Source organism: Ruditapes philippinarum, unplaced genomic scaffold, assembly GCF_026571515.1.
Source record: "Ruditapes philippinarum isolate M1 unplaced genomic scaffold, ASM2657151v2 ctg211_1_1_1_1, whole genome shotgun sequence".
Taxonomy (NCBI): domain Eukaryota; kingdom Metazoa; phylum Mollusca; class Bivalvia; order Venerida; family Veneridae; genus Ruditapes; species Ruditapes philippinarum.
Window position 1 is genome coordinate 387,423 of NW_026852000.1, and position 121,889 is coordinate 509,311.

At 33.1% G+C, this 121,889-nt stretch overlaps 3 protein-coding genes and 1 long non-coding RNA gene across 14 annotated transcripts; 2 read left to right on the top strand and 2 right to left on the bottom strand.

Annotated features, from left to right (window-relative positions):
- Positions 1 to 955: 955 nt before the first annotated feature.
- On the bottom strand, positions 956 to 42,161 carry LOC132745823 (myb-like protein X). 7 transcript variants are annotated; one of them, XM_060734821.1, is made up of 5 exons: positions 42,062 to 42,161; positions 38,489 to 38,573; positions 37,910 to 37,993; positions 29,143 to 30,893; positions 956 to 2,905 (listed from the first exon to the last, which is right to left on the bottom strand). In XM_060734821.1, exons 4-5 carry the CDS (start codon positions 30,703 to 30,705, stop codon positions 1,541 to 1,543), a joined length of 2,928 nt encoding a protein of 975 aa, XP_060590804.1. In that variant the 5' UTR covers positions 30,706 to 30,893; positions 37,910 to 37,993; positions 38,489 to 38,573; positions 42,062 to 42,161; the 3' UTR covers positions 956 to 1,540. The 7 variants fall into 7 exon arrangements, with proteins under 7 accessions (XP_060590804.1, XP_060590843.1, XP_060590796.1 ...); XM_060734860.1 differs by lacking the exon at positions 37,910 to 37,993; XM_060734813.1 differs by lacking the exon at positions 42,062 to 42,161 and having other exon boundaries at positions 38,489 to 38,698.
- A 6,091-nt stretch (positions 42,162 to 48,252) lies between these two features.
- On the bottom strand, positions 48,253 to 111,091 carry LOC132745764 (14 kDa phosphohistidine phosphatase-like). 5 transcript variants are annotated; one of them, XM_060734771.1, is made up of 4 exons: positions 111,069 to 111,091; positions 96,261 to 96,476; positions 58,626 to 58,750; positions 48,253 to 53,415 (listed from the first exon to the last, which is right to left on the bottom strand). In XM_060734771.1, exons 2-4 carry the CDS (start codon positions 96,445 to 96,447, stop codon positions 53,320 to 53,322), a joined length of 408 nt encoding a protein of 135 aa, XP_060590754.1. In that variant the 5' UTR covers positions 96,448 to 96,476; positions 111,069 to 111,091; the 3' UTR covers positions 48,253 to 53,319. The 5 variants fall into 5 exon arrangements, with proteins under 5 accessions (XP_060590754.1, XP_060590724.1, XP_060590738.1 ...); XM_060734741.1 differs by lacking the exon at positions 111,069 to 111,091 and adding an exon at positions 107,652 to 107,801; XM_060734755.1 differs by lacking the exon at positions 111,069 to 111,091 and adding an exon at positions 96,878 to 96,994.
- LOC132745797 (uncharacterized) lies at positions 59,712 to 60,059 on the top strand. Its single transcript, XR_009627904.1, has 2 exons — positions 59,712 to 59,848; positions 59,990 to 60,059. It is a non-coding gene; the product is annotated as an uncharacterized LOC132745797 (long non-coding RNA).
- Positions 111,092 to 114,209: 3,118 nt separating the features above from the next.
- Positions 114,210 to 119,527, top strand: LOC132745804 (uncharacterized). The gene is made up of 3 exons (XM_060734790.1): positions 114,210 to 114,364; positions 117,797 to 117,918; positions 118,693 to 119,527. Exons 1-3 carry the CDS (start codon positions 114,350 to 114,352, stop codon positions 118,793 to 118,795), a joined length of 240 nt encoding a protein of 79 aa, XP_060590773.1. The 5' UTR covers positions 114,210 to 114,349; the 3' UTR covers positions 118,796 to 119,527.
- The last annotated feature ends 2,362 nt before the right edge of the window (positions 119,528 to 121,889 follow it).

Genomic DNA, 121,889 nt, shown 5'->3' on the forward strand with positions numbered 1-121,889 from the left:
GGTACAAAAAATTAGAAAACACATTCATGTTAAATACGAGAGTAATTTGTTCGTTCTGTTACTTCAATTACTGTTTAAAAATTTGTAATTTAATCGCACTTTAGATTTACCGATAGTCAGCCTGACATATAAACAGTGTCGGTTTTACTTTATACTATTTTGTAAGTCATGCGTGACTGATTTGCTCTTATCTCATATTTAAATAGCTTTCAACAACAACGCATTTAACTCCTTAAATTTGTCCTCCAAAATTACACAAAACAATTTTGTAATGAATTCTGTATGAAGTTATGTTTTTCTGACTATTTCGACCAGTTAAAAATTATCAAACATAGTTTGACGCACTTTGATAATTTGTAGGTTAAAGTCTGTACAGATAATTTTTTGAAGAAATTATAAGAAACGTGCGTACTGTACATTATTCCCTTTTAATAGGTATGTGATCAATGACATCAAAGTAGACCTTGTAAATGTTTATGTCACAAAATCAAAAGGTATTTTACATACCATTTGCCTTCACTGTTAAAAAAAACTTGCACCATGTTATACCTAACCTTGAAATTATGCAAAATAAAATAATTTAAAGAAAAATCAAGTTTGTTCTAGAATAGATTAGTTTAGTTTTTGTTTTGTTGGGTTTTAGACTGTCTAGCTTTTACCGATGAAGGGGGACTTAAGGACTGCTCCTCCGTGGGGACTTGAGGACTGCTCCTCCATGAGGCCTTGAGGATGGATCCCCCATGAACTATTTTAGGCAGCTGAGGGCTCCTAGGTAGAACCAACTAGCACCCATAACCTAGCTGGTTTTGAAGTTTGTGGTTGAATTACACTAAGGTCATTAAAATAATCGTAAAGAAAGAGATAACAGTAAATGTCAAAAAGAACCAAACCAAGATATTAGATATGAGTGTGATTTAGCTTGTATATTCTACAAAACTTTAGTTATTTTGCTACAACAGTATTACTGTCTTACAAATCTTTGCTCTCAAAAAGAAAAACCCAAAAAATCTTGAGTCACGATGGAAAAAAACATGAAATGTTCAACAAGTATTATTTCCATTTTTGAAAATGTTTTCAAGCCCATGTGGGCTAGCTTTACAAAAGAACACAACCATTTGAAGAAATGCATTAGAGTTCCATTCAAGGTATAATAGCCAAGATAAGGTTTATGCCCAGACTGAGATGTTACAGATAAAAACTTTGAAATTATTGAGAACTACGCAACTAATGAAATCATTACACTTTTTTAACAGATGGAAAAACAGTCAATAAAAGCCACTAAATTTAAAATTAATTAAATGAAAAGAAAGTCTCCAAACTAGCATAAAAATATATAAAATATAAAAACAAGCTTACAATAACTTAAAGCAAACTAAATTTTACTCTATCATAACTCACAAATCAGTTTTTTTTTCCAAATAAACAATTATAATTCACAACTTTTACCCATTTTAAAGAAAATCTGGTTTTAACAGTCAAATAATGTAACCATTCTACAGAACTGATAATTACCAGTTCTACACAATGATAAGGCATTAAACTAGGACATGTCATATTTCTGAAAATGCTTTTTCAAAGCCTCGCTGTATTCCATATTTGTAGTTTGCGACAATGACACAGAGCGTTTTTTACTAGCCTTACTCTTACTACTTCCTTTCCTACGAAACATCGTCTTAAATGTTTGAAATGGTGTCAATTCATTCTTGGAATGTGTGTATGAGGGACTAGAGGGTGGGGTACTAACTTCCAACACAGGCGATCCCTTTGGACTACCCCTGTGTTCTAATCTGGACAAATTCAGTGCCTGTTGTTGGATGGACATTAAATCTACACTAGACAATGAATGAGGTCGATTCTTGCCCGAACCAAGCTCCTCATTACGATGTGCCAACATTGGCATAGATCCCATTGACATCATTTGTCCTGAATGCGACACGATCGGTCCCATTGCCTCCTCTTCATCTATCACTGTGTTAATATGAGTCGAACTGAATGAGAAAATTCTGTCATCGTCGTCATCTTCATCAACATAGTCATGGTTTCCGTTCGTTAAAGAATCGTTTTGTGCAGAGAGGTCATGGTCACTGAGGGAATGAAAACCACTGGATTCGCTCAAGTGCGAAGAATCACTTATGGATTTGTTCATTTCGTATTTTGGAGAACCGTATTCGGAAAAGAAATTCTGATTTGCATACCTGACATGTTTTGCACGATTTCCATTTTTATATTCACTATTATCACTAACGGGTCGAGGGCTTGAATCATTTTGCTGACCTCTCGCTATTCTCTCATCTCCACTTGGAATGCTCCGCCTCCGTTCATCTCCGAGTCTACGCAAATCTTCCTGACTAGAATACAACCTTTCGTTTTTTATCAGATATTTTTCCAGATTTAAACTACTTAATTCCAAACTGCTTCTGTTCTTTGCAGAGAACTTATCTTTCATGGAACTCAATTTCCCAGCAGCCCCTTTCTTATCACGAGATCCTTTAGCACTATTTTCGGAATTATCACCACTTTTGCGTCTCATATATCCATTCATACCACCGTTTGCACAGATTTCCTTAATAGCATTCATTAACTGCTCATTTTGGTCTCTTAATTTCATGATTTCTTTCTTCTGATTATCAATCACAGTATTTTTATCTCTTGTCTCCCTTTGCAGTTTCAACTGTTCGCGTCTCAATCGACTCTCCAACATAACAAGATGGGACATAATTTCCGTAAACTGTTTCTCGGATTTGGATTTTTGGTGTTTAAGTTCAGTTTGACTTTTGTATAGTTGTAGTTTCAATGAGATAACATCTCGGTTATGGCTGGAACGCTCGTCTTGGAGACATCGTTGTGATTTCTGCAGTGCCGTCTGCGCCATCTTTAATTCCTCTTCTAACATCTTTATATCATTCTGAAATTATACAAGCACTTTCTTTACTTATTCCATCACTAACGTTTATCATAACCATCATTGTTTCATGTATTCATTCAAAAATATGTAAATTTCACACAGTCATCTTGTCTGCAGAGTCGAATATTTCGAACAGTTATTAAAATACCAATCATTTTTCATATAACACTACAGGATGTGACTATCAAACACAATTATAAATTGCATACATTGATATATTTATAGAGATACAGTATAAAAGTATTGCATACAGCGGCAACATGCGTAAATTTTATGCATGGGTTGTCACGAACTTGTGTCAATGACATTTTACGACAATTTTGAACATTTTATTTCATGGTAAGTGTAACTGTTATCTTTCAGATTTTTTTTTTTTAATTTTCATTTGAACAATAGTTAAATTTGCATAATTAAGGTTAGTATCAACATTGTCTTCACTCTAATATCATAATTAAGGTCACCTACATGAATGCTACAGGCCAAGTGTTGTGGATTTACAAAAAGAAATCTTAAGTCAGTCTTTTTTTTCCCCATTTTAAGCTCTATTGGCAAAAGGGACAAGGCAAATTGAGGTGATCAGCAGACATAATAGAAAGTAATAGGAAGGGAAGCTACAGATCAAATTTTGTGATGATTCTTTCTGTATGAGAATAAGTTGATCGTTTACGAGTATTCTATTCATAGCTCTTGCGGGGGCCCAACTAACTTTAAATGAGCAAACTTGATGGACCAATCATAATAAACAAGGACTTGGTGGGATAATACAATTGTAACTTCTTCTTTATGTCATATACGTTGCAAACATTTAGCGCTAATCACCCTTGTGGCGTACCATACAAACTGAGGAAGGTACGCTCATACAAATTTCTGCTATGATTCATAACTTGGTTTGCAAAAAGTAAGTGTCACCTGAGATTTTATATACTGCTCAAGCAGCTGCAACAAAACTTGTGTTTTAAACTTACAGCCTTTAAAGAATACTACTATTCTTAAGCTCTGGTTGCCCCCTAAAGAGACCAAAATCCTAAAAGAGGTCAACTCCTTAATGAGGAAAAGTGGAAAAATTTATGAGTAGATTAATTTTCTTCTTAGCATACTAGATGCAACACAATTTGAAATGATTATGACCAGTAGATTATAAGGACTACAACATTGTCGACGTCCCCCTATGATTGACGCATTATATTAAAAGTCTATATATACTAATAGTTCATCTTGAACCTTTGATTTTCACAGCTAAAAATAGATTTTTATAGCTAATGAACCTGAAATGAATGTATATACCGCATAAACTGTAGTATGTACTGTTTATAATGAATACGTGCAGTAATGAAACATTCCTTGTATTTTGTTGCATGTGGATATTTTACATCTAATGATAACACCACTTGAATAATTATTTAATTAATGTTAATTGTTTTTGTCTGACTCACACCACCATGTATATTATGTTATTTATCAAACAACATTTGAGACGTGCCATGACAAAACCAACATAATGGGTTTGCGACCAGCATGGATCCAGACCAGCCTGCACATCTGCGCAGTCTGATCAGGATCCATGCTGTTCGCTTACAAACCCTATAACAAGTAGAGAAACTGATAGCGAACAGCATGGATCCTGATCAGACTGCGCGGATGCTGGTCGCAAACCCATTATGTTGGTTTTGTCATGGCACGGCTCATTTACTTTCATCTTATATTCTGATGACTCATTTTCTGTAATTTTCTTATATTTTACAATGTCATTCAAACATTGTGCACATTATACTAACAGACAAATCCTATAAACAAAAGGTCATGCATTTTTAAAAAAAACAACAAAAAAACATTTATAATCATTTTACATTAAGTATTGGCACATTTAAGCTTTATGAGGAATATGATAATTTTCAAGGAAATGAATAGATTTAAGTGGGTGAGATAACAGGAAAATATTTTACAGATTCAAAGAATGCAATACATGTTGTTTTTACAAAAAATATGACAGAGTCTTGACATAAAATTTGCACTTAGGGTAACTCTGCAATGTTTAGTACACGTAACAAGTTACACATAGAAAATTGCACTCAGTACTTGGAAATGTATTCAGACCTGACAAAATTGTACATCATTGTCTGTCAGTTTTGTATGCCAATATCGACACATTTTTGTTGGTCGGTCCACCTAGAATGGGATGTCCTGGATAACTAACCAGTATAATTGACCAATTTCTCTGCAAGTGACTGACTAGCAGACTGTAACCTATCCCATCAGCAGTGAAATTATGAGTCTTGATGTTCGAGATCAACTGTCAATGAACAATTTCACCTTGCCAGAGGATCTAACTAGGGACACCTTGATAACAAATCAAATGCTCTGCTAATTTAAGCTTAGAGTCTGAGGCAGACTGTACTCCATTGCAACTACATTGTGAGGAATATAAGTACATGTACTACATTAACAAGGCTCACCCCAGTCATAACTTTGTTATGTTAAGCAACCTTATGTTTAGTTTTAGTAAAAATGTGCTCAATATCGTAACTGACTTTAACAGCATTTATAATAAATAAGTAACAACTGTATTTAATGAGGCTAGCACATTCTGTTGTCTGGTAAGTTCCATGTGGGCCTCAGCATATACATACAATGTAACATACATTATAAATAGATTTTGTGCTCAACATATATTTTGATTGTTTAGTAACCTAGACATAATTAAAATAAGTTTTTATAAAGGAACAAAACTATATATTCTAGATAATTCAATTTTACCTTGAACAAATTAAAATAATCTTCCAGTTTATAATAATCTCAATCATGTAGCATATAAGATTTACCCAGGCTTGGATTTTTGCTATCTCATTCACTTATATACCATTTATCTTACCAAAAAAGAAATCGCTTTGCCATTTCAATCCATTTTATCATGAACATTACATTTTTTTTTATCTTGATCGAATTAAACTTTGATATAAATGTTTGACAAAATGAGTAATTGTTCGAGAATCCACGATCATGCAATCATAGTTTGTCCTAGCAATGAAAAGAGGTATTCAGTCAAATAATTGGCATAATAATAAACAAATTTCAAGTTTTCAATTAGACAACTCAAGTTGTATTGACTATGTATTGAACTATGTGATCATGCTGCAGACACAGTCCTACAATTATACCAGGCAATAATAATGTAACATTCAATTTTCTATGTCAACTATTATAAGAATACAGCCATTCTCTCCAAACTTTGAAAAGTAATAAATGCTTCTCCACCAGAGCAAAATTTAATGTTTACATATTAAACTATGTAAGTTTGAATATAGAAATCAACTCCAGTTTCAATTTAAAAATGTATTTATTTTATTTGAAAAATATACAACGTTTCGACTCAAAAGTCTTCATCAGGTATACTTTGTTTACAGGAAAATAACGACTATTTACAAACAGGATAGAACTTTCTTAATAACTCAGAATCTTACCAACATTTACATCAACTTAAATTCTTACCATTTAAAAACAAGATAGGTCTATACCTCAATATTTACTTAAAATCTTCAGATTTTACAAACAGAACAGAATAGGTCTACCTCAATAATTAAACTATTAAACTAGAATACATAAGACTCAATAACTTGAAAAGAATTGATCTACCTCAATTACTTAAAATCTCACCATTTCCAAACATTAATATCAACTTAAATTCTTACCATTTAAAAACAAGATAGGTCTATACCTCAATAGTTTAAAATACAACCATTTACAAACAGGATAAATCTACTTCAATAACTTAAAATCTTGAGATTTTACAAACAGAACAGAATAGGTCTACCTCAATAATTAAACTATTTCAACAGACTTACTGCAGAATTATGAATATTTGGAGTTTTCCAAACAAACTTTTACAGTGACAGGTTCGAAAATAAGTGCAACAGGTTGTCTAATCTAGTCGGACTGGTAGTGCACCATGTAACTATAACGGTCGGTAAAAGTTTGTTTGTACCTACAGATTAGCTGGGAAAAACCAACATTTGCCGAGTTCCGTATAACGACTTTTTACAAACAGGATAGAACTTTCTTAATAACTCAGAATCTTACCAACATTTACAAACAGGATGAATTTACTTCAATAACTTAAAATCTTGCCATTTACAAACATGATAATTCTACCATAGTACCCAAAACCATATCTAAATTTACAAACAAGTTAATGAATTTATCTCAATATATTAAAACCTTACCATTTACAAACAGGACAAACTCCATTTCAGATATACAAATAGATCAAGATTCAATACCCATAAAATACAGCAATATGTTACTGCATATCAAAAACCACACAAAAAAGAAAGTTTTTTAATCTGTTAAACAGGAAAATCTTGATGATTCATATTTTGTTTTATTGGTCAAAGATTATTATACTTCCTACACCAGGATACAAGATATAAACACAACAAACAGTATATTTTACTTCACAATTAAAGAACATGACAAATGGAAAACAGCCATGTACAATAATATCAACTACCTCTGTTCATTTTGAATCAATACAAAAACAATTCTTCAACTTACAGTGAATTTTTTTTATCTAATTAATCCATTGTAGATTGTTTGAATATAATAAATAATCAACACAAAATTTTTATTCACTGATATTCAATAAAAAATCCATCTGATATTTTAATTAAAATTTCTATTTATGTGACTTGTTTCAATTCTATAAAATAATCAAACAATTTTTACCTTTAAATTAAATGCCTGTAGAAAATAACGACATTCCTTCTCAAACTTATAAATATCTTAATATTCTGGAGTTATTGCTCTTGTGTATTAAATGTGCTTACACTGAACTTCTATTTTGTCAAGTTTCAAAACTTAGGAATAATTCAAAATCTTAAAATAGATCTTTTGAATCATTTTTTTTTTTTTTTGGGGGGGGGGGGGGGGCAGTTTTATTCTTCCCCTGTCATTAAGTCCTAAATTTCCGTACCCAATACATGAACAAATATTTTCTTAAGGTCATAATTATTAACCGTTTGTCGCAAAAAGCAGACGACATTCATATAATACTTAAATTGTCATCGTCATAGTGATAAAAAATTGTCAAGATTAAATGCAATTAAATTCTGTATTAAAATCCAGTAACCATAAAATCAAATATTGACTAAGTGTCATCTTTCAGCTAGGGATGACAGTGCAAATCTTTGATTTATCTCTAAAATCTAATGATAACTTTAATCCTGGCTCAAATTTTAAGTCAAAACTTAACAAAGAGACCTTTATACCATTTTATAAACTTAACAGAAAAATCAGCCATAAATATTGTTTATGGTTTATATTGGGCTACATATGGGATCACGTTAAATCTTTATATAGGAGATAAAAGATAATTCCGAGTCTTGCGGGCTACATGGAGCCCAGACCTTATGTAACTTCTAAGCCTCATTGCCTCCACTTGTTATACACGAGACCTAACTTATTAAACTTGGTCTAATGCAGATCACTTAAGATAGACCATGGTTTCATCCAATTTTGTCTCATTATATAGAAGATTGTCAACAAACTAATACAATACAATGATTTATTCCACAATTAAGGTAATTTTCTATCAGTTCAGGGGCAACAACTCCTGTTAATATACACATGAACATTACAATTGCGCAGAGACTTTTCATAAAAACTTTTAAAATATATCTTTGGCTAAGCTCTGGAAAAAAAAATTCTGTATTTTCTATAGGTTCAGGGGCAATAACTTTTGGAATACAAGCAGATCAAAAGAGCTGTCCATTTAATTTTTTAGACAGCTTACATAAATATTCTCAAAATTTGACAGTAGCAAAGAAACAGGTTCATAAAAACCTTGTCATTAGTGGGATATAATTATGACAAAAATCAGCACTAAAGGGAGATGATTTTGTCAAAAGCAATGAGAGAGTAATGTTCTCTTGCCTGAACCAGTTTTTGAAATTTTCAAGGGTTTGGTGAAAAAAGCGGGTAGGTTCAAATAACTAAACAAACATGTAATACACTGACGCGGACACCCTGGTGAGTAGGATAGCTCCTCATTCTTAGCTAAAAAAGTTGTAGAATTGCATATTTTCTGTATGCAAATTTCTCATGTGCAGATTGTAAGTACACGCCGCAGCTGCTGTATGGTAATTCAGTAACAAATCATGAAACACGGGCTGTAAAGTTGTAAACATGTACAACATGTATATACAAAAAGGTAAATCGAAAAAGTACACCTGGCTGTCATAAAAACCGCAAAATTATATGAGAGGTTTAAATTTTCAAGTTATACGAGTCGCACAAGAACTTTACTAAGATCACACCCTGTAACATTACATAATAATTGCCGATTCTGAATGAAAACATATCAGATCAGAAAGTCAATTTGCATAATGGCATGAGAAGGCGGCAAGGTAAGTCGTTAATAATATGAGCGAAATAAAAAAAAAATTATTTTACATTTAAATTTAACAGGAAGTTTAGCTGACTTAATACTGGTTATAAAGCTAAATTTTGCATCTTTTATACATCAGATCCTTTGATCTTGCCAGAAGTCAATGAAGCAAGAAAAATATTTTCAACATATTTCTTTAAGGAGAATTTCATGAAATTATCATTAATTTTCCATGGCAATACAACTTTTAAATATGAAAATCTATAATTCAATGATTTATGATTATAGCTCTTATATGAAAAAAAATATTTCCTATAATTTTCGTTTACATTAATTACTATTAAGGGCATGAAAATCGATATAAAGTTAGCTATTTATTAATAGAAATGTTGTACAACATGTTGTATAGGCAATATTACACAGTGGCAGAAGTTTATCTGAGCCTGGCATCAATAACATCAGAGAAAATGTAACTCAAGCTGGCACCATTCTCTAACCATCTGTCAACAGATGTTACCACTACTTCATGACAAAATCTCTGTATTCCTTTTATTTCAAAATACTTCTTTCATCTCTATAGCCCATATTTAAACAAAACAATCATGGGCTCTCCTGGTGGGTGGGGTACTGTTTCAGAAAACAAAAGCAGTTTTTACACATCTTTTTCCTGGTTTTGTTTAGAGTTCCTGAACAACATCCATGGCATCGGAGAGAGGTTTGTGTGTGGTACTTTATCATAATTGCCTACAGGCGTTCATATAAAAAAACAGGCAAGCTCATACATTTTGTTTCCATGATATCAGTTATATTGACAGCTGTCCCTTTGTCCTCTCTCTCAAATTGTTTTACCATAATGCACAGTACAATATAAAAGACATTCATGCTCATGCACTGTAGGGGTCCCTATTATATTAGAAAATACTCAAACTCTAATAATTCTTTTACCCTACATCCTTCAACATGTGCAACAAGAAAACACTCAAGAAATATTTAAAGCAATGGTAGATGATTTCAGACACAATGGAGAATGAAAAACAAGGTTGCGGTGACTGAATTTTGAAAATTTGAGCTTGTTTAAGGTCAAAGTAACTTAGAGGTCAAGGTCATTTTAAAAAATGTCAAGCGTGAATGTGTGTCCCAAATAAAAGTTGCAACTTAAAGATATCATAACAAACAGGACAAATATGCCATAAAGGGCAAATAAAAACCTCATGGAAAACCTGGCCTCTATTTATTAATATTGGAGCATAAGAACCTTCTTGCAAAACTTCTTCCAATAAACAATCATACAGTCAAACAGACAGGACAAAGACAATGTGCATATTCTCCAGTTCCCTATCCAGTTCCCTATCACTGAATGTGTAGGAATAGGCCATAGAAACCAAATTGCTAACCTAGGGTAGAGTCTGTCAATGAATGTGGGGCATAAAAACTACAGTGCTAACCCTTTATGACTATCAATGGATGTGGGGCATAAAAACTACAGTGCTAACCCTTTATGACTATCAATGAATGTGGGGCATAAAAACTACAGTGCTAACCCTTTATGACTATCAATGAATGTGGGGCATAAAAACTACAGTGCTAACCCTTTATGACTATCAATGAATGTGGGGCATAAAAACTACAGTGCTAACCCTTTATGACTATCAATGAATGTGGGGCATAAAAACTACAGTGCTAACCCTTTATGACTATCAATGGATGTGGGGCATAAAAACTACAGTGCTAACCCTTTATGACTATCAATGAATGTGGGGCATAAAAACTACAGTGCTAACCCTTTATGACTATCAATGAATGTGGGGCATAAAAACTACAGTGCTAACCCTTTATGACTATCAATGAATGTGGGGCATAAAAACTACAGTGCTAACCCTTTATGACTATCAATGAATGTGGGGCATAAAAACTACAGTGCTAACCCTTTATGACTATCAATGGATGTGGGGCATAAAAACTACAGTGCTAACCCTTTATGACTATCAATGAATGTGGGGCATAAAAACTACAGTGCTAACCCTTTATGACTATCAATGAATGTGGGGCATAAAAACTACAGTGCTAACCCTTTATGACTATCAATGAATGTGGGGCATAAAAACTACAGTGCTAACCCTTTATGACTATCAATGAATGTGGGGCATAAAAACTACAGTGCTAACCCTTTATGACTATCAATGGATGTGGGGCATAAAAACTACAGTGCTAACCCTTTATGACTATCAATGAATGTGGGGCATAAAAACTACAGTGCTAACCCTTTATGACTATCAATGAATGTGGGGCATAAAAACTACAGTGCTAACCCTTTATGACTATCAATGAATGTGGGGCATAAAAACTACAGTGCTAACCCTTTATGACTATCAATGAATGTGGGGCATAAAAACTACAGTGCTAACCCTTTATGACTATCAATGGATGTGGGGCATAAAAACTACAGTGCTAACCCTTTATGACTATCAATGGATGTGGGGCATAAAAACTACAGTGCTAACCCTTTATGACTATCAATGAATGTGGGCGCATAAGATCATCATTTCTAACCCTTTTTGATTATCAATGAATATGGGCTCATAAGATCATCATTTCTAACCCTTTTTGATTATCAATGAATATGGGCGCATAAAATCATCATTTCTAACCCTTTTGATTATCAATGAATATGGGCGCATAAAATCATCATTTCTAACCCTTTTTGATTATCAATGAATATGGGCGCATAAAATCATCATTTCTAACCCTTTTTGATTATCAATGAATATGGGCGCATAAAATCATCATTTCTAACCCTTTTTGATTATCAATGAATATGGGCGCATAAAATCATCATTTCTAACCCTTTTTGATTATCAATGAATATGGGCGCATAAAATCATCATTTCTAACCCTTTTTGATTATCAATGAATATGGGCGCATAAAATCATCATTTCTAACCCTTTTTGATTATCAATGAATATGGGCGCATAAAATCATCATTGCTGATTCACAGTACCAATAGATGAGGCGCATAAAATAATGAGCTGCATTAGAAATTTAAATAACTTTTCCTCTATTAATCAATTAATGACAGTGATGTGACATCATGTGGGTACATGTATTGTCTTTGTCTAATGTTATATTATTCCCAATAAAAGTCAGCAATTTGCCACCTACACTGTAGTAGGTTGTAGAAATTATAACTGTAGGTTAGATTTTAGATGTTTTAATGTTTGACAATAGGCAAGGTCCCTGTCATGTTTAATAACAAATTTATTAAGTATATATAACGTTACATTTATTTGCCATACGCTTACCTTCAAGTTCAAAGTAGTTCAAACACTTTATTTTCCTATTACACTCAAAGTGTCAACCTACAGTTTTCCAAAATGATGGCAAAAAATCTTCAACATAATAACTCAATGAAAACATAAAATCTCCAACATAAAATCTTTATAAATCCTAAGAAAACTCCAACACTCTCCATGAAAATACAAATATTATTGAAAATCTCCAATATGTAACAAATTTATAAAACCTATATTCTCCAATATTTGCAATGAAAAAACAAATATTATTGAAATCTCTAATATGTAACAAATTTATAAAACCTAAAATCTCCAACATTCTCCATGAAAAAAGAATATTATTGAAATCTCCAATATAACCTAAAATCTCCAACATTCTTCATGGAAGAAATCTCCCAATATATAACACATTTATAAAATCTAAATATCTCCAACATAATTATCTCTTCATAGCAACTGAAATCTCCAACATAAAATTTTTCCATAAAAACTGAAAACTACAAATATTAAATCTCCACAAAATCTGATATGGACAGCACTATACCATTATATATCTCAATTCAACAATACACATATATCCCTTTCAAAATGTCTTTAATAAATCCAGAAATAAATCTAAAACATCACTTTCCCTTAATCAATATTTGAAACAAAATTTTGATAAAAAAATTAAAAATTTCTGTTAAAATAACATGAAAATCTGTAATCTTTTAAAACATCAGTCTGCAATAAAACCAAAAACCTGCAATCTCTTATCACTCATCTGTAAGATACTAATCTTTAAATACTAATCTTTGAAGTACTTTAATCTTTTAAGTACTCATACACACTGCAGGAAATGAAATTTGAAGAGGTTACTATAGGAACTAACACAGGAAGTTAAATCTTGAAAAAAATGTTTCTGAAACTTTTAAATTTCACTGTTTATTTCCTGTGCTTTACAAAATAACTGACTCTTTTATTCTTTATCAAATATAAACTTGTTTGTTTGTATGCAGTAACCTGATTCTTTGACTGACACAAACTATCAAATATTCATAAATTATATTACACCTGAAAACTATAAAACCTTCCTTTGTAGAAAATCATGAATACATTAATTTATATACATACATCTAAAATAAACCTTCTGTTAAATGAAGTACAATATATGCTTACATACCTTTTCTTCCTAAATTCCATTTTAATTCCTGTTAGAACTGTGGCTTTAAGTGTTTTATCTATTTAAAAGAGCATTTTTACTGTTAGAGCTCAGTTAAAAATGTTTACAATAGATAACGTAGATACATAAACTTATACAGGTACATATCACCCACAGATATCAGTCTATGATAGAATATTATACCAGTCTGGTCTGGTCCCCTAAGGCACCTTCGGCCCTGCAGGCCGTACATTTCACTCTAATATATTGTACATTTCACTCCAAATATATCGTAAATGTTTAACAGAACAGTAAATATAACAGACTGTTACATGATAATAAATATTTATGATAATTGTTTTAATTAATATATACTTGTATACAAATATATGAGCCGTGTCATGACAAAACCAACATATTGGGTTTGCGACCAGCATGGATCCAGACCAGCCTGCGCATCCGCGCAGTCTGATCAGGATCCATGCTGTTCGCTTACAAATCGTATTACATGTAGAGAAACTGATAGCGAACAGCATGGATCCTGATCAGACTGCGCGGATGCGCAGGCTGGTCTGGATCCATGCTGGTCGCAAACCCATTATGTTGGTTTTGTCATGACACGGCTCTTATATAAACATAGTCTGTACAAGGTGTATAACATTACTCACTGACATTGTCAATTAATTAACTGAACAAAGCGCCATCATTAGTCATGTTATATTTAGAAATTAAGTAGAAATACATGTTTCCTATCCTGGCTGTTCCGAATATCTTAAGTACACACAGATTTTGATAAATGTTTTTCACATTTTTCTTATCTGTCATCCTGACCTGATTTGTTCAATAAACGCAAATGTAAATAAGACAAGAGCACCTCATGCCACGTTAACGCAAGTCAAGGACTATCAATATCCAGTTTCAACAAAAATTCTTCATTAAAAAGGGGCATAACTCCAAAAATATAGCTTTCAGAATTATGTCCCTTGTTATATAACTGTATCTTATTATCATAATCAAGAATTCCAAGTTTCATGTTAGTATCTTTTAAAAATGTTTGAATCATGGGCTACATTCAAGTTTCTGCACATTAACAACAATGCAGTGATCATAACAGTCATAATTATTCTGTCAAAATTGCAGCATTCTGTCAAAACACTACAGCATTTGTCAACACTGCATGCAGCGTTCTGTCAACACTGCAGCAATCAGTCAACACTGCAGCATTCTGTCAACACTGCAGCAATCTGTCAACACTGCAGCAATCAGTCAACACTGCAGCATACTGTCACACTGCAGCATTCTGTCAACACTGCAACATTCTTTCAACACTACAGCAATCTGTTTACATTCAGCTGTCAACACTGCAGTGTTCTGTCATCAGCAGCGTTCTGTAAACACTGCAACATTCTGTCAACTGCAGCATTCTGTCAAACTGCAGCACTGTAACATGCATGCATACTGCGCTCTGTCACACTGCACTGTCAACACTACAGCATCTGTCAACACGCAGCAATATGTCAACAAGCATTCAACCTGTCAACACTGCATTCAGTAACACTGCATCTGTCATCAGCAACTGCAGCATCAATCTGTCATCACTGCAACTGTCAACACTGCAGCATTCTGTCACACACATTCTCAACAAAGCATTCTGTCAACACTGCAGCAATCTGTCAAACTGCAGCATCTGTCAACACTGCACATTCTGTCATCACTGCAGCATTCTGTCAACACTGCAGCATTCTGTCAACACTGCAGCAATCTGTCAACACTGCAGCATATATGTCAACACTGCAGCAATATGTCAACACTGCAGCAATATGTCAACACTGCAGCATTCTGTCAACACTACAGCATTCAGTCAACACTGCAGTGTTCTGTCATCACTGCAATGTTCTGTCATCACTGCATCAATCTGTCATCACTGCAATGTTCTGTCAACACTGAATCATTCTGTCAACACTGCAACATTCTGTCAACACTGCAACATTCTGTCAACACTGCAACATTCTGTCAACACTGCAGCATTCTGTCAACACTGCAACATTCTGTCATCACTGCAGCATTCTGTCAACACTGCAATGTTCAGTCAACACTACAGCAATCTGTCATCACTGCAACGTTCTGTCAACACTGCAGCATTCTGTCAACACTGCAGCATTCTGTCAACACTACAGCAGTCAGTCAACACTGCAGCAGTCAGTCAACACTGTGTCATTTTTTATGACAAGCAAGCAAGGAAACAATGTAGTAATAAATCTCAAAGAATTAGTTCCTTGTACAAATTATATCTGACTTAAGTTCAGGTCTTCTTTATGTTTTGCGTGATAATGTAGCATTATTTAAAAGCTCAGATTTTAATCAAATTGGTTCTTTGTAAATTATGCAGATGTTAAAGTTTTGCTTGATTTAATTAACTTTAATTCATAAATGACACAAAAAAATGACATAATCCTTCTGTTAGCATTTATGCATTGATTTTGGTTTACCAATAACACAATAAAAGCAGATGTTTCATAAGGTTAAACTTGAATAATAAAGATTTATTTGCCAACAACTTATAAATAATTCAGGTCTGAACAAACAGTTACTATTGATCTGTGTTAACTGTCTCACATTCTAATTTTTCTTCCCTCTTAGTATTATATACACCAGCTTGTTATTATAAGAAAGTCTGTTATGTGGGATTGTGTATATACCTAAAAGTCTGTTCTGTGGGATTGTGTATATACCACTTTTATGCTACATGTAATATAACAAAGTCTGTTATGTGGGAATGTGAACAAACCACTTTGCATGTTATCATGACAAAGTCTTCTGTTACCATTTATGCATTGATTTTGGTTTACCAATAACACAATAAAAGCAGATGTTTCATATTAAAGGTTAAACTTGAATAATAAAGATTTATTTGCCAACAACTTATAAATAATTCAGGTCTGAACAAACAGTTACTATTGATCTGTGTTAACTGTCTCACATTCTAATTTTTCTTCCCTCTTAGTATTAAGTTGGTTTAAGTGAAACAGTATATACACCAGCTTGTTATTATGAGAAAGTCTGTTATGTGGGATTGTGTATATACCTAAAAGTCTGTTCTGTGGGATTGTGTATATACCACTTTTATGCTACATGTAATATAACAAAGTCTGTTATGTGGGATTGTGTATAAACTACTTTGTATGTTATTATAACAAAGCCTGTTATGTGGGAGTGTGAATATACTACTTTGTATGTTATTATAACAAAGTCTGTTATGTGGGATTATGTATATACTACTTTGTATGTTATTATAACAAAGTCTGTTATGTGGGATTGTGTATATACTACTTTGTATGTTATTATAACAAAGTCTGTTATGTGGGATTATGTATATACTACTTTGTATGTTATTTTAACAAAGTCAGATTGTTATGTGGGATTATGTATATACTACTTTGTATGTTATTATAACAAAGCCTGTTATGTGGGATACTGACAAAGTCTGTCTTCTCAATTCTTACCATATTAACCTCCCTTGCCAAAAATGGCAGCCACTTTGTGTGTCAAAATTCTATATACAGGTAATATAATTGACAAAATATTTTTAAAAAATCAATTTTTAACAACTAAGTAGGTGAATTATCAAATTCTTTAAATACACATGAAGGAAAATTTATTACAGCATCAATATGTCAAATTTTTATCAGTTTTCATGCAGATTGTACAATTACGAATTTTTTTTATCTTAAGCAATTAAAATAATATATGTTTTGTTGAACCTCAAAATGGCAGCTATAAGAAAAACATTAATATATTTTCAGGAGAACATCTTTAAAATTTAAAGATCGTTAAACATGTTAAAGAAAAACAAATTGCATTGTACAGATTTTGTTCTACCCATATCAATTAAAAAGTAATTGACAAGATGACAAGTTTTAAGTGACAACCAGTTACCAAATAAATCGTGAATATTACACAACCCATACAAGGAAGTGTATGGTACAGACTTATTGGCCCCAATACGGTGAAACAAAACACCCGTACCACATTCAACGACATTCAGCCAACATGTCAATGGAAGTCAGGCAGAAAATACCGAACCGGCAGAAAAACAAACATATCACAAAGCCAAGTTCAAACATTGTCACCTGAAACAAAAATTTATACAGTTTTATGTTTACAAGAAAATCATACCAATTCCAGTCCAGTGGGTCTGTTGTACAGTAAAACAAAAGGTAACGACAAGACAGATATAATCAAAGGTCTGAGGTTCATTCATAAACTACGCTGTCTTTCTATTAAATAAAGTTAAACAGTGCACATAAAATGTTTGTATCAAAGGATAGGTCTACATTTATCTATCTCCCTGCAGTGATTTTTTGCATTACACACCATTGAAAGAGTTTTTAGAGCCAAATGGAAATAAATGCTTTGTCATTCACAAAGATCAAACCTGATTACATTTTATAAACCAAGTTGGCTTACTTTAGCTGCCTTATATCAAAAGTTGGCTTAACATATAGAGTCAGTTAAAACAGGCAAACCAATAATTCACTTAACAGTCAGTTAAAACAGGCAAACCAATAATTCACTTAACAGTCAGTTAAAACAGGCAAATCAATAATTCACTTAACAGTCAGTTAAAACAGGCAAACCGATAATTTACTTAAGAGTCAGTTCAAACAGGCAAACCAATAAAAATACTTAACAGTCAGTTCAAAAAAGCAAACTAACAATTCACTTAACAGTCAGTTAAAACAAGCAAACCAATAATTCACTTAACAGTCAGTTAAAACAGGCAAACCAATAATTCACTTAACAGTCAGTTAAAACAGGCAAACCAATAATTCACTTAACAGTCAGTTAAAACAGGCAAATCAATAATTCACTTAACAGTCAGTTAAAACAGGCAAACCAATAATTCACTTAACAGTCAGTTAAAACAGGCAAACCAATAATTCACTTTACAGTCAGTTAAAACAAGCAAACCAATAATTCACTTAACAGTCAGTTAAAACAAGCAAACCAATAATTCACTTAACAGTCAGTTAAAACATTTTAGCAAACCAATAATTCACTGAACAGTCAGTTAAAACATTTTAGCAAACCAATAATTCACTGAACAGTCAGTTAAAACAGGCAAACCAATAATTGACTTTACAGTCAGTTAAAACAGGCAAACCAATAATTCACTTAACAGTCAGTTAAAACAGGCAAACCAATAATTCACTTAACAGTCAGTTAAAACAGGCAAACCAATAATTCACTTAACAGTCAGTTAAAACAGGCAAACCAATAATTCACTTAACAGTCAGTTAAAACAGGCAAACCAATAATTCACTTTACAGTCAGTTAAAACAGGCAAAACCAATAATTCACTTAACAGTCATTTAAAACAGGCAAACCAATAATTCACTTTACAGTCAGTTAAAACAGGCAAATCAATAATTCACTTAACAGTCAGTTAAAACAGGCAAACCAATAATTCACTTAACAGTCAGTTAAAACAGGCAAACCAATAATTCACTTAACAGTCAGTTAAAACAGGCAAACCAATAATTCACTTAACAGTCAGTTAAAACAGGCAAATCAATAATTCACTTTACAGTCAGTTAAAACAGGCAAAACCAATAATTTACTTTACAGTCAGTTAAAACAAGCAAACCAACAATTCACAGGCAAACCAATAATTCACTTAACAGTCAGTTAAAAGAAGCAAACCAATAACTCACTTAACAGTCATTTAAAACAAGCAAACCAATAATTCACTTAATAGTCAGTTAAAACGAGTGTTGCCTTAACAGCCAGTTACAACTGCAAATCAATCTTATTATGTCCATGAAATTTTCCCTTAAATTTACGAATAGTTTTGTCCAATTTTAAAGAAGGACAAGTGCATTTAAGATATCTAGTGGGGTGAGAAATAATACGTCATATGTATTTTGGAAAGTCATTAATTGTAGTGACTTTACAAAAACAAGTTGTCTTGACGAAAACAACAAAATATCAAGTGCATTTACCTTTACTTGAACACTTGAAATAATTTCAATCGTAACAATCCAGATTAATTATCATAATTAATATCTTTATATTGAAATTTACATGCATTTTCAATGCATTTTTGGCGCCATTTTAACTGGAGTGAAATGTTTTAAAACCAAAAGTTCAGACAGTAAAATTATTAAAAGTAATAAAAATTTCTTAATTCAAAAAATGAAATATATTAACGTCTACCATTTTCACAAGTTGAGTAAATTCAAATGAGCCGCGTCACGATAAAACCAACATAATGGGTTTGCGACCAGCATGGATCCAGACCAGCCTGCGCATCCACGCAGTCTGATCAGGATCCATTCTGTTCGCTTTCAGTTTCTCTACTTGTTATAGGGTTTGTAAGCGAACAGCATGGATGCTGATCAGACTGCGCAGACACGCAGGCTGGTCTGGATCCATGCTGGCCGCAAACCCATTATGTTGGTTTTGTCGTGACACGGCTCAAATAAACGTTCCAGTTAAAGTTAATGACACATGTAGAAATTTAGTCTCAATAAATTGTTATGTGTGCATTTTTTACGATGATAAAAATATTTTACGATGTTAAAGAATGTGAGATCAGCAAATAAACACTTCATTCAGTAAAATTATGTCTTGCTGACAAAATCTTATAAAGTTCTTTAACTGCACTATATTTGAATATAAAATTTATTGCACTCACATGAAAGATATATATAACATTTAACTTTGTCTTCATAAATAAAAGAACGTTGTTAACGCTTGTATGTATGGCACAGGTGATCATTTTTATTTTTAAACAAGAACCGTCGGAGGACAGTAACGCTCAACTATTCGAAAAAGTTGTCACACTGTTGTTTCATTGAGTATAGTAATGCTTACCTATATGAATACATAAAATTGTTCGAAAAGGTACAAAGGCTTGTTATTTAAATGTTTTATTGAGTAAATCATGAATGCATAGAATTGTCCCAAAAATGGCACAAACCCTTCAGTAGTAATGGAGAAGATACCAGCTTAAGTAAAAACTTTACCAAGAACTTCTAAGCTGAAAAAGGGGCATAATTATGCAAAAAAGAAAATCAGAGTTACATAACTTGTGCCAATTAGGTTAGATAATCACAGAGAACAAGTGTGTAAAGTTTCAATCCAATCCCTTCAGTAGTTATGGAGATACCAGCTTACACGCAAAAATTTAACCAAGGGAATTTCTAAGTCGAAAAAGAGTTACGAAACTTGTGCCAATCATGTTAGATAATCATAAAGAACAAGTGTGTAAAGTTTCAATGCATTCCTTCAGTAGTTATGGAGATACTTGCTTACACGCAAAAACTTTACCACAGGGATGCCGACGCCGATTATTCTGCGAATAGTGGAGCTAAAAATGAAGATGATACTTTACGAAAACAACCCTTTCAGTCCATTTACATATAATATATTCATACATACTTTAAATTGTTTAAAAGAATTATAAAATTCAATTTATATTATTAAAACATCTTTTTTTACATTTTTACTTATAAACATTCTTTTAACATATGCATGACATTATAAATACATTTATGATCAGTGATTTTCTTTACTCCTTTGTTTGACTGATCAAAAAACAGACATTTTTTCCCAATTTGAAACCTAAAAATTCCCATATATACAAGTTTAGGAAGTACACAATTGCCAGTCAAATAATTTTACATTGATCTATGATGTAAAAATAAATAAAACAACAAATATGATAGTGTGTTAACATTTTGAAAAATACCAAATTAGGCATCACACCACTCATTTTTTCCCAATAAGACTGCTCCAACTTTGACCCTTTCCCAAAGTTCCCCCAAAAAATCAATGATAATGGTAATAATACTTTAATGCAATCACTTGACTTGAACAAAATTAGGATATGATAGTCATACTGACAAACGTTCAATAAAATATAAGAATATATGAGCCGCGTCATGACAAAACCAACAAAATGGGTTTGCGACCAGCATGGATTCAGACCAGCCTGCGCATCCACACAGTCTGATCAGGATCCATGCTGTTCACTATCAGTTTCTCTACTTGTAATAGAGTTGGTGCGCGAATGCGCAGGCTGGTCTGGATCCATGCTGGTCGCAAACCCATTATGTTGGTTTTGTCGTGACGCGGCTCATATATATATATATATATATATCACCATTTGCACGAAATAAATCCAAATGACTCATGTGACACGTTCCGTTCCAGTGCAATAGTGCACCAATCTAAAAGTATCCTTCATAGAATAACAAACAATCATTATAATATTCTCAAAGTTGTCTCATATCAGTATTAAACTGTTCAATTTTCTAACAAATTCTCAATACTATTTATACTATATGAACTATCATATATATTGTACTGTATTATAATTCTCGCAAGAATTGTAACAGAACAGTTGCCATAGCAACCAGACTGTATTTCACATTGTTACCACCTTAAACTAGTTTCTATCATGTCAGCAAGAAATATTCCTCAGGAAAATATAAAAAGGCTGACCATTAAATCAGCGTTCTTCTCTTTATATATAATATACAGTATAACCTTTGCAGAACGACCCCCTGTGCAGCAATTAAGCAATAACCTGTTTAATTTCTTAAATGTTTGTGTCCAGCATCCATTTTTGGAACTTTCGATTATCAATTCTAAGGATATAGACAAGATTAAAATTTGAAGTTCATCAGTCAACGTTAAATACCCGGGGTCCTGTCTTGTCAACGCTTGTATGTCTGTGTTTCTTGTATGATGGTCGTACATCAATTGTACGATTCTGGACGTGTCTCACCAAACATCTCAGATTTCCTTTATCGTAGGATTGCGTTTTTAAGACGGTCTTACGATTGAGCTACAACCAGTGTAGATCAAAATTGTACAAACAGATTTCCATAATCGTACAGTCATTTTCATAGGACAGGCATGCTTGGCTTGTGGCACAGGCTTAAATCACTTTCGGTTCCAGCTTTTAAAGGGCTGATGTATCTTTCTTATAACAACAACTATTTTCACTATAAATTTAACCTATCTACAGCAACACTTTGATTTCACAAACAACCAAAATCATGGTCTCCCACAGGGTGTTACTCTGTAGCGGTTGTACTGTACGTATTAAATGACAGCTCAGAGAGAAGGCATGCTGTTATGATAAGTGTTCAACAAATGGATTACAATTAGATGTGGATTTTCAAATGACCTGAATTAAAGGCTAGACTTCCCCCAAGTTAATCACTGTAAGACAAAGAGCAACGTTAAATTAAACATTTCATTATAGCAATCTGTCACTATATCCCTTACCACACTTTATTTGTTTAATGGACTTGCCCATCTTTCAATCTGGACCTTACCATTCACCACCTTTAAAGGAAATTTCAAAATAAGTACAGGCTGAATAACTACAGCCAAACAGTGCAGACCATGATCACAACACAGACGTGCCAACTATAATCTAAGTCTGCACAGGTCATGTTGGTAGATCCAGTGGCCACCAGAAAGCCAACAGTTACAGAATTACCATGACTATAGTGTATCATATTTGTATGGATGTACATACAAACATAAGCAAATCTATGTGTAAGTTTCCTCTACAACAAAGTGGACTGGGGAAAACCCCACATACATTGCACAAAGCAATAAAACCACTACCATAACAAAACAATATGAATCAGAAACCACTAAAACAATTTGTAATAAATCATAAAAACCACTAGAATGGTGTACTATTGTAGAAACATTAGAATAGTGTGTCATGATGAAAGCAAACATGAAGAGTTTGTACCATGATCTTGTACATGTACATTGTTGCCATGCACCATACTCATACAGCTGCCGATGGGAATTAAAAGAAAAGCCAACAAAACGGCCAAAAATGCTTTCGAGTTTCCATTTTAGGTAACTGTATAGGTTTGCACTATCTTACACTTTCTTGCCATCATGTACCAAACTCAGCTACCAAAGACAATACAAAAGCCAACAGAAAAGGTACATAATTTGTGCCAATATGCTTTTGCGTTTCCTTTTTAGATAGCTCTAAAGGTTTGTACCATCTTACACTTTGTTGCCATCATGTACATATCAAATTCGGTAGTCAAGGAGGATAAAAAAAGACAACAAAAAGGCTTTATTATTTGTGTGAAAACGTTTTTGAAAACAACTTCCTGATAAAATTTGTAAAAGTTAAAAAGCTGAGGAGAAAATTTGCTTCATCATCATTCGAGTTGACTGACATAGCCTACACCAAACCCTAGTGACAAAAAACACTTAATAATCTTTTCAGTTGGAAAGGTACAGTTTAAATAGATTAGATGGGTAGATTTAAGCTGTGTTCCTGACTCGTATTACCTTTGAAAGCAATAATTACCACACCTTAGTCATTGTGTACGAGCTAGCCGCGTGACTAACTCGGGTAAGTGGTAGTTCTCTAGCACATGTTAAATCAGAATCGTCCTGCATAAATTACAGGCTTTTGGCATATAGGTGACTAAATAGATGGTTTCTTTCTATAGCAAAGACATTGTGCAATCTTTATTTCATTATGAAGTGGTTTGAAAAGTTGTGAAGAAATATCGGACATTGTCCCAGTCCTTCAGTCCTTTAAGTGGAATCTGAGTACATAATTACATGATGCAGTGGTTTAATTCAATCAGCACCTTATATTATCTATCAATAAACCAGCATGTATCCAGATAAAAACCTCTTCTTTACGGCACCTCTATAACTTACTAAAATACTAAAATACCAGTAATACTTCAACCTGTTACCTAGTTGCGATAAATTTCTTCATTTACATTATTAATAACATTACATTAAAGGCACAATTTGCTTTACTACACATGTTTATTCTCATATGATAGTTATAAAATTTCTCATTCTCACCAAAGAGTTAAATAAAAGATGTAAAAAAAAAAAAAAAAATTAAAAAATTAAGAAAAAAAAAAAAATAAATAAGAAAAAATATATTGTTTTTTTTTTTAGTAGATTTCTAGCCCGGCCATTTATCATTTTCATACAGTACAGTCTATTTCTATCAATCGGGCATCTATGTTACTTCATCACATCAGAGAGACATTTGTTTTCTAGGCAACATATAAATTAAAATAGTACAGTAATAATATACTTATTGTATAATATAATTATACCTTCTGTAAAATAGTAATGGTTGATATATTTTGAAGGTTTGTCTGTTGTTTAGTTACCTTAGAGAACTTGCTATAATTTATTTGTAAATAAATTCAATCTGGGGCCCCGGAAACCGCTCAAAAACCAGTATACAAATGTATCTAGTTTAAGAAATGCATGAAGTTTGTAATTCAGGTGAAACATTGAATGTTTAATTATGCAAAGAATGACAACATTGATTGTTTTTATCACCCAATATCTGCATTTTCTGACAAGTTAAACTTTATTTCAAGTGCAGTGCAAAGTACAATGTTACTGCCTTAGGCCAGGTTATATCAAATAATTTGACAGCATTTTAATGTATTAGAACTATTTACAAGTTTTCGTAACAATAAATATGTATCTGTAGGCGTGTATGCTGCTTTAATTAAAAGTTTTATGAATAGATAATAATTTGACATCACACTGATGACATCATAAATTTACTGTATTCGTTGAACCAATAAAAACTTCTATAGAGAATCGTTAGTAAATAAATAGATAGATAGAAACGTTATAAATTTTTTAAATTGCTCTTTGTGATCCAGATAATATACATATTCATATGGTAATGACCCTAGTATGTATAAATAATGGACGATATTGACTAGTCCATTTTTTCCTTCGGACAAATCCACTCATCGTTTTTTTTGAGAAATTTTCATATGTACTGACTAAGAAATGAATAGCGCAGACCACAATCTGACCATCACAGATGTTCCATCAGCACTTGGTTTGCATTTGGTCTGCACTAGTCGCAGAGATAGAAGTTAGTTGCTTCCACCAAGCTAAGCAATTTATATTATTAATTCCTTATTTCAAATACAAGACACATGTAAAAAATTTGAAAGCAGTCAAAAAATGACAGACATAAACGATTTTTCAAATCAAATTTTAAATTTCTTGCAAAAATCCTACTTGCAGCATAAAATAAATGCACTTAGGCCATTATTTTTTGATATTTCGGTTTACAGACCCGCCGACTCTGTATTTTGGGAAAATGAAAAAAAAAAAAAAAATCTGCCCCCAAAAAAATTCTGTGTTGTCTTGAAATACGCTGCTAATAATACGACTTGTCAAAGAAATGTCGCGGTAAGTATTTTAATTAACTGTTAAACCTACCACATGCCAGACTATTTTACCTACGATTTATATAGTGAGATACGCAACCGGTTATCTTTACTCGAGAATAGCCTGTCGTCTGCTAGTTGGGCAAAGTGTTTATTGGTGTATTATGAAAGAATGTCTGTTAAATGGGGTCAAGCCATTCTCACAGAATTATAATTAGGCTTTGATCATATTTCATCAATGCATTGAAGGTCGAAATGCGTAAAAATGTAAAACAACCAAACAAACAAAAAACACGCCAAATTACGTAAGCAATTACATTCAAGGACAGAGCGAGAGAAATCTGCTGCAATTGACAAGATCAGTATTTTCAGATTTAACAAAAAAAAAAATAGTCTTTAAAAGCAGATTGAATACAGGTTTCAAACAAACAAAATAAAAAAAATGCCCGCACTTACTTTTAATAGATTTTTATGTCAAAAATTGACCCGCTAATTATCCGATAAAAATATTTTCAAAATGGGCAAAATTGAACATGACTTTGTGTAATCTTTTCTTGACAGTTTTTTTTTAACATCTGATCTATAAAGAAATGAGTGCAAGTCAGCTGATTTTCGGCACCTTTGATGATTCAGATTACACAGCAGTGTGTAAACATCAAAGAATGACAGATTCTTTTGAAGGGCTGGCTTGCCACTTGTCATAAGTCATCGTGTGTAGATTTCATGTGTGTTTTTAAACAATGGCAATATGAGCAAAAGTTTTTTTTTGTGTATTTAGACAATCTTTGGAATAGACAATCGGCGATTTATTTAATTTCATTGCTCTAGTAAGTACTATGTATATGTATGCACCACATTTATAGTTATGAAAACTTTTTTTTTTTTTTTTTCCCCGCCGCCGACCCTACCTTTTTTTGGAAAAAATCAGTAAACCAAAATATAAAAAAAAATTGGCCTTACCATCATGGCAAACCAATTTCAAGAAAAATCACAAAAATCACCATCATTCAATAAAAACACACAGATTTATCCCATTATTTCATATATTTCATTCAAATATTTTAAAATTTTCACACAGTACTGTTTGAAGTTATCCAAATTATTAAAACCCTGACTTCATATAAATTAAGAAGTCTTGCAATCAATAGAAATAACATATATGTATATATATAGAAGAAAGATTACCCTGTACCTTTAGTTTGACCTTGACTTAATCAGTTTATACTGCAGAAATTAAAGCTATAATTTGAGTGAACACTTTATTTGGAAATCTCTTCAATGTGCACCTGGATTCATTTCCTCTGATTACCATAACATATAAAATCATTCAAAACAGTTCTGAATACATGCCAAGTTTCACATTTTATTATTGATAAATACATATCTCTTCAAATATCTTTTTTTTTGTAATTCAAACCCTTTTAAGCTATAATTTCGAAATATTATTATGACATTGTGACAAAATCATATCTTTTCCTGTCAGTTTATGAAACGTGAAGTTGCCTGTTTTACAAAAAAAACTTTAATAAAATAGTGTGACTGTGTCAACATATTTATCTTAAGCAACCAACATAGACCAGGAATGTTTTTTAGTTAACCAAAAGCCTGCTAGTAGCAACTGATTCTACCCATGTGGCCAGTGCAGACCATTAAATAAGCCTGCAGATCTGTCCCATTATGGCTTGTACTGTTAGTTAAATATTTGACAAATATCCCATATCAGAAGTCACAGCCTAAAGATAATTTCATGGTTTCATTTTTTACAAAGAAAGAAGAAACCAGGCTGAATTCTTTTTTTCCCCATTTTCATACAAATTGAACACCCCCATTTTCAAACAAATTGAACAGCCCCATTTTCAAAGAAATTGAACAGCCTCATTTTCAAACAAATTGAACAGCCCCATTTTCAAACAAATTGAACAGCCCCATTTTCAAACAAATTGAACAGCCCCTTTTTCAAACAAATTGAACAGCCTCATTTTCAAACAAATTGAACAGCCTCATTTTCAAACAAAGTGAACAGTCCCATTTTCGAACAAATTGAACAGAACTGTTGCAGTAATTCACTAATAGACAGAACAACAAAGAGTTTTACACCATAAAGAGCAATAATATTATTGATTTTACAGGATAATGGCAGCCACAGACTCGCACCACTGGGACTGCATCTTTTTTCATTACCTTCAGTAAAACACTCTACTCATGTTAATTACAGACGGAGAATCTAAATATAGCAATGACAAGAGAGACACCCTATCTTCAATACAAATCAATAGTGCCTCTGTGCCAATAAAAACTTTAAACAAAACCATATAGAGACACATCCAGGTAACACATTAATGCAGGTCAATATATTTCACTATACACTACAAGGTACATGTGGAAAATTACAATGTTGTCTAGTTGCAATAACATCATAGTTAAGATTACATACTTATTGTAACTTGGACTCTTAAACCCTTAACCTCCTGAATTTCTATAATGGATTGTCCAGCTTTGAATTTGGAACAGTCCATTCCAAGTTTAAAGGGAAATTTATAATCAAAATACAAAAGAAGTGCTACCAACAGTATAGAGCCAGGCCAGCCTGCAATTCTGTGCAGTCTGACCAGGTTCTATACTGTTGGAAAAGACTAATCACCTTCTACGTTCCTGCAGATTAAAGGGTGAAAAGGCATTTAAGTCATTTAATCTGTCTCTGAACAAATATGTTAAGAGTTTTATGAATGTACATGTATAATCAGTAATTAAACAATATGTTAATTCATCTTTCATAGCGGTAAAAAGCCCTGTACAATTTCATAAAAACATATCACTTCATGTATTTTACCTTTACTCTAAATAACCTTGTATATAATTAATTAGTAAGTTACATTTTCTTATGTCAACATAGACATAAACCTGAGTGTAGACTGAACTTTTGTTAATTATTTTAACCTGTGCGACATCAAAATTAATTGTTTCAACTTAATATATTGTTTAAGTTTTCAATTTTTCATGAGCCCATTTTGGTATATTGCAATATAGCTAATAGGTCACTCAAGAGTTGTGTTAAGCTCTCAACTTGCTATATTACTTTTCAATTTATGTCAGAAATTATTTTGTTAAACTATTTAGTTAATACATTTTATGTCCACTGAATATTCAGAATACAATAATCAATGTTGTTATATTTTAAATACCTTTAATTACTAACCTTTTCTTTACGATTAACAACCTGGTCTGTTTGTGTCTCTGTGTCTACTCCCTGTGCACCTGGCATGTCAAGTCTCTTCTTGCCCTGTGCATCAGAAACATCAGCTACCTCCTCAGTTACAGGTTTTAGATCTTGTGTCTCTGTTGTCTCACCAGAACTGGTCGTATCCACATCAGATGTTTTATTTTCTTTGGTCGTTGTTTCATTCATCTTTGGTAATTCCTCATTTTGACAGACAGGAGATTGAGAATTTTCAACAAAATCCGTCTCTTCTTTAATAACAAGTTCACATGGCAATTCATGTCCATTCAACTCCAATTTGCTTTTATCTATCGTAGGATTATCTTCAATAGTTTCAGACAGATTCAAATTTGCTTCTCCTTTGTTTGAACTTAATTCCACTGATTTGCTATCCACTCCACTAACTTCAGGAATGTCACTTCCTACCACCTCACTGATTTCATTCTTTACTTGATCATAAGCTAATTCACTATTTTCACCTTTCTTACACATATCATTTACAACAGAATCACACTCATCTGCTTCAATAACAATTCCTTGTATATCATTTATAACTTCATCAATGAAATTCTTAACTTTCTCCCGGTCTATGAATTCTTCATCACCTCCAGTATCTTCCTTTTCAGTTACTGTTGTAGTACTTTCTATACCAACTGAAATATTCAATTCAGTATCATCAGCATTTTCATTTTTTGCTGTATCTTCCTTTACTTCCAAACTCTTGGTTCTTTCATCTTCCTTTTGTATCTGATTTTTATCTTCACTGGCGGCATCCTCAATTATATCACCTTCTTTCTCCTGGTTAGTTTCTACCACAACATCTGTGCCTTCAATCTTTGTAACCAAATCATTTTCAAGATTCTCTACATTTACAACACTAGAATCTTTTGCACCATCTTCATTCACTTTAACATCTGCAACAGGAGGCTGGCTTTCATTATCTAAAGCTGATTTCAAGTTATTATTTTCTAGAGCACCTTCATCAAGTTTAGCACATGCATCATCAATGGTTTGTTGAGGGTTATCAACACTTGTTTCCAGTTTATCTTTGCCTTCCAAATTATTACCCATATCCTCTTGACTTTTAACAGAATTAACTTGTGTATCAAGTAACACCTTTTCTTTACCGACTTCACCTTCACTATTATCTGTGTTATCTACAGAATCGCTCCTATCTTTGCTAGAATCCTTCTTCTTCTTCTTCTTTTTCTTCTTCTTTTTCTTCTGAGATGGACTTTTATTCTCTGGATTAACTTTGGCACTTGCTTTTTCGGAATCAACTTTGTCACCATTAACTACCTTAACATCACATGTTTTGTTCCCACTTTTATTCGCTGCATCATCTTTGTCAGTTTGTTCATCTTTCTTGTCAATACTGTCATCAAGATCTACCTCAGCATTTAAACCATTGGTATAATCTTGACCTTGCAAGGACACATCAATTATATCAATAAAATCCGCTTTAGATTTAATGTCCTGACAGCTCAGTAAGTTTCCATGTTTATTTTCATACTCCTTATCTTTTGACTTTCCTGTCTCCATTTTGGACAAAGCACTCCACTACTAACTTCATGTGTCATTTATGCAAGGTTTAAATATCATAAAAAAATGTTACGAGAGTCAGCTGGTGTGCTCACACGTCTGTTACGCTCGATCGTCAATAAACTAATTGATTTTCTTAGTGAAAATTCAATACTGTTCTCTCTGTTTATACCTGTGTCTGCTGATCACTGAAATAATAATGAGACAAAATGTCATACAAATATTACACACTGCCATAAATATCATTTATATCATATCAGAATTGAAAACTGATTTATAAACCCAATAAGCCAAGTAAATGGCATAATATGAGACTGGAAATAAATTTAGTTTAAACAATGACTTATATTTAGCTGAAAAAATCAATATTACATTTTTTGCCTAAATCTTTTGTTCTTCCACTTCTTTATAAATGTATATGAAAAAGTAGGAAGAACAAATCTAAGATCCATTATATTACAGTACTTAAATACATAATTATAAAAAATACATATATTATATCATTGATTAAATTGTATTAATTATTACAATTGTAATGAGCAGGTTTCTTTTATCAAGAATTTCTTTATAAGAATTTCTTTCGTTTCTCCAGGAAACATTTGAACAAACTGCATTTTAAAATCCTTGTGAAAATTTCTGAAATAAAGTGTACCCCTCTTAGTTTTTACATTTACCAATTAGTATATAATCTTACAATAACATTGGTGATGACAACAATTCTGCTTCTGCTGATGATGATAATGATGATGATAATGATATTAATGATGATGTTGATAAAAACAATAATGATGATGATGATGATGATGACAATATAATAATGTTGTTAATGTCTTAATGATGATGGTGACATTAATCTTAATTATTATTATGATAATGTTATTAATGCTGTAACGCAATGATGATGATGATGATGATGATGACAATTATGTTAATTATTATTATGATAATGTTATTAATGCTGTAACGCAATGATGATGATGATGATGATGACAATTATGTTAATTATTATTATGATAATGTTATTAATGCTGTAAAGCAATGATGATGATGATGATGATGACAATTATGTTAATTATTATTATGATAATGTTATTAATGCTGTAAAGCAATGATGATGATGACAATAATGTTAATTATTATTATGATAATGTTATTAATGCTGTAAAGCAATGATGATGATGATGGTGACATTAATCTTAATTATTATTATGATAATGTTATTAATGCTGTAACGCAATGATGATGATGATGATGATGATGACAATTATGTTAATTACCATAATATTGTTGTTATTGCTGTAACTCAATATTTATACATTAACAAGAGCTGCTGTACCTAATCCTAACAACAAAATATGAACTCCTTTTCAACATACATGTATCATAATTATATCAGTTGAGACAGTATGTAAACCAGCTATCTTTTCAAAACAATAGAAAAACTTCCTTATACTGTACCTATCATATCAATCATCTGAAACACAGCATTCATTTCTTAATTCAACAATTAACGTTTCATGCATAGCCACATTTCTAATGCAATACTTACCATAATGTCAATCTATTACCAGTAAGACACAATGTCCTAACTGGTTATGGCGGACTTTATTTCACGGTGTTATTTGTTTCAAGTGAAGTAGACACTGCAAAGGCCATAATGACCACTTTCCAGCTTTTTTTTTCACTGGTGAAGAAAGACCGGCCCTTTATGGGCCTTTATACACCAGCACCTAGTTAAACCACCAACCTTTCCTTACGATATCTGGATTGCTTTTTTCAATTCTATGCAGATATTTCATCAGAGAGCAACAAAGTTAACTCTTAGCCACTGAATTCGCCTTTAGTATATAGATATGTGTAAAATAAATGTATTTTGTTAGTTTTTAAAGTTTCACCAACACTGTACAGGCCACATAGCTATTTTCCAGCTTCAACAATGGAGGCAAACCTCCAAGGCGCCAATCAAGTGTATTATTAAAGTAACAAGGAGTCACCTGAGTAGAATCACCGGCCCTGCCTAGGCTAGCTAGATAGCTTCCTTGCCTACAATAATCCAAAGTCCCCTATGGGATTCAAACCCACAGTAACTGGGTCAAGAGTTTCCAAATAAAGTACATTAATTTATCAAAAACCACACAAGAAGTTAAGAAAAACACTACTATACACAAGTCGCTATCAAAAGCTGATATCTGTCTAGGTACAATTTTTTAACTTTGTTTATCAAGCAATTCCATCAAGAAACCTTACATAACAAAATAAAAACAGTTGATCTAATCAGCCAACTTGACAAACACCTTTGAAGCACTATTTCCTTCTCATAAAAAGTCGTAAACCTTTTTATATACATGTAGATCTATATCATACCGGCTCGTGTATCATGTAAATATAACTTTGTTACAGTAGTGCTAAAAATATTTAATTATCCTAACTATGTACATGTTTTTACATCAGAAATGTTATGCAACATTGCCTCGGGCAATTTGATATGGTGAAAAACATGCTTGTCAAGCTTCAACATGCCGTGTAAAAAAAGTTTAACACCCTTACATACATTTGGTCACAATGAGGACAGTTTATCCTGGTGAAGAAATTTCTCATTAAAATTATTATACCATTTGACAACCTGGAGAAATCTTTATCATTATTTTGTATCCACTTCCCCACCTTGAGGATTGTAGACAACCGAGGAATGTTCAAACGTTATGATGATGTTAAATCATCAAAATCTCATACTTCTGGCTGGAAACAGCAAACATCGCTGAAATTATTTTGGCCTATGTATGCTTCTCACATTAACAGTGCATGTTATGGCACAGAAATCATAAAACCACAAATAAACTCAATGACTAACAGTTTTCTTTTCAACTGTAGAAATGATAAAATCTCTACGCAAATAAAACTCTTTCTGCACGAGACATTTTGCACCTAATACGATTTGGGTTACCGCTTTTCTAGAACACATTTCCCCTTATTTCCGATGATTATAAATCTTTTTTTTGTAGAAGCTTTTTATGTAATTACTAGTTATAAGTGAGTCATTCACATGTAAATTTAAGAACAGTTTTTGCATACAAATTTTGCTCATGTCTTAATTCGAACTTCAATGTTTCTGTCCTAGCACACACTTTTTGTCATATATTCATTTAAAATTCTACGTTTAAGAACTCCTTACACGGAATTATGTATCAATAGCCCAGTCGGTCTGTGCTGTAATTTGAAGCGACTGACCTTGGCAATCAGTGTAGGCCTAGGTCAGCCTGCACGTCCAAAAGTAGAGTGAGTGAGAATGACTAGCAGAAATTCGTAACTTCATCAATATTCATGACTTATTAATTACTGTTACTATATTTGGTGATAATTGAAAGCCATTTATAGAGATAATTATTCTATAATATATTCATTTATGATCATGGACAACTAATTACTGGACATATTGTAACCTTATTTATGTACGTTATAATTATATATAATATATAACGCTAGCACCTGTCGATAATCATGACTATCTAATTAACTGCACAGTAACATGCATAATGAGACAGAATATAATATGATAATTACATATTGGGGGTTGACCACAAAACTGCAGTAACTCATGTGAAATCAGAACTTACAACAGTTTCGCGATCAACCCTCGATATTTGAGCTGTACTTCTCTAAACCCATTCCCATATACAAGCGACTTACAGCGCAATTATAGATCGCCCTATGCAAGCACTAAATGTGCCCCTCCGTAACCATAGTTGTGTAAAAAGTGTTATAATAATTAATTTTGTAAACAGCATTGAATTTGATAATTTTTCATACTCTCCTCATGATGTTACTAAATTAATGGATTGTAAGTTACACCTAAACAGTAAAGAAAATATATATATAGTGACTTTCCAGTTTTACTAGTGGAGGAAGACCTCAGGTTCATACATTATTTCAGACAAAAGGTCATGTAGTTATCTGAGCAGATCTACCGACGTTCAGTAACCTAGCTGAATAGCTTCCATATATGAAAAAATCCACGTAGTTCCCTCAACTAGATTCAAACTCTAACAAGTAAGGGGGCACATGATATGAATTCCGCAACCTAACAACTTAGTCAAGAAGACCTTATAATAGCTAATCACGACTAAACTCAAATGTTCACCAGCAGTGTGAATTATCAAAGAAAAAAAATCCCCCTCCCCCAAAAAAAACAACAAATATGCAAAGGACAAATTTTCCATGTTTTTTTTCTAAAACATGACTATTAAAAATTTTATTAATAAATTTTAAGAATGACAATTGATAGAAACCTAATACGGGACATTACAAGTATGTCAATAATTACTGTACAATCTCAGACAAAGAATTGAACCCCAAACTGCTTGCTTACACCAAAGTCGAACCCTAGTCACTGCAGCAACGATGCATCTTACAGTGTGTACAGTTTATACTATTGGATATCCATTCATAATGTATTATCAACAACTAAAAGCTTTTTTTTTCTCTCATTCTTTCTTGATACCTTGCATTTATATTAATACAACAGCCTACAGCTATGATAATAGAGTAAAATATTGTAGGATATCTACAGTCAACATAAGTTACAATCAATCATCTTATTTCAACTATATATGAGCCGCGTCATGACAAAACCAACATAATGGATTTTCGACCAGCATGGATCCAGACCAGCCTGCGCATCCGCGCAGTCTGATCAGGATCCATGCTGTTCGCTTACGTACTCTATAACAAGTAGAGAAACTGATAGCGAACAGCATGGATCCTGATCAGACTGTGCGGATGCTCAGGCTGGTCTGGATCCATGCTGGTCGCAAACCCATTATGTTGGTTTTGTCATGACACAGCTCAATTATTATAACTAACAATCAGCGTTTTGTTTTAACCCAGGGACAATAAGAGATATGTCACAAAAAAACCATCTCCATTTACATTCATTCTTTGTACCAGTCGGAAATACATTAAAAAAAAATCTGAGTATGAAATTAAAACCATGTTATGTGAACACTTTGATAAAATACATTCCTTTATACGTTATATGTTTTGAGTCATGTTATTTCAAGTTTAACAAAAGATTTGACTAAAATGTACTTATAAATCCAATATAAATCCAATATATATTTGGATATATATTTTGTAGGATGATCGAAACTTATATTACTGTGTGTTTTTTGATATCCTTTATGCAGAAATACGTTTACCGGCTTTATATAATGACTCATCCAACTTAATTACATTCAAATATTAATTCATAATTGTATAATAATTTCTGCCATCATTTATAACGAAAAGTTCACACTTAATACTAAGCTGACCTTTAAAATATATATTAGGCTAATCAGTTCTTTTCCTTTTTTTGTAAATATTCATACCTATAAGATTTAAAAAGATTTTTTTTCTCTTAGAAAAATTTTATATTAAAGGGACTCCACTGCGGTTTTTTGACATGACGGGACTGGAAATATTTTTTTTAGATTATTCCTCCATTTGATGTAGATCTATACTAATAACTTATGTGCAACATTTCAGATCATTAGCTTGCTCCATTTTTCCAGAATAATTATTATGATAGTGAAAAATGACCCAAAATTGAAAAGCATTTAAACGCTTTTCACTCAAATCGGACTGAGAATAGCACAAACATATGATTTTAAATGTATTTCTTGTGTATTTTTTAGTTATACTTTATTAATATTTTCTGTTTAAAGTGCTCATGTTAATCTATGAGAAAAATTAAAATATTATGTTTTAGGCTTATAAACCTCAGTGGAGTTCCTTTAAAATTATAAAGGAATTCAGCTTCATTTCTATAAATTATATTATAGGGAACTTCTTACAATAATGTGTCTTAGATAGAAACTAAAATGATGTGAAACAAAATATTGCTTGAACCATGGGCCTTTTTAAGCCACCCCCTTCCCTCACCTGAACCCCCCCCCCCCCCTCCCCCCTTTTATCTGTACAATATAAACATTTCTTGATATTCAATAATGTAGCAGCATGTAAAAACATTAGACAACTGTGGAGGTTTATCAGCAATGTGCAGTTTTTATTTCCATTCTTGTATCACAGAAACTGGGTGTGGTCCAATATTGAAGTAGAATTTCCTCAATTACTCTCAACGTTTAGTATATCTTTGAGAAACCTTTTCCCTGCTGAATTTGTATAATGAACTGGCTTTGTTCTGAATTTGGAACAATCCATTAGTAATGTAAGCGATTTCAGTGTGACAATATCAAATCTATAAGTAATTTAAACATATGAGCCACGTCATGACAAAACCAACATAGTGTGTTTGTGACCAGCATGAATCCAGACCAGCCTGTGCATCCACGCAGTCTGATCAGGATCCATGCTGTTCGCTTTCCAACCCCATTACAAGTGGAGAAACTGATAGTGAACAGCATGGATCCAGATCAGACTGCGCAGATGCACAGGCTGGTCCTGATCCATGCTGGACGCAAATGCACTATGTTGGTTTTGTCATGACGCGGCTCATATATGTATTTATTTGAGCTCAAATGTGAAACAAGTTCTTGAAACTTATATTACTACATGTAATAATCACTTTCAAGGTCGTTTCCTGGAACTATCCAGTACTGGTGTCGCATATGGAGAGATGGTCATGACTAATGTTGGGTTCAAACCCACAGCCCCTGGGTTGAGAAGCAGACAAGGTCACTCAATACTATACCTAGGTAGCAAACAGGAACTGCATGTGTGTGTACGCTGGCCAAGCTCACTATACTAATGGAAAATGTCTTTAATATTCACCTCTAGCAACCAAACAGTTACCAAATCTACAGTCAATATTATGTAAAAAGCTTACAACTTTTTATACTCTTAAAATGAATCAAATTAACTCTTTTTCGCTTTGCTAAATTGTTTTAAAAATCTAACAAAATTAATTGAATCTTGAAGTTAGATTGCTACACCATTCCATTTATACTTTTACAAGATTTACTAAATTCTTAACATATTACATTTTATTATCATTACTTAAGAGATTTTAATCTATTTCTTCAGAATATTATACAAGTGGGTGTCAGTGATCCTTAAAATCTCTATGATGTGATAACAATATCCTTAACTAGACTAGACTGATTAATCTGGTGTTCAAATTAATATAAAAGAATAATAATAATGCAATAATAATGTAATATTGTATATGATCACATAAACCATCTGATATCATCTGATTGTTAATTACCTTTAGTCAACAAATTATTCCACTAACTGTCCGCACTAAAAACAAATGTTATTGTCCCGTCAGACCAGCTGTCTGATAACAGTCCTGTAAAAATATAGCAAACATAAACTTGATTTCTGTACAACATTCAAATCTTAAACTGTAATCCAGTCTGCTTATATATGGTTAATGATATTAAAACATTAAATCCAATTTGTCACAGGCTAAGCCTAAAGAAGGTAGATTTTATTATTAGTCACAAAATCTGATAAAATACTTCTCTCATCTGTTAAATGTTAACAGTTTTTTCTTCACAACAAAATTACATATAAAAACGCTGTAAATACAGTCTCGCACGACTGTCACCTCCGAACATCAACTCAACCTTTTAAATGTCTCTTTGCTTAAGAAGAAGAAATCTACCGTTTAAAAACCACAAATTGAAAACAAAGGCAACGAGCGAGTGAACTAATATGTTTTACAAACTAGAAATATCTTCCACAAACAAACTTGTTTTTTCTCTAATTAAATCAATAATCTCCTACCACTATAGTTATATCCTTTGTTCAATGATTTCTAATGATCCGAGTATAAACTAACCTCTTGTCCTAATAGTCGACAGTACTTGACAAACTGGTCGCACATTTCCTTCTGCGTCTAAAGATAAAATCTCTGTCTATACAAGCTGTAAAATAAAAGGTAATGTTAAACATGTCAGTATTAAGTTGTTAGACACGTCACTTTTCTGCAGGTACAAATATATTGTCGTCGTGGTCGTCGTGTACCAAATACCAAATAACGGTACAATATTACAGTCTTAACATAATAAAAACATTTTCGAAATACACAAAGTACTTTTATATTACAGTTTAAAAAGCCTTTTCTTCTTCTCTTTCTACTTCAATGAATACCTTTTAAACATAACGTAAAAACTGTAATTTTGAAGATTACTTAATTCATTTCAAATTGAATAAACCTCAGATTAAATAAACCTCGTCAATATGACCCTAACAAAATGATTTTATCCTCGTTCATATTTGTGTTAAAATGGTACAATGACTAAAAATAAATGTTTATGAAATATAACTGTGCAATAAATTAATATTGTAATACACTATCAGTTATTTACAACTGATTGATACCCAAAACTAACAAGTAGCTTAAGATTCCACCATGATCGTGTTATATTTATCACCATTTCTTATCTGTCAAATCATTTACTTTCACTGGATGATGTTTTTTTAAAACAAGAAAATATTGTTGTGACCATTTTTTCTTGTTCAAAGAGAAACTTCAGTAAAATATTGCCTTGTATTGTATTTTCAAAGTGTTAATGGTAAACAAGTGTCCCTTTTTTGTATAATTTCAGGCAAAAGAGATGCCCTATGTGTGACCTTGACCTTGGCCACAGGGACCTAAATTTTGCATGTGACACTCTGCCTTACAATAGTGAACATTTGTGCCAAGTTATATTGAAATCCCTCTATGCATGTAGAAGTTTTGCTCCAGACCAGCATTTTTCTATGACCTCTAAGTGTGACCTTGACCTTTGACCTAGAGGTCTGGTTCATGAGTGTGTCATGGCTTCTCATAGTTGTGAACATTTGTAAGCAGTTTCATTAGAATCCCTCCATATGTGTAGGAGATATGCTCTGGACAAAATTTCTATATTTTATCATCTTTAGTGACCTTGCAAATCATCTTTAGTGACCTTGACCTTACATATATTTACCTAAATACATGTGTCACACCAGTAATCATGATAATGACCATTTGTGTTGCAATCCCTCAATTAATGATGACTAAATGGTTCCGAATACACATTTTCATATTTTATCTGAACTTTGACCCCTATGTGTACCTTGACCTTGGCCAAAATGACCTAAATTTTGCACGCAACACTCCACCTCATAATAGTGAACATTTGTGCCAAGTTATAATGAAATCCCTCGATGCATGTAGAAGTTTTGCTCCGAACCAGCATTTTTCTATGACCTCTAAGTGTGACCTTGACCTTTGATCAAAAGGCCTGCTTCATGTGCAGGACACGGCTTCTCATAGTGGTGAACATTTGTATGAAGTTTCATTAGAATCCCTTCATGGGTGTAAGAGATATGCTCCGGACAAAAATAGGATGCCGCCACCCACCCACCAACCAGGGTGGAAGCTAAAATACGACTCCTTTTTCAAACTGTAAAACCTGCATAAGAAAACCACTCTGATTGCCATCATTGTTACAACTGTAAAACCTGCATTAGAAAACCACCACTGATTCCCATCCTTATAACAACTGTAAAACCTGCATTAGAAAACCACCACTGATTGCCATCATTGCAACAACTGTAAAACCTACATTAGAAAACCACCACTGATTGCAATCACTGTAACAATGTAGAACCTGCATTAGAAAACCACCACTGATTGCCATCATTGTAACAACTGTAAAACCTGCATTAGAAAACCACCACTGATTGCAATCATTGTAACAACTGTAAAACCTGCATAAGAAAACCACCACTGATTGCCATCATTGTAACAACTGTAAACCAGCATTAGAAAACCACCACTGATTGCCATCATTGTAACAACTGTAAAACCTGCATTAGAAAACCACCACTGATTGCCATTATTGTAACAAATGTAAAACCTGCATAAGAAAACCACCACTGATTGCCATCATTGTAACAACTGTAAAACCTGCATTAGAAAACCACCACTGATTGCCATCATTGTAACAACTGTAAAACCTGCATAAGAAAACCACCACTGATTGCCATCATTGTAACAACTGTAAAACCTGCATTAGAAAACCACCACTGATTGCCATCATTGTAACAACTGTAAAACCTGCATTAGAAAACCACCACTGATTGCCATCATTGTAACAACTGTTAAACTTGCATTAGAAAACCACCAGGTGGATTATTATGGTAATTTATGATAGTTTACTCAAGCAAAATTAAGGTTACTTTTTATTATACAAAAAAAGAAAGAAATAGATTTGAATAAATTAGAAAGAATTAAAGAACAATCTTTGGCCTGTTTATGTACATAGGTTATACCTCAGGGCCATCTTCTCTTCTATTCTGACACTTCAATTAAAATTCCTCATTATGTAAAACAAACAATACATTTTGTCCCTACAGCAGAAATAAACACTGAGATTGGTAAATTAAAGACCACACCTTTATAACCACATATACCTGTGACAAGACTAGATAGTTATAATCAATAAATTATCAAATATTTCATCAAAATTGGCAGCCTATTTCATTACTGAGTTAAAATTAGCCAGTTTTCAAAACTTTTACAATAACTTAGGATGTTAGAAAATTTTAAAAGCAAGTTTTACCACTGATTATGCCAGAAAACACTCTTTGGTAATTAGTATTTAAATGAATTTTAAAAAGATAAGATTTAATTCACAACTATATTATAAGAGAAATTTCTGTTTTAATACCAAAATATTTGTCCCATGAAGTTACATTAAAGATATCGCCATTTATAAGAATTATAAGTTCAAAGGGGAGATAATTCTGAAAATAGTGGTACTGGAGTTATGAACCTTGCCACATAATTATTATGTGGGTGATTATAATGATGATTTATAAGGAACTTATATTTGAAGGTAGAAGTAAATCTCTAAAGAAATATTTTATTAAGTCATTAAAGTAATAGTAAAATAAAAAAAATATTTTACCAGCACAAAACTTCAACCAGAAATCTGGAAACCCCAAGACACAGTTTATCATTAATATAATTGAAGACTGAAAATCTGTTATGCCCTCAGTGCTTGGGGGGATTTGACTTAATTGCCCTCTTTCAAAAAAAAATTCCTGCCCATTTTTTGTTTGTTTTCCATCTTCCTTTTTTAAGATCCATTTTTTTTTTTTATAAAAAAAAAAGGCAAATGTCTTTTCTTTGTAGACTGAAATGATAAATCTTTTGAATTACAATTTAACATGCGTGTAAAATGGTTTCTTTCCTCCATTTCCAATTTCTAAATTTTCTCATCATTTCCCCAATCCATGGGCACTGCAAGTTCAACCATTCCCCTAAAAGTAAAAAAAGAAAAAACACTGGTGACAGCAGGATGGGCAGAAAAGGGGCAAACCCATTCCCCTCTTCCCCATTTAAGTAGTGGGGACATTTAAAAAATGTAAAAAAACTTACTTGCAATTATGTCCAATAAGGATTTTTTCTAAAATTCCTCCATATACAAAGAATACAGACACTTCTTCTCATACAAGTTGTGTCCTACTGTATGTTGTATTACTCATACAAATCATACAAGTTGCGATCTACTGTATGTTGTATTACTCATACAAATCATACAAGTTGTGATCTACTGTATGTTGTATTACTCATACAAATCATACAAGTTGCGATCTACTGTATGTTGTATTACTCATACAAATCATACAAGTTGCGATCTACTGTATGTTGTATTACTCATACAAATCATACAAGTTGTGATCTACTGTATGTTGTATTACTCATACAAATCATACAAGTTGTATCCCACTATACTGTATGTTGTATTACTCATACAAATATAATCCTATCCTAGTAATACAATAAATATAACATGAGTTTAACATACCATATAAGATTATATGACATTTCCTTCTAATGCCTTAAATCATTTATTCTGGTATGCATATCTTTTCAATGGGATAATTTATAACAAATAATCGCAGGAAATATTGAAAAATATGCAAATATTTCCCACAAACGAGTGAGAAATTTACACTCTAGCCTTTGTAAGCTTAATTCATAAAAGAATACATTAGAATTCTCATGTATATAAGTATGCAAACTTGAAAAAGGTGAATATAATTGATTAAATTGCTTGTATAACATACATAATTATGTGATGAAATGAAAAGACAAACATGCCACATAAGTAAAGGCAGGCATTATACGACAAAATCCAGATTTGTTTGAGGAATCCAAAATAAATTCAACTGAACATTTTTCAAACAGTAATAATATAATAACAGAATTTTACATAAGAACATGTAGCTACCTCTTATTAAGAAATCACTTTACTAATACCTGATATCACTGGGAATGGGGGCTCCAAAATCGTAAAATGAGCCGCATCACGACAAAACCAACATAGTGCGTTTGCGACTAGCATGGATCCAGACCAGCCTGCGCATCCACCCAGTCTGATCAGGATCCATGCAGTGTTCGCTATCAGTTTCTCTACTTGTAATAGAGTTGGTAAGCGAACAGCATGGATCCTGATCAGACTTCGCGGATGCCCAGGCTGGTCTGGATCCATGCATGTCGCAAACCAATTATGTTGGTTTTGTCGTGATGTGGCTCAAATGATCAGTAAACTTGTCTTACGAAATATGGGATCATGTTGTCACAAAAGTCAAGATAAACATTTGAGAATCAAATTGTATAATGAATTTACCTAAAGAGTTTAAAAAAATATAGAGCAGATATGAAATTGCTGACAGATGATCAGACAGACAATCAGCTTCTTGTAGTCAAGGTAAATGACCATGAGGATGATGACCTTTAATCAACTGACCTTACGATAATATGGCAGGAATGATTTTTAACTTTATGTTAATACTAACAAACTCGAAGGCTTCCGTTAAAGGACGTTTGGGAGTCATTTACTCCTTGATTTTCGCTTGTGACCTCCAAAATATGATGATTTTCCTTCTTTATCTATATAATGCGGCTTCTAATATCAGAGACTTTGCAATCTCTGACTCCCAAATTTTGAAACTTAATGGAAGACCAGAAACTAACAACTTTTTTTTCTATGATTTAATGTAATGTTTGAGACATAATTAATGTATCTTTCTTATTTTGATCATTTAACCTTTAAAATTTCTATCATACTTTTGAAGATCTTGTTAGGAAATTCAAAATAAAAAAATCAATTATGAAAACCGAAAAATAATAAATTCATGAAGCTAATTTAGCCAGTTTATAAAAATTCGCAGGTGTTCATGTATTGGAAATAGAGGTAAATCATGTTGAACTTTCCATTTTAAAGTTCTACAAATTGTACTATAGAATTGTTTACATCTCACATCTGGTACAAAACCAACAAGTTTATTATACAAGGTATTATTGTCAATATAATTATTATTAGAGAGAAAAATCACCATCAAAGCTTGACCTTTAAATATTTGTTTAGTTTATAATGAATAAAGTAATATTGATCAATAAAGTACTGTTTAAATCTTTTGTTCTTCTCTTCCAGCAGTCATTTTAGTTTTGCCTATGTTTTATTTACCTTACAATTATTTATATCATAGTTAACTTATAAAAATTCACTTAAAAAAATAAACTTAAAATGGACTGAAATGACAATTTCAAACAAGAGCAATAAGGGGGATAACTAGAGTAATACTATGAAGCAAAAATAAACAAAGTAGTGTCCCCTAGATATGCATTTAAATATACGGTACATTTGTATATTCAATAAAATTATCAATCTTTATAGGACTGAATTTATATTATAATTATAGATATATGTATCAATAAGACTCACATTACAAACCTTATTGAGGTCACTGTGAGGATGTCAATGTGTCCAAGTTATTAAAGGTTAAGATGTCTTTTGATATAAAAATGATGTGTTGGCAAATCAGTTGTCAATGAGAAAAAGAAATAATCCTCTTTGGCAGGAATATTTTCAAGTCCACAAATTGATCATCCATGCCTCCATGATGTTTGAACATGGTCTTTACTATTGGCCATTCAGTCAGTAAATGTTTTAAAAACTGCAAAAAAGTAATGAATAGTGTTATTCACATTCTAAGATGAACAAGACAATTTATATTAATAATAATAATAATAAAGACTTTATTCAAAGAGGCAACACAGTTAGGCATGCCCAGTCTTCCCTATGAGCCTCTATCAAATATACATGTACTTTAAGATTTACGATATTATGCATTGTAAGAGTTAAACATGAAGTGTATCATGAAAAATTCATCAGGGAAGAATATTGCACAAATGTGTCTGTTAAAAGCTACCGACAGAAATTGCACCTATTCAACCCTTGTTGAGTTTCTGACATCAGAATTTAAAACACCCTACCTGATGCATAAGAAATACATTAATCTAATGTACTCAGTGCACTAATTATTCTGATTGCATAATGAAAACTACATTTGTAACTAGGTCTATTGTCTTACATAAAAGTAAGTGCTGTTTTAAATGTCTTTTTATGCCCTTTGCTGAAATATAATAAATTAACAAATTTTATGCATACATGTATTTGAAGACAGAGAGCTAGCTTATTTACCATAAGTAACAATTCTGATTATTGCAATTTGTAATTCATATTTCATTATCATGGCATTTCAATGGCATTCAATAATAAATTACCTTTTAAATCACTTTCAACATTTATATAGGCCTATACATGTAGATATATATTGGTATCTCTCCCTGGTATGCGCACATCTTACCATGTGATACCTTGTGATGTATGGGAAACTTTATTAGTCCCCTAACAGACTATCATTCCCCTCGAGTTCTGTTTTCATTGTTGTTTGCTCCGGTACTGGTCTATTCAATAAATATTGTCGGGTTTGAATCTTTTCCACTGCCAGTGTTTATCTAATTTTGATTTGAACTCATTTACATTCTTGGATAAAACTATTTCACTGGAAAGTAGGTTCCATTCGTTTACGACTCTTTAAGCGAAGGAATTTTGTCTTTAATATTGCCTTTAGTGGTCTTAACTTTTCTTATTTATAAATATGTCCTCAGATTTCATGATATGAAACAAATAATTTGAACAACTTTTCATAGTCAAAATCGTCTATTTTGTGAATAAGTTTAAAAACTTGTATCATATCTCCACGTTGACGTCTGTATTCAAGAGTTGGTAAATTCAAAGCCCTAATAATGGTCCTTTGCTTGGCACCAACATCCTTTATCAAGGCTGTCATTATTTTGTATATGGAAATGAGCTATATTCGTGTGCAATAAATGATTGTTACCATTGTTTCTATCTTTTAAATAGCTGCTCCTCTAAGAATAGACTTCTAATAAAGTTACCCACTTGTTGATTTTTCATGATGCAAATGGCGTAAATGTAATAAAGGGAAACAACTCATAAAAAGAAAAGTTTCACTATCCACACCCATTAGGATGAGCAGTTTCTAAACAAATAAAATCAGTTTGAGTGTTTGTTGAGAATTAAATAATAGCTCTAAATAATAACGAACACCACTAAAAACAGTCCTGTCATAGTTCTTCAAGCCAAATGAACATGTATTTTTTAATCTTTATTTTGAGATATCTTGACAATTGTCGAGAGTCAGACATGTGTAAAACTACACCAGACAAATATTTTTTGTAGATGGTGAATTTGAGCTTATTCCAATGAATTTGGTAAAACATGCACTTTGGTTTATCAGGAAACGCCATAGTGGGAGGATAGTTCTAAGTCTTTATTCTTTTATTTCATTTGCTTTCAAAATATTTCTACAATTCATATTTTTGCAAAATCTGGTATGGAAGAATGGCACTTAGTGACAAAAGTAACAAGAGGGCCATCATGACCCTGAAAGCGCTCACCTGTATATAGACCCTAGGCCAAGGCAAATTTTAAACCAGGGGTTTTATTTGAAGAAACTTTGTAGACACCCATTACAAGATGTTTCATGATATATATCTAAGCTCTAGCTCTTTGGGGTTTTTATAAGAAGATTTTTTAAGTTTTTACTATATATACATATAGGGAAAAACAATGAACCTCCCCCCCCCACACTCGGAGGGGCCAATTTTGACCCCAGGGCTTTTATTTGAACAAACTTGGTAGACACTCACTAGAAGATATTTCATGCTTAGTATCTACACTCTAGCTCTTTGGGTTTTTTATAAGCAGATTTTCAAGTTTTTACTATATAAATTTATATATTTACATATATAAGGAAAATCAATAACCATCGAGGCAGGGCCCATTATAACCGAAGGGCCCTTATTTGAACAAACTTGGTAGACACTCATTAGAAGATGTTTCATGCTAAATATCTTATCTTTAGCTCTCTGGGGTTTTTAAAAGAAGATATTTTAAGTTTTTACTATATACAAATAAGGAAAATCAATGACCCCCGGGGCGGGGCCAATTTTGACCTCAGGGCATTTATTTGAACACATTTGGTAGACACTGACTAGATGATGTTTCATGCCAAATATTTGAGCTCTAGCTCTTTGGGTTTTCTAAAAGAAGATATTTTAAGTTTTTTCTTTCAGATGCCATGGCAACCAGAGTTCTACTTTGAATTAAATTCTTTGAATAATTTTTAAAGTTGACTACCAAAGGAACATTCCTGTGAAGTTTAAATGAAATTGGCTTAGTGGTTTATGAGGAGCTGCTGTTTAAAGTAGATGCTGTTTAAAGTAAAAGTTTACAGAACGGGCGCTGGTTGGACGGACGGACGAAAAGCGATCACAAATGCTCACCATGTCACTTTGTGACAGGTGAGCTAAAAAGAGGGTTAGTTTGTAATTAGAGGAATCGACAGAGAAAATGTTGCTTAGAAGATAATGTGAATGGACACTAGTGGGCAATGCTGGCAGATGAACCAAAGACCAATCATTCAAAGGTCATATGTTGGCTTATATAAAATTATAAAATACAGTTTGAAAGACTGCATAAAAGAGTAATGCTTAAGAAGAAGAAAACTTATCTTCAATTTTCTTTTCATTTCAAACACAGATTTTATGAAAATATCTGCAAAACATAAGAATAAAATAATGCATGGCAGTCTTTTCCACGTCAGAGAACAAAGGTACAAATTTAGAAGTTACAATTTTAAACTTGAAAGGCATAAAGGCTATGACTGATTATTTTAAAGATTTTTTTTACAAATAGTGGTAAACAGGAGTGGAATAAATAGACAAAGGAAATAATGAAATCAGGCCTCAGGGTAATAAAAAAAATTTCTGGGTTGTCTAAAACTCAGGAATTTCATTGGTCAGTGTACATTCTGTGGCAGTTTATCAAAAACCTGAGATCTGAGTTCGAGCCTAGAACATTTCTTTATAACCTCAGACCTAGGGTTCTAAAAACAAGAAACGAGAGTCTCACTGGAATAATAACAATTTTTCTTGGTATCTCAGGCAACCTAGTTTAAAACTGCTTGCATAACATATAGATTTGTTACCCTGGGATACTGGATCATACACCAATAAGTCATTTGAATCATCATATATAGCTGAAATTACAATGTTTTTCTTTAGGTGAAAATTGATTTCAGTAAACCCTTCATATTCTGTTGGTGTGTAAAATGACAGTGAAAAATACCTGTATCCCTAAAATGTCAACTGGAGCCTTTAGTTCTAGGAGCAAAGAGACTAACAACAAAACATTACTTGTACTCTTTAATCCTCACAGGAATTTATTCAAATAATAATACAGATCATTTTATAAAAAAAAATGAAAATAACCAAAACTCAAAACACAAAAAAATGCTTACAAAGGGAGACAACAAATGTTCACAAAATACTAAAATTCATAGTGATTACTCCCCCTGCACTAAAAAATTGAAAAATTAAAAAGCTACATGCCTCCAGACCAAAAAATTAACATATTCAGCAATGAAGATAAACATTAATATCTGCTGTCTATATATACTTTACAAAATCAAAAATAAAACATGACTAAATTTTTTTCTTTATTATAAACTCCAAAATTCTGCTTTCTTTCATACAGCTGACTTCAAACAAAACAAAAAATTGTTGTTGGGTTTTATGTTAGAAGAACACTGTTTTACATATATATCACTGGTTGGGGAGACATCTTAGGCCACTGTCCCTCTGTGCATTATATCAGGCACTAGCTTGCTCCTGAGTAGAACAATCAATGTTCTATAAGCAAGCTGGGAGTGCCCTCACATGAAAGAATCCCAAGTCCCTTTCAGGAGATTTGTAAATATGTATGACTTTAAAAAAAGTTTGTTATCTACATATATTTAAATGGTTAAAATAATTTTTACTGTTTAATGCACTTTAGAATATCATAGACAGTAATCTGGAGGCATGCTAAACAATATACATGTACCAAAAATTATAATTTACATATATAACACACATCATTTAATTAACAAATTAAATTTTGTTAAATTATAACTTATACAGTAAAAACACAGATGTCACCTAATATTTCACTTGAAAAAAAAAGCATATATATATAATATACAGTAAATAAAACAGTGATATCAGGAATTGTTTGGACTGGGTTATAAAATCAGCTAATAAAGATTTTGTGACAGGTTATATGGCCTGGTATAAATGCTTGTAATCATATAAAACTGGAACCATATAGCAAGCTGCAGTTTATGCATGGCCATATAATTAAATAAAGTTAAACAAACTTGCGCTACTGCTCTTTTTGATTAAAAAGGAAAAAGAAAAATTTATAATTTTGTACTAGTCATGTTAATATAGATAATACAGGTATCATGATTATCCAATGAAAATTGTCATTACAAAACATGCAGTATGAAATCTTATAATCTGTTACCATAGCAACAATAAACCCGACGTCTGCTGCAATAAAGGACAAACTGATGACTCAAACTACAACAACAACAACATGACGATAAATGATGATGTAACAAATATTTCACTCACAATTTGTAGATTACTTTTCTTCCTTTTAAGTTTTTCACAGAATTATGACACTCTTTGTTGATAGTACACATTAGAATGCTTCTGAATACTTTTCATGAGACTTGTTTAAGTTATTTATAACTATAACATACTATTTGATTTATTTAAAAAATATCGCCTCAAAAAAACTTATTCATAATTTCATGAGGGACTGAAATAATGTAACGAAAATGTTTAAAAACAAGTACTTTTAAAAAGAGAAAACCGTATAAATTACTTTTTATATTCAGCAACAAGAAATTTAGAACAGTATATTTAACGAGAGAAAAAATTTATCTTGACTTTTTTTTTAAACTTAAATCAGTAAAATAATCACTACTATCAATCAGGCTTACAAAATAAAACTGATAAATTGTGTTACCTAGGTGATATATGATATATAAAAGAGCCCACATAAATAATGGGGAAAAAACAATCTGACACAAAATTGTACTCAATCACAACTCACTCTGTCTTCATGTTTTATGGCTAAAATAATATCTTATATTTTGTGTTTCCATTTTTTTAACAAGTGAGAATATATCCAAATAAAAAAAAAATTGAAATTAATTCTTTATCAAGGGTTATTTTGTATTACAGTTAAACAACAATGTAGAACAAAAATCTACAAAGCTGTATGTTTAATTAATATAATAAAACATAACCTTTTTTCGACAAGATGTATGATCTTTTTTTTTTTTTTTAGAAAATAAATAATCCACAAATAGCATGGAAGTAATTTCAACTTCAACCTCATTTAACTTTCAATATTTCAGTATATGTCTATTTTTTATAGACCATCTTATTGTTAATCATCCGATACTGAAGCTCAGATACTTCATTATTTAACCACTGAGGTCTATGCCATCCATGATTGATTACTTATTTGAACTCTGTTTTACCCTTCTTTTCTTTTACAATAATTAACTAAAAGACCTTGGTTACAAGCTAGCAGAGATTTGTCAACAACAAAAAAAGTCAGGAAAACCTTGTGATATAAATTTTTCCTTTATTCCCCTCACAATTTATTTCAAAATTCTTCTAGTGACTAGTTTACTGAAAGAACACTGGCATCTCGCACAGTTGGGAACAAAACTAAACTAACTCATAAGAAAATTGTTAAGAATCATGAACCCTAACAAATCAGTAATATCATTTAATATCAACTAAATTAAGGTAGTATCATAATAAAACGCGAAGCAACTCTCGTCTTTTTTTTGTTGACAATTTTCATCTTAACTGTATCACTTATTTCGAATGTTTTCATCTTAACAATATAATTATGCACCTCTGTGTCACATGAGAGTATATTTTCCATCATGACATCATTATTTTCTAGAAAATTCCAACATGGAGACAGGCATACATGTGCACTTTAAGATCCTATGAAATACAAACTTTTTATATAAAGCAGGTGTGTAGTGTAACAATGAGTTTTCTAAAAGAATACTGATAACTATGTTATATAATCATATGTTAATAATTAAGTCAAAGTTAGTAGTTAAGAACAATTAGTTTCTGAGGAAAAAAAAATTCAAATTTTCAATGGCTTCGAAAATGTCAAAAAGTGGGTTTCCAATATAAGTTGCTGGTTACATCTGGTCTTAAAATAAATGTTGACTCATCAAATGCACGTGTTTTTTATGTAATAAATTAAAAATATGACATCATTATCCATACAGAATTCTCATTTGTTGATAAAGAAATCAATTCAGTTTCATGTTTACAAAATCGTACAACAACAAATATTTGTACCTATGCTACAAAATATACCTAAAAATCACAAAGAAACTAAATACACAAAAAAATCACCCTAAAATCTAATAACTGCAACATGTACAAGTACGACTGTGTCACTATTTACTATATTCATTTGAAATCAAATCTGACAAATCTCACAATACATTGCCATGACAACGAAAGTCATGTTTCATAAAAATACACTTATTTAACTCACAGATAAAAAGAGTTCTGTTTGGAGCCGTCTTACCTACCCTCTTTTTTAACAGCAGGCGTTTGGAGACCAGGAACAGAACCATTTTTGCTCTGCCTTACTGTCAAATCCAACAAATATTGGAAGAAAAGAAACACACACAAAGAAAATATAACTAATATGTATACATCTTTTAGATATGGACATTATTATTATTACAAACAACACACATTTAATATAGACAAAAACTTTATATCTATTGTTACTTTGCTAATACAATGCCTAACAGAGCAAGTCTGAAAGCTTCACAAAAATACCCAAATATTTTTCATTTCAAAAAAAAATTAAAAGAATGTGACAGAATATTATAAATGATGTTTGTTAACTAGTATAAAAAAAAATTCCCACTTTCAAGTACTGGATACTAGTAATATGCTTATTTTTTCTAATCTCATTTCAAAGTTAGTAAGATGTGTGTATATTAATTTTCATAACAAAGAAGGCTAAAATTTAAAAACATGAGACTGACTGTCACCGAGGGGAAAAAAGTTAGTTGTCGATTGGCTTATAGTAAATAGGACAAACTTTGAAAATGACAACTGGTGGAGTAGTGCATTGAATACAGTGTAACCTCTGCAGTGTAGCCCTTTATATAGCAATCACCTCTTTACAACAAGAGTAGAAAATAAACCTGTCTAGAGAAACCACCTCTCAACAACAACCAAAATGTTTGTTTCCTAAAAGGTGTTGCTCTCCAGAAGCAGTACGCTATGCTTCCAAATTCTCATTTTCAACCTATTTACTTTTTATGCTATTCAATCAGTCTTCGGAAATACTAAAAAAAAATGTTGGTTTTTAAAAAAACAAACCCACTATGAAACAATATAAACATGGAAATACTGCACTATGAAATGAATGATGAAAGATTTGTAAGAATTTTAAATTTAGATTCATTAAAACATGACAAAGACATTTCTAATAGTAACTGGGCTAGAAGCAAAAAATTTAAATACAAAGGATCGCAGTATAGATTTTTCATTACTTTTTTTTAAAGAATTACAAGAGGAATGTTCACCATGACAACAAATCTATATTTTTACAATCATATAAATATAGCTGTAGGCACTTCAAATAGTCTTTGAGGTACATGTATCTACCTTTTATATGAAGTCTTGCTCATTAAAGAAATATGATAATATTTTTTAAAATAAAAAACCCCCAAAAATCCATATACCGTAGTTTGATATGAAAAAATCAACATAAATTTTAAAATTTTTCCAAAACTCAAAATCAATACACGAAGTATATTCTGATTTTAATTTGCTATAAAAATCTAATTATTATCATTTAATATTGAAAATTATTGCATTTTTTCCCCTTATATAATTATATTAACCACAAAAATCTAAAATTTCAACAAACATAATTATTACAGCCTGATTTTAAAAATTAAATTTTTTTTCATGCTTTTCCAATATTTTCTAATATGCACAATGTGCCTACACCAAAACTGAAAACAATATTGAGTTTATACTCATGACATATATTAATGACATATTTCAATTACACACTGTAATTCATTACACAAAATTTATTTAACATAATTTCTAGATTAAGAAAATAAATCATAAACAACATATTTTTCAGTAATTTAACAACTGGGCAAGTTCAATCTTGATGAAGAAAAACTTGTAACTGTCTAAAATCAGCATCTACTACATGGCTCTAGACTGCTTTTAATAAATCCAAGAGTTCTTTCCCTTGATAATCTGAAGTCAGCAGTAGTAATCTCCCTTTGTTGAGCTCTATACAATGCAAAGAGTGATCTCCCTTTTATTGGTCCTGGTTGCTACTAGTAACCATCATTGTTCCATGTGATGTTGTCGTAATCACGAAACTTCTTGCTCAAAATACGGGCTGTGATGCTGTGGTTGGCTTGTCCATATCCCTAAAAATACAACAAGAGCCTGGATAATGACAAATTTTATAAGTACAAAAAGGGCCATATTTCTGTCAAAATCCATGTTCCAGTTATGAGCCAAGTTATAAGCCTTGGAGAGTGACCTCCAAATATATTTGTTGAATGTTTCTCAAATAAGTGTGTTTCTATTTAGTACATGTAGTTTTGGAGACACAAACTTGCACACAAAAACTTAACCAAAGTGAGACGCAGTTGCCTGGGCGAGTACAAAAGCTATCCCTATTCCCTGGAGTGTTTTGCTAAAAATTGAGAAACTCTTTATATAATTTTATTGTTAAGATTTCTGTTATTTCATGCTAATAATAAATGTACCAGTCAATTGCAACCGTGGCAACCTGGGGAAGAGCAGAGTTTAGTAAGGAATGTGCTCTTGGCATTTACTTTTCATGTCCTGCTCTGCAGGGACAATGCAGTGGATCAAAATGGTCAGGGATATCTCTGTTATTGCAGTCAGGAATATGTCAAAATTCAAGAGTCAAGAATATGTCAAAATCCCAGTCAAGAATATGTCAAAATTCGAGAGTTAAAGATATGTCAAAATCACATACAATAGACAGAAGTGCTCTCCCTTGAAGCACATTGCTTTCATGAATTTCATAGCACTTAATAATAAAATTGTCAAATTGGTAGATTATGTGAAACAAATTTGTCATACACTTATACAGCACACAGGCAAAACTTGCCTATAACAGCTGTCAAAGGGACAAAAATAAAGAAGCAGCAAACTTTCTGCATAAATAAAAGATATAAACAAAATTATGCTTGTTTATAATTGAACATGGGATAATTGCTAATAAAATCAAGCACCAATAACATATTGTTTATGAATTACACATCATATGAAATGCTAGTATCAATTAATATCTGCCAGATGTTCACCTTTATGCAGCCTCTTAATGCATTTTCCTCCTTTTATCCCAACATTTTCTATCAGATGCACTCCTAAGATAATTATCAGTTTATTTTATATTGCATTCCACTTAAAATCATTTCCTCTGAAGCCGGGCTTATCAGCATTATTGAAATAGGTTGTTAGCACCAAAAATAAAAAAAAATGTCATAACACAATGTTACATTAAATTTGGGTGGAGTTCGAAGAACTCTAACTCGTTCCTAATGTATGATGAATCCGGCAAGCATCTGGGAGCGGTTATAAAACTTTACCCACATTATGATTGTGTGCTCTATGGCTTAGTCATAGGATGAAATTCATTAACTGACGAGTATATATAACATACCTCAAATATGTTCGATACTTCTGATGATAGTTTACTATAGGTGATGTAATAAAATCATTTTACAACATAATGGAATGACATTCCTGTGGACAAGATGTCTTTATGGAAATATGCAAACAATATAAGACATTACAACATGTACTTCCCACAATGTGGTTAAGGAATCTAAGATTGTCATAGATCCAAGTAGAAAGAATGATTCCAAGATATTACTGGGTGATAATGAGATACCTACATGGGTCATATAACCTATTTACAAGGGTCATATAAGCTATAAAGGTTGTTTTGTGGGTTTTAAGTCACACCTACACTGAAAAGGGTTATATATGGGGACTTTCAGGCACAAGTATGCACCTCAGAGTAGATTACCATTGACCTTTCATAACCTAGCTGGATAGATTCCTATCCTATAGGTTCAGCGACCTTAACAACTTGGCCATTTAGTCTTACTGAAAAATGTTAACATTCCAAAATCATTTAAGACCTCTGAAACCCACCACACATTATTTCAAAAGCAGAACCACTGACTTTCCATATTTAACTGGACAGTTTCTTCACAAGTCCCTGGCAGATACCAACCCACTTTACTCAACTTACTTGCCTAATTGGACCCTTGTTTCATCAAACACTACAATCCTACGATTACACAAACTGTTTAATCGGAATGAATAAAAAAGTTGTAACTACAAAGGAGTACTTTCAAAGCTCCATCAAAGCTTTCTTTCAAGTATAGAAAGAGACAGTATATGTATATGTTATATTAGGGGGTTACGCACTCAACATAAAAGACAATATTCATTTAGTAGCACCAGTTAGGTAAGTTTATCCCAGTACACGAACTCAAACCAAGACAGAACTATACATCAAACAATATCTTGTCAGTTAACTTTGTAAAACAACAATCAAAACTAATGACAAACCAACATTCTCTAATTCACCCAGTAATGAATGCTTTGTTCGTTTTACAAGAAGAAAATACCAAATTTTCCTGCCTCCCCAATTTTCTAGTTTACTGGATTCCAAAGTGAGTTTTGCTAATCTTAAAAGACTTTAGAGTGTTCTATCTCAGTAATGGGACAGGAAACACTTCCACTTTCCAAATTCTTGTCTAAGTTCTTACCTTCAAATCATAATTTACATGAATTATTACCTATACTGCTACTGCCGGCAGGCTGTTTTTTCTAATATGAATTTTCTTATATCAGTGACATTGCCAACTAGAGGACTACCTGTGTTTTATACTATAGTTATTCTTCTCTTTATCTATTCATCTTCTAGATAACAATAAGTGGAATCTATTTAATGACGATGTGAGAGTATAACACACAAAACACACAATCAAATAAAACACAAGAGCACTGTGGTGGCCTTTGATTGCTCACTCACATTACACACACAACACACAAACACATCAAACAGGCAAACTTGCAGCCTGCCTCACATTCTTAACTAGCTATCATTGAAGCAATTTTTTCCCCGAGGATGTTGTTCCTCAACTTATTTTATTTGCCAGATTTGAAAGAAGATGTACCAATAACCTGTCAAAATATAAATGATCAATGTAGAGTCTGTAAATAACAAACATTCCCCCGGAGTGTTTATGAATCTAGACTAACTATTGGGATTATAAGCTAATTTACTGTATAATCCCAGTGGAAAAATCAGAGACACTTACAACTACAACATTATTTTGGATAAAATGAAATGTACAATATGTTCTTCTAAACAAAATATATGTTCAAATGTGTATCCTATCTTCATATGTTTCTATGATCTTTTGTGTGTTTCTATGGTCATATTGTATGTTACTTTGTTCATATAGTGTGTTCCCTTGTTCATACTGCATGTTTCTATGTTCTTATAGTGTGTTCCTATGTTCATATTGCATGATACTATGTTCATATAGTGTGTTCCAACTTCCTATGTTTATATTGCATGTTCCTATGTTCATATTGCATGTTTCTATGTTCATATTTGTTTGTTTGATTTGGGTTTTACGTCACACCGACACAGTATAGGTCATTTGGCGACATTCCAGCGGAAGACCTCAGGTGTCCCTCCGTGCATTTTTTCAGGCATGAACGGGCACCTGAGTAGAACCACCGACGTTCTGTAAGCTAGCTGGATAGCTTCCTCACTCCTTGTTCATACAGTGTGTTCCTTGTTCATATTGCATGTTTATACTTACATGGTAAATACAATGTAATAATGTTCTTGTGTGCATAATATTAATCCTTAATGTCATTATCTACATTATAAGCAAGCACCCTTTGAGTTACTACCCTTAGTATAATGTCTACATCTGTAAAATATCAAAATTCAACTTCTCAAGTCCACAATCTATTCTTCTCAACACTTCCTTTCCAGCCCATTAACCCTTAATCAGTTGGAACCAAAAGTGATTAGCCCTTGCCAGCAGTATAGAGCCAGGCCAGCCTGTCTGACCAGACTCTATTCTGTTGATAGCTCATTATTATCTATTTTGATATTGAAATCCCTCCCTTCAAATTATAATAGACTGTTCCCAATTCAAAGCTGGACAAATCCATTATAGAAATTTAGCAGATTCAGGGTAAACCAAGTACACAAGACAGTGATATTCTCATCTATAACCAATAATGTCATGGAAATATAATTTTTGGCAGTTTATTGGCAGGGTATAAGGGGACATTTACAAGAATGGGAGGAATTCTTCACAAGCATTGTGCGAGGTTAGACTGTTTAATATAACAGGTGTAATTTTTTACCTTCCACTCTGATAAACTCATGATAAATAACTTCCTACATAAGCTTCCCCTGTCAATTACAGTAATCTATAATCTTTTCCGAAAACATTTGTTTTCCATCAATGAAAAAATGCATTATTTTCATCAGTTTTTCATTGAACAGGTCTCATACCTGTGACAGCCTAGAATACACTACGACCATAGTGAATGTTAAATGTGCTGACAAATGTTAAGTGTGCTGATGATATGTAGTTTAATCTATCTACGATTCATCTGTTGAAAGGTTATAGTAAAGTAACAGTTGTCTTTTCTTTCTGTGAAATAGGTAAATACAAATATACATTATTATACTATACCAATGGGCCTCCCTAGCAAAGTGGCTAAAGTTTGTCACTGTATCACTTGCACTTTATTGCTGTGAGTCTGCACTTCATTGCTGCGAGTCTGAGTCAAGCAGACAACACTGATTTCTTTCATGTGAGGAAGGCATCAACATTTACCGTGCTAAATTTCCTAGATGGATTTGTTCATCTTTCAATCTGGACAAAACCATTTATCATTTTTAAGGAAATTTTCAAAATAAGTACTGGCTGAATAGTGATAGCTAAAAGCGCAGTCGATGATCAGACTGCATGAATTTGTCAGCTTATGTTGCATAGGTAGATTGATAAGCTGCTGCCAGCGGACTCGAGTCTTAAAGAGAGTCAGAGGATAAAGTCACAGACACTTGGGGTGTGGAGCTTAAAACGTCTTGTAAATCCAAATAAAATGTATATTTGTCAATCCCAGCACATGTACTGATCATATATATATATAAAAACTTTATATAAGCCGTTTTGAAAAAAAAATGATATTTCAACCTCTATAATAATACATTGTACACTATTAGAGACATTGAAATATGAATTTTCTTCAAAACTGCTTATATTAGGTTCTTTTGATATATATGATCAGTACATGTGCTGGGATTGACAAACATACATTTCATTTGGATTTTAAAGGCATTTTAAGCTCCACACCCCCAGTGTCTGTGGATAAAGTATTAAATTAGGTGCCTGTTTTTCTTTGAAATAATGCAGTAAAGGGAATCAAATGGTCCTCCGTAACCAGTAAAACTTGATGTTACAATGTTACATTACCAATATCATAAGCACCACTTTAAATGTTGAAGAAAAAGACCTTACAAGTTCATATTGTTTAACATGAGTCATACCTGTGAATATCCAAATATTTCTATCTTCTTTTTCCCTGTATCATGATGAATTCTACCTCCACCTAGACATTCACAGTCTAGTCCAGCCTCCTCTATTGCCGGAGCTACTTCATCAAATATGTCACCTGAAAATATACAATACTTCAAATCAATATAGTCCTATATAAAACAAATGCATGCTGGGAACATTTTTTTTGCTGCTATGAATGTCGTCTGCATAAAATTTTGAATTTTATCCAAAAGTTTCTTAAAATCATAAAAAATAAAGGTTGGCTGTCAGACGGATGGACAGACGCCAGATAAATTGTGATCGCAAAAGCTCACCTTGGTTGACTGTCAATGAGCTTGGTTTATTAAAAGAAACTGAGCTACTCAGCTTGCCTGGTGTAAGGTATAAACCAGTTTGCAATGGTCAGGGCCGTCACAATCTGACTTTGTCTTATTTGCCTGTTTTATCTGATGCATACTTTACTTGTCTGTATGATATTTATATATTTTTTTTTCGAATTCTAAACTTTCACATAAGTAACTGTTGTTTTCATACTTGTTGTAATTATTTACTAGCCTAGTTTCTCTATGAAAATATATGTATCTTTTGATCCAGTTATTTTATGTAATTCTTTTCGAAAATTATATATGCTATGTTTTTAAAAAAAATTACGTTTATACATACATATGCACATGTTTTATTGTAATACTTATTGTAATATTATCACGTTCCTTTAACGCGCCAAATGTAACGTCTATTAACGTAGACGTTTGTTTTGTTTTGTACGTTTACGTCATTTTTTTTTATATATGTATCAACTGAGGAAGCTTAATAAAGCGAAACATGCTTTGATACTTAATTTGTGTTGGTTTTTGATCCAATTATCCTATATGATATTTTATAAAGTAATTTCTGGAAATAACTCCTTGTTCGTTCTGCCTGTGGGACAGCATGGGCAATACGAACAATCGATTTACCGATGGTTATTGTGATCACTTTTCTCCCCTCTCTCTTATAAAAGCCCCAACAGTTTTAGAGAAAATTAAACTGATCTCTGTGTAAATATCTAAACCCATATCACACGTGTATTCTAAATACTGTAAAACACTTATTATTCGCGAGAAATTTATTTTCGCTAATATTCGCGAATTTTCTAAGACGCGAATTCATATTTCTCGCGAATATTTCACTTAGTCTATACACTTGTCCGAAAATGAACACTATCCGAAAATGCGTACACGTGGATATATATCTGCGGGAAAGTATCGAATTAAGTTCTAGTTACATCATGTAGCTATTCAAGTGTTGCAGCATATACATATCGTACATATTACTAGTATGAAATATTTGCTTGTAACAATTTGGTATTATTGAGGAATTGGAAAAAACTTCTTCGCTGCATATTACCTGTGTCAAGGAAGGTAACTGTGACTTGCACTAGAATTCAGTATAAACAAATTAATGCGTCTCACAAAATTTTAATGGTATTTCTACAGATTGTTCTAATTGGTACAAATACTTTAGCACCTTCGAGTTGTTTGTAACATTTCTATTTACTGTATCCTATTGTATTTTACTACAGTTTAAGCCGGAGGGTAAACATAATCGTTTACTACAGGTAAGGCAAATTGCAGTACCGTTTAATTGATTTTCGTCTGCTTGCCTTTGAATGGCTAATCAGTGAAACTTTAACAGAGTGAACACATATCAAATAATTATCAAACTTTATTGACATATTTCTCACTGAACAAGAAGATTAGCAGGTTATCAGAAAAATCGATACAGATATAAATGCAATTGTCGCACAATAAACGACGGAAAGTAAGTGAACTGACAGGACAGAAAATATCCGAATGACATCGGGTTTCCGGTTTCACATTTTTCGGGAAGACGCGAATTCATGTTGACGCGAAATAATTATTTTGGACATTTTGCCTCAAATTCGCGAAATAAGGTTCTCGCGAAAAATAAGTGTTTTACAGTATATACGTCTAATTTTGCATCACTGCAAACCTCATCAAGGGCGTTGAATAATGTTTACCCAGCGTGCTTACTTTTCTTATCAATACGATATAATGATTTTATTAAATAACATAAATGTAATTCTTAGATAGCATAAGTAACTGATTTCTATAATTATTTGTATGAAAATTTATCGATTTATCCTGACAAGTTTTCCAGGAATGTCCATTGGGAACAGTTTAAGGGGGCATTTTATATGCTAAACTGAACTAACAGACGGACAGGAAGACAGACAACAAATCTATTGAGGGATTCAATATGATTTTCTTTTTCTTGATTGTTTAGTTTAAAGACACACTGTTTAAGGTTATATGTTGAGTTTCTAGCACAAGATTTCATGATACAGGAGGTTCTTACTTCTTAGCTGGGGCCCCCTCCATGCATTATTTCAGACACAATTTGGCACCTGAGTAAAACTATAGACTTTCCATAACCTAGCTCCTGGTAGCTTCTTCTCACGAAAGAATCTAAAGTCCCTGGTGGGATTCGAACAAACAGTGGTATGAGGCTAGTATTTGAAGTCAGTAAAAATAACCCATTAGAACACAAGCTGATACATCAAGATACCTGGTTTGTACACTGTACATTAATTTTGTCAACATCAACTTTGTTGTACATATATTTCAGTAACTTCTTGAGTACATTTTACTTATATATTCATGTTTCTTCACTGCCTCTTACAGAACTTCATTATTTTGATAAATTCATTAATACTTTCCATCAAAAGTAAAGAAATACTATGAAATCTAACGATTGGTATTACTCTTGATGGCAGGAGTACACACCATAAGGTGATAAATTGATGAATCTAATTGCACATAATGTATACTTTCTAGCCCATTATTGGCATGTCTGTTAGTACAGTACATATTTCTTGTTAGGTATTTTTGTATCTCGTGTAAAACAGGTGGCTACCGCATATCAACATCTGTTAATTGAAGCAACCCGTGCACTATGTGCACTACAAGACTCGTGCATGTAGATTTAACTTCCTCTCCATGATAATTAATTATAATTGAAGGAACATGCTCACTTTCATGTTTTACCTTTGATTAAAAAAAGTCATTACTGGAGTCCCTAGCGATGGTGGAATGAAATTTGAATGATAAATTACTTCGGAAAAACATTTCAAGTCCTTGAGGAATTTTTTAATTTTCACAATGTATGATTGTAAACATTATTTACTGTATACAAAATGGGACTCAATTTGATGCTTTTCTCAACATAATTATTGCCAAGGGCTAACTGAGTAATATGATATTTCCCATATTATAACTTATTCTAAAAGTACTTTTGTCTACTTGATAATAATTTTATTACTTAAACTATTTTTAAATAATTACTAAAATGTATAGCCATTATGATGAAAAGGGATATGCAAAGCAACAGTAGTTTACCAACAGACAGTGGACTATAGGGACATGCCAACATGCAGTGGATTATAGGGATATGCCAACAGACAGTTGAATTAAGAGGTATGTAAACAGAAAGTTGATTAAAGGGATATGCAAACAGGCAGTGGACTATAGAAAAATACCAACAGGCAGTGGACTATAGGGATATGCCAACAGGCAGTAGATTATAGGGATATGCAAACAGACAGCGGATTATAGGGAAATACCAACAGACAGTGGACTATAGGGATATCCCAACAGACAGTGGATTATAGGGATGTGCCAACAGACAGTAGATTATAGGGATATGCCAACAGACAGTAGATTATAGGGATATGCCAACAGACAGTGGATTATAGGGATATGCCAACAGACAGTGGACTATAGTGATATGCCAACAGACAGTGGGTCATAGAGATCTGCCAACAGACAGTGGGCTATAAGGATATGCCAACAGGCAGTGAATTAAAAGGATATGCCAACAGACAGTGAATTATAGGGATATGCCAACAGACAGTGGGTAAAAGAGATCTGCCAACAGACAGTGGATTTAAGGGATATGCCAACAGACAGTGGATTATAGGGATATGCCAACAGACAGTGATTTATATGGATTGCCAACAGACAGTGGACTATAGTGATATGCCAACATGCATATGCAAAGAGACAGTGGATTATAGGGATATGCCAACAGACAGTGATTTATATGGATTGCCAACAAGCAGTGGACTATAGGGACATGCCAAAAGACAGTGGATTATAGGGATATGCCAACAGACAGTGGATTATATGGATTGCCAACAGGCAGTAAATTAAAAGGATATGCCAACAGACAGTGAATTAATGTGATATGCAAACAGACAGTGGATTTTAGGGATATGCCAACATGCAATGGATTATAGGGACATACCAACAGACAGTGGACTATAGGGGTATGCCAACAAACAGTGAATTAACAGAATGTGGATTAGTGATCAAAGAGGAACACCACCAACATACAATGAATTAAAAAACGTATATACCAACATATAGTAAAAAAATATATATCAACAGACACTGGATTAGTGATGAAAAAGGGATATACCAACAGATAGTGGTCTATTGGATTAGTACTGTCAAATATCACATTGTTGTTATTTTAGAGCAGTGTACATCAGGACATGGTACAGATTTGTGTATGTTTGCATTATATAAGATAAATAAATGGAACAATTAAAGATTTATCATTAACTTTTCATTGGCAGTGCCGATAATTAGCTCTTTGTTGAACAATCGTGTTTTATACAGTTTAATCTTAAAGAGGATCACACATCCTGTTCAACAACAACATTGTAAGCTTTCCTTTAATGAAAAACAGATTTTTTTTTAATCATAAATACAAGAAAACAACAATGACTTTATTTCTACAGTTTCACATTGTTTAAACGATTTACATCTCATCTGTATTAAAATCAAATTAAACTGAAGTTAAACATAAAGCACTGCAAAGAAAAATTAATTTTTAATCATGTAATGTTTAAAAAAGATATGTTATGATAATTCAACAGCTTCAAATTATATTCCAAATATCCTGGGGTATGTCAGTCACACGCAGTTCATCAAGCTGATAAAGTTTCCTCCCATCTAGTGATCATGATGCCCCTATCAGACCCACACCTCTCTCACACACATCCTCCATTTTTAATTCTTATAACATGCAAATGAATAACTGAATGAAATGGGGTTGTTTTTTTGCATCTTCATTTCTTTTTTTCCATTTTATCATTTCATTAAAATTGTTACAGCATGCACAGATTTTATTGCCACCTGGCAAATATTGTTAATTTCCATTCTTGATGATATTCTTTCTTCTTGATCAGTATAATGTAAGCTTATTGTAAAAGTTTCAATGCCATCATTTCTTGACTTTTATAATTAACAAGTGCCCTGGGCATTATATGGAGCTTTCATGACCAGTGCCCTAGACATTACATGAGGCTAACTTCTTTTAGTGACATGGATAATACATGGGGCTTACTTGACTAGTGCTCTGGGCATTATATGGAGCTTTCATGACCAGTGCTCTGGGCATTATATGGAGCTTTCATGACCAGTGCTCTGGGCATTAGATTAAGCTTACTTAACCAGTGCCCTATAGGCATTACATGAAGCTTACTTTTTTTAGTGACCTGGGTGTTACATGGGGCTTACTTGACCAGTGACCTGGGCCTAAGACGGGGCTTACTTTATTTGTGACCTGGGTGTAAAAATAGATAGGACTTACTTTACCAATGACTTGGGTGTTACATGGGGCTTACTTGACCAGTGCCATGAGCCTAAGACGGGGCTTACTTTATTTGTGACCTGGGTGTAAAAATAGATAGGACTTACTTTACCAATGACTTGGGTGTTACATGGGGCTTACTTGACCAGTGCCCTGGGCCTAAGATGAGGCTCCTTGGTGCTAGAATAGATAGGGCTTACTTAACCAATGACCTGGGTGCTACACGGGGCTTACTTGACCAGTGCACTGGGCCTAAGATGAGTGAGGCTCCTGGGTGCTAGAATAGATAGGGCTTACTTTACCACTGACTTGGGTGCTACACGGGGCTTACTTGACCAGTGCCCTGGGCCTAAGATGAGGCTCCTGGGTGCTAGAATAGATAGGGCTTACTTTACCAATGACTATGGTGTTACATGGGGCATACTTGACAAGTACCCTGGGCATTATACAGGTCTTACTTTATCAGTTTCCTGGATGTTAGATGAGGTAATAGTATTACTTTCCTTGTTGTTTTTGTAATACAAATAAATAAGGCAGTGTTAAATTTCCTAGTTTATAATGGACACTGCAGGGATTATAATTGGGGATAGTGCTCGGGGAGGGTTGTAGGTCATTTAAAAGAAATTCTGGCACTATAATCAGTTGGCTTCAAAATGTTTTACCATTAGAGTCCTCAGAAAATAACAATTAGCACAGGAGTGGCTGCAGTGGATGAGTGTTGACATGTTTATATCAGTAAGTTCAGCCAATACTTGACACAATACAAACACATCAAGTAATGACTTGTTTGTTCTCCATTCAGCATTTCTGGAATCTGATCTAGAGTACTTAACCTGTTTTATAACAAATTAATGCCAACATTTAAAGTAATACAAGAAGATGTATTTGTCACAGACACATTGACTTTCAACTTTACACAGCAAGGTCAACAAAATGTTACAGTACATGACATTCAGGACATATTATTTTGCTTCAATTATAGATAGTTCCAAAATTTTTACAATATTTATAGCTCTGTAAATGTGACATATTTAATATACATATGTATTTTGTTTTACTCCTTTTGTTTCTTTGGGTTGTGGGTAGGGGTGAGGGGTCTTTACTAATTATATATAAATTGGGTGAGGGGTCTTTACTAATTATATATATAAATTACACGAATTCAAAATAGTTAGAATTTTTTTTTTTTGATCATTGGATTATATTGACTCTCAAAATAGGTAGCGGGGGAGGTTATGCATGATATGTGAAAGCATTGATATAAAAAAAAACATACAATGCTGACAATGGAGTTAAAATGTAAACCTTATTTTTTAGGATGTTTTTTTTTTTAAAAATAGGCAAAAACATGTCCTAATTGTATAAAGTTAATTTTGTGGAACCAAAAAACAAAAACAAAACCCAAGTATCCCATGAAAGCCAGGCCTACCATGAACTGACTTTATTGTTCTGTAGATATATATAGAAATACATACTGGCAGCGAAATAACAATTTGTTTCTTCAAAGTCAAACTTGGGTCGAAGGAGAGGAACAATATATATAATTACATAGTTTATATATATATGTATATCTATAGGGATATCGGACTTGTGACTGACAACTTGTCCCTATGGTAACAATTTATTTCCAATATCTGACAATAGGAGCAATGTGTGTCAGGCTATATATTATACTAACCCTCTTGGATTGTAATTTCCCCCAAAAACCTATTTGTCTGAAGGTAATGATGGATTTCGCCATCAATATCATCTCTACATTCTTGGCCAACTTTGTAAACAATATGGCTAACTGATTGACAGGTCGAACTAGGAATTCTTATCTTCAAATATTTTCATTAATATTTACAAGTATTCCCACCTTACTTATAATGTACAATGTATTTGTCAAAGTCTTGGTAATTAACTTGGTTAATTAACCAAGCTGATAAAATCTCTAAGCAAATGCTATATACATGACTAAGAAACGGAATAGATTTTAGCTTTTTACTTTGAGTTTTGAGTCACACCAACATTGTTATGTACAAATATGGCCATTTTTTATGTTTTTACTGATGGTAATGAGCTCTGACTTGATACAATACAAGATGTACTTTAAATGTATAGTGCTTGCACCTGAGAACACAACACCTCACTCTAATTCGCTTCTAAAGACCCGGCCTTATGTACCCGGGCAGATATATAAATTCCTGCTAAAGGTCCCCAGCAATGTGATTAAAGTTTAAGGCACATAATTATGCATTACTGTAGACTGGAGATCTGGAGAAAGGGTGATCCATCAGAAGCAATAATCACAACAAAATTACATTTGATTCAGTCTATACATGAGGGATAATGAAAAGTGCAACATCCCTCATGTCCCCTAGCACTGACTTGAGCGGTACTCAACTGAACATGTGGTTTACCAAAGACTCACACCAGTTGAAAAGGGACATAACTCTAATAAGAATATTACTTGTAGAATTATGCCCCTTGTCTCACAACTGCGCCTTGTCATGATAGGCAAATATTCAAAGTTTCATGTTGATACCTTTTGAAACATTTACATAATCAGCCCAAGTTTCTGCAGGACATTAGCAACACAACAGCAAGACAATAAGGACACCACATTGACTTTTTCTTCCAAACAGAGGAGCAAAAATCCATGGTTTACCGACCATAAAATCTCCCAAAAACATTTAAATCTGTTGAAAATATTAACAGTAAAACACGCTGAAGTCTGATTAACATGAGAACATTATAATAAAGGATTACAAACTTCTTCAAAGAAACATAGAACTAACTGACTTGTTCTACCTTAACCTTCACTTCATAATCACCAGACTTGAAAATATTTGCATTAAACCAAATTCAAGACTTAGTGAAGGCTGCACTAAGAGTGCCAGCAGTATACATATTACAGGTAACTTATTATAAAAGATAGCATACTATTGACGGGTATCATAATAATAACAACCCTAAACTTGTTGAATTTTCTTAAATGGACTTGTCCAGCTTACATTTTTTGGAAGAATACATTCATAGGATAAGGGGTATCAGGATAAAAACTTAAATTTGGTAAGCAGACAGTATAGAGCATAGTCATAGGAAGACTGCACGGATGTGCAGGCTGGCCTGGCTCACTCTTGTGGCAAACGCTTATCACTTCCCGCCATCGGAACTCCTTGACCATTATTCCTACTCATCTTAGACTTAATACCAACTGAAAGTCAAGTCCTAGTATGTAAATAATAACTGAGGGTGTAAACTGCAATCTTTGTATAAGGAGTAACTGATTGTATTTATTGATGTCCGACAGGAAATAAAGTATATTTGGGTAAAATTAAATTAAAATATGTCTGACAATCCTAGACAATTTAAGGATATAACATCATTGCCAAATCCACAGGTAAATATTTCTACTTTCGGTTTCTAAGACATAATAATAAGTTTATAAATAATGTACTGTTTACTTTTATACCTATGCATTTACTTAATTTAGGTTGTCTTTTACACAATAACTTGGAATAAACGGAAAATAAAAAAACGAACCCCAGCATTTGAAATATTATTTGTTGACACGTTTAGTTTTTTGTTTAGTTTTTTAGTGTAGGTTTGATTAAAATACCGTACCTATTCTATCATACTATTGTGTTTATGATCCTTATTCGAAAACTGACGGATAGGACCGAAAAGTGAATATTGCACTTTTGCTACAATCAGGGTTTTCGGTACCAGCACGGTAAGGGTAAATATAAAATATTTGCCTATTAATGTACTTGGTTTGGGAGAGGTATAAAGTCAGTGACCTTAGCGGCTATGGCTGCCAACTCTACTATAGCTCGGTGATTTGTTTACAATCATGTTACCTCGGAGAATATGTCTGTAAGTATTTACAGGTACAATACATTCCCCCCCACCCTTTAACCTGGTTAACACACTATGTATAATTACCTGTTAATAAACTATGTTTACAAAATTAACCAAATTTCTGATTAAGATGAGCATTATGGTTTACACTGATAAAACATGGCGAACATTTTCATTCATAAATGAGCCGCATCACGACAAAACCAACATAGTGCGTTTGCGACCAGCATGGATCCAGACCAGCCTGCGCATACGCGCAGTCTGATCAGGATCCATGCTGTTCGCTTACCAACTCTATTACAAGTAGAGAAACTGATAGCGAACAGCATGGATCCTGATCAGACTGCCTGGATGCACAGGCTGGTCTGGATTCATGCTGGTCGCAAACCCATTATGTTGGTTTTGTCATGACGCGGCTCATATGTTGTTGTTTTACAAGAGATATGTTCTATACTACTTACCTTTAATAACCTGTAAATTACCCTGGTATAATATAATTAACCAAATTTCTTATCTTGTCAGTACTTTATATTGATAAGCTCTCTTTAAAGTTATTAAGAGCTATGAACCTATGGTTTTTCTCATTCATTTGTAAGTACCTAAATGACTATTTTAGTAGTAGATTTATTGGCATTTTTTTATTTTCTCTATAGTAACATTGTTACTGCCAATTAAGATTGACCACATATGTATATAACACAATTTATAAATTATAAGATTAGCGTCTATTAATTGAAATATATGAAAATATATTTATTTCATATAATAATGAAATTGAGAAATGATTTCAAATAGATAAAATGTAAATACAAGTTGGCTAACAATTGCCAAAATTAAAATGTTGCATGGAACATAATTGTTCCCCGATAGCTAGCAATGGCAGAACCCAACATTGTTTGTTTGTTTCATTTCGCTTGTCATTTGGAAAACCTTATATTCCACTATATACAACATCTAGAACAAAAACATATGTCTCCCAAAACAAGGTATGGTGCTGATCTCTCCTGTGAATTTGGGCAAAATCTCGCCAGTAGTTTGAACTGAACAAGATTTTTCTATTTATTTTAAGCTCTGGCGGCCATTTTGTGCAGCAGAGGGGAACGTGTGGGCGTTATGCACAACTAGGGATGGTACTGATCATTTCTGTGAAGTTTCATTAAAACCTGGCCTTTGAAAGCCAGACAAGCTGAATGCAAACTGACAGAGACATAATAACAATGAAATATTGTATTATCTGGAGAACCTTTTCACTATGGACCTTTCCGGTGTTTACAGTTTTATGTAAATTGGCTAACTTGTTATCCAATCGCTACACTGAGATAATACATAGTCACAGGTTGACCTGGTTTGCACAAAAGAACAAGTGATTATGTTTGTGATACTATTTGTGAGCAGTTGACCTAGCAATGAATCAAAAAGGTGTGGCTAAATGGTCCGCTATGAAAAACCGGAAAGGTCCATATTCTACTATATTTTCCTGATGACTTTTTCATTATATACAGCAAGAATTATGAACTATTGTATTATCTGGGAAAAAGTTTACTTATAGACAACAAGAATTATGTAACAACACTATTGTTTTTATCTGGACATATAGAAGCTATTCACTAAATACAACTATCAATTATGAACTACTGTGCTGTCTTGAGAAGCTATTCACTACATACAACAAGAAATTATAAACTATTGTTTTCTTTTTCTGGAGAAGCTATTCACTACATACAACAAGAAATTATGAACTAATGTATTGTCTGGAGAAGCTATTCACTTACATATAACAAGAATTTTGTGAATTATGAACTACTGTATTAAGAATGTGCTGCTCACAGATTGTTATCAAGTTATTTAATATACAGCCAAGACAAACATACCTGTCACTAATTTATAGTCACATAGTCACGTAGTTACCTGTTTCACACACAAACTATTGTTACAGACTTTTTTCATCCTGACACCAGCTAAATTATTTATATCTCTGTTTGTGAAATACATTGTCATTAAAAACAGTGCATGTTCAACTGTCATTTATATGCCTTACTTAGTCAAAATATATTGATGTGCAAAAGCTAGATTCAGAGATATTAACGTTCTGGGTCAGAATCTCCGTTCTAGAGGCGAGATATTGCCCAGACACAAAATAGCACAATATCTCGTTGTGCTGTACAATTAGGTGGACTAATGCCTTACTGAACCCATTACTCGCTGAATTCTTCAACAAAATTGCCCAGCTTATGAGTTTGGAGGAGCACATTTAGAGTTTAACTGATTTCAATTATATCACAACACAAAAATTGAGCTACCAACAGTAAAGAGCCTGGTCAGACTGCATGAACATTCAGGCTGGCCTGGCTCTAGACTGGTGGTAAAGACTTGTCACTTTTGGTTACAGCAGGTTGTGGATTTCCCTTGATGAATGGTAGAGTTTTGGTAACATGAAGTGCTACTGAGGGACGACCATAATGGAATAAGGGGACATTTCTTTTGTTATTTTCTTTTGCTGGATAGAGGGCGAATGGTCTATTTGTTCTATTGTTAAGTAATGAACTGTAATGTTCTCTTTTGTAGATGCCCCCAACCCCCTATTCTATTTTTAGTAGTGCATACAGACAGATGGACAAAAAATTGACTGAAAAAATGATCTGAACTTTTGCACATGAATTATTGGTCTTGACCTTCAAATCTCAAAAAAATAGTTATCCAGTCCTGTCATGTCAAAAAAAACCATGGGAGCCTTTTAAAAATCATTAATTTAAAAAATCATTTTTGCTACAGTCTTTTATAATACACATTTATAAATTCTTTATAGTTTTGGCAAAATTACAGTTTATAAAATCCCCAAAATAAGTCAAGCAGGCCCGGGGTTTTTTTTTTTAGCGGGGCGTATACAGATGTTCAATCCATCCAGAATCATTTTTTTAAATATCATTCAATTTTACCCTTCTTTTGTGCAAAATACTGTGTGTTTTTTGTGTGTTTTTTTTTCCAAATTGAAAGAGAGGCCACTTTAACTCGTAACCTGTGGGAAAAAGCGTAGTATGCTGGCCTTATGTTCAACATAAATAAAATAAATAAATGTAGTTCTTTGTTTAAAGCTTCCTGTACTTGAAATTTAACATCCAAATCTGATATATTAGACTTGCATATCATGATAATGTACCATATCAATGGTTAATTCCTTATTGTTTTCAATAATGTCAGGCAACAAATTCCCTGTAGGCATCAGTTCCAGAACAGAGCTAATAGAGCTGTCATACTAAAGTTGTCATGATCTTGCCCTTCCCTTACCCTTCTATATGTTATCAATGATAATGACTTGCCTCTGTTTACATACTTTATACAGACAGACATACTCTATACTGACAGACACACTTTATACTGACAGACACACTCTATACTGACAGACACACTCTATACTGACAGACATACTCTATACAGATAGACATACTTTATATTGACAGACACACTCTATACTGACAGACATACTCTATACTGACAGACACATTCTATACTGACAGACACACTCTATACTGACAGACATACTCTATACTGACAGATATACTCTATTCACTGACAGACATACTCTAAACTGACAGACATACTCTATACTTGGACAGACATACTCTATACTGACAGACACACTCTATACGACAGAGATACTCTATACTGACAGACACACTCTAATACTGACAGACATAACTCTATACTGACAGACATACTCTATACTGACAGACATACTTCATATACTGACAGACACACACTATACTGACAGACACACTCTATACTGACAGACACACTCTATACTGACAGACACACTCTATACTGACAGACACACTCTATACTGGACAGACAGACTCTATATACTGACAGACACACTATACTGAAAGACATACTCTATACTGACAGACATACTCTGTACTGACAGACATACTCTATACTGACAGACATACTTTATACTGACAGACACACTCTATACTAACAGACAGACTCTATACTGACAGACACACTATACTGGACAGACATACTCCTATACTGACAGACATTCATACTCTGTACTGACAGATACCATACTCTATACTGACAGACATACTTTATACTGACACACATACTCTGTACTGACAGACATACTCTATACTGACAGACACGCTTCTATACTGACAGACATACCTTATACTGACAGACACACTCCTGTACTGACAGGCACGCTCTATACTGACAGACATACTTTATACTGACAGACATACTCTGTACTGACAGACATACTCTGTACTGACAGACACACTCTATACTGACAGACATACTCTATACTGACAGACACACTCTATACTGACAGACACGCTCTATACTGTACAGACATACTTTATACTGACAGACACCACTCTGTACGGACAGACATACTCTTATACTGACAGACACACTCTATACTGACAGACACACTCTATACTGACAGATACACTCTATACTGACAGACACACTCTATACTGACAGACATACTCTATACTGACAGACACACTCTATACTGACAGACACACTCTATACTGACAGACACACTCTATACTGACAGACATACTCTATAACTGACATACCACTCTATACTGATAGACATTACTCTATACTGACAGACACACTCTATAAAAACTGACACAGACACACTCTATACTGACAGACACACTCTATACTGACAGACATATATCCTCTATACTTACAGACACTCTCTATACTGACAGCCATAATACACACTCTAAATACTGACAGACACACTCTAGTTACTGACAGACATACTTCTATACTGACAGACATACTGCCCCTATACTGACAGACACGCTCTATACTGACAAGACAACACTCTATACTGACAGACAATACTCTATATACTGACAGACATACTCTATACTGACAGACACGCCTCTATACTGACAGACACACTCTTATACTGACAGACATACCCCTATTACAGACAGACAATACTCTTTACCTGACAGACACACTCTATACTGACATACACACACTCTTTACTAGCAGACATACTCTAAACAGACAGACACACACTATACAGACAGACACACTCTATACAGACAGACACACTCTATACTGACAGACAAACACTATACTGACAGACACACACTATACTGACAGACACCCACCTATACTGACAGACAAACACTATTACTGACAGACACACCTATACTGACAGACACACTCCTATACTGACAGACACACTATACTGACAGACACTCTTTACTGACAGACACACTCTATATCTGACAGACCACTCTATACTGACATACACACATTATACTGACAGACACACTATACAGACAACATTCTCTATACTGACAGACATACTCTATACTGACATACATACTCTATACTGACAGACACACACTATACACTGACAGACACACTATACAGACAGGACACACTCTATCACTGACAGACACACTATATACAGACAGACAACCACTCTATACTGACAGACAAACACTATACTGGGACAGACACATATACTGACAGACACACTCTATACTGACAGACAAACACTATACTGACAGACACACTATACTGACAGACACACTCTATACTGACAGACACACTATACTGACAGACACTCTATACTGACAGACACACTCTATACTGACAGACACTCTATACTGACAGACACACACTATACTGACAGACACACTATACAGACAGACACACTCTATACTGACAGACATACTCTATACTGACAGACAAACTCTATACTGACAGACACACACTATACTGACAGACACACTCTATACTGACAGACACACTCTATACTGACAGACATACTCTATACTGACAGACATACTCTATACTGACAGACACACTTTACTGACAGACCACACTCTATACTGACAGACACCACTCTATACTGACAGACATACCATATATACTGACAGACACCACACTATACACACTCTATACTGACAGACACACTCTATACTGACAGACACACTCTATACAGACAGAACACACTTTATACAGACAGACAATACTCTATACTGACAGACACACTCTATACTGACAGACACACTCTATACTGACAGACATACTCTTTATAGTGACTGACAGACACACTCTATACTGACAGACACACTCTATACTGACAGACATACCATATACTGACAGACACACTATACACACTCTATACTGACAGACACACTCTATACTGACAGACACACTCTATACAGACAGACACACTTTATACAGACAGACATACTCTATACTGACAGACACACTCTATACTGACAGACACACTCTATACTGACAGACATACTCTATACTGACAGACATACTCTATACTGACAGACACACTCTATACTGACAGACACACTCTATACTGACAGACATACTCTATACTGACAGACACACTCTATACAGATAGACATACTCTATACTGACAGACACACTCTATACTGACAGACACACTCTATACTGACAGACATACTTTTATACTGACAGATATACTCTATACTGACAGACATACTCTATACAGACAGACACACCTCTATACAGATAGACATACTCTATACTGACAGACACACTCTATACTGACAGACACACTCTATACAGACAGACACACTCTATACAGATAGACATACTCTATACTGACAGACACACTCTATACTGACAGACACACTCTATACTTACAGACACACTATATACTGACAGGACAGACATTATACTAACAGACAAGCATTACTGTTACTTACAGTATGACTCTCACTTTGACAGACAGATTTTATTCCGTAAAAGATGCCCATAAGTATACATGTATAACATCGACAACCTTCAGAAGTGATGGTAAACAGAAAATTCATGGCAAATCTGGCCTATGCTTTTTCAATATGATAATCATTGAAAAGAAAACAAGGAGTTAAGAAACAGCACACCAATGGATTAATCAATAATAATCAAAATGTATAATTGTTGTATAATTGTTACAACTGCAGGCTATAATTAAGTTACAAGAGGGCCATGATGGCCCTGGGGTCGCTCACCTGAACATAGGCCCCCAGGGCCGGGCCAGTTTAAACCAAAGGGCTTTTATTTGAACAAACTTGGAAGACACCCATTAAAAGATATTTCATGATGTTAAGTTTTTACTATACACAAATAATGAATAACAATGACTTTTGCCCCCTCCCCCCTCTCCCTGGCAGGGCCAATTTTGACCCAAGGGCTTTTATTTGAACAAACTTGGTAAACATCCATTAGAACATGTTTCATGCTAAATATCTTAGCTCTAGCTCTTTTGGTTCTTTAATAGAAGATTTTTAACTTTTTACTCTATGTATATAGGGAAAATCAATAACCCCTGGGACAGGGCCAATTTTGACCCCAGGGCTTTTATTTGAACAAACTTGGTAGACACCCATTAGAATATGTTTCATGCTAAATATCTTAGCTCTAGCTCTTTGGTTTCTTTAAAAGAAGATTTTTTAAGTTTTTAATATATGCATATAGGGAAAATCAATGACCCCCTGGGGCGGGGCCAATTTTGACCCCAGGGCTTTTATTTGAACAAACTTGGTAGACACTGATAAGAAGATGTTTCATGCTAAATATCTTAGCTCTAGCTCTTTGGGTTCTTTAATAGAAGATTTTTTTGAGTTTTTACTATATGCACATAGGGAAAATCAATGACCCCCTGGGGCTGGGCCATTTTTGACCCCAGGGCTTTTATTTGAACAATCTTGGTAGACATCCATTAGAACATGTTTTATGCCAAATATCTAAGCTCTAGTTCTTTGGGTTTTTTAGAAGAAGACTTTTTAAAGTTTTTACTATATGCATATAGGGAAAATCAATGACCCCCTGGGGTGGGGCCAATTTTGACCCCAGGGCTTTTATTTGAACAATCTTGGTAGACACTCATTAGAAGATGTTTCATGCTTAATATCTTAGGTCTAGCTCTTTGGGTTCTTTAAAAGAAGATTTTTTTAAGTTTTTACTATATGCATATAGGGAAAATCAATGACCCCCTGGGGCGGGGCCAATTTTGACCCAGGGCTTTTATTTGAACAATCTTGGTAGACACCGATTAGAAGATGTCTCATGCTAAATATCTTAGTTCTAGCTCTTTGGGTTCTTTAAAAGAAATTTTTTTAAGTTTTTAGTATATGCATATAGGAAAAGTCAATGACCCCCAGGGGCGGGGCCAATTTTGACCCCAGGGCTTTTATTTGAACAAACTTGGTAGACATCCATTAGAACATGTTTCATGCCAAATATCTAAGCTCTAGCTCTTTCGGTTTTTTAGAAGAAGATTTTTTAAGTTTTTACTATATGCATATAGGGAAAATCAATGACCCCCTGGGACGGGGCCAATTTTGACCCCAGGGCTTTTATTTGAATAATCTTGGTAGACACTCATTAGAAGATGTTTCATGCTTAATATCTTAGCTCTAGCTCTTTGAGTTCTTTAAAAGAAGATTTTTTCAAGTTTTTACTATATGCATATAGGGAAAATCAATGACCCCCTGGGGCGGGGCCAATTTTGACCCCAGGGATTTTATTTGAACAATCTTGGTAGACACTCACTAGAAGATGTTTCATGCCAAATATCTAAGCTCTAGCTCTTTGGGTTTTCTAGAAGAAGATGTTTAAAGTTTTTTCTTTTGGTTGCCATGGCAACCAGAGTTCTGCATGGAATGGAATTCTTTGAACAACTTTGGTAAGGCTTCACACAAGGAACATCCCTGTGAAGTTTCATTATGATCTGCCTTATGGTTTCAGAGGAGATGTCGTTTGAAAAGTGTGAACGGACAACGTACGACGGACGACGGACGACGTACGACGGACGACGGACGACGGACGAAAAGTGATCCTAATAGCTCACCCTGAGCATATGCTCAGGTGAGCTAATAAACCATTAAATATTGATTGACAGCTATATCATTCAATTATACGGCTTAGTACCTTATACTGTTTGCTGCATTATAATGTTCAAATAAACTAATATCTGAATCATCAGCATGGGTTTATGTTCAACTGGATGAAAAATTAAAGATGTCAAACTTATAAAATATGCATTAAATCTGGTATTGAATATAACCCTCAACCCGCAATTCTGGGACATTTTTACCCTTGTACATTTGCCCTAGACATTTGCCCCCTTACTTCGACATGGCAGACATTTACCCCTCATTTGTTTTGAAAAGACGTAGACATTTACCCCCTCAACATTATGAAGGGCATCTAGGTTTTCCCTCAACCAGCTGGAACCTAGAGATGACTAGTCATTGCCATCAGTATACAGTCAGGCCAGCCTGTATATCTGTGCTGTCTGAATAGGCTTGCATGTATTGGCAGGTCAGATTTTTATATTTCGACATTGAAATCCCTTAAGCTTTAAATGAACAGTTCCAAATTCAAAGCTAGACAAATTCATTATACAAATTCAGCAGTAAGGAATCAGAATTTATTTGGATATAGGTGTAACTATAGGGCCATCTATTGCTTCAAATAAGTAAATCAAATCTTACATATAATATGACAAACCTTTGGTCCATATATTATTGTCATATATTATCACCTCTACTTTATCTTATAAACTTCACTATGTGATTTATCATTTCCTTCTTATTTTCCCAATAATCTGCCCATTTGTCTTATTAAAATAATAAATACAACAAGAGCTGTCTCAGGAGCAGTGTACTCCACTTTTCTCTCAGTGCTGGAAAGTAAGTAACACATTTTCTAAATAAGGAAATAATTTTAATAATAGATCAATATGACCTTCACCTTTTGACCAGAAAATAGGCCTGGTATACAGAACTCATCAACAAGTATCGACATGTTAAGTTTAAAAGTTCCAATTGATGCTATTGACATCAGGGCTTATCAAGATGCATCTATTTACACAGTTTTAAGTTCACCATTTTATGTTTTGTTTTAGTTTAAACATATTTATTTAAATGTCTGGTTTTGAATCACACTGCCACAGTCTGATTTCCAATCACACTGCAACTCTCTGATTTTGAGTCACACTGCCACTGTCTGATTTTGAGTCACATTGCCACTGTCTGATTTTGAGTCACACTGCCACTGTCTGATTATAAGTCACACTGTCAATGTCTGGTTTTGAATAAAACTGCCACAGTCTGGTTTTGAATCACACTGCCACAGTCTTGTTATGAATCACACTGCCACAGTCTTGTTATGAATCACACTGCCACAGTCTTGTTATGAATCACACTGCCACTGTCTGATTCTACTGTCTGATTTTCAGTCACATGCCACAGTCTGGTTTTGAATCACACTGCCACAGTCTGGTTTTAAGTCACACTGCAACAGTCTGGTTTTGAATCACACTGCCACAGTCTGGTTTTGCATTGCATTGCTTCAGTCTGGTTTTGAGCCCCACTGCCACAGTCTGGTATTGCATTGCTTCAGTCTGGTTTTGAGCCACACTGTCATAGTCTGGTTTTGCATTGTATTGCTTCAGTCTGGTTTTAAGCCACACTGTCATAGTTTGGTTTTGAGTCACACTGCCACAGTCTGAATTTGAGTCACACTGCCACAGTCTGGTATTGTGTCACACTGCCACAGCCACATTGTTACAGTTTGGTTACAGTTTGTCACTTGGCTACTGGTATACCTTACCTTACTTTAATTAGCAGTTTAATATATAATGTTTGTCTAAATTGGTTATTGATTTAAAAGAGGCAAAAATGTCTCATTATTAAGCTAATACAGGGCCTTCAGTATTTGATAATATAGACATAGTTCTAAGGAGCTGATTATATTGTATATTTATTTCATAGGAATGGTCCTGATACAGTATAGACTGATATATTGTTAGCTCTAACAGTCAATGTTTATCAGTTATAATTCCTTTTCAAGTTACCCTGGAATCATTTGGGACTGAAACTATTTTATAATAGTGGGAAGATTAAGATGTAAATAACAAACTCATTATAGCAGAATGGTATGTAATAAACATTCACATATGTTCCAGTTAGGACATTCTTAATGCTAATCTATCATTATGGAAATATCTCCAGAACAATCATGTATCATGTAATTAAAATAATAAGTTTTATTGTGCCATTGTGATCATGTTTTAGAAAAAAAAAATCACTATTGCCATCATATTTTATAAAATCATCACAAAAATGGCAGTGTTTATTATGCTATTGCCATCATATTTCATAAAATCATTACAACAATGGCATTGTTTATTCTGCCACTGCCATCATATTTTATAAAACCATCACATTTGCAATCATATTTTATAAAATCATCACATTTGCAATCATATTTTATAAAATCATCACAATAATGGCAATGTTGATTCTCTATTGCACTCATTTTTCATGAAATTATCACAATAATCCCAGACAATGTTTTTTATGTTATTGTGATCATGTTTTTATCATGTCATTATAAACAAGATCATGTTTTATGTTACCATATTCAATCACCAATCCTTTATTAAGCTTTCTTTTACAGCTTCCTGATTAAATATAACAATTCAGTCACTAGAGGGTGGGCTGGAGAGTGGTGGTTGTGGGGTAGGGTCAGGGGAATAGGGGCAGGGGGGAGTCAAGCACTGTCTGGTGAAGGCAACAAATTCAAAGTCTATTGCCTAATAACCTCTTGTTTGCCATAGAAACCCCAACACCTTGAAGCCAAATAAAACATGCCATTCTTTTTCCCACACTATCTATCATGAAGACATACAAAATTTGAATGATTTTTAAGGTAACACAAAAACACACAGACAAGCAAATTTGGCCTAGATAACCCTAGCTTCAACATTACAAAACATCCTGGGGTTTTTCCAACAATAACCTTCAAAACAGACATGTTCACAAAACTAGAAGACATAAAGTATAACAAGCTATGCTGTGAAATGTTTGTTACAGACACCAACTTGTGAAACAGCCAAGAAAAAAACTAAACATACATTCTGCTGAACCCCTCCCACACTATTGTAATGGAGGGTGAAAAAAACATTAAGACACTAAAAATTTCGAGAGAAAGCAAATTATAAAGAACATAAAACAAACAATCTTGAATGATTCCACTTAAAACCAGGAAATGGTAAATTTCAGTATCTCGTTGTATAGGTGCATCAGGTAAGCATCAATATTATATTCATATTTATTAAAAGTATTATTTTCATTTCAGCACACATTCATAGACTGTGTAACATTGTAAGAACTGCAGCAAGGAATGTTGACGGAAAAAAACACATTGCATTTTATTATGAAAACAAACAGAGTTTAAATACAGAGTTTAGAGTTTAACCTTTTTTGTGTTGCACAAACATAGTATACAACTGTAGGTCATATGGCAACTTTCCAGCTTTACTGGCAGAGGAAGACCTCATGTGTCCCTCCGTGCATTATTTCAGGCACAAACGGGCACCTGGGTAGAACCACCGACAATCCATAAACTAGCTGGATAGCTTTCTCACATGAAATAATCCTAATACGCTTCCATGGCTTGAACCTTTATAGGTGAGAGGCAAGTGGTTTGAAGTTAACAACCATAACCATTTGGCCATGGATTGACTTTTGCATAATTATCTTAAGATGGTATACAAAACTAAAATACTTTGAAGGAGCCCCACTGAGGTCCAAAAATACCTAACAATATAAAACAAGAAGATTTTTACATTGATCAATTGGAAAATTTTACAAAAAGCCTAAAGAAATATACTAAGTACTCAGAATTCAAAATGAATATCAGTGTTTTGAGTGATTTTAAACCCATCCGAGGTAAGCTGTTCAATTTTAGGTCATTAAATTTAACAAGCACAATTAAAATTATTATTCTGGAATAATGGAGTGAGCAAATGGTTTGAAATTTTTCAGAAAAGTTATTGGTACCGAACTGCATCAAATAGAACAGAGGTGTCGAAAAAATATTTTTCCAGAAGGATATGTAAGTGATAAAGACATGTATATAGATGCAAGGACTAAATTTTCTACTGGTTTAAACAATTACCTAACAATTTAAAATCAATATCCCTTGTATGAATTATGACTTTTAATTTTATTGAAGTTCTTCCAGTAATTCTATAGGAATATTAATATCTTCTGAAATTAATGCTTTCATTTACATTTGTACTTTAATATTTAGACAATAAAAACTAATGAATGATATTTTTTCAATAATGAGGTAAGATCACTTTAACAGATAACTCAACGTAACATCAAGTGCTTTTTAACTGCAGCAAGTTTGCAGATTATAGAACTTAATTTGAATTATGGGTATTCAGTACTTATAAGATACGTGGCATATTGGCAGATTACAAAACTTTAATTTTGGATTTTGTACTTTTTAAGAAAAAGCATGCTATTAGCTTACATAATGAAATTTGAAGAACTTTTAGGGGAATGGCAAATTACAGATTTTAACTTGAAGTACTTTTAGAGACAATAACAAGATGTCATATTACAGAACATAATTTGAATTTTTAAAGACATGGCAAGTTGGATATTACAGAACTTAATTTGAATTACTTTTTAGAGACATGGCAAGTTCACATATTACAGAACTTAATTTGAATTACTTTTTAGAGACATGGCAAGTTCACATATTACAGAACTTAATTTGAATTACATTTTAAAGACATGGCAAGTTGGATATTACAGAACTTAATTTGAATTACTTTTGACAGACATGGCAAGTTGGAAGATTAAAGAACTTAACTGGCATAACTTTTTAGAGACATGGCATGTTGGCACATTACATATCTTTATGCCATAGGTCACAAATAAAATGGCCGCCGCCCTATTTAACGAATTTTACAACATTGGCAGCTTTAATGATTTCCTGAAAGCCAGGCGATTTTAAATCTGATACCTTGTGTGTTCATGTATGTTACTGTCACCTGGCGATTTTTGCCGAATTTATGTTACAGAAAGCATTCAAATGTCCGTACGGCGTCTGTGCAATAAAGAAATGGATCAGGCAACGACACATCGGTGCCTGGCTGTAAAGGCCTAGCATTTCATGATGTTCTTTAAGAAATCAGTCAGTGGTCAAAATAGCAAAGAAGGCATTTGATAGAGACAAGATGAAAGCCAAGCAAATAATGCAAAAATTGTAGTTTGCCATTTCCTTAATAAAAATCCGCATAGACATTCTTGCTCGACGATAAAAGTCATGTTAAATGAAAAGGAATTCACAGATACATTTAAAGGCAACTACAATAAACTCAAGCAGCAATTGCCATACGATAAAACGATGACCGTCTCTGCATGGTTCATCCTGGTAACGGGCGATAACCTTTTGCAAACTGATGTCCATTTGGGCACCGGGCAGGGCCCGGGCGATGTCCGCCAAGGCGCGTTTTTAAATCAGATGGTGTTTTTATGCAAAAAAAAAACAACATCTCCCAGGCACTGTTTTTAAGTAGTACTTAAAACTCGACGGCGCCCAATTAGCAAAATTTCAGCCGCCGCCATCTGATTGTCATGGTGGCCAGACGGACACCGGCTGATATTACAAATTTTTGCAGAAATAGAGTCACAACCCGGTGGCTGTTTGTCATTTGTGACTGAGGCGTTACTTGCAATACTTTAAGAGACATGGAAAGTTGGCAGATAACTGAATTAACTTAAAGTACTTTTAGAAACATGGCATGGTGGCAGATTTAAATACAGAACATAATTTGATTTTAGGTCTTTTCGAAGACATGACATAACTGACAATGACTACAAGGAAAATAATGTTTGATATGAGAGGTTTGTAGACTGTTGTACTGTTAATGGGGAGACAGTACAAATTGATTGTTGACAATAAAGTTAAATATCTTTCCTAGCCAAGAACTAATCCCTCTCTCAGATAAACTTGTTCCCTATAATGTCTAAGTGGTGATTAATTAACAGCCATGACTGATCAATTAGCCATCAATTATATAAATTGGTAGGAAATTACAGGATATATGCATCAATGGCATGAAGTAAGAAGTGGCTACCTTATACACAGATAAAGCAGCAGTCCTGTCACAAATCTCAGGACTTGAAAAATAAAACAGAAATTCTAGGAATACATGTGAAGATAAGCATGAAGCATCCTTAAGATGATGTGTACTTTATCTTATAAAATAATTCCATCTCTGCCGCCTTAAAATGTCACTTCTAAGAAATAAACAGGTCTCTGGTGTATATTTAGGTGAAAATGAGCAGTTATTGTTCATTAATTTATCTGTTAGTGCTTTATTTCTAGTTAATGCACACCAGATCATGGCTAAATATAGACCATGTTATAACGAAGTGCACTTGTTTCTACAGCCAAGCCAACATATAACATATGGCTGTACCTATATGTCTGATAAATTATCTACTGATATAGAATATCTTTGATATTTTTTTTTGATACTACATCCATATCTCGAAGATTTTAATCAGAAGAATAACATAGGTATCGAGTGTTATTTTTCTTATTTTTAAACTCCAAATTTCTCACAATCATTTCTGATACTCAGCGAAATCTTTCACAGATTTAAAATGAATGATTTAAGACTTGTACTCTATAAGATAATTTTGAAATATTGTTGAGATTTTTCTTCAATTCAATTCCTACTCAAATTTTACAATTCTTCAAATCGTTCCATTACATTTGTATCAATTAGTTAGTTCATAACGAATGAATATTTGAGATACAATAACTGAATTAACGAGCATATTATGTGGTATGACAACCTTATTGCTGAATTAGTTCAATACAGTAATAAATATTTGAAAAAGGGGCCATTACTCCGCCAAAAATAATCAAATCAGAAAACCATGATAATATGCACAAATGCACTTTGTTAAAGACAGGTCTTTGAAAGTTCTTAAGAAATATGTGAGGAGTTGTGCTGTTTACCAACACCCATTGGCCTTCTGGCCAAGTGGCCCTTAAACATACCAACATACAAATAACCAGTATTTTCCATCGAAACTTCTGGTTAAAGAAAAAAATGTTTAAAGCTGAGAATTCACACAGCACAAACGAAATACAAATTTGATGACTAAGCAATAATCAGAACGGCACAAAATTGCTTTTCTTTTCTAGTATGGGTGAAAATTTCCTGTATCTGTTGATGGTAGTCCACTTATGTTGTCCAAAAGAGAGTTCAATATAACGCAAACAATGGTGTATAATTAAAGAGAAAAACAGGCATATATTGGCAAACCTTGGAGAATAGCCCGATACAGAAACAATTTGTGGCTTTGTCCTTCACTTACTCAATAATCCAACATTGTTAAGTCAAGTCATGAAACCATGTAACTAACTTAATCAATCTCTCCATGTAAAATAGAAATTGTTTTTGTTATTCATATATCTAATACATTACTGTCATATTTCTGTCAGAACTTTTCGATTCATGATGCTTTAACCCTTTTAAATGCTGGGAAAATTGTCGTCTGCAAGTCTGCTAAAACTGTCCTCTGCTTAAGTCTTGAATTTTATCTAATTTTCATGAAATTTAAAAAAAAAACAACAACTCAAGATGATTTAAGATACTTGACATTTAGTCTGGTAACTAAATTTTTGCATCATGCCCTGCAGGTACCACATTTTAATATCTATTGCCTATAAAAAAGTTAGTTATGTCACATTAGTTTGATCACATCAAAATGCTAACACATATCCTGTGTTACAGACATAAACAATTAGTGTGAAGTACCTGTGATGTTTTATTGGCAATTTCCATTCAATATTATGTTTCCATCCTTCTAGGGCAAGTCATAAAAAACTTTGACAGAAAATCTGTTTTTCTACGCTCAGCTTTGGTACTGTTATAACTTAGATACAAAGAAAGAAGTAAAGCTGAGTGGTTGTCAAACTCAAAGTAATCTTATAAGAATCACTAGCTGTTTGGGTTCAAACCCCATCATGGGCAAGTTGTTTCCTTGAGCAAGAAACTTTATACTCATTGCTCGGTACATGTTAGTTCCAGGAGAGGATTCAAGAGTGTGTCTATAAGCTTATATATTCCTACACAATCAAACTAAGATAAATTTTGTATCAACTTAAAAACAAGAGCGATCAGTAATCACATGTGTCGCCTCATGATGGCCAATTTCATGTTGGGACAAATTTTGTGACAGACGGACAGACAGACGGACAGTGCACAACTAGACTAACCACTTTGTACTGATCATTCCTGTAAAATTTGGATAAAATTGCACCAGTAGTTTATGAGGAGTAGTCTGGACAAGCTTTTGCGTATCTGGCAACACACAGAAAAAAACACCTTTTTATCAAAGGGCCATAACTCGGCCAAAAATCATTCAACCGGAAAACCCGTGCAATATGCGCAAGGACTTGAGCTACAGATCAATCCTGTAAAGTTTCATTGAAATTGCATAAGTGGTATAAGAGAAGTAGTCTGGACAAACTTTAAAAATAAAAATTATTAAAGGGCCATAACTCAAACAAAAATCATTGAACCGGAAAATGCTGACAATATGCACAACTAGACTTGGTACTGATCATTCCTGTAAAGTTTGGATGAAATTGCACCAGTAGTTTATGAGGAGTAGTCCGGACAAGCTTTTGTGTATCTGGCAACACACAGAAAAAGAAACCTTTTTATCAAAGGGCCATAACTCGGCCAAAAATCATTCAACCGGGAAACCCGTGCAATATGCCCAAGGACTTGAGCTACAGATCAATCCTGTAAAGTTTCATTGAAATTGCATAAGTGGTATAAGAGAAGTAGTCCGGACAAACTTTAAAATTAAAAATTATTAAAGGGCCATTACTCTGACAAAAATCATTGAACCGGAAAATCCTGACAATATGCACAACTAGACTTGATACTGATCATTCCTGTAAAGTTTGGATGAAATTGCATAAGTGGTATAAGAGAAGTAGTCTGGACAAACTTTAAAAATAAAAATTATTAAAGGGCCATAACTCAAACAAAAATCATTGAACCGGAAAATGCTGACAATATGCACAACTAGACTTGGTACTGATCATTCCTGTAAAGTTTGGATGAAATTGCACCAGTAGTTTATGAGGAGTAGTCCGGACAAGCTTTTGTGTATCTGGCAACACACAGAAAAAGAAACCTTTTTATCAAAGGGCCATAACTCGGCCAAAAATCATTCAACCGGGAAACCCGTGCAATATGCCCAAGGACTTGAGCTACAGATCAATCCTGTAAAGTTTCATTGAAATTGCATAAGTGGTATAAGAGAAGTAGTCCGGACAAACTTTAAAATTAAAAATTATTAAAGGGCCATTACTCTGACAAAAATCATTGAACCGGAAAATCCTGACAATATGCACAACTAGACTTGATACTGATCATTCCTGTAAAGTTTGGATGAAATTGCACCAGTAGTTTATGAGGAGTAGTCCGGACAAGTTTTGTGACGGACGGACGGACAGACGGACAGACAGACAGACGGACAGACAGACGACGGAGAAGTGATCCCTATATGTCGCCACTACTCCGTAGAGGCGACACAAAAAGTACACTGATGATAGTTTGAGATTGCTTTTGTGCATGGTTTAAGAGTAAAATTTATACCATCTCCACATCCTTATTAAAAGGTCAAACAATCATGACCCACATGTATTTTTTTCTTCCAATATGTCTTCATTAAATAAGGAATTATATGTACATGTATTATAAATTATTCTTGATGCACCTGGTAAACATTTACAGAGAAAGAAACAGGCATTCAAGAATAGATTCTCCTGACCACACACCATTGTAGCATGTTTTTATTATGCATGTCTCAGGGCGCAATGTCAAAACAGCTTAATTCAATGACAGCCCTGGTAGTTTTATAATCAAAACATAACTGTCAAATGACATCGCACAGGCAAGTGGAAAGCATGGCAACTTGGTATCTTTTTATGAATTACGGATAACAAAGCACTGAATTACCAATTAAGATCTATACTTTTATGCAAGAATAGCGCTAATTAATATTTCTTTATGCATTAACATAATTATGCAGAAGCACTAGGACTTATCAAATCCCTTGCTTCTGCAGATGTTAAAGCACAAAAAGATGCATAACCCTGACCTTTTATAATGAAAGTCTCTTATTTGTGTTTCCAAACTCAATATTTGTTAAATAAAGAAAACAACCAAAGTTTCTGATAGTTTGAAACAGTAAGTTTGGTTACTATAAATTTAATTAAAAACATTGTCAATATGATGATGATATATATCTTCTTTAAGAAATCGTAAGATTGCTAAGTTTGCATATACAATGTATCTGTAACTGTAAGACTTTGAGAATGTTTGGTAACCCTATTTGATCGGATATATATGATACACCTATGGAACAAAAACAGGATACATGCTTTATCAATGCCAATATAAATTTCCAGTATTGAATAACCGACTTTGTTCCAAAAAAAACAACTGAAAATGCCACCAAAGAAGAGACTGATGTATAATAATGACAAATAATTTCATCATGTAGGAGCCTGTGTTTCATGAAAAGCATTTACCAACAGAAACAACGATTAACTCTGAAAGTCCAGGAAATACCATGCAACTTAAGTCTCTGAAGCAGATTTTTCACCTCCAAGAAAGCTGACTGCAGTATTTTAATCATAGAGATCATCGTTCACCTGTGAGTAACATAGGATCAGACTGATTTCAAAATATGTATAATTATGTTTTTTACAGCTAATGAAAGTGCCCACTGAAATTGAAAAAAAAAGTTTTATATATATTAACTCATTCAAAATAAGTAATATTCATATTAGCTCATTCAAAAATAAGCTATATCAATATCGGCTCATTCAAAATCATAGAATATTTGGGCTCAATCAAAATTATTGACCTTTATAATGGGCTCATTCAAAATCACTGACTAGGGCTTATAATTATGTGCTAATTCAAAATGATGGATATTGTTAAACTTGGCACAATCAAATTCACAGAAAATTATATTGGCTCATTCAATATAAATGTTTCATGACCTACAAAATTTATCAGCATGTACTTATATTGCAATCTAGTTTTATTTATAAAAATAATGTAATTAAGGGAGTAATCAATATTTTGCTCCCAGTTTGCTACAAATTTAATTATGGAAATCAAATATCTCATTTTGATATATAGATTTACCTCATTTAGTAATATTCAATACTGGAATCACCTTCCCTCAATTATAATGTAATTATACACAAGAGATTGTGTGTCTCTAAGGGCCTATTATTATAAAAGGTTTTACATAAAATAAGATTTCTCTCTTTGAAAGTAACTGTATAATTGTTTTATACAAATAAGCATTAATACTGATTTAAATAGGAAGTAAAAAATACAGGAAAGTGGAACAGGTGTAATGTGAATTTCATGCAAAATTTGATGTTAATGAAAAAATTTGATTTTAATGAATTTTTTTTTATTTTAATGAAAAAATTTGATTTAAAGCTACATGCTTCCAGCTGAGCCAAAATATTTCAAATAACCAAACTTGAGAAAAAGTACTGCGATTTTAAGAAAAGTAAAGAGATTCAAGATAAAAGTAATAATTCCCATGTTATGAGCGATTTATGTCTGTAATTTACATTACTTGTGTGTGTTGCTTGCAATTTGAAAATTATTTTCTTTGTTCACTTTATAATATTTTACTGTTTAATACATTTTTCAAAATTTTCAAAAACAAAATAGCATGAATCTGGAGGCTTGCTGCTTTCATGAATTTTTTTTATTTTAAAGCAGTACAACTTGAACATCCATCTCAAATGATACCAAAAGAGTTGGAGCTGCTGGTAACTGATTGGCGTTTATCTCCCATATTATTCATATGAGTTTATAGCCAAATTATTCAATACATAATTTACGTCCTAATTTTTATTAATATCACTTTATCAGTTTAAACATTATGTGTGATAATTAATATTATATGACATGTAAACTTCAGTAAAGATTTTAAATAACAAGAGCTGTCAGTAGGACAGCACGCTCGACTATTCTAAGTGCTTGATAGTAAAAGAGCCTTGATAATGTTAAATTTTTTAAGTTCACAAAAGGGCTAATTTTTTTTTATGAATTCATGTTATAGGCCTTAGAGAGAGTCTAATTATACAGTATTGGCTTGACTATTTGGAAGGTTATGTCACAAGGGTGTTTTATTGAGTATAATAATACTAATTACCTATGAATACATAAATTTGACAGAAAAAGTACAAAGGCTTGTTATTAAGATGTTTTATCAAGTAAATCACTGCTTTATTATTATGAATGCATAAAATTGTCCCAAAAAAGGCACAAACCCTTCAGTAGTTATTGAGATAACAGCTTACACTTTTTTGCAAAACTTTACCATGGATTTCTAAGTTGAAAAAGGGGAGACAAATCAGCCTTAATGGAAGATAGAATTATGGATCTTTGTCAATGACCTACAATTATGACCCTAAATGCATATGTGAAGTTTTAAATAAATATCTTTAATAGTTATTGAGATATGTAAAACTTGCAAGAGACTAAATAGAAAAGGGGATATGAATCAGCCTTAATACAAGATAGAGTTATGGAACTTGGTCAGTGACATACAATTATGACCCTCCAATTATGACCCTAAGTGCATGTGTAAAGTTTCAAGTAAATATTTTTGAAGACCTTTAACCAAAATTTCTAAGTTTCAGAGGGGCAAATAATTCTGCAAATATTGCAGGCAGAGTTATGCAATTTTGCAAATTGATGTACTACATTGTTACTATAAAAAAGAATTTTAAATTTCAATTGAATATCTCAAGCAATAATTGAGATATTTGACTTTACAAAAAAACTTTAACCAAAATTTCTAAGTTCCAAAGGGGCATAATTCTGTCAATATTGTAGGCAGAATTATCCAACTTGTCAATCTGATGTACCTTGTTACTATAAATGAGTATTGTAAGTTTCAATTGAATATCTCAAGCAATAATTGAGATATTTGACTTTACAAAAAAATTTAACCAAAATTTCTAAGTTAAAAAGGGGCATAATTCTGTCAATATTGTAGACAGAGTTATCCAACTTGTCAATCTGATGTACCTTGTTACTATAAATAAGTATTGTAAGTTTCAACTGAATATCTCAAGCAATAATTGAGATATTTGACTTTACAAAAAACTTTAACCAAAATTTCTAAGTTAAAAAGGGGCATAATTCTGTCAATATTGTAGACAGAGTTATCCAACTTGTCAATATGATGTACCTTGTTACTATAAATAAGTATTGTAAGTTTCAATTGAATATCTCAAGTAATAATTGAGATATTTGACTTTACAAAAAACTTTAACCAACGCAGACGCCGACGCGGACGCTGACGCCGACGCCGACGCCGGGGCGACTACAATAGCTCTCATATTCTTCGAATAGTCGAGCTAAAAAAACGAAAATGCATTGAAAATATGTGGGATTTTTATACCACCTGTTCGTCCATATTTGTTTTCATTCAAAATATTAATATCCATCAAAGTCCAGTCTATATGTGGGCAATTAGAAATCTTTTATATATGTTGTCCTCAAATTTATTCCTCATACATCCTCAGTGCAGTAACGAGATAGGTCCTTCTAAATTTAAGAGGAGTTAACCAGTTATTGCACTAAGGTGACAATATAGATAGCATATTTCTGTTACGTCTTTTGAAAAAGTAACAGAAATGTTGTTGAGTAAGCAAATAAGACAAAAAAACAACAAACCCCAGTGCGATCAAAACAAGAAGACAAAATTGCTATGTCTAGAGTTGGATGTCTGAAATTTCTTGTAACAGGCAAGTGGTCCACTTAAATTGTCAAGTTCAACATAAACAATGTCATATAATTAAAGAAAATAGCTAGAATCAATTGTCAACACTGTACCATAGCAAAAACTTGTCACTGAATAATTTGTTCTTGTGCCCTTCAATTTATTAGGAATTATCTATATGCACTTCAATATCATAGGACTAATTTGTTCCTGTGTTCCTCAGTATTATAGAAAAATGATTTGTTCATGTGCCCTTCAATATAACAGGACTGATTTGGTCTTGTTACCTTCAATATTGTAGAAAATGATTTGTAATAATATGCCCTTCAATATTATAGGAATGATTTGTTTCTGTGCCCTTCAATATTATAGGAATGATTTGTTCCTGTGCCCTTCAATATTATAGGAATTATTTGTTTCTGTGCCTTTCAATATTATAGGAATTATTTGTTCTTAAGCCCTTCAATATTATAGGAATAATTCATGTGCCCTTCAATATTATAGCAATATTTTTGGGCCCTTTAATATTATAAGAATTATCAGTATTATGTGAATAATTTCTAATTGTTCCCTTCAATATTATGTAGGAATTAAATATATTCCGAATAATGTTTAGCTCTTTAGTGACCATAATCCAAAATGTCACAAAGTTAAGTACCTGCAGTACTTTATATTAATGTATTTCATAGTTCTTAATGAAATGCTTCTGCCATGATAAGGAATGATAAGTGACAACTCTCCTTTTGTTTCAAATTTATACATTTGCTGATAATAGGTGAAATAATGGGGACAACCTTTTTGGCCCAGTGATAATTGTTCTCCCTTATGTCATCAAGGTCACTGACTTTAAAATAACTTGCCTGCTGCAATACATTTCCATCAAAAATGTGAAATTCTTTCATGTGAGGAACCTATTCGGCTCATTCCTGAGTGGGGGAACCTGGGGTTTCCCCACTAGAAAAAGCAAAAACATTATTATATCTTCATATTGAAATTTGAATTACGAAATAAAATATTGAGCAAAAAAAATATATTTAATTATATAGGCATTACTTTAGCATTCACATTAAGAAATTTTGCAATTTTTCTGCAACAAATTTTGGCAATATATTTTACTTAAGCTTTTGTACTTGAGTTTCGCAGTTTAAGTTGCTATAGAATCAATTTTTTTTCATTTTTTTTTTTGCAGGAATAAAACTTAATGAGTTTCCTGGTTTTTGTTGTATTTGCTCATAAAATATGACTACTTTATCAGATGGTGAAATGAGAATTGCTAGCAGGTTACCCTGTTTCCTAGACACTCGACATATTAATACACCTGCAATATTTTATTATTAATTTCAACACCTATTAAACTCTCAACACCATGAACAAAACTGGGCAGAAATACTGATTTGCTTAGATGAGAATAAAGTTAAAACATGGGAGGAGGTACACGTGATTCAACACTCAATACTTGTGAAGGTTTTAAATAAGTTAAACGTTGCTCAAGCCATAACCTTCAGAATTATTAAAATGGACTGTCTGGTCCAGCTTCGATTCTTAGAACTGTCCATTATCAAGTGATAAATTTTTTTAAAAGTATGTCAGCCAGGGATGTAGGCTGGCCTGGCTCCTTACTTAAGTCACAAAGGCTTATCACTCTGTGTTAAGGGTTAAAAAGGTAACACTGCCCAATAAAATAATATTGAAAATAATGTAGGCTCAGTTATTAGGATTTGGGGAGTGGCAGGGTACTCTGGGGGCAGGGGTAACACAACTGATAAATTGATTGTTGCTTTGAAACATGACCAATTCACTTATAATGATATAATGATCTGACTTCAAAATCCAATGCACATCTAACACATGCATATCATGTTTTCACAATTGTGCAGAATAGTTATGCAGTCATATTATATATGTCTTGAAGATTATAGGATGATTCACTCAGTTATGACAATAATGTTTCATATAATTATGTAAGAAAGGAAGTTTGTTAATGCTAATCTTGCAAAGCAGAAAATGAAATGCATGGGGAGCACTGAGCCTAAGAGATAAGCCTAAAAATACCTTTACAATAGTACAGTGTTGCACCATTTAATCTGTAACCTTTAAACTTTAATTAACAACCTCAAAAGCAACACACTAGAAGAAAAAGAGAAAAAGAAAACATAGATAACAATATTGTTCATATAACTCAGGCACTGCATAGGTACAGTTTTCCAAGAAGGTTGATCACAATAAAAGACAGATGCTTTGTTATCAGAAATGGATTGAAGACGAGTACCACTCCCTTTAATTACACTCAATATTATCATCCTCTTTTATCTGGTTTTATCTGGTCCTCTAAAAACCTATCCCTTAAAATAAGACAATTATAATCCCAGTAAAACATTGATGAATGCCAGTCTATGATGGAGTTATGAGTGATCTTAATTATGTGTAAACTGAACCATCCTCATTCTCAAACTTTACTCTCTCATTTCTAGACAAATTTTTTACCTCAAATAGCCTGCCAACTTTGGTATCAGTACAGAGCATGGTCTGTTTGCTATTCAGTCTGTATTTATTTTAAAATTTTCCCTAAACAAGATGAATGGTTTTGTCCACGCTTTGTCCTGCTTTGAATTTGGAACAGTCCATTCAATGTTACAGAGATTTCAATGTCAAAATAAAACAAGAGCGCAACAAGCGATGTTAATGTTCATTTGTAAAAATAACCACTTTTTATAAAAATTCTAAGAAGAAAAAAGGGAAAAAGGGGCTCCAAAAAAAAGCTTTCATTATTATGTCCCTTGTCTAACAACTGCAAATTGTCAAGATAAGCAACTTATATGTTGATAATTTTAAAATGTTTGAATAATGGGCTACATTTAAGTTTTTGCAGACCATGCCACAGTGATAATTGCTCCACTTTTTATTGGCAATACATGAGCTAAACTTGAGCTAGAGCCAATGGGTGCTGACTCTGAGGCCTGGTTCTATACTGGTGGCAATTTTGATTCCAGCAGATCAAGAGTTTAATTCTTGCTTTAATACTACAATGTCTGAACTAAGGTTGCATTTTAATATCTGTTGATAGATAAACTAAGTTAATGATAGCATTAAACAATACTGTTACCAAGCAATTTTAATCCCACCAGAGCAGTATTTTTGAGTTGTTCAATAAAATATACATTAATGTATATTATTTTCCCAAGTGTCCTCTGTGTTAGAAGTTTCATGGATTTTTTTAAATCATATTTCGTTATATAAACAATTGTAAAAAAGAAAGTGTGTAATTACACATTAATTGTGGTGATTTTTTAATTTTGGTGATTTGTTAATTGTGGTGATTTGTTTAATTGTGGTGATTTGTTTAATTGTGGTGATTTGTTTAATTGTGGTGATTTGTAAATTGTGGTGATTTGTTTAATTGTGGTGATTTGTTTAATTGTGGTGATTTGTTAATTGTGGTGATTTGTTTAATTGTGGTGATTTGTTTAATTGTGGTGATTTGTTAATTGTGGTGATTTGTTTAATTGTGGTGATTTGTTAATTGTGGTGATTTGTAAATTGTGGTGATTTGTAAATTGTGGTGATTTACAACTGGTGATTTGTTAATTGTGGTGATTTGTTAATTGTGGTGATTTGTTTATTGTGGTGATTTGTTAATTGTGGTGGTGATTTGTTAATTGTGGTGATTTGTAAATTGTGGTGATTTGTAAATTATGGTGATTTGTTAATTGTGGTGATTTGGCGATTGAACCTTTATGAAGCAAGTTAAATAAAAGTTCATCAGTAGAGATCTAATAAACAAGTAACATTTTATTTTTTCTAGTTTACAGTTTGGCAAAGTTTGTCTGCCAATGAAAGCGCTCTATTTTGTTTAAATCTTGCCAAAATAATTACCATGCAGTGCTGTAACTCAACTGTATGTATTGAATTTAAATTTATATGTTAAATGAGCTGATTTAATGGACTCCGCCTATTCACATAATGCACTCGATTTGAATGGGTGGGGCTAACTGTAAGTTGGTTATAGGTAATATACAGAGTTTTATGAAACTAATTCTCCTCTTTCACTTCATTTGCTTGATATATATCGCTGTATATAACCTGTACATACATTTTCAGTGGATTAAAAAAAATTATTTATAGTGATTTTTTTTCTGAAAATTTATTGAAATAAATTGTCAAAGTGTTTTGACAGTGGAATTGGGACAGCCTAATTTTGCTACCCAGGCAACAAGTGCAGACAATAATCAACTGGCACTTCCAAGTCCATGGTCTGCACTGTTTGCTATTCAGTCAGTATATTATATTATGAAATTTTCCCTTAAAATAATGAATGGTTTTGTCCAGAATGAAAAATGGACAAGTCCATCTCTTTAATTAATGGGGAAAATGTTAAATTAATGATAATTTCAGCAGAATATTTATGTTGCATCATAAGTGGAATGAATATTAATAAATATTTGATTTATGCTATAATTTAATAGGGTAATAATTTTATAATGGTATGAAGGAAATGGCCTGACGTTACATGGCAAAAATCAGTAAAAAATTAATTAAAACCATAAAAAGTATGGAAGCAATAGAAAAGTTGTCTGTTTTAAATGTACAGGAAGATATGAACAAAAATACATTAGAATCAGCATAAAAATCAAACAAAATTAATATAAGCTCAAAATCCATTTCACTCATCAATTTTTCCCTAAAAATGATATAAGCTGCGCCATGACAAAACCAACAAAGTGTGTTTGCGACCAGCAAGGATACAGACCAACCTGTGCATCTTTATTGTATAGTAGTAGTTCAAATTGAACGATAGCCAAGTACATGGGTTAAAATTGTTTTGTTTCATTTTCCTTGGAACTGTAAAATTACAATGAAATTTTCATTATTCTTTTTATTTTCTCTTTAAAAAGTTTCACAACAAGAAAGCTGCAGTAATGATATCAGTATCTTCTCCATACAGTACAACATTCAATATCCCTCCCATTAATATACAAGATATATCAGAAAGTTATTGCAAACAAGAACCTTAGATAAGTCTTATCTTTCTTCATTTCCACTAGACTTTAAATTCTTATAAATCTAAAGTTATCAATATTGGACAAAAAAGAAGGATTCAATAACATAGGTTTTCACTAAACCAGATTCTTGTCATTTTTTTCTTTCAACAAATGGATAAGGTCTTTTAATACCTATAACTTAGCTATAAGTCTTATGTTATAGTCTTCGGAATCAGCCAATAAAAATCTGGGATGAGAAAGAAACAAACAACTCGTACTCGGCACTTGGGAGTTTATTTTCTAAAATATTTCTTAACTCACCTGAACTCCACCCATATTTATTACCTGATAAATTATAGAAATTAATATATTTTTTCAATTCTAAATAACAAATAAAACTTATAACAATATTCGGGTTCTGAGTAAATATAACAACAATCAAAATGTTACATACCGTGATAAGCTGCCTTCCCTGATCCTCTTACTATATGTTTGAATTCTCGTTCTTTTGATGGATCGTGCACTTTTATGAGAATATATTTAAATTTTCCATTTTTATCGATTTCAACATCGGGTACTGCCTTCAGCTTGGGGTTTTTCGCTGCGCCCGGGGACTGTATGTCGGCTAGAGAAACGGCCATTGTTGATTGTAGACGTTGATGTAATAATCCTGTAAATTATTCAAATAAACGCCAGTCACTATGAATCTTGTTAATGTTTCTATTTATTCAATAAACAGCTTACTATTATAATATTAATTAACAAAGAATTATAAATAAATAAAAGAATTTTCTATATAAGCGACTGTTATAGAAAATGTTATTATTATTAGGTATATTTTCCCTGATTCAGCACTCTTATAAAATATGACTGTCCTGTTTTTTCCCCCTATCTTATAACGAGCTGTTACATCAGTCTCACAAACAAACAGAAACACACAATAAACTTTTTTTTCAAACAACTAGACAACAAGCATGTGGCTGACATTGAACGCTTCAAGACAAACAACTCCTCTCACACAGAAATCACCTAGCATAGAGAGTGGAAGTTCACGATTAATGAAGTATATACCTTTAGTCCCTCAATTCCTCTACAGAGATACAGTAACAATTATGAAATATATTTCCCGAAAAAAAAAAAAAAAACCCACGTTTTTCCAATACACCAATGTCTAGTACCTGCACGCTCTATGATAGTTAATACTGCAAATTTCTATTAGTTATTGTAATGCAGCCGTCATGTCTTTTGTGCTGTTAAATTAATTTTTTTCCCCCACGAACAAGATGACAAAATTAACCTAAATACTGCACCTTAGTAACTAAAGCTGTTTAGTAACCATGGATACCAAATTAAATCTAATTAATGAGTTCAGAAATATGACAATCATAAATTCTGTGCAGTTAGCATCATTTTCAGCAACAACTATAGAATGGAAAGCTATGTATTTACCTGAAAATCTGCTTAAAGTACTCCATTTTCCAATAGAACGTTTTTAAAACATTCAAGCCCTTGCAAGGGTACGAAAGGTCAAGAAAACAAGTGGCAATCTAGCATAAATTATTATCTATATATAATGTCCATGTGTATCCTTCAAAACAAGAAGTCAATGGGCCAACATAAACTGAGTAGAAAGGAAGAAAATATGGTTATTTAACCCTAAAGTAACTGTTTTTGCTTGGATTTTAGAATATTTTCAACATTTTTATTACGAACAACCTTGAAGTTACAAGTTCGAAAAAAAGTGCAACAAAGTGCAATTAATACTCGGGGCCACGCCCCCTTGTACAAATCAGATAGCCTTGTGTTTCGATGCTCTTTCTATTACATAATGGTACTGTATCATTGATAAAGTACCATTATCAGGGCCAAAACACCATTTTTTGGGGAGGGGCCTCAGCCTTTTTCTTGGGGAAAATATGCGTGATTTTGGCATACTTTGGGAAAAGGGGTCTCAAATTTAACACAAACTTTTAAAAAGTTCTTAAAAATAGAAAAGCAAAAAGCACTGGGAAATACTTATAAGGCAGTAAATACCTTAATTCAACACCATCATTTAATATTGTTCTAAATTCTATGTGAAATTTTAAAAGACTGGGGAATTTTGAGGACCAAACTGGGGAAAAAAAGAGGCTAGTTTGGTTGGGGAAGCAGCCTATATTCGGCCTCTATAAAGAAGGGTTTTTTGGCCCTGATTATATAATTATTGATACAGTACCATGTATAATGGTACTGTATCAATAATTATACATGTATAATGGTACTGTACCTACGACTATATAATGGTACTGTATCAATAATTATGATATAATAGTACTGTACCTACGACTATATAATGGTACTGTATCAATAATTATGATATAATAGTACTGTACCTACGACTATATAATGGTACTGTATCAATAATTATGATATAATGGTACTGCTTTATATACATATACACATGTACTAGAATTTATAAAAAAACGTTAAAAGCTGAAATAACAAGAGCGATCAGTGATCACATGTGTCGCCTCATGATGGCCAATTTCATGTTGGGACAAGTTTTGTGACAGACGGAGAAGTGATCGGAGTAGTGGCGACATAAATTCCTGTAATGTTAGGATGAATTTGCCCCAGTAGTTTATGAGGAGTAGTGGGGACAAGTTTTGTGACAGACGGACAGAATCAGATAGACAGTGCACAACTAGACTTGGTACTGATCATTCCTGTAAAGTTTGGATAAAATTGCACCAGTAGTTTATGAGGAGTAGTCCGGACAAGCTTTTGTGTATCTGGCAACACACAGAAAAAAACACCTTTTTATCAAAGGGCCATAACTCGGCCAAAAATCATTCAACCGGAAAACCCGTGCAATATTGCACCAGTAGATTATGAGGAGTAGTCCGGACAAGTTTTGTGACAGACAGACAGATAGACGGACAGACAGATGACAGAGAAGTGATCCCTATATGTCGCCACTACTCCGTAGAGGCGACACAAAAATGTTCAAAGCCAATCTCAGAAATTTGAAAACAAAGGCTGGTTACTGGTAACAAAAAAAAAGTGAAATTCTATTATAGAATCAGTATCTTTTATGATCTAGCAAGAAATTATGGGAGATAAAAATTCCCCCATTCTAATCTTTGGTAGGAATAGATCACAATAAAGAAGTAGTGCAGGTATATAGAGAGCAAGTGGTTTGTTTGTTTCAATGAACAGGTTAACATCAATATTATCACAACTGGTAAATCTCTTGTTAAACTAATGCCCAGAATTACTGATTCTATCTAGCAAATAGGTAACAGAAAAATACATATTGATGTCATTACACATACCAGGTATCATAAAGTGAGCCTGATTGAAAATCACAATATTCTACACTAATATAATGTATATTATTATCTACACTTAATTCATGTACCATCTACAAAACCTTTACCCCCTGACCAATTGTAGAAAGTTTTTATACACTCTAAATAGTTCATGTTGTTTAAAATGCAAGCCCTTTATAGGGGCTATTTTATAGTAATATTCGTTTAAATGAACTAATCTCGGTTCTGTTTTACATTATGACATATATCCCATACCCACATAATAGGGGGTCCTCTTTAAAGTCGACATTTGTTGTCTATATATAAATCTGAAAGCATCCGTAACAGGGATTTTTTTGGGGGCTTATTTTATAACTGATATTCAGTTATATTCCCAATTGAAAATAGTATATTATTTTCCCAATCCACAGGAAAAAATCCCAATTGAAAGTTACAAAATAAAGTTTATATAGAATAACAAATTCTAAAATCTTTGAAAATAAGGGCTTCTTCACTGATATGGTGCTTAAATGTTTGAAGATGCCATCCTAGACAGTGTTTCTTTGCATTCATTTTATCACACATGCATTTTTTCCCAATTTTTTATCAAAACATCGCTGAAATTCCCAATTCCATGGGTATGGGTCATGTTCCTAACATCCCGAATAAAACCCCTGCATAATTAGGGTAGTTTTGAAGACTTAAACACCAGTGTAGATAAAATTCAGGTCAGTACATTTCTATATTGTCACATTGACAAGAAAACATCAATGTAGATAAAAGTGTGGTCTGTACATAGTGTAGATAGTAGAAGTGTGATCAGTATATTTCTATATTGTCAGAATGACAACAAAACACCAATGTAGATAGAACTGTGGTCAGTACATATCTATATTGTCAGAATGACAACAAAACACCAATGTAGATAAAAGTATGGTTAGTACATTTCTATATTGTCAGAATGACAACAAAACACCAATGTAGATAGAATTGTGGTCAGTGCATATGTATATTGTCAGAATGACAACAAAACAACAATGTAGATAGAAGTGTGGTCTGTACATTTCTAAATTGTGAATGACAACAAAACAATAATGTAGATAGAACCGTGGTCCGTACATATCTATATTGTCAGAATGACAACAAAACACTAATGGAGATTCAAGTGTGGTCCGTACATTTCTATATTGTCAGAATGACAACAAAACACTAATGTAGATTCAAGTGTGGTCAGTACATATCTATATTGTCAGAATGACAACAAAACACTAATACAGATAGAAGTTTGGTCAGTACATATCTATATTGTCAGAATGACAACAAAACAATAATGTAGATAGAACTGTGGTCCGTACATATCTATATTGTCAGAATGACAACAAAACACTAATGCAGATAGAACTGTGGTCCGTACATATCTATATTGTCAGAATGACAACAAAACACTAATGTAGATTCAAGTGTGGTCCGTACATAACTATATTGTCAGAATGACAACAAAACACTAATGTAGATTCAAGTGTGGTCCATACATATCTATATTGTCAGAAAGACAACAAAACACTAATGTAGATAAAAGTGTGGTCAGTACATATCTATATTGTCAAAAGACAACAAAACACTAATGCAGATAGAAGTGTGGTCTGTACATATGTATATTGTCAGAATGACAACAAAACAACAATGTAGATAGAAGTGTGGTCTGTACATTTCTAAATTGTGAATGACAACAAAACAATAATGTAGATAGAACTGTGGTCTGTACATATCTATATTGTCAGAATGACAACAAAACACTAATGTAGATTCAAGTGTGGTCCGTACATTTCTATATTGTCAGAATGACAACAAAACACTAATGTAGATTCAAGTGTGGTCAGTACATATCTATATTGTCAGAATGACAACAAAACACTAATATAGATAGAAGTTTGGTCAGTACATATCTATATTGTCAGAATGACAACAAAACAATAATGTAGATAGAACTGTGGTCCATACATATCTATATTGTCAGAATGACAATAAAACATCAATGTAGATAGAACTGTGGTCAGTACATATCTATATTGTCAGAACAACAACAAAACCTTAATGTAGATAGAAGTGTGGTCAGTACATATTTATATTGTCAGAATGACAACAAAACATCAATGTAGATAGAACTGTTGTCAGTACATATCTATATTGTCAAAAGACAACAAAACACTAATGCAGAAAGAAAAGTGGTCAGTACATATCTATATTGTCAAAAGACAACAAAACACTAATGCAGATAGAAGTGTGGTCTGTACATATGTATATTGTCAGAATGACAACAAAACACCAGTGTAGATAAAAGTGTGGTCAGTACATATCTATATTGTCAGAATGACAATAAAACATCAATGTAGATAGAACTGTGGTCAGTACATATCTATATTGTCAGAATGACAATAAAACATCAATGTAGATAGAACTGTGGTCAGTACATATCTATATTGTCAGAAAGACAACAAAACACTAATGCAGATAGAAGTGTGGTCTGTACATATTTATAATGTCAGAATGACAACAAAACATCAATGTAGATAGAACTGTTGTCAGTACATATCTATATTGTCAGAATGACAACAAAACACTAATGCAGATAGAAGTGTGGTAAGTACATATCTATATTGTCAAAAGACAACAAAACACTAATGCAGATAAAAGTGTGGTCAGTACATTTCTATATTGTCAGAATGACAACAAACCACCAATTTAGATAAAAGTGTGGTCAGTACATATCTATATTGTCAGAATGACAACAAAACACCAGTGTAGATAAAAGTGTGGTCACTGGTCAGTACATATCTATATTGTCAGAATGACAACAAATACTAATGTAGATAGAACTGTGGCAAGTACATATCTATATTGTCAGAATGACAACAATACACCAATGTAGATACAACTGTGGTCAGTACATATCTATATTGTCAGAATGACAATAAAAAACCAATGTAGATAGGTATGTGGTCTGTATAAATCTTTAATTTAGCATAGACTTTAGCTTAAGATGACCAGGTATTGTTGATTAACATCAGGTCATGATATACATATCACTGACTGTAATCCACTAGTGATAAACTGGTAAACAATGGCAACATTCTGGTAGAAAAATGTTTATTTTTTGTGTGTCTTGTGGCAAAAATGACACAATTTACTTCCAACACTAACAAACAATATTTCACCAGTATAGACTGTTGATCGATTCGCGCTCATGCAAAAAAAATGCTCTGATTGGCTAAGTATTCTACATCCCTGATAATGGGAGGGTACTGATCGAATAACTGATCAAGAACTGAAATAGTCAAGGAACAATTGATTGGGTTTTAATTTTTTTTACTCTTATTCTCTTTGCCTGTAATCTTTTAACAAAATAATAAAAATGTCAACTCCGAAAAATAATGTTTAAATCTTTTTATTTAATTAAATTCCTAAATACAGTTGATAAATGAATGGCCGTAACACTGAATACTGTATGAATCTGATTGGCTAATTGTTTGCAGCATTCAAGAGTCAGGCTTCAAATGAAATATTTTTTTTAACTAAATATTTACCCATACATCATCAGGTGTAGCTCAACAAACTGTGTTTATTTTATAGGTGATGGCGCCCTTTGAAGACCAACATCAGCTTGTAAAATCGGACAGTCTTGCATTAGAAATATTGAGACCACATTAGGTGTACATACATATTTTTCAGTTTAAAACTATGCAAGCACTTTGCTTGCCCAGTATGCCGTACTGTATAGGTAAAAAAAGATTGTTGTTTGTATTTTATTTTAAATTAATATTAAATAATAACTACACTGTAAATTGAGCTTTTTATTAATCTGTTAATGACTTCAAGCACGAAATTGAAAAATATTTGATAAACTTTTTGATGAAAAAATAAAGCAAGATTTTTGTGATTTTTTTTTTAATTTGCTATGCGTTAATGAGTTATACCTATTTGATGTCGTGCTTGACCAACAAGTCCGTTTATAACGTCTAATATGAGCACAGGAACTTGAAATTCTATCAAATAACCAATATTAATGATAATATCCAAATATACCCCCTATATACTATAAATAAACACAAGGAATGAAACGCCTTTTCCCCACCCCAACATATTTTACGCTGAACAAATCAACAAAACAACGGATCAAAATATTCTATCTGGCCATTTCGATAAACAATACATAGAGCGGGTTCGGGTATTTCTGAACACTTAAGCAAAAATATGTTATCTAACTAAAACAGATTGTCTTGGCAACTTCTCAAGTAGTCAGAAATGACACGGACTCACTTTTCTGCGGGATATTTCGAACAAATCATGATACATTATAGATACAAAAGCAGTACAACAGGATAAATTATGTCATTTGATGGAGGTAATTTATGAACACGTCGGGAGATTCTGAACTCATTGGAGGGTAAATCTGAACACTTTTGACTTTTTAAAAAAAACAACACAAACACTAAATACTTTCAGTTTAAACGGTTAAACGTTAAACATATGATTTGTTAGTGAATACATCCAAATTTAAAAATAAACATTCAAGTACATTTCATTAAAACAAACACACTTTCAAATAAAATTAAAATACTCAAAATAGTTAAAACATAACTTTTAAACTATTAAGTATCAGAAACATCCTAACCTTTCACAATACAGTTCATGCCATGTTTACATAATTGTTTTTTATTAAACAAAAGAAAAACTGGGTCTTTCAGAATTCTTAACATACATTCTGTTTTACTTTGTAATTCAACAGTAGTCACATTCAAATTGTAAATCTGCAATTTCACATTCAGACAATGAGAGCAAATCAATTGTTTTCACACAAGCTCTATGTAACCAACGTGGGCATTTGTGACATGTAATCCAGTTTTCGGAGTCTCCATCAAATGCCTGGTCACAAGAATAGCATTTGGTGGTAGAAAAACTTGTTTCTACATCGGCCATTTCGTCATCAGCAAGGGAGATTTCAATAGCTTCATTTTCTTCATCTGTACTATCTATATCAGAATCCTTTGATTTCCGTTTCTTTTTAAGTTCTTGCTCTAATTTTTCAATTTGTTTTTTTCTCTTTAGTTCTTCCTTCTGCTGTTCTCGTTGTAGTTTCTTTTCTTCTTTATCCTTTTGCTTTTGTTTCAGCTGCTCCTCTCGCTCCTTCTTGCGTTCCTCTCTTTTAACTTTACGTGCTTCTTTTTTAGCATTTTCTTCCTGTTTAATTTGTTTTCTTTGTTCAAGCAGATCATGAAACTTTTTACCAGATATTGCTTTTGGGAGTGGTATTCGCTTTTGTTTACTTTTGCAAGCAGATTGTTTTGCTTTTGGAAATTTCAACACATCTGTGAAGGCTGGTGATACGTTTTGAGAAGGTGACGACATAATAGGTGCTATTGCTTGAGGTAAGTTCTCACCTGAAACACGCTCAACGGAGTTGGTTGCAAGAATGGTGTCTGCATGAGAATCAGGCGTGACATGACTTTCAGATTTAGATGTACAACTGCTGCTACTTTTATCTGACACGAGTGTTTCAGGTGGGTGGTCGGAGGCAACTTTGTCAGAGGTGCTGTCACCTCTATTTGTAGCTGCTGGACTTGCCTGGGAAGATGCTGCAGCTTCTGTTGTATCGGCCTTGGAAAAGATTGTACTTGGTTCCATCTTAATAGTACCTAAAACCTTCTTTGGGTTCATTGGAAAAAGTCCACTGTCACGAAAGGCTTTTACAGCTATATCAACAGTTGTAGACTTTTCCCAGGCTTGCTTAAAAACGGCCGCAAACTTTTGTTTTGTGACGTATTCACCTATGTTGGCTATTTGGAAATCACGTACTGCTTGTTTCCAGGAATCCTTCAGTGAGCTGAATAGTTTCAGGTCGCAAGGTTGCAGCAGGTGGGACGCATGCTCAAGTAGGCAGTAAAGGATTATTTCGTGATCTCTACAAAACTTGGAGGCCTCTAATGTGCAGTGTGTAGAATGACCATTTACAAACAGGACTACAGGTCTTCTGATTTCCCTTTCAGACAGCGCAGGCTCAAATACCTCAGTTAGCCATGTAACAAAAAGTTCAGAGTCCATCCATCCGGACTCTGTCCTACCAAAGACAGCGTCAGCAAATCCTTCTAGAGGGTTATAATTAAACCTTACACCTGGATAAACAATCAAAGGTTTTACATACTGACCTGCCGCACTCATGCATGCTAATACAGTTACTTGTGTTTTATCAGAAGCAGTGAAGTTGTATATATTCGGAACACCCCTTGGCGACAAAACTTTACCACTTTTTGGACACAATGGAAATCCCGACTCGTCTGCGTTAAACCAGCGAGCGGGATTGTTCCATATGGAAGAATCAGATACCTCCTCGGCCATAAAATTACAGAATTCCTGAAACCAGCTTTCAATCTTAGCTGGGGTAATAATGGCTCGTTCTTTAGCAAGTTGTTGTGGTGTTCGTTCTCCTAATTGAGGATGCCTTTTAACAAATGCATAATACCAGTCTTTTCCCGGCCGATTATTTTTGAATGGGTTTGGTCGACCATCTTTATCCAGTATAACCTTTACTGTGTCTAACAATTCATTACGGGTTCGTCCAAACCCAACTTTGGCCATATGTAGAGCCCAATCTACAAGAGTAGATTCTTCTTCTGCAGTAAGTATGGTAGCTGGGCCGCTTTTACAACCAATTACGGTCTTCTGGTTTACTTTGTCGGATAGAGTGCTCTTTGGAATACCAAAGGATGCAGCTGCCTGATTAAGTGACATGGATTTACTCCGAATTAGGTTCACTGCATGTTGCAATGTGTCAACAGTATAGGAACGATACTTCTTTGATCCAATTTGGCGACTCATCTGAAAAAGTTTAATTAGTAAAAACAGCTTAATATAGGGGGAAAACTTACGTTCTAAACATGTATTCATTTGAATCAGGAGGAGCTGTCTTAAAATATAAATTTTCATTTGAAACTAGAAAAAATGATATTAATAAAATGATTATCAACTATAGAATGTCACAAAACGAAAAGAACAGATATAAACAGTAAGAAAGTCCTACCCCTGCTGTTTGTTTTTCAAACTAGATATTAAAACGAGCTCTTCTTAAATTTTGATGATCATGAATTAAGTCAAGTAACATGTTACAGAAAATTGTTCAGAAATACCCGAAATGAATAAATTTATTTCGGGTATTTCTGAACATCGTTTAAATGAAAATCAAATGCACCTGGGGACACAATCCATTAATAACACTTACAAGTAAGATGTACAATGTGTTTTTTTCCAGTTTAAAAGCCAATATCAACAAAAGTTAACAACAGATAATGTTAGCAAGTATTGTGTTACAATGTAAGGATGTAGTTTACAGGTGTTAAAACGATGACTTCAAATATATTTTTCAAAAAATAAAACTCACCTTGGGCAGCGTCTGCAAAAAAATTACCGGAAGTAGAAAGGGGTGTGCTTGATTTCATAATTCTGAGTTAAAATCTCGGAACAATGTTCATTTAACACGAAAATATGACAGTGTTCAGAAACTACCACGTGTTCAGAAATACCCTAACCCGCTCTAAATGCATCAAATACCACTGATAACTTTTTAAAATCGCGTAGCTGTGTAGGAATAATTCAACATTATCTGATTATTTCCCGCGATCTGAGTTTGTCGCCGACTCGATTCCGTGACGTCACTGGATTTTGATTCGAGGAGAATAATATTTATTAAAATTATTTTTAATAAGTTCTAAAAAATAACAGGTATGTATAAAACTTTTATACAAATTATTCTATGTAAAAAGATTTAAAGATCTTCATGTAAAACCTTTTTAACAAATTACTTTTATAAATACATTTGAAAGGGAAACCCCAAACAAGAACGATAAATCTTTGAAACAGTACTTTCGTTTAAAAAAAATTTTGAGTACTCTATTTGATATGGCCCAGCAAATAAATTCAGCCATGTCGTAAGAAAGACATCAGTCATTTGTTCTAGTATGACAATATTTTGCTTGCAAACTTGTTATTTTTGGAACTTGTTAAAAATAATTTTAATAAATATCATTCTCCTCGAATCAACATCCAGTGGTCACGAAATGGAGTCGGCGACAAACTCAGATCATGGGAAATAATCAGAAAATGTTGAATTATTCCTACATAGCTACGTAATTAAAAAAAGTTATTGATGGTATTTGATGCATTTATGTATTATTTATCGAAATGGCCAGACAGAATATTTTGATCCGTTGTTTTGTTGATTTGTTCCGCGTAAATTATGTTGGGGTGGGGAAAAGGCGTTTCATTCCTTGTGTTTATTTATACTGTATAGGGGTTATATTTTGGATATTATCTAATATTGATAGAATTTCAAGTTCCTGTGATATGAGAATATGAGCCTCCACAGGATTCAGACCGAACAAGCTAACGTATGAATTAAAGAAAAATGTCCGTTGTCTCTCTTTTTTAATTACAATGACATTTGAAAACAACAAAAGATCAACATTTCTTCATGTATAAATTTCATCTTTATTCATATATCATACCTGAATAACGTGAAATAGTTCTTAACATCGGTGTTTCAAAACTTTTTCTTGATCTGTGTCACGCGGCGATTGTTCAAGGTAATTAGTAAAGGGAAACAACTGTCCTTTAACTTTTAGGTATCATGATCCTTATAGCTATTCCGCTCGCCCCCCTCGGCAAATTCCTTCCGTCCACGAAGTACAGCAAAAATATATAGGCACGCGTCAACATGTAGCTCATAATAGCTTAAATATCGGTACCATTCAGATTTGATTTACTTTATTCCTTTTCATAAATAATAGAAATATAGAATATAGAAATTCAAAAAAGAAAATCATTCCTGGAGCATTTATCACAATTCGCCAAACTTGTTTTTAAATACTTTTTTGTATTCTACCAAATCATCGAGAAAAAAGTGTTTTTCTTTTTTTAATTCTGAGTGACCTATATATCTTGAACAACTTGGGGAGTTGGGAGGGGGTTGGTGCTAAGACCTTACTACAAAATTTAAAACATTGCAAGGGGAATATACTGTTGTATAGATTATTTTCGTAATCCCATCAGAGTTTCTCCCCTTCTTCAAAAATAAGCTTCCTTCCGCTTATTATTAGTCCGGACCGATTTCTTGCAACCTTACATTGGAATTAGTTCAGAAGCCTTCAATAAATATACAATTACGTGAAGCTGTACATAATGATATCGTTCTGGTTCGATATTTTCTAGCTCAAGAAAGGGTTATCTCACATGACCGCACATGTCGCACGTGATCCTCGTTGTACATTGTACTTTACATGTATAAACTTGACTACGACTTGTTACTCTTGTGTCCGGGCCACTCCTGGTACTGCCGCAAAGGGGAGACACTTAGCTACTCAAAGACCATTTATTCTAGGAAGTCAACCAACTGAATAGTTCGAGGTTAGATGCACAAAAATAAAATAGCTATCTCTCAGGGCACACGGGCCTCTCCTATCATTTTACTAAAGACTAAGTGCGGTATTTTGCCTCAATCTTTCCGTCTCCAATCTAGCAGTGTGCTGCAGAACATATATATAGTGTTATGTTTGTTACAAAGGTACAAAGGTGTTTGTAAATGTGGGGAAGAAAAAGGCGCACGTTCTTAGTTCACTCTCGTAACAGTCTCTTCTGATCTTGTTTTTAAATGGCTGCCTTATAGTGCCGAAATGTAGAAGCTGTCAGCTATCCAACATGCCCTATTGTGTATTCGCCGATGTTAGACCACGGAATTGGTTGAAATGAGACGGGAAAATAGCGAATGAAAGAAATATTCTGACCTTTTACGACAAAGGAAGTGTTCTGATGCACTCAGTCGCTGACGGTACGGCTTGATACATTGGTGTTTCTATATTACTATAAAGGGAATCAGACCAATGGGTACAAGGTAGGTTCCAGAATGTATGATTGCCAAAATTTATAGAGTAATACGGAAAAAAGTAGCCGTAACGACTAGGTTCATTGTCTTCCGATAGGCGCCAACGAAAACGCCATACTGACAGTGACTGCAAGATAGACACGACGATGTATGTGAGGTAAACTTTTAATCTATATTCTTTTCATTTCATATATTGTTTTTAAGAATTGCAGAGATACAGCTATTATGTTAAAAGATAAGTTGACTATATCAGTATAAATAAAAAGGCGTTGTGAAAAGCAACCAATTTCATTAGGAGGAAAATGTGGCTACTAGTATTTAGCCCATTGTAGCTATTTTAGCAAAGCCTTGCAACAAAAATAGACCTACGATGGGAGAAAGAAGCGTCGAAACTGATATATGTTGCCAGTCTTTGTGTAATTCAATAGTCAAATATCAAACAGTATTTAAAATTGTGTAACTGTCAGTTTTGTTGGTTTTGTAATGTGTACAAAAAAATGATTATTTTTCCTATTGCAGAATCTTCATTATTCCTTTTCCGGACGACGAAAACGGGCTACATGGGCATGGATGTTTGAATTGGCTGGAATAATACCAGTATCTATAGTATTGTGATCATGGATTTAGCTGCCATTCTCAGAGGGGCGCATTCAAAATGACTAGAACTGATTAAAAATACTTATCTATAGTTTATTTTACAAAAATATTATACTAATACTAAAAGCTAACCAAAGTATCCAATGCAAAACAAGTACACCTAAGGACAGAGTAAGGGATCCTATTATTTATTAATCCAGAAGAGTTCCAAGTGTGTATATTTCGACCGATGTAGCGCAAATTTGAGACACAAAGTGATTTCGATGGAACTAATGAACACAAATTCACTGATCATCTCAGCGAAGATATGTCTCGAAACGTCCTTACTTTGTGTTGCATGTAATGTAAATGGTTACGATAAGTTAAAGCCATATGGATTCTGCATCCACGGAGCGATCGACGGGTACAGTCGACGCATTTTATGTCTCGAAGTATCAAACAGCAACAGCTTGCCCGCATTGATTGCGTCATACTACATTGACACATTTAACGAATTAGGCATTTTACAGAAATGTATGTCCAAGATCTTACTTAATTTCAAGTTCATGTGCATATATGTTTTGAATATAACTGGCGGGTTCAGAAACGCTATATTTTCTTAAACTTTTAACAAAACGTTTAAAAATAAGTATATTGTTTTATTTCATCTGAACTCGAACACTTAGCAGCGTTGGTTTGGGGTACAATTCTTGACTACTCTAACTGCAAGAAAACAAGACATGGACACATCTTACTTAGTTTATTTTTTTTTTAAATAAAAGGCCTTCACATGTCTTTTGTAAAAATCTGACATCTGACTAGTTTAAACCCTAATAAGTTTATCTCGACATTTCGTTATTTTGGTATTTTCGACAGCCCAGATGACTTCGAGATTACGAGAGTCGACTGTATTTGCTTTAACTGCTTTTCACCACCATAACTGAGTTTTTCTTGAACTGTTTTGACTTATAAATATTTACACATACTCATCATAGATTTTATTGGATTATACCATAACTTTAGACCTTTTTGTATCATGTTACCTATCCCTGAGATCATACACGGGGGGTGGAACCCCATATGTATCACTTATGGATCTCTTCAGCACATATGGAGCTCAAATGCAATTTTGAGCAGCGATTCCTTCGTTTATAGCCAAATGTCAATAAATGCTTAAATCAGGATTTGTCTGAATGTTAAGCATCGGTCTGTAGTGAGATTTCGTAAAATCTCTGTTTTGTGAGTCCGTTTAGCATAATGACAATTTCTTCATTCACATTGCATGTTTTGGACACACCATAGAAGTGAACGTCCACGACGGAAAGAATATCTCGATGAAGACTGCATAGAAATCCAAAACAAAATAATGTCTAATATAGAGGAGAGTCAGGAGGGTAGAATCACATTTCGATTTTCTTAAAAAAAGGATTGAATTTTAAATTACTTGTTTAAAAAGATGAAAACTTACCCTGCGATTGACCTATTTTTAAAGTCACATCTGGTGTTATGCTTCACATCTGACTGGTGCAGCGGAAATTTTACCGATGCTCATTTTTGAGATACATATGGGGTTCCATCCCCGTGTAAGACCACAGGAACCTGAAATTCTACCCAAAACAAAAAAATAACGATTAAAAAAAATCTCATACATATACTATAAAAAGTGTTTTTTTATAGTATATGTATGGGATTTTTTTTTTTGAATCGTTATTTTTTGTTTTGGATAGAATTTCAGGTTCCTGTGGTTAGACAGAGGTACTTCGTTAAAATTAAGGCAATGGCTATTTTTTTTATTTAAGTGGCCACTGTGATCTTGACCTAGTAGAAATGGAAACACGGAAGGATTGACCGCTGATGCAAAAGTGCACATACATGTAATTTTGAATGTAGAACAGACACACAATTTGAACGGGCCATTTATTGAAGCTCAGACGTTGAATTTTTATAACACGACCCGCATATTTCCCCCATTGAACATAGTGTGTAAATGCTACAAGTTCTATATTTAGACATGTGACGTAATCATTATACATGTGACGTAACCACCACTAAAAATAAGTACGGAAACAAATCAGGTGCAATTTAGCTTAAAATAAGGTACAGCAGCATTAATTTGTTTATGTCGTGTTAAAATCGAAATAATACATGTATATCCAATTTGGTGATTTTATCGCTTGATAAAATCACTGTTTGTCGTTCGGATGCGCATCATTATATCACTCGGGCCACGCCCTCGTGATATAATTCTTCGCATCCGAACTCCAAACAGTGATTTTATTGAGCGATAAAATCACAGTTTGTGATATATTATTTCTGAAACAGTTCAATAGGTTTTCAACAAGATTCCTGGCATCATTTAGCACAAAAGATATTATCAGGACGCACAAGTTGAAGGGTCAGAATTCACATACATCTTATGTTAAAATTATAATGTATAATTGATTATATTACATTGTATTATTATCTAATGAATTTTAATAAATAATATAATTTATAATAATTAATTGTTCACGAATGCCAACACGAAATCCAGTTACATGTTCGTTGTAAGTCATTGTAAATGCTCCACAATTCGTTTAATGGCTGTCAAAAGCTTTCTGTTATTCGAAGACAACACTCAAACAAGTTTCTCGGTTTCGTTACAATGAGGCTGTGATCCATAAAGTTCTGGCATATCTGTATTTATTATATACTTATAAATGAAATATTGAGAAATATTGATGAAATAAAATGCGTATTTTCATTTTCCGTATTTTCACTGTAAAAATTTATTTTTCACTGCAGTGAAACATATTTTCCGTATTTTCACTGGTGTCTTGCCGGACTACTTTCTTTTAATTCTGCCAGTACACAAAATTTAAGGGAAAGTCTTTTAAATTTTAATGTCAAAAAAGAGAAAAATGTATATAATAAACAGAAAATTAAAGTTTTTTCTATAAATACATGATTTATTTTCATCTTGTGGCATAAAAATTACCATATTTCACTCGTGGCTACCGCCACTCATGAAATATTTATTTTCATACCACTCGATGAAAATAAATCATGTATTAATAGAAAAATAATGAATATCCTCTATGTCTTCTTGATCAACACGATGACCAAAGTTATGCCCACCATAGATTCCAGGTACAAACATGATCATGTCTTCAGTAAGGTATTTCAAAATTATTTTGGGCTTAGGTTCTGCTTGGATCAAATTCATAAAACAATTTTTCACACACCCGTGCCGATTTTGCGACTCCGTAAATATGGTATTGCACGGCCGTGCATATATTTTGACGTGACGTCATTAGCGTTATACAAACATAGTGTAAAGACGCGCTAAACGTTAGCGTTATACTATATGCGCGTCAATGAATAATGACTCTTATTGCACTTTAAACTGTCTTTATATTTGGTATGTGATAAATAGAATATTAAATTCGTGTAAGTTCATTTCTGAATTTATTGCACTCTTTGAATAAAATAATATTATGCTCGCCAGAGGCTCGCATAATATAATTTTATTCAACTCGTGCAATAAATTCAGTATTGAACTTACACTCATTCAATATCCTCTATATCTGAGGCGTTCAATGTGAACACGATTTGTAATATCCAAACTTTGAAATCAATAAGATCCTTGAAAACTAAATCCACCCACGAAGTTATCCCTACCAGGATTCTAAACGCTTATTTCCCTACATAGAACTTTTCAACCCTGATTCGCTTTCTGTGCCGTTATATCTGAAAAATGGTTGAAGCAATGCTAGCGTTGATTTTCAGTTCATCTAATATGTCTTGGTAAGTATGACGCTTATCACTGCGGGCGAGTTGTCGCTGTTTGATACTGTTTGAGTCGACCGTGCAGATCGCTCCGAGGATGTAGAATCGACATGGCTTTCATTTACATACCACACAAAGTTAATCAGTTCTAGTCAAATGTTCACCTCTTAGAACGACAGCTAAATCTGTGATTACAACACGTGTTACTAGTGTTATAACAAGCTGCCAAATTTCAAACATCTATGCTAATTTAGAGATCATTTTCGTCGTCCGAAAAGGGATGAAGAAGATTCTGCAGGAAAAATTATCAAATTATTTTAATACACATTAGAAAACCGACATTTTTTAATTATTATAAAACTAACAAATAAACAGTTTAAAATACTGTTTCAAATTTGATAATTCGTTAATTACACAAATTACAGGCAACATATACCCGTTTTAACGGTTGTGTCTTTCGTCGTAAATTATTTTGGTAGACAGTTTCGGCTAAAATAGCTAGAACTGGCTAAAATAGCCACTTATGGAGTTTTTCCCAGCTTGTTCGACCTTTGCCTCCCATTGAAATTGGTTGTTTTTTACCCGGCCTTTATATATAAGATATAATCACTTAATCTTTTAATGTTTAGCTACAGTATATCTCTGCAATTCTTTATATGAAATAATAAAATTAAAGAATATATAACACTTTATAAGAGGTTATCTCACTTACATCTTCTCGTCTGTCTTGCAGTAAATATGGCGTTTTCCCGCTTTTACGGAACCTTTAAGTTCTAAGAGCTAAGACCTAAGTTCTAAGATATATAAGTTCTACCTAACTCAAAACGGCCGCAATGGGCTTCCGTAGCTTTCCACAAATCGTAATCGTACCGTGTGCAAAAGTAAACTCATATCCAGAAACATCGTTAATGTATCGTAGTTAAACAGGAGTATTCACTTTGTGTTGTTCTGAACTGATTTTAGACAAGGAATTAATCAATTATGCCTCCTAAATTTGTAAGTATAAATGCATTATTACATAGTTTATACAAAGTTTATACATTTTGAAAAAAGTATTTTCATTTAGTTAAGAAAGTAAGTTACAATTGCAGTCAGCTACAAGTACATTTATCTTTATCGATCAAAAACATTGCTGTATTTATTTCCTGGTGAGGAAAATATTTTAGTTTAATATACTGTAAAGAAGTCACATTGTGGAAAGAGTTAAATGGGAAGTTTTGCAAACTAGTACAAGGTGGAAAATGTATACGGAAACAAACTATTACGATTTTCGTAAAGTTTCATCGTTTCTATTATTCAGCGAAACTTGTGTATATTAAATTTTCTCCTCATATAAACTTGTTGCTGATAAGCCTTTGCCACTAGGATATAGTACCAGTCTTGTCAAAATATATTGATGTGTCAAAGCTCTTGATGTCCTGTCCAGTGTGCACATCCTACCAGTCTGAGAGTCTTGATAGCTCATTTATGAATTCTTACTTTTAAATAGCAACTAAGGAAATTCTTAAAAGCTAAGGCCGTAAGGGATGTACTGTAAGGGAAATCTAAAATAACGAAGGGAAATTTTCCCCTTAAATGAGCTTTATGAATACGGCATCAGCTAGGTCTATTTTATACTAAATCAATTCTTGCATGTAGCATAGTGTTATTTTTGGAACTGATTTTAATCTGAAAGAGTGCTCAGAGTTGGAATCCTATAACTTTGAATGGTTCAAAGCTGGTCAAATCCATTACATAAATTCAGTAGGTATAGGTATAATTTGAGACAAACAAAATCATAATAAATGTTATAATTGTTGAAGCATTGATATCTTATATATATATCAGTTTTGTATATATCAGCATGACTAATGTAGGAAATATTTCACGACAAAACACAGCTGTTCATTTTGCTGATTTATCTCTAGATTTTCCTTTTCCAAACCAGAGACTCATATTACAGATATTAAATATAGCTATGTGTCCAACCAAACTTAGTACATCTAAAAATCCTCTCTCTAAATATATATAATTAATGCTGAAAACTCTTTACAAGTACCCTACAGTATTGTAGCATTTTTCATGAGTTTTTATATGAAGTCTATATATGTATTAGAATATAAGCGTTTTAAAAGCCTGAACTTCAGACACATATAATGTAATTATGTATAAAAGATACATGTTCTTGAAAGGTGTAGATCAGCTGTGTAAAATAAGTTGATTTATAACTATATCTATCATGCTGGGAGAGAGGTTTTATAACCACTCAACTAAATTTTTAATTAAATAACATCCACTTGAGATAGGTACTTTATAATAGATATTCGTGATGTGAAAATTGTAGATTTCACGATGTAAATACTCCACTTAGTTGAGTAACTAAAAGATATATAGTAAAAATTCTCCTCTTATCTGGTCTATCTCTGAAAAAAATCCAAAAATGAAAACAAAACAAAAAAAAGCAAAAACAAAACGAAACAGAAAAAACACAGCCAACAACTAGGCAACAACAAATACTACAATGCTTTATGTTTAAGCATGTTGCGAGCTTGTGCAGACGAATTTAATGTAAGGTAATAACCGTTACGAACGTTTTATTCCTTTGTGAGCACCTTTCAGAGCGATATTTTAAGCTTAAGCGTATGTATACATAAAATTAAAGAGGATGTTCACGTTTTTCAATAAAAAAGAAAATGTGGCCCCTTTAAAATAAGATAACTTTAACATCATATATTTAATGTCTGTATTAAACACATTTCTAAAGGTGCACTGCGTTGATGTTGCGTGTGTGTAACGGAAATCAATAAATATTTCATTCATGCACATTATCACGAGACTTAATCCTTTAATTATGACTCATATTAGTAAACACTTTGTTACGCCCTATTCCAAATATAGAAATCATCAAAATTAATACATCAGATTTGAATGATTAATGGATTCATGTGATAGGAGTAGTAAATTTTTCAAATGTTTAACATAACTTTCATGGATACATTTTATGGCTAGAATATGATACCTTTTATCATGCCTTTATATAGTGTCCGAGACTCGAGTTTATGTAATGTTTTGAACGAAAGCCTTTAGGGGCCATATGAGTATACCATCTTCAAATGACCCTGATAGGCTTCCGTTGTTATGTGTGTCATTAGCCTTTGCCAGTAGTATAGAGTCAAGCTAGCCGGCACATCCATACAGTCTGACTTGGCTTTATACTGTTTGCCGACTTACATATTATTTTCATCTTGATATCCCAAAAAAATGATTACTAGTTAGTATTTACTGCTCTTAATACGGAAGCTGGACCAAGTCCATGTAAAATATCAGCAAATCAGGGGTTAATCACGTAGTCATATTTATAATCACCATTCTTATCTAAAGCTAGAATCTTAGTTCCTATTTATAATTACACACATGAAAAACTACAAGACGTAATTGTTTGCTACTCAATCTACAATAAGATTATTTATTGACGGTAACCTGTGGGTGTATTTTCGTTTTCCGATGCATTCCATCAGATATTAGTGCCAACAATCTGTTATCTACATTCTTCAAGACATAAATGAAATGAGTAAAACATACATACATCTACTTCATGTTAACACGTGTTTCTACATTACATTCTCATATGTTAGCGTATATATATGTGTGCACTCTTCATAACAAACAATAAACAATGAAGAAAATAATAACACATATATCATTGTTGAAAACTTTCCAAGCTGTACTCGTTACTCTAGTACATTTATAACTAAAATTGATTTCTTACAGCTATTTCTGTTTTCCGGGGAAATATGCCAGTTTTTTGTTTATTTGTAGAATTGAAGTCACGAGTGATCGTTTTTTTTCTGTACTGAAGTAATTAAAATTTTACGCATCTGTTGCCATTTTCGCTTTGCAGTTCCTGTTACAACTACGATTTTTAACCTCTGCAAAACGACTCTCTGTAGAGCGGTTACCTCTTTGCAACAAAAGTATTATTTCTTCCCAAGGTAAAAAATCACAACAAATTCAACATCTCTTAAGCAGAAATCAAAATATTAGGCTCCGATGCAAAGGTTATACTTAGTGTACTGTCTTACTTCAGTAACATATTTATGTCAACACGCACGTTTGTTTTGTGGTGTCATGCTTTATTTATTTATTTATATATTTATTTATTTATTTATTATATATGTGTTTATATAGTCTCGCATATTTATAACGTATATCTGTTATAAATATCAAATCAGGTTTAAAGTACTTACCGCTTTAAGTCATCTCAAAATTACTGTTTTATATGTGACATAACTTGAAATCACGTCTATTAAAGCCCTTAAGAACGTGTATTAGACAATAAATTAGTATTTCGTTATTGCATTTTTTGCTGTACGCAAAATGCGCATGCGCGAAATGCAACATCCGTTAATATGGAAAAATCGTATTGTAAAAATATACATTTATTTCTAGGGCGGTGGAGAGAAGTGCGACATTTGTAAGAAGTCGGTGTATGCCAATGAGAGAATTGAAGCAGGCAAGAGGCCATTTCATAAACTTTGCTTTAAGTGCAGCATATGTAAAATGACTCTAAAGTAAGTTTTCTTAGATTTTACTGTACAATATAATATCATTGTTAAAAATTGATATTGAAAATAGTGATAATATTTGATTCTCTTCAACTTTCAAGCTAGCTATTGCTTAAAAGCAATAAAGTTATGAAAATGATAAGAAAATTTGGAATTTGACAGAAAAAAACAAAACTACCTTCCTGTTATAGTTATTTGTTGCAATAACTGGTATTACGGATTGAATTAACTGTGGCGATTCATTAATTTTACTAATGAACCCAGAAAAAAAGGAAATAAATATTTGAAAAGTCTCAGACAATATGTATTTCATCTATTGAAGGATCATAAACTTTACGAAAATCATTATACTTAGAATAAAGACTTAATGCATTTACCATGTATTTTCAATTGTATTTAACATCATTGTTTTACTTTTATTCTATCTATAGTTTCGAAACATTCTATTTTACCCTACTGTATATATTCGACAAATCTTAAAATCGGAACATCTCGGCTATTTATAATCGATAATATCAAAGTTAGACGGAAATATTTCAAAACTTATACTTCACATAATAAATTATTCTTCTTATGATTATAAACATGATTTAGTTTCAATAAAAATTTGAATCTCGCAAGCTCAATGGATGTTTCAAAAATAAGTTTTTATTTTTTCATTTTAAGTTTAGTGTTAAAATTCGGCTAGAAATTCTATGCCATGACTTAAAAATTTGTTTTTGCAGTAAACATAATCGTGTTCGTATTTTCACTGCAAATACATTATTCACTGTTTTTCAGGCTAGAAAATTACGCACAGGCGGACGGTATTCTTTACTGTAAGAAACATTACCAACAACAAATCGTGGCTAAAAATACACAAGAACCGGCTGCTGCGCTTTAGAACGGACGGACAAACGAATGTAGAACAATAACATTACGTAATGGAGTACAGAAAACTGTTATATAACTGATACAAAACATATATGTAAATGTTAAACATATTCGACTATATTATACATGTATACGTTTGCTGTGTAAAATATGTGTTTTAGTAGATTTTTAATGAAGCACGATTTTAATATGTTAAATTAAAGACATGTAAAATGATGTCATGGGAAAAGGCTATAAAAATATTGCAATGTCCTATCTTTTGGTTAATGCCAATGCATTAAAGGTATTCCAACGAAATATGCTATTCTGGTTTCAAAAGAAAATAGACCCGAAATAGAGGTGCATGTACACATAAGTAGCATAATGTTATAAGAATGACAGCAATCTGATAACATTTGCATTCAATTTAATATACATGTATCTAAAGTGACAGAGCGTACATGTAGTATTTAGCGAAGTTTATTGTAAGTTGATTCTATTCGCATAAAAAAGGGCACGTGATTTACCATTCGAACTCGTGGTATTGACGATTTTCAATATATAGTAGTGGTTAACCTTTTAGATACAAAGTACCATTTTAGGAGGATGACATCATATATTATCGAAACGTTACAAATAAAAAATGTATTCTTTTTATTACAATACCTTGTGTTGCAGTTTTGTTAACTTACGTAACGTAACTATTCAAAAATAACATAATTGTTAGAATAGTAATTTTTATTAAAGACATGTGTTATATGTATATCGTGTTTGTTTGTTTGTTTTCTTTTTGCTTTTTAAAAAAAAAAAACAAAAAACTTGCGTGTGTTTTTGAAAATGAAATATTGGAAGATAGAGAAACAGTGATTGAGCTATTCCAGATGATAGAAATTGGAAGCGTTCACTTGCTAACACAGTGCAAACCAACCAGTTGGCTGGTAAGTCAATTAGAACCACGCTTCTCAGTACGCTCAAGACGAGTCGCTTTTAATATCATGAAGGTCCGCTAAAACCACAGCTCCCGGACATCCGGAATGTCATGTAGGTCCTCGCCAACTAGTTAGCTCACTAAAACCCGGTACATTAAGTTGTGTCTGCTTAAGACGGGAACTTCGTGTATCATGTAGGTATACGTTATCAGTGAGCTCAAAGCAATTTGGTATATCATGTAGGTATACGTTATCATTGAGCTCTCGGGAACTTGGTTTGTCATGTTGGTATACGTTATCAGTGAGCTCACGGGAACTTGGTATATCATGTAGGTATACGTTAAACATTGAGCTCACGGGAACTTGGTATATCATGTAGGTATGCGTTATCATTGAGCTCACGGGAACTTGGTATATCATGTAGGTATACGTTAATCATTGAGCTCACGGGCACTTGGTATGTAGGTACACGTTAATCATTGAACTCTCGGGAACTTGGTATATCATGTAGGTATACGTAAATCAGTGAGCTCACGGGAACTTAGTATATCATGTAGGTATACGTTAATCATTGAGGTCACGGGAAATTGGTATAACATGTAGGTATACGTTAATCATTGAGGTCATGGGAACTTGGTATAACATGTAGGTATACGTTAATCATTGAGCTCATGGGAACTTAGTATATCATGTAGGTATACGTTAATCATTGAGCTCTCGAGAACTTGGTATAACATGTAGGTATACGTTAATCATTGAGCCCTCGAGAACTTGGTATAACATGTAGGTACACGTTAATCAATGAGCTCACGGGAACTAAGTATATCATGTAGGTATACGTTAATCATTGAGGTCACGGGAACTTGGTATAACATGTAGGTATACGTTATCAGTGAGCTCATGGGAACTTGGTATAACATGTAGGTATACGTTAATCATTGAGCTCATGGGAACTTGGTATAACATGTAGGTATACGTTAATCATTGAGCTCATGGGAATTTGGTATAACATGTAGGTATACGTTAATCATTGAGCTCATGGGAATTTGGTATAACATGTATGTATACGTTAATCATTGAGCTCACGGGAACTTGGTATAACATGTAGGTATACGTTAATCATTGAGGTCACGGGAACTTGGTATAACATGTAGGTATACGTTAATCATTGAGCTCATGGGAACTTGGTATAACATGTAGGTATACGTTAATCATTGAGCTCATGGGAACTTGGTATAACATGTAGGTATACGTTAATCATTGAGCTCATGGAACTTGGTATAACATGTAGGTATACGTTAATCATTGAGCTCATGGGAATTTGGTATAACATGTAGGTATACGTTAATCATTGAGGTCACGGGAACTTGGTATAACATGTAGGTATACGTTAATCATTGAGCTCATGGGAACTTGGTATAACATGTAGGTATACGTTAATCATTGAGCTCATGGGAACTTGGTATAACATGTAGGTATACGTTAATCATTGAGCTCATGGGAACTTGGTATAACATGTAGGTATACGTTAATCATTGAGCTCACGGGAACTTGGTATAACATGTAGAACCACTCCAACCATTTTGTACTAAGTATGTCATGAAATACATGTAGAAAGAAAAGAAAACTTATAGAATACAGGCTCAGTTTAGTTGAACCTGTTCATAAACGAAAGCGGTATATACAATCAACTGTTCAAGCTCCTTAGCACCGGCTTAAGCAGACTTCAACACCCAAACATGCAAATGGTGAATTTAGAAACATCCGTAAATGTGTTCATATGACGGCTATCACGGAACATTCGAATTGAAACGTTCATGTTATTCCATGAAAACCGGCGCATGGTCCCTAAGTAAAAGAATGCATGTTTCCTAAACCAGTAAACAAGAGGCGAAACTAAATCATGTAGAATTTTTGAAAGTGGATCAGTGGTTATGGTTAAAAAATAAAAACAGTTGACTATCCTAAATGTGCATATATAGATATATACATGTAGTATTTATATGGAAATACTGGAACCATCCAAACAGAGAAAAACTAAAAATACCCTCCCAAAAAAACACCATATTGTTGTCATGCTGAACAACCTTCTAGGATCGGAAATATTACATTACATTTACGGTTGCCGCATGGCTCAAACAACGCTGATGTGACGATAGAATTGAAAACAATAACAACAAAACAACACTTAAAAAA

Bases quoted from the DNA above. Each gene is read 5' to 3' on its own strand.
- LOC132745804 (XM_060734790.1), top strand. The intron at 117,919-118,692 runs GTAAGTTTTCTT...ACTGTTTTTCAG, and splicing joins ATATGTAAAATGACTCTAAA to GCTAGAAAATTACGCACAGG.
- LOC132745823 (XM_060734860.1), bottom strand. From the start codon at position 30,705: ATGGAGACAGGAAAGTCAAAAGATAAGGAGTATGAAAATAAACATGGA. The intron at 2,906-29,142 runs GTTAGTAATTAA...GTATAATTTCAG, and splicing joins TTGTTAATCGTAAAGAAAAG to AATGATATAAAGATGTTAGA.
- LOC132745764 (XM_060734741.1), bottom strand. From the start codon at position 107,679: ATGTTAAGAACTATTTCACGTTATTCAG. The intron at 96,477-107,651 runs GTATGATATATG...AATAATTTACAG, and splicing joins AACTATTTCACGTTATTCAG to GATTATTACATCAACGTCTA. The intron at 53,416-58,625 runs GTATGACTCATG...TTGTATTTTTAG, and splicing joins AAATATTTGGATATTCACAG to GGATATGGACAAGCCAACCA.